Here is a 144,179-nt window from a genome sequence, read left to right as displayed (position 1 = left end):
AAATAGAATTTGCATAATAATTTGGAACGCGGTGTAAACTGACAGTCTGCAGAAGACCTGCATGACACCAATGATCTGATGATTTTACCTGCAAAAAAATGCATTTACTTTTTTTTTTTTTTTAAAGTGAACATCCTTTAAAGTGATTCTGGCAGACGAGTGGGGACCATTTGTCTCACTGTCAGGAAGGCTTGGAAGGGGTGTTCCAAGCAGTGCTGTCTGTTTTTTAAAGCTCTAGCTTGGAAGCTTAACGTACCAGCTTAATTTGTCTATGTGTATGCCTATACTGTGTTACACGGTTATTGTAGCAATCCAGCCCTCTTGAAGTGTACCCCTGTCTGCTGTAAGCCTGTAAACTATACATAGTTATCATGACAGCTGCTACAGATCCAGCCTGCATAATGGCCACTGTCATGCATGATCATCAGTAACTTTTCCACTATCAGACACATCCTGGTCCTCTGGGCTTGTCATTAACGTGTGCTATGTACACTGTACAGTTGTGTCCAAAATTATTCAACCCCCACTGAAATTGAGTGTTTTGGCCAGTTTGACATTGCTTTTGATCATTCAGTCATCTTGCTTACATTTACATTAAAGAGGCACTTGTAGGTCAGACAAATATAACATAACAGTTATAATGAAATAACCACAAATGTCTTTTCTGTGCTCACAGCATTATCAGTTTTATTCAACCCCCAAGTGACATTCAATCTTAGTACTTAGTACAGCATCCTTTTACAGTTATAACAGCTTTTAAACGTGAAGCATAGCTTGACACAAGTGTCTTGCAGCGATCTACGGGTATCTTCGCCCATTCTTCATGGGCAAAGGCCTCCAGTTCAGTCACATTCTTAGGCTTGCGCACTGCAACTGCTTTCTTTAAGTCCCACCAGAGGTTCTCAATCGGATTTAAGTCTGGTGACTGCGATGGCCACTCCAAAATGTTCCAGCCTTTCCTCTGCAACCATGCTCTAGTGGACTTGGAGGTATGCTTGGGATCATTGTCCTGTTGAAAGGTCCAACGTCTCCCAAGCCTCAGGTGTGTGACGGACTGCATCACGTTTCCATCCAATATCTCCTGGTACTGAAGAGAATTCATGGTACCTTGCACACGCTGAAGCTTCCCTGTACCTGCAGAAGCAAAACAGCCCCAAAGCATGATTGACCCTCCACCATGCTTCACAGTAGGCAAGGTGTTCTTTTCATCATAGGCCTTGTTCTTCCTCCTCCAAACATAGCGTTGATCCATGGGCCCAAACAGTTCTAATTTTGTTTCATCAGTCCACAGAACACTATCCCACAACTTTTGTGGTTTGTCCACATGGCTTTTGGCATACTGCAGTCGACTCTTCTTATTCTTTGGAGACAGCAAGGGGGTACGCCTGGGAGTTCTGGCACGGAGGCCTTCATTACGCAGTGTGCGTCTTATTGTCTGGGCTGAAACTTCTGTACCCACATCTGACAAATCTTTTCTCAGTTCCTCAGCAGTCACACGGGGACTTCTCTCCACTCTACGCTTCAGGTAGCGCACAGCAGTCGAAGTCAGCATCTTCTTTCTGCCACGACCAGGTAGCGTTTCAACAGTGCCCTTTGCCTTGAATTTGCGAATGATGCTTCCTAAGGTGTCTCTTGGTATGTTTAACATCTTTGCAATCTTCTTATAGCCATTGCCCTTCCTGTGAAGAGAAATCACCTCTTCTCTTGTCTTCCTGGACCATTCTCTTGCCTTCACCATGTTTGTAACCACACCAGTAAATGTCTAGAAGGAGCTGAGTATCACAGTCATTTTAAAGCTGCCTAATTGGTGCTTATTATGCTTGATTGCTGCTCGGTGACATCCACAGGTGTTTTCAATACCTGATGGAAAGCACCTGTATGAACCTCTGTTCTTCAGAGTGGTAGTCTTTAAGGGGTTGAATAATTGTGGCAATGAAGAAACCACATAAGAACCATTTACTACTGTATTACATAAACAATTGATGTCATTTTAGTTGCATTTGGGTAGTTACAACGTCCTTGTAGGATTTGATTCTGAATACAATTCCAAATGTACACTATAGTCCCTAAACCCCTTTACAGCATTGGGGGTTGAATAATTTTGGACACAACTGTATATACTTGTATGAGTGAAGCCAGGGGTTATCATTCAAAAACATATACCACCCCTAACAATGCCCACATACACTATATCCACTCAAACTCTCTTTTTACAAAGCTGTGTATGCGTAGTGGTATATCTTCCTAAATCAAACTGCAGTGCCATGCTAGCTCAATATTTCTCTCCATAGGCCAGCATTGAGAGGGAGGAAATTGAAAAGTGGAATGAATAGCTCAGCAATTGACATACGCCAGGTTCAATAACAACAAGTCTTGGTTCTTGGAGTTCTGCTTTATCTTCCAACAGACTACTCCCCACCTCCGTTCCGTTTTATTCACAAGGATGATGGTCTTGTGGGAAATGCACTGACCCATATTGACGAAGGCCATATACAATAATAAAAATCCTTGTTAACTGGTGTTTTGCTTTAACCTCTTCCTGACTGCGCTATAGCCAAATGAAGGCTACAGCGTGGTCATCCAGTTCTGGGAGGGCATCATATGACATCCTCCCAGAGCGTACCCCCTGCGGCGCATACCAAGTGCTCTCTGTGATCACTGTGTCCTTTGGACACAGCTGATCCCATGACATGATAAAGGGCCAATCACTGCTGCCTTTTACCACATGAGCAGCTGTGTTCAATCACAGCTGATCACGATGTAAATTTACTTGCACTCTATGACAGCATGAGGAAAGTACTGCTGATAGCCGGCAACTGTGAAAGGATTCATCTACACTGATAATCAGAGAACTGATTATCAGTGATGTGATTATCAGTGCAGCCCCAAAAGTCCATCACTGCACAACAGTGCTCCCCATCAGTGCCCAACAGTACTGCCAATCTGTGCCCTTCAATGCTGCCAATCTGTGCCCATCTGTGCCAATCTGCCAATCTGTGCCCATCAGTGCCATTCAGTACTGCCTATTAGTGCCCATCAGTGCTGCCTATCAATGCAGCCTCATCAGTTCCTCCTCATCATTGCCCATCCGTGCAGCCTATCAGTTCCCATCAGTGCTGCCTATCAGTTCCTATCAGTGCAGCCTCATCAATGCACATCAGTGAAGGAGAACAATTACCTGTTTGCAAAATTTTATAACAGAAACAAAGAAAAAAAATTCGGTCTTTTTTTGTTTATAGTGCAAAAAATAAAACACCACCAAATACCACCAAAAGAAAGCTTTAATTGTGTAAAGAAAAACATTTCATATGGGTACAGTGTTGCATGACCTCTCAATTGTCATTCAAAGTGTGAGAGCATTAAAAGCTGAAAATTGGCCTGGGCAGGAAGGGGGTAACAGTGCCCAGCAGACAAGTGGTTAAGTCAGATTTGGATCCCCCTCCCTTATCCATAGGACCTTTAGTGTACAGTTTGCACTAGCCCATGGTGAGTAATGCAAAATTGTCCTTTGCTGTTATGAAATCTATTCAGTTGTCATGGGCAATTGTAATATTCAGTCATTACTTTCTATGCCAATCATTTACCATCATTTAATGGGGTGCTGCACCAAGAAAAGGTTTTCAGAACAGTTGTAAATATTGAAGATGCAATAAATTATTTAAAATAATGATGTGCGATTGTATAGCAAGCACAAGATACAATAAGTCATAGCAGTCACATATATGAACTTACAATCTCAGGGAATACGTGCTTGCCTTGTCAATTTATAGAGAAGGAAGCAGTTGTGGGTCAGCCACTGAAATTTCATTAATGTAAAGTTGATTGTACATGTAGACTTAATCTTTATCATTTATTTATAGCAGGCTGAGAAGGCCAGTCTAGATTTTTTTTCCCCACCCTCCACAGGTGAAGTTATTCTACGGAAAGCAGGACAGTTTGGGTAATTTTGTCTTGATGAGCTGGTCATGGAAAGTGTTTTACCTTGTTGCAGAGAATGCAAGGTAAGAAAACCTTTAGCCTTTACAACCACTTTACACCTGTGGCATTCTGAATGCACTTATGCTTTATTTATTTCCATACTTGTACTGAAAACCATGTAAATCTGGGGCCCTTCATTGTGTAAATTTAGATCAATACTTGCAAGTTGATTTACTGTTTTGTCCCATACATGCTATTGGCAGATAAAGCTGTCAATCACATTTGGTCACCAATACAAGGTTTGGGGGACAGGGCTATAGAGACAATGTTTGGTCCAGGGTTTAGATCTCCCAGGGTACTCTGGAAATAGACTAAAGAAGCATGCAGGATGCCAAATGTGGAATGTGTGCCCTGAGTGAATTGCAGGCTCTAAAAAGTACAGGGCACCGCAAAGTGGAAATGCTGCCTGTCAGGCTGGAAAGTAAGCAATTTTAGTGGATCATCATTTGGCATCTGACATCTGTGTGATTTTCAAATCTGGGTGGAATTGGGGTTTTTATTTGTAAGTGCAGTTATCCTTTAAGGCCTTTAGTCTTGCACATTTGTACAAGCTCTTCTCCTGTACTGAAATGGCTTACACTGATTTTACTGCACACTGTAAGTTTCTCACATTCGGACTTAGAATGTTTATTTTTCCTGGTGCAAAATCTCTATTTGAACCCATTCAAGATGTTTCGTTGATCTTTCTGATTCAGAAGGGGTTTTTTTTGGATGCCATTATTTCTGTTCATATAGTGTCAGAATTGGTTGATCTTTCCTCTAAGGAGCAGTTCCTGGTACTCCATCATGACAAGGCAGTTTTATGGCCTCAGCCATCCTTTTTGCCTAAGGTGATTCCATCTCAACCAGGACAACAGGGGACAAGGCCCTTCACACCTTGGATGTAGTTGGGGCTATCAGATGGACCCTAAAGTCAACTGCTCTTTGTGTGAAGGATCAAGGAAGTGTCACACAGCTTACAATTCTATCACTTCACATTGGATAAAGCAATGTATTTTTAAAGGTTATGGCCTAAAAAGTGGGGTTTCATCTTTTCTGGTGAGAGTCCATTCTGCTGGGAGTTTTGTTGTCTCATGGGCTATTCATCATCAGGCTTTGGTAGCTCAAGTGTGTACAGCTTCTACTTGGTCTTCAGTTCATACTTTTACCAAGTTGATGTTTGTGTCACTGACAGGGGCGGACTGACAACTCATGGGGCCCCCGGGCAATAGGGGATCATGGGGCCCCTGTGTCCTTGACCAAACTCAAAAAAGCCTATGAAAAAGGTACCAGGGGCATCTCATGGGGTCCCCTACTGACCCTGGGCCCTCGGGCAGTGCCCGAGTTTCCAAATGGTCAGTCCGCCCTTGGTCACTGAAAATGCTTCCTTCGGTTGGTGAATTTTGCAGGCTGCTGAGTGATGATCTTACCTTTTTGGGTTTGATAGTTGGGTGACTGGTTGCCGCATTGCCCTCCCCTCATTTCCTATAGGACATTCCTATCATTATGAATATGAAGATGCTCCGTGTCCTGGAATGTGCAAAAAAGAAAAAGATTTTTTGTTCAGCTGTAAAATCCGTTTGTTGATATGCATCACAGGACACAGAGATCCTGGCCCTCTTTGTTGTAGTTCATGGCTTGCTTCAAAAACTGAAGCCTTGCCTAACGGAGAGAGGTTTTCTTTGGAATGGGACTTCCTGTTTTTTTTTTTTGCTAGTGCCCAGATATGTGAAGGTGGTGGCATAACTATATCTTTATGAATATGACTATGCTCTGTGTCCCATGATGTGTTCCAACAAAATAATTTTGCAGGCAAGCCAAAAATCCCATTTTTAAAGCTATGTTTGCCAATGTGACTGGTAGATTGTTGGTTATAGAATCTGCCATTTTTAACAATTTTCTCATATTATATTGCAGGATTGGTAAAGAGAATAAATTAGGAAAAGAAGTTCTCTGCATTACTACAGCACTGTAGAAGTGGTGCACATGTAATATGAGCCTTTTGTTTTCAGAGTAAAACTGTTTCTTTTTCTGGATTTCTATTTTTTGCATTTACATTTTTCTGTTTTTCTATTTTTCAACCCTGCATTTTTCAGCTTCAGAAATGTCTAGGAGAAAGGTCAGCACGCAGGAAGCTGTAAAATAGTTTCTCTTTTGCAATTTGTTTTCTTTTATAGACAATGCTCCACTGTATTCAGGTATGCTCACAGAACATAAACAATTTTTAAACTAAAAAGTTTATTGTGTATGAACAGAACTAACATTGTTAATGATACAAAAGTAAAACTGAAATTTTCGACTCTCCAGAATTTCACCTCCCAGACAATGAAAACTTCACCTACATAAGAACAGCTTATTCCCTACAAAATATAAACGTTCCACATCTTTTGGAAATTCCTACTACTGCGCATCAATTCTTTAATAAAACACAATACCCAAAGAAAGGGATTTCGACTTTCTACGCACTCATAACCAGCTCACAGTTCACCCTACAAACTACTTCTCTATCCAACTGGGAGAAACTTCTCCCACAACCAATACAACCGCACATTTGGGAAAGAACCTTCAACATTACTCACAAAGCATCCAGATGTAGCTCCCATTGGGAATCATATATGAAAATTCTACACCAATGGTACTTAACCCCTGTTAAACTCTCCTTATATTACTCTCAACACTCATCTGCTTGTTGGAGACAATGCGGAGAAACAGGTTCAACTCTACATATACTCTGGACATGTAAATCTCTCTTACTGGAACAGCGTTTTCCATTTGAGCTTAACAGTCACTGACACCTCAGTGGCTCCAAACCCGGCTCTAGCACTCCTCCACATAGGAATCGACAAATTCCCTAAAGATTTGCACACCATAATTATCCACACACTGGCAGCTGCTAAAACCAACATTACTAAACTATGGAAATCTTCCAAAATCCCTTCTCTCTCTGCTCTTATAAAAGACCTTAACTTTGAAAGTGATATGGAAAGAAGATCAGCCTTCAACAACTCTTCCCATCACAAATTCAAGTACCATTGGTCTCGATGGCTACAGAATCCTAATTGCTCCATAAAATAATATTTCTATAAATATCAAACAATTAGACTGATACACTAGACTGGTGTTGACGTCACTCCCCCCCCCCCACCCCCCGTTTCTTACCCACTTTATACAACATCTCTACCTTTTCTTTTGGTTCACACTATTCCGAGCATACCTCTCAGGTAAATACGACTCACGTTTATACCGTCCCCAGCCAATTGGTGGGGAATCTACTTTACGCAAAACTATTATTGTACTTAACTGTGAACCATGTTAATGTACCTTGTTTTGTTTTTGTATTAAAATCTTTCAATAAAAATACTTAAACTTAAAAGTAAAACCGAAAGTGCATTGGAAAATGTTTGGTAAAGCTTGTAGACAAAATAAAACTTAAAATTTAAAGCTGCAAGAGGACATTGAACTACAATTAAAACAAATGTGCAAAACTCTGCCCCACATGGAGGCTGGCTAAACAGACAGGATGGCTAAGCATTTTATCTTGAAGCAAGTCCTTCATACAAATAGTAAAGGCTTGTGCGCTGCTATACCCCAAATGCAATAAAGGAAGGAGGAGATTGCTTCACTCACTGATCTAGTGTACTCACACTCAAATTAAATAATTAAACAAAAATGTGATGTGCTAACTCCTCAAATTGTGAAAACATAAGCTCTAAAAAACATGCATTGTCAGTCCAAAAAAAAGGACTGCAAAATGTGAAATAGTATCAGTCCAATCCAACATATGTTGTGCTATCATCCAGGAATATTCAACGCCGTGCTTGAATTGTGGCCCCACTCCCTTCTCACCTTGAAGTTTGACCTATAAATTATAATAGGCCAAGCGCGCTTTTAGGACTATGTAGCCTCCAAATATCTGATCCATATAGTGTTCCTTCCATGTGCTATATCTTCATCGGACCTTTGGCTCCAAGACCATGCAAAAAAAAACAAAAATATACCATAGTGCAACACCGTTTTTTTGGAATTGTTAATTAAACGCACTTACAAATGGCGCTGTTTATATCCTGCTAAACTGAAGTGATGAAATGCTCATAACTTTCTGAATTCTTAGACTATAGAGATGATTGGCACCATTCTGGTCTCCAATCAGCTCCCGCTGCTTGTAAAAGCAATCCTGCAGCTAATTAGCCACTAGGATTGCTTTTACATGAAAGCCGATCGCCGTTGTAAAAAAATGATTCCAGGATGATGATACCAGGACCTGCAGCTGTAGGCATCATCCTGGTATAACCATTCAAAGTCCAGTAATGTACCAGTACGTCGCTGGTCCTTGTTGGGTATATATGCTGTTCTTTTTTTTTTGTATGCTGTCTGTGGGCTGAATGAAAAAAGAGAAGTATTCTCTGCCAGAAAAAGTGTGGGTATGCCCACCATTAGAATATACCGCCCTGCATCCACCCACTTCTAATGGTGGGCACACAGTAGGTCACACTTTGCCACATGCGCCAGTTCCAAGATTGAACAAATGTCTATATAGTGGCACGCTTGAATAAAACTTGTCCATGTATAAGTGGTACCCCATATGGAAAAACGATGAAACCAAGTCCCAAACTATCTTGCCACTGCTCCCCATGTAGTCTGGGCATCCGGTGGGCTCCACGTGACTATCTTTTCCCATGTAAAAAACAAAACTTATAAGTATAGCCTGTTGTCCTCTCACAGGTCTTCTACATCTTGACCCCATATCTGGCACGCTTGCTGGGGAGAAATTGATTGAATGCAAGGTGGCCAGAAAAATTAATGAGGGACTCAGCAATGCAGATTTTTTGCTGGGGAGTATAGACATCTGCAAATTTTTGCTTAAGGTGATTTGCGAGGGGCTGAATTTTGTGGAGTCTGTCAAATTGAGGGTCACCACGAGTGTATTGTCATTGAAATGCATAAAACACATTATGCTCTCATATCTATGCATGGACATGGCAGCAGAGAACACGGGCATATGATGAATCGGGTCTGTGGACCAATACAACCGCAATTCATTTTTTTTAGTAAAGCCCATGCTGAGGGTTAGGCCCCAAAAAAATTTAAATTCAGAAACCGTAATGAGTTTACATGCGACTGGTCTGGCAAGGTTTGAATTTGGGTTGGCGGCGTTAAATTGTTGTGCATATAAATTGCTTTGATCCACAATCAATGCATACAGATCGTCCATGAAAATCAGCTCCAAAAATCAGGGGGAGTAGTTATATTTGCTATTTCCACCTGAATTCCGGGTTGGGCAGTGAATGGGGGAAGTATAGGTGCTGAAGAATTAGTGGGCTGTCAATCTGGATTTGCAAGCACATCCGGAAGGATACTAGGGGCTCTACGGACCTGTGTGCAAATTCTTGGTGGCTGCGGGACAATACTTGTGCTCGCCACTGCACCAGCTTGTACTGGACTTAGGGGACTCCCAAAGTCACCAAGTGATACTGCAGTGCTGGTATTATTATTACACAGGATTTATATAGCGCCAACAATTTGCTCAGCGCTGTACAATATAACGGGAGACAATACAGCAACAATACAGTTCAATACAAGAGGGTTAGGAGGGCCTGATCCTGGGAGCTTACAATCCAATCTAAGAGATATGTAAAAGACCAGGATGTACTAGGCCACTAGTACTCGCCAGTTCACCAAAAGGTAGTGTGGCACTAGTACTGGCACTCTGCTGCATATGAGAGTCATCAAAATTTACTGACAAGTGCTAACAGAGATCAGGCCTGATTCTGCCAACACTGCGGTTTTGTGTGCAATGTATCAAGTGACAGTGACCTACTGACACTGCACTTGCTGGGGGAGAAGGGGGGGTCGTAAGCATAGGGGCTAAACGCAAGTGCCAGGCTGATCCCGCTAACGCTGTGTTTTTGGGGACACTATACTAATGTGAATGCTGGTGTAGTGCTGATCTGATCAAAGATATTGATCCGTTCAGATACTATACTAGCAATGAAGGTTTATTGTATATGAGCGTGTTCCTGGCAATCAAGGGGTTAAATGTGATGACTGGTGTACTGACGGGCAATCTGACGCTATCTAATAGGGGCGTGAAAGCCACGGGAGCATGAATCATGTATATCTATCTATCTATTCAGTCGTGTCCGATCCTTGGCGATTGCATGGACCATCACTCGTGACTTTTTCCATGAATTCTCTTAGCAATTATTATTTTTACAGGGTAAGTTGCCAGGTCTTTCCCTAACTCAAACCATGCATGAGATCCCGCATCGTAAGGGATGAAACTAGGACAATTTAGACAGGAGCCAATTAACCTACCAGCATGTCTTTGGAGTGTGGGAGGAAACCGGAGCACCCGGAGGAAACCCACACAAGCACAGGGAGAACATCACACTCCATGCAGGAGGCGCCATGGTCAGGAATCGAACCCATGACCCATTTACTACAAGGCAGATGTGCTAACCACTAAGCCACTGTGCCGCAGTATTTCTGCTATAGGGCGGTCAGGAAGCGGTCAGGAAGCGGTTACAGAAGCAGTTTGTGTTACATCGCTGCGTTTCTTTAACTGACAATTGCGCTGTTATGCAACACTGCACCCAAAATAAATTTGAGTCCTTTTTTTCCCACGAAATAAGCTTTCTTTCGGTGGTATTTGATCGCCTGTGCGGTTTTTATTTTTTGCACTATAAAAAAAAAGGCTGACAATTTTGAGGGAAAAAAAGAATATTTTGGACTTTTTGCTGTTAAACATGTCCAGTAAAAAAATGTAAAAATTAAATTTTGTCATAATGTTAAGCCAAAATGTATTCTGGCACATGTTTTTGCTAAAAAAAAAATCCCAATATGTGTAAATAATTGGTTTACGTGAAAGTTATAGCGTCTACAAATGGTGGGAAAGATACTGGGATTTTTTTTTTATACTAATAAGGGCGGCGATCAGCGACTTATGGCAGTGATCAGCGATCTATGGGGGGACTGCGGGACTGCAGGACTGCGACGGACATTCAGACACTGGGGGGGAACTGACTTGGGGTCACTGACATCCCCAGTGACACCAATACAGTGATCAGTGCAAAACAAAAATACACTAACACTGTACTAATGGCACTGGGGAGGAAGGGGTTAACATTTTTAGGCAATTAAAGGGTTAACTGTGTGAGGGGAGTGTGTACGTCACAGGAACACACTGATCCTGAGAGCTAAACTCCGCTCTCAGGAACAGTGTGTTGGGAACTGACAGGAAGCAGAGCTGCAGTGTAAACCCTGCAGCCGTCCTCTCTGTCAGGTATTGCCGGTAATCGCCAGGACCCGGCGGGTAATCACCGGCCAGGACCTGGTGATTGACATCCGCGGTTGCGATCGGCGGCGCGGGTAGGGCGGGTGCGCACCTCACGTGTGCCCCCTACCTGGTATGCAAAATCATGTATATATACGTGATTTTGCGCAGCGGTGCCACCCTGCTGCAGTATATGTACTGTGGCTGGTCGGCAACCAGTTAAAGACTAATATAATATAATAAGATTGTAAGCTCCGAGGAGCAGGGCCCTCCTATCCCTTTTGTATTGAACTGTATTGTTGCTGTATTGTCTCCCGTTATATTGTAAAGTGCTGAGCAAACTGTTGGCGCTATATAAATCCTGTATAATAATAATATAATAATAATAATAATATGCATAACAAACTCCCTGGTCATAGGTGGGTAGCTTGATACAAGCTACCTTTGCCTGCTGTCACTTAAAGCCTGGTACACACTAAGTTTTTTTTCCTTTAACCCAGTGGGCAGATCGCTGTACTAAAGCTGGGTACACACTATAAGAAAATCGGGCGAACTGATTTTCGGCAATGTTTCACACCAAGTTGAACTTAAGGATGGTACTAATTGTATGAAAATTTTTGATCAACAAAGGCTGTTTTGTGGTTGATGTAGAAATGTTTGTAGTGTGGATTATTGTTGTTTATTTCTGACCATGCGCAGTCTTTTGTATCCGATTTTTCTTGTACAAAAACAGTACACATTAAAAAAAAAAAATCGGTAGTTCTGTTTGCAAATGAGAAAAATTTTGGAGTTTGTCCCTTCAGAAATATTTGATATCAAAAAGTTGTGTACACACTATATGAACATTGATCGTTTCTTGTATGGAATTTTTCATCCAATTTTTTTATAGTGTGTACCCAGTTTTAAACAAATGAAGTTAGTACAGCGATCTCCCCACTTTGCTATTGTGTTCTGACAAGGGGGACCACCCCCTGCCAGAACACACCGGTCAGCGCTTGATGGTTTTCCAGCATGCTCGTTTGACAGAAGCAGGCTGTGAGATCGGCTTCTGTCAAACAGCTAGCTGCACATACAGGCTAAAATTCGTCCAGTTTCTACTGTGCCAGCTGACTTCAGCTGATATTTGGCCCCTGTGTACAGGGCTTAAGACATTTAGTAACAGCAGAATGCTTTTTTTCAATCACCTGTCAGGTTGAAAATATACCCCCCTGGTAGGATATTCAGGGTATTTTAAATGGGAGTCAGAGATGAAGCTATGTGAAGGATGGAGGGGGGATATAAATCTTTTATAATGAAGTAGTACTAAAGGCTGAGACTTTTTATATGGATATAATACATTTTAAATATAATGCACAATACTGGTAAACTTTTACTTTAAATTTAATTGTAATGCCTTTTATTACCTCCAGTCAATCAGCCTCCAGTTTCTATAGGTTCAGATGCTGATCTTCCATGCACAGAGCCGTTAAAGTGATTATAAACTTTGATTTTTTTATTTTTTTCATAAACAACCAACTTGTCATACTTGCCTGCTCTGTGTAATGATTTTGCACAGAGCAGCCCCGATTCTCCTCTTCTGGGGTCCCCAGCTGGTGCTTCTGGCTCCTTCAGCCTTCAGAGTGACCCTATAGCAAACCCCAAAGTATAGTATGGAGTTCCCCTATAGCAAGGTACAAAACAAAATTCTGCCTTTAGAATCACTTTAGCCACTTGCCTACAGGGCACTTATACCCCCTTCCTGCCCAGGCCAATTTCCAGCTTTCAGTGCTGTCACACTTTGAATGACAATTGTGCGGTCATGCAACACTGTACCCATATGAAATTTTTATAAATTTTTTGTGACAGTATATGTTTTTATCAATACTGTTATATTACTAAAACTATAGTTTAATATTCAGTCCTTTGCACTTATAAAATCCATTTAGCAAATAAATACATAAAGTCTATAAAAACTAGCTTAACCACTTGCCCTCCAGAAGATTTACCACCCTTCATGACCAGGCCATTTTTTGCTATGCAGCACTGCGCTACTTTACCTGACAATTGCACGGTCTTACAACATTGTATACAAATGAAATTTATATCAATTGTTTTCACACAAATAGAGCTTACTTTTTCTGGTATTTGATCACTGCTGTTTTTTTAAATTTATATTTATTTGTAAGTCTGCTGCCTATACTGATCCTGGCATATTTATGGACCATATTACTGCCTGCTGCCTGGACAATTGCCTTGACTGTTGCTGAACATGTCTCTATGGACAAATGCTCTACTAAAACCACAGGTAATATTTTATTTACCCTTTGTTCTGCCCCGTATAATTCCTGGCCAGTGAAAATAGCATTGTGCTATGGAGGCAGACAGGTACCAGTAGGTTAAGCTTGCTTGGCTTTTAGGAACAGCTGTAGGTGAAGCTACATTATGCTATATTCACTGACCACTCTTACAGAGGTGACCATTACAGTACATTGTTTTTGATTGGTTGATTTTTGTGTTACACAAGCTGCAATGTTGGTTACATAATCTGTTCAGATATTGATTAAGGTATCCTCATAATCGGCAGTAGCAGAATGTATTTTGGGGTGTAATTCTATGTATGTCCATGCTGTTTGTTAGAAATATCTTATAGATTGAAAGCTTTATGTTAAAAAAAAATAAAACAATGAATTTTCTTTCCACGTTTTCTAAAAACGTTTTGAAAAAAATGACAGGTTCAAAAGATTGATTATGCCTCATAGAAAATACATTGGGAAATTTGCTTTCCACAATGGGGTTCATTTTGTGGATGTTTCCATTGTCCTCGTGTTCCAGGGCTTTCAAAAATGTGATAGGTAGTCAGGAAATGTTTACTGTGTAAATTTATGCTCTGAAGGTGCTCCTTGGGACTCTATGTGGCTAGGCTGTGAAAAAGCCTCCATACTCAGGAGGAGTATGTCCAATTGAACGTGTCCAATTGAGCCCCCGATAGCAGAAAAAACCTGAGAGGAGTTCTAATCCTTCCCTATTCTATTCAAAATTAGAAAGTTTCTGGCCTGACATGCAGTTTAATGGAAAGGGGCTTGTCAAAATAACAATAGTGACCAGGACAGTTTTTTGACCTGCCAAATAGGTACAAACTGTCTCCCAAAAAGCTGTAACCAAAAAAATAAAATAAAATATGAACCATGCTATGGCTACATATAACATACATTTCAAACCATTAAATTAACCTGAAGTGGCTGTTCAAATGCGCTCCATTAAGACTCAAAATAAATGTTAGAAACAGTATAACATATACAGTGATTAACAGATCATCCAAGATGAATATACAATAATAAAAACGTAATCCATAATACTGTGCGTGTATTTTCTTTAACCGCTTGCCGACCCGCTGCAGTGTTTTTACTGCGGCAGGGCGGCACCTGTGCGCACTGCGCCGTCTTTTAACAGCACTCTGCAAAACAGGTAGGGGGCGCGTGCCCGCCCTACCCGTCCCGCAGATACGACAGCGGGAGTCCATCACCGGATCCTGGCGAGTCATTAGCCAATGGGTGCCGGCGATTACCGGTAATCACTGACAGCACGGCTGCAGTGTTTACATTGCAGGTCTGCTATCTGTCAGTTCAGAGCACGCTGAACCTGAGAGAAGACTTTATCTCTCGGGATCAGCGTGTTCCTGTGAAGTACACACCCCCCACCCACTAGTAAAACACTCCCCTCACACAGTTAACCCTTTCATTTAAAGTTAACCCCTTCCTCCCCAGTGCCATTAGTAGTGCCATTAGTAGTGTCAGTGTTTTTTTTTTTGCACTGATCACTGTATTGGAGTCACTGGGGATGTCAGTGACCCCAAGTCAGTTCCCCCCCAGTGTCAAAATGTCCGACGCAGTCCCACAGTCCCGCCATAAGTCGCTGATCACTGTCATAAATCGCTGATCACCACCATAAGTTGCTGATCGCCGCCATTATTAGTATAATAAAAAAAAAAATCCCAGTATCTTTCCCGCCATTTGTAGACGCTATAACTTACACGTAAACCAATTAATTTACACGTATTGAGTTTTTTTTTTAAGCAAAGATATGTCGCAGGATACATTTTGGCAGAAATTTATGACTAAATTTGATTTTTACACTTTTTTTACTGGACATGTTTTATAGCAAAAAGTCCAAAATATTGTTTTTTTCCTCAAAATTGTCAGCCTTTTTTTTTATAGCGCAAAAAATAAAAAATGCGCAGGCAATCAAATACCACTAAAAGAAAGCTCAATTCATGGGAAAAAAAGGATGTAAATTTCATTTATGTACGATATTGCATGAGCGCACAATTGTCCGTTAAACTAGCGCAGCGCTGTATAGCAAAAAAATGGGGTAAATTGCAGTATCTATACCATAGTTTGTAGACGCTATAACTTTCACACAAAGCAATCAATATACACTTATTGGGATTTTTTTTACCAAAAACATGTAGCAGAATACATTTTGGCCTAAATTTATAGCTAACTTTGAGTTTACTATATATTTTTTATAGCTGAAAGTAAAAAAATATTGTTTTTCTTAAACATTTTCAGTCTTTTTTTGTTTATAGCGTGAAAAATAAAAAGCGCACAGGTGATCAAATACCACCAAAAGAAAGCTCTATTTGTGTGAAAAAAAGGACGTAAATTTTGTTTGGGTACAGCATTGCATGACCGCGCAATTATCAGTTGAATTAGTGCAGTGCCGAGTGGCAAGAAGAGGCCTGGTCAGGAAGGGGGGTAAATCCTCAGGAGGGCAAGTAGTTAAAGTGCTCAAATCAGCATAAGAAGTGACTAGTCCTCTTTGAAAAGATGGCAGGTGCTTTTTAATCTACTCTTCAGTGACCCTCCTATCCAAACCACAGTCACCAGATTTGATGGATCCTTGCTTGCGCAAGGAGTCATATAACGCTTTATCTGGTGGTGGATTTTCTTTCCTTCTTACTTTGCTTTCATCCTTCCAGCCATACATTTATTTCATCTGAAAATATACACTTGTTTCCTTTTAAAAGCAAACCCTTTGCATAGATCCTTTATGGTAATACTTATACAAAATTAAACAAAGATCCTAAGAGAGATGATCAGGAAATATGGCTCCACACAGGGACCAGTCAATCTTCATCTGACAAACACAGGCAGCTCAACAAGTTTTCACGCCAGTCAATATTGATTGTTGAATATTTGTTTAATTTTGGAGGATCAACTGTGTGGTGCTGTGGATGGTTGTATACTCCCTGTGTGTTGCCTCCATGTGCACTGGTGAGGTTGCTGGGTGCCCTGTTTCTGGTCTGCCCTCTCACCCTCTGTGACCATTCTCTGTGGGTCTCCACCAGTGTTCTTATTGTTTTCCTTTCTTCCCCCTTCTGTTCTTTTTGGAGGTACATTTTTGCTACTGATTTGCACCCCTTGAACAACTGCAGATGCCTAGATAGCAAAATGTGTTGGGATACAGCACCTTCCTGTGTTTCATTTCTGTTTACCCTCAATGGTTATGGTCCTTGAACATCTGTATAAGTATTTGTATTCAAGGAAGGTGCATGGAGTTGCAGACTGTAGACACTATTAGCTTGCTATAATATGTTTTTATGATTGGGACTCAATCTCCAATTTTTAATACAGTCATAGCCAAAATGATTGGTATTTAGACATTCTCATTGTGATGGAGGTGTGGGTAGAACAGAACACACGGAGAGCAGAAGTACACATAAGTCCTCATGCACTTTGGATATTTTTACAGCTGCTGTTTTTGGCTTTTGACGTTTTTCTCTACAGCCAGTAAACTCCCCAGCATGTTATCTTATGTGTCCATGCACACATAGAGTGTAATCAGCATTTTTGGCAGGGGGTTTTTTTGGCTGGAAACCCCCCCCCCAGAACTAGTGGGTTTCTAGAGGAGTTTTTTTTAGCTGTAAAAATGCTCTAACACTGAAAAATGTGGCAAAACACGGTAAATCATGGCAAACCAGCGTTTTGGACTTTTGTTGAGCAAAAAAAAGTTTTTTTTGGTAAAAAAAAGCTAAAAAATGCAAATGCGAAAAAAGGTGGCTAAACGCTAATGCAAAAACGCTGAAAACTCATGTTAATATTTTTACACAGCTACGTTACCAGCATTATTAAAACGCCCAGTGTGCATGGAGGCTTAGGCTTTAATTGAAAGACAAGGATAGCAGAGTTCTGGGAGGCCAAGGGCTAAGTCCGCAACATGGGGCTTTCACACAGCAGGGATAGCAGAGTTCTGGCTGGCAAAGGGTTAAATTCGTAACACAGGGCTGAACATACTACAGGGATGGCAGGACTCCAGCAGACAAAGGGTTAAGTCCGTAACACAGGCTGGGCACACAGCAGGGATGTCAGAACTCCGGCAGACAAAGGGTTAAGTTTGTAACAGGCTGGGCACACAGCAGAGATATCAGAGTACTGGCAGGTAAAGGGTTAATCCATACAAGGAACTAGCAGGAATAGACAGGGATCCAGCACAGCAGGGGCTAAGTCCTTGGAACAGAGTGGCACTCTAGTACAGCAGAGCTTAGTCCACAGTCAAAGAGCAACAATCTGGGCCCAGTGAGTAGCAGACCACAAATTGGTACAGCAAAGTCCAAGAGCACAGGGAAGCAATTCAGGGACTCATTAACTAACAGTGGCCTCAGCAGAGGAAGTCTAGGCAGAGTGGCATGGAGAAAAAGGTCCAGAGGGCAGAGGTCCTTCACCAACTCATCACTGGTCCTCGGAGGGCTGTGTGTCTTAGCCGCAGCTTCAAGACCACCCAGGCAATAGTTGACCCAGCTGTACCCTGTGCCTGAAGGTCAGCTTGAATTTGTCTGGAAGATGATCAAGGTTCTTTATCCACCATTCGAACAATCCTTTGTTGCAATCTTTGATTTGGGCTGTAAACTTCTTGACAACGTTGTGCACAGGAACAATAAAGTGGTTGTAAAGGCTCAAGGTTTTTTTACCTTCATGTATTCTATGCATGAAGGTAAAAAAACTTCCGTGTGCAGCCCACCACAATCCTTACCTGAGCCCCCTCTGATCAAGCAATGTTCTCGACAGACTCCGCTGTCTGGGAACTCTTCCTCCTCATTGGTTGAGACAGCAGCAGGAGCCAGCGAGCCAATGAGGAAAGAGCGGGGGACGAGGCCAAGCTGCGGCTCTATGTATCTTATGAATGCATAGAGAAGAGGCTCAGAGACAAGCACATAGCAGTGCCCCAGGGCGAGTGGCTTTCCCTGGGGGGGCTCTACTTGAGAGGGAGGAGTCAGGAGCGCCAGAGGGGACCCTAAAAGAAGAGGATTAGGGCTGCTCTGTGCAAAATCACTGCACAGAGCATGTAAGTATAGACACGTTTGATATTTAAGAAAAATCCCCAGCTTTAGGGTCACTTTAAGATCTGTTAATTGATACAGATGAGTTTGCTTGCAAATTATAGGAGCATTACAAACTTTGAATGCAATCATTTCTTAAAATTTTGAGAAGGTGCCAATAATTTTGTCCAGGCCATTTTTGGTGTTTTGTGTGGAATGTGTCAGATTTGGCTTTTTGGTTCTCAAACCTTTTTGTGTCATACCAATATAAACAAAAGAAATAAACATGAGAATGCCTAAACACCTATAATTGCAACAATTTTCTGGGTGAAGTGGTGCATTATCTGACAGAAATGCAGGGATGCCAAAATTTTTGGCCATTACTGTATGAGATTCTAATAAAATTATGTATTTACTTGATATTTGGCATGTACTTCTTACTGAGGTTGGACTTGTTAGCAACTAAAAAACCCCATTTACTCTTTTTTTGTTTTTTTTTTTAATATTTATGGTTTGGGGATGTGGTGCTGAGGCATTCAATTATACCTGGTGCTTTCACTTAATACAATTGTGATTTCCACATTACACTATTGGTAGCTTTCATTTTTATCTTTCCTATATGTAATACATCGTATATTGGTAGCTTAGAATAACATGAAGGATTCCTATACCAGATATGTGGGTCTACGTACTCCCATAGCTCTTGTGAGCACTCAGCTAATGGGTTCACTATCAGAAAGCAACCACCTGATTCACAGTAGTGGTGTGACCCTTACTGCAAAGTGCGGTTTTGTATGGATTTGGCATTCCACATGCATATTGGCACTTTCTAGATTGGACCTTCTGTTTGCAGTATTTGGCTGTCACTGTTTGCACTGAATATTGAATTGTCTTATGCATGTTCAATATTTCACATGTACTTTACCAAGTGATATTTATTCATCCACTTATGAATTTTAATACACTGGATGAACTGTGTACTGGGATTTTTTATTAGGTTTTTTGCACAATGTTTTTACATGCATTTCTCCATCCTACATATTTTGTCTAGTCATGCTCCTTTTTACACTATTTGGAGTGTTTCCAGTCCATGCTAGTTTTTGGATAAGTCCTTTGGAAGGAGTTGTCACAGGAAATCCAGGAGTGAAAGAAATGCTTGCAAAGAAAGCACACTATGACCGTCTTTTAACCCTCTCGTTGCAGGTCTATTTTTTCTGTTTTCACACAAAATACCTAATTTAAAATGACAATTTTTGGCCTGAAAGTTACTTAAAACCTCTAAAATGTTAAAAATGATCAAAAAGCAAAATTGTTTTTATACAGACCTCAAACTCAAGGTGGATTGGGTTTGCCCAATTTGTGGCACTATTATTTATCCACGAGATTGGCACCCTTCTACAGTTATAACATAAGCTCCAAATTGAAACACTGTCAATAGACCCTTTATAAACAATAAATAGTAGGGTGTAGTGCTAAGATAACCACATAAAATGATTCAAAATGAATAAAAGAACCAATAAAACCATAAGAAGTAAATGGCAAAGCACAATAAATAACAATAAAATGACTTTGTGATATCATATGAAACGTGTCATTCTTGTCAAGACCATTTGCACATATACACCATAAATATAGCAAGCTACTATATGGGTGACCACTGTGATGAGGTGTTTACACATCAATAAATGAAGTGATTAAATGGTGATAAACTATGTCACTATATAGTAACTAATGGTGCCAGAAAAGTTAATCAAAATATAGTCCAGAGATAAGGTGCATGGGAGATCGTGATGATCTTTAAGATCCAGTGATCTGATCCAGTAAGGTGGTGATATACCTCGTTATAAAGACTGCGCACTCACCAGATACGCAAGCAATATGCGCATTTAGAGATATCAATCTCAGAAAACTGGAGGTCCCTTTAAGGTCTGGTATCCCTGATGAAGCACAAGGAAATGGCGCGCGCGGATTACGCATGCGCCATTTACTCTATATAAGGCTATGTAAGACGTCCCACGCTGTAGGCATACCCCCTATGATTACATGCTATTGCACGAAACGCATCAGGGAGGAGCTACAGCGTCGTGACATCACGCCGCCGGCACCATGTGGGTCCCGGGGGCCATCTTTGGAAACTGCAGCTAGTCAGTGAGATTTGTTCTCTTTCACTTTACCTTTGTTTGATTGGAATAAATACCCTCCTTATAAAAACGATATCACACTATTGGCCTCCTCTTTTTGGGGCTCCTCGGAAGCTTTAACCATCCACAGAGCGGTTGTACCATTACTGGCAGCGGATGTCGGATAGTGAGGGATACCAGACCTTAATGGGACCTCCAGTTTTCTGAGATTGATATCTCTAAATGCGTAGATTGCATGCGTATCTGGTGAGTGCGCAGTCTTTATAACTTGAGGTATATCACCACCTTACCGGATCAGGTCACTGGATCTTGAAGATCATCATGATCTCCCATGCACCTTATCTCTGGACTATATTTTGATTAACTTTTCTGGAACTTTGCACACCATTAGTCACTATATAGTGACATAGTTTATCCCCATTTAATCACTTAATTTATTGATGTGTAAACACCTCATCACTGTGGTCACCCATATAGTAGCTTGCTATATTTATTGTGTATACGTGCAAATGGTCTTGACAAGAATGACATGTTTCATATGATATCACAAAGTCATTTTATTGTTATTTATTGTGCTTTGCCATTTATTTCTTATGATTTTATCGGTTCTTTTATTCATTTTGAATCATTTTATGTGGTTATCTTAGCGCTATACCCTACTATTTATTGCATATCTTGGAGGTTTTTGGTACCTTTGGTGTTTAGCAGCTTACAGACTTTTAGTGCTCGCTTATCACCATTTTATTATAATAGCCCCTTTATCCTTTCCTGGGCTTCTGAGGTCTAAGTCAGGTCACCTCATATAACACAGAATATAGACTAAAGTCTCATTCCATCCTGTCAGCTTCCTATCTAGGAGATGTTAACTTCTCTGGGGCATATTCATCTAGATCTAACTTTTCACATTGGGCAGAACATAACCTGGTCTCTTGAAACTCATGACTGACACATTTTTGCTTCTTCACTCACATCTAGCAAACATACAATTTTCCTAACTCTGAATGCTTTAAAATACTTACACTGTCAACATTTCTATAGAACCAACTACACATTTACCCCTAAAAAAACCATTTACCAGTTTTGAGAAGTTACATCTGTGACGGGCACAGTGTCAGACCCCAGTCCTTCTCACCAACTTGTGACCGAAGGACTAGCCAATCTAAAACCGCGCTGCCACTTGCGTAACAATGCCACGCTCAGCTGCACCCTGCACAAAGATTTTCCAGCTCACTGGACACCAATCTAGGTGCCAATAGCCTGAGAGCAATTGTTATTGGGTCAGGTTAATTACGCAATTAACCCTTCACACTGCCACCACCACCTTTTTACAGAGAAGGAGAAAATTAACAAATCTTAGCAGCAACCACTATGATGTTTGAATAAGCGTCTGTATACACCCTGTCACCGCAGGCAGATGTATCCAGAGGTTTTAAAACATACAGTAGCACTCTTCAGAGACAGGGATTCTTAGTTTGCATTAAAGAGCTTTAGAAACAATTCCAGAATTTTCAGAAAATAGGATTTATTACTAAAAAGGTCAAAATGGTGCAATAAAAATATTTACAGAAAAGATGTAACCAATATATATACATATAAATAGAGCAATAACACAACAGAGAGATAAAGGAAGAAGTTTAAGAAGGTAGAATACTTGCAGAAGTCCTGGTTTAAGCAGAGTCCAAGTGTCCTGAACAAAAGGGTGCCTTTTCTCCCAAAGTTGGTTCCTGATGTTAAAAGCGAGAATCTCTTCATCTTCCCTCTCTCCATGCATGACAGCTTTTCTAGTGTCCCAGCAGGGGGTGTCTACTGAAGCCAAGGGCCAATCGCCTCATTTGGGGAGGGGGGTTTAGGCGAAGACCCAGGCTGTGACCCAAATCCCTTACAAGTTTATACCATGGTCAATAACCTTCCATAGGTGCATGCAGCAGCCTAGCCACTGGCAGGTTAATATGCAAAAACATATTCGGAACGTCCAGACATCAAATAGGACATATCTGGCTGTGATGGTTAAAGAGATATCGCTTTCTGCTCTCTGGTAGACGTTATCTAGGGATGTAAGGTTTTAGGTGACTCATATTAAAATGACCTTTCTGAATATATGCTTTGTTTTATTGTACCTTGTTCCTGCTGGGATTTATGAAATTGTATGAAAAAGTGGTTTCAAGTGGGATGTATGTTTTACTGCCCCTCTGGAATGCTTTCATGTCCAGTGACTGACTAGTTTATAGCTTTACGACCAGGCCAAGGCAAGGGTCTGACAGACATCATGGAACCAGCTAATTGGGTTTACAACTATGAAGTGTATCCAGCTGTGCCCGATGCCTTTGTGATCCCAGCATACACACACACACCACATGCCATTCAAAAAAAAAGGGAGGGGGAAGACTGATTTGGAGTGAGAATGACATTTGCAGAGTATGATCCAAATTATGGTCGTCATTGTCCATATCTGTGCGCACAATTATCACAATGTCTTTCTTCACCCAGGCATAAAGGTACGATTTCCACACTTTGCAGGTTCCTCGGGGGCCTTCAGCTCCCAGGTAAATCCTCCCTGTCAAGCCAATGGGAAGCTGAAGCAGAATTAGATTTATCTGCCTCTAACTGGTTGGATATGCTTTCTAATCTCCATAAATGCACACACTCCATCGCAGTTCAAAAAACAGCTATTAAACTGCACACCAGATGGACGCCAGTCAAACCCTATATGGTCTCTCTCTCAGTTCCTGCGTAGGAGGATGCCCAAACTGCTGTCGTCTTATTCACATATTCTGGAGCTGCACTAAATCATACACGTTGTGGCAACAAGTAGCTAAGAGAACTGCACAAATTGCAGGCTCCCAACTCACATTAATGTTACCAATGTGCCTGCTGTTTACCCCATTAAAATGTACACCCCCCCCCCCATTGTGAAAGGCTTTATTTAGTGTCATCGTTCAGATATTGTTCTTGATTGGAGATCCAACTCAGTAGTGTGCTAGTCTCATGTTGTTTCACTTATGGAATCAATTAAAATGATGTAAAGAATCTACCACACTATCTATGACACCATACTGTTACTTGAAAGGAAGTGGGAGTACTGGTCCTCATATTGACTATCCTTATGTTACTTGCAGTCAGCCTCAGGCTCTCCTATGGTTTATCTTTTGATATGTGTTAACAATCAGTCCATATTCAAGCATTAGCATGCACCAAGATATGGCATTATTTTTTCTTTACCCCTTTGCAATATAACCTTTAAAGGGTTTCTTGACTCTTTATTGTGTTTTGCTCCCTGTTAAATGTAATAAAATAAAATTCCATTATATACTCTACTTCAATGACTGTCTTTTGGCTATGCCAGGTTGTAACTATATTGATTGGCATCATTGTATTTCTTACTTTGTCTTTAACTCAATAAAAATCGTTTGTAGACGAAAAAAAAAAAAAATATTACCCAAAAACAGTGGGGCCTATAGAACAAAAAGTAATTGCATTTTTTTAAATTACAAAATGGCAACTGTTTATCAAATATATTTCTTCAGTAACAAATACACTCAATTTAATGCACACAAACACAATATAATCTCCATCTTTCTGGTGAAATATAAAAGATGAGACTGGGTCAAGTTAGATACCGAATATGTGAAACCTCAAAACTCCTGAGAAAGTGGTGGCTATGGAGAATTTTGGGCTACCATAGTTTTTCACCGTTTAACAGCCTTTACAGCCCATCAGTTTAGAATTCCATAAATGATGGTTCTGGATCTGTTCCTCTCATCCCAATTTGTGATGCAATACCTAAGTGTGTTCCACAATAGTTTTTTTCCTATGCATATGCACATTGGAGTTTATACTGTATGTGTGTTTATCAAATGCATATTTTCAAGAAAAAATACACTAACAAATTGTAGTTCACCCAAAACACAAAATACCCATATTTCTTGGTAATATATAAAAGATGAGGTTTCATTAAAGAAATAGATGCCCAACATGTAAACAAATGTGTGCAAAGAAAAATTATGGTGCCCAAAACTGTCCATGGATACTGCTTTAAAAGTCTTTAAATTTGGAGTCAACTGTTAATTATGACCCCACAATTATTGCTCTTACTCCAATGTTTACAGCGATACCTCACCTGTGATACAACTGCTGTTTACATTGCTTGTACATTTTTTTAAATAATTTTTATTTATTTTATTTCATAACTTTTTTTAAATTTAATTGCATGCATTATACATACTAGGGGGGTACAACTGGGAGAATCAATGATGGAGAAGGATCTGGGAGTTCTGGTAGATCACAAGCTTAATAATGTTATGCAATGCCAAGCTGCGGTTTCTAAAGCGAGCAAAATCCTCTCTTGTATTAAAAGAGGTATAGACTCCAGAGAGAGAGATATCATATTACCCCTGTACAAATCATTAGTAAACCTCATCTGGAATATGAAGTTCAGTTTTGGGCACCAATTCACAAAAAGAACATTGGGGAACTGGAGAAAGTACAGAGAAGGGCAATCATACTGATAACAGGCATGGAGGAGATCAGCTATGAGGAAAGATTAGAGGTACTGAATTTATTCTCTCTTGAGAAGAGGATATTAAGAGGAATATAATCAACATGTATAAATACATCAGTGGCAAAATGTGCATAAACATGTAAAAATAAAATATCCAAATCCCAAAAAAGTGTTTTCATATACAATTAATATATACGTAAATCAAACACAATCAATGCTATGAACAAATGTGAACCTATATTATGCAAAACGCATGACTCCAAATAAAGTGGAAAACTAGTGAAAAAAAGTCCAAGTTGTGGCACTACACCACTGTACTCATGCACGTGGATGGTGCACGTGAGTGATCACATAAGGGTATCCGTCAAAAGCCGGATTGGCCACTCACCTTCTTGCTTCGACATATATATTGATTGTATATGAAAACACTTTTTTGGGATTTGGATATTTTATGTTTACATGTTTATGCACGTTTTGCACTTTTCATGCGTTTTCTTGAGTTTAATTTTGGACGTTTCACTATTTAGTCTGATTTGGGCTAAGTTTATATATTTGTTTGCTTGATTTGTTTACACCATCACTTTGGATTCTAACTTTGGTTTTATACACAATTATACCATACGATCAGTATTGGTAAATCTGAAATTACCATCTTTTGAGTGGTTCAACATTCACTGTGTACACTTTGGATCCATGTAGGATCAATTCACTTATTATAGATCCCTGGAGGATCAGGTCACTGTTTATGGTTTTGTTGCACATTGTGTCACCTTTATACACTTTTTAATTTATATGTTCATTTATATAGTATTAATATCAATATTATCATCAGAGTAGCGCTGCATCACTTCTGTATTTTTAGATCTTGTATCATTTGGATATATGATTGGATGCTAGCAGCTTCCGTTATTTAGACTAGACAAAGGTTTTTTATGTTCAAGTGCAGGAGGTTTCCACCATTATTTCTTAGAATAAAATCAAACCAATCATCTTTTATTCATGCACTGGTATATCTGAGTTACCTGTTCCTGATATTTATATTCTATACACTTTCCACTTGATAGTCAAATTACTGAGTGGTGGAAATCTAATATCCATGGATAATTTAAACACAAAAACTTCATGAATGCAATGAGACAGATTACAAAATCATCAAGAATGATTTTTATTTAAAAAAAAAAAAAAAAAAAAAAGATGATTTTGACCTTCAACTGAATGTGTTTTTGTCAGTAGATGATAAGTCACTTGATTAACATTTTTTTTTCTTTTCACCAGAACCCCAGTGTACTACAGCATCTCAAAATAATGACTGAAGCTTAACATGTAATAAACCTGTATTTCTTGTCCTACAGTCTTTCTAAAAATGTAGTATAAAATGCTTCATGAGAAAAGTGATTCCAGTAGGACGTACCATCTATATTCTATGGCAACATTTTATTTATTAAGGTTGAAGGGTAAAAACTTGAGGTTTAATTAAATTAATTTTATTGCAATATAGGCTCTCAAGCATTCTTCTATACAAAAGTCATATTTCTTTAACAGCACAGTGGAGCGTGCTCTTTATCTTCCATCAAAATATGATTCTTATTATACAAACTGTACAAATGTGGAAATACAGAAAATAAACTGTCAATTCTTGTTATTTTCATTACTGTAGGAAATTGTTTTCTCTTAAAACTTTGAAGATTTAACACATATCAACAAACTCTGTACCTTCATAACACCACAACATATTACTTCAGACACATCCAAGTGTGTTTTCTGCTGTAGTGGCATTCAGAACAGAAACACAAAATACTTCTATGGTTCTATGGCCAATATTAAACATCATCTGCAGCAAGAGTGGGAATGTTAATTCTTGGCCGGGTGAAAAATGCCATTTTCTCCCTAAAAACAAAACAAAAAAAAGAAATATAAGAGATGATTATTTAGTCTTCAATCGCAAACACAAAAGAATCTTCTAGCAATATAGTACTATCATCTCGACTTTTTATAAAAAAAAAGTCAAACTGTAATATCTTTCATTTCTAAACAATTGCCAATATCAAAGTTGTCAGACTAAGGGCTCGTTTACACTTGACTGTTTTACCAACTCTTGCCAAACGCCACTATAGCGTTTGGCAAGCGCTGGTCCGGCATTTGCGGAGTGTTTTTTAACACTCGGCAAATGCTCCGAAAACGCTCCGCAAACGCTGCATGCGCGGTTCAGCGGCGGTTGCCGAGCGTTAAAAATGCCCTACAAACGCCTATAATGAAGTTTGAATAGTGTTACTGCTCCGCAAACGCCCCGCAACCGCACCACAAATGCCGGCTGGGCGTTTGCGGAGCGGCACCATAGACTAGAATAGGAGGCATCAACGCCTCCTGACTCGACCAGAGGTGTCCGTTTTGCCGCCCCGCGACGCTAACGCTCCCGTTAGAACAGCACCATGTGCTGCAATGTGCAGAATTGTCTGAGGCGTTTAGGAAGCGGTAAAAACGCTTCCCAAACGCCTTTCTGCCGGCTGCACACAACGCTAGTGTGATCGTAGCCTTAGTCCTTGAAGGTTATAAGTTTAAGGTCTGTTCACACCACCCCGACAGCTGCTGCTGTCTCAACTCAACTTTATTTGACATGTACAAAGTGACACTTCATTCATGTCACTGTACAATGGTGCTGTGCTGCTCTACATGCAATCCTGTTCTGTGCACTGCGATAAAATGCAGCATGTCTACATTTTATTAAAGCTCAGTGCAGCACTGCTCTGGGATTAAACCATACACATAGGGGAAGCTCTAAAAACCTTCACTACGCAAAAATGTCAAGGTAAGCAAAGCAACAGGTTTGTTTAAATGCTGACCCTCCCCATTGCCTATAACTGATTGCCTTTACTATCCTGCCAGTCCATTTACCTGGAAAACCTACAACTGTCTCCTATGTAACAGCTATGTTGGTTGGCAATTGGTTGCTCAGGACTAGCAATAAATTGAATCTGTTGCATTTTCCTGCAAAGCACAGATTTACTTTATTACTGCTACAGATAGGCCGACATGAATCCTGTGTGACAATACACTTGTGTAATGACAGGTTCTCTTTATGTAGACAGCATAGGCATGTAGACTCCTGATGCCTTCTCTTTGTCCATTAGATACAGTTTGGGGACTGTCACTGATCTGCAGCTGACCTGGCACACAACAGCAGCACCCACTACAATTTTGGATTTGGAAGCTTGCCTGCAGAGCAGATTGATATACTAAAGTTCACTGATTTAATTCCAAGCAGCATCCCAACTGTGGAGGCTCGAAAAAAGGGGGCTTCCAGGACAGGAAATTGAGCTTGGGACTGGGAGGGCAAAGTGGTAGCGGAGGGTCAGGAAGAGAACATCTGAGACAGAGCTCCCTATTTGATAGCAGAGGTGGTGTCCGAGAGACCACAATAGAGCTGGAAGACCCACAGGGCAGGAGCCAGGTTATAGCCTGCCATTGTTTTCTCAAGTATTACCCAGACTCTTTGATTTACTTTATGCTTCCAGCTAAGTAAGTTAGCGCTACTGCTCTGTAATAGTTCTAAAAGTTTGGGAGGCCTGTATAGGGATAGAGGTGATCCTTACTATATCCTACATCATAACAATATATTATAATGAAATAACAATAATAAGAGTGTTTAAATCAGTTAATACATATATATATTTGTGTCTTAGATTAAGGTCTATTGTATTAGACATTACTGCTAGCATATTTTGAGAAGCTGATATATATATAAAATCATATTCCATTAGCAGCTAAAATAGCTTCTGCTGCTAAAAAGGCTTTTTAAATGATGTTTGTAAGTTGTAAAAGACTGCTGAGTAATGATGAATGTTTGATAAAGTGTCTCAATAAGTGGTTAGACAGATTTTCTGAAGTGTAACTGATAATCATAAAGGTGGGCAGCCAGCCATAAAGAACCCTATAAAAATGTGGACTGCAATCAATCTAATCAGAGCAGGGCATGGGTGCTCTCATACAGCTGTATTATCCATAAATATATAATTTGGAGCTCTCGTCTGCAAGGTTATTTATTTAAGGTTTAAAGCCGTGAAAACCCTATACATTAATTGGTGCCTTTGACCCGGATCATCGCTGAAGCCAGGATCACTGCAGCCTATACACATCTCAAATACAGACAAGCAAGGCCTAACAAGTTAGCTTATTGCTCATATAAAAAACTTGTCTGTGCTTGGGGAATGGAGAGGAGGCAGGTGATCCAGTTGCTAAACGCATGATTAAAAGAACCAAGACAAGAGTGTATATGTAAATATTGTATTGTAATTGATCATCTGTTATTTGTCTTGTCTTCTTGTCTTGCTGCTATTCTCTAACTAACCTTGCCGTGTGTGAATGGGTTCCAGGTATAGTCTCTGAATTAGCAGGGATTATACGCCCTTATGGGCAGAAAAACGGTCATTGCTATTTCAGCTGGTGACTGCAACGGAGGGGCTATGAGCGTGTGAGAGATTGCTGGGTAAGACGTGGTTGAGGTGAGCAACCCCCTTGCTGAGCACTTGAGAGAGACAAATACATAGAACGCAGAGTACTAAAAAAAAATTGCCCTCATACGGTCAGCCCTTACCCCTTTACTGTCTCAGCCTTCTTTACTGTCAAAATTCCACTTTCCTTTCATTTTTACACTGACTTGACACCTTCTGACTTGAAGTACTTCAGGTAAAATTTCAAAGGAAACAGAAGGTGTCTAGGTACTCCTTAGGGAACGCAAAGTTACGCATGTTAGTGTCTCCTGGTTGTAGCAAACCACCTCAGTGGCCAACAGGCCACAAAATAATTAATCCTTCAGACTCTGAAGAATTAAGAAAGTGCCAAGCGCCACTGGAGCAAGGACGTTAATAAAGCATAGTCAGTGTATTGCGGCGGACCTAAGCTAAACCTGCTTAGGATCCTTTGCCGTTTCTGTCCTTTTCTATATACCTATCTGTGATCTATATTTTCTTAACTTTGTTTTCTTAAGTGTTAAAATAAGCTAACCACAAAGCCAAGTGTCTTTCATTAGGTGGACCCAGTTTATTGCTGGGTGAAAACCAGGAAACTGGCTGTGCTGATACGGAGACCTTAGCAGCTTGCCAGGAATGTACTAATCTAAGCGAAAATTACACTTTGCGATTTGCTAAAAAATTTGTAAATAAGTAGAAGTCTGTAACTTTGTTTTGTCAACAGGGAAGGTAAGTAGAAATTAAGTAAAGTCTAATGGTGAAAATTTTAAATGAATAATACATTGAAAAATGTCATACTCCCTTAGATATCTTTGCAATTTTAATGGTTGTGTGGGGAGCAATTGCTTGGATTCTATTGACAATCTTTGTATATAAGCAACAATTAACTATCTATCTATCTATATATATATATATATATAAAATCATATTCCATTAGCAGCTAAAATGGCTTCTGCTGCTAAAAAGGCTTTTTAACCGCAAGGTGGTTCTCTCGTTCTGGGAGGACGTCATATGATGTCCTCCCATTTTCACCGTGCATGCGCGGCTCAGGGAGCGCGCAGCGTGAAGATCGGCAGTGCGCTGTGTCCCTCGGACACAGTGGATCACCGATCACGGAAAGAGCCGAAGATGTCGGCTCGGTCATGTGATCAGCTATGTCCAATCACAGCTGATCACATGTAAACAGGGACATGCCAGTTATCGGCATTTCTCTCCTCTCGAACTGTCACGCTGACAGCTCGAGAGGAGAGCCGGTAATCGGCTTTCCGCGGAGGGGACATGTACACTGATCATCAGGGCACTGATCATCAGTGTGCCCTGATGATCAGGGCACTGATGATCAGTGTGCCCTGATGATCAGTATAGCCCCAGCATTGCCACCTGTCAGTGTCCATCAGTGCCAGCTGTCAGTGCTCATCCATGCCACCTGCCAGTGCCCATCAGTGCCACATCAATGCCACATTTCAGTGCCTACCAGTGCACAACAATGCCACATATCAGTGCCCATCTGAGCTGCCTTTCAGTGTCACCCATCAATGCCAATCAGTGCCACCTATCAGTCCTGCCAGTCAGTGCCACCTATCAGTGCTGCCTTTCAGTGCCACCTACCAGTGCCTCCTCATCAGTGCCCATCAGTGCCACCTGTCAGTGTCCATCAGTGCAGCCTATCAGTGCCCATCACCGCAGCCTCATTAGCGCACATCAGTGAAGGAGAAAAATCACTTATTTACAAAATTTTGTAACAAAAACTAAGAAAAAACTATTTTTTTCAAAATTTTCAGTGGCTTTTGGTTTGTTTAAAAAAAAAATAAAAACCCAGAGGTGATTAAATACCACCAAAATAAAGCTCTATCTGTCACAAAAAAATGATAAAATTTTCATATGGGTACAGTGTTGCATGACCGCCCCAATTGTCATTCAAAGCGCGACAGCGCTGAAAGCTGGAAATTGGCCTGGGCAGGAAGGGGGTATAAGTGTCCTGTAGGCTTGTGGTTAAATGTGTTTGTAAGTTGTAAAAGACTGCTGAGTAATGATGAATGTTTGATAAAGTGTCTCAATAAATTGTTAGACAGATATTCTGAAGTGTAACTGATAAGCATAAAGGTGGGCAGCCAGCCATAAAGAACCCTATAAAAATGTGGACTGCAATCCATCTAATCAGAGCATCTGATGGGCAGGGCATGGGTGCTCTCATACAGCTGTATTATCCATAAATATATAATTTGGAGCTCTCGTCTGCAAGGTTGTTCATTTCAGGTTTAAAGCCATGAAAACCCTATACAGGCCTAATCCGCCTTCTTCCTCAGGTTTTGATACAACAACCTAGGCTTGGCGTTTCTCCACACAAAATTTGTGAAGATCCGCCGAACGCTACAGAAGAAAGCCTTCTGGAGCACAATGGATACCATCTGCAAAAGAAACAAGACCCTTGGTAAAACATTAATTTTTATGTTGTTAATTCTATCTAGCAATGTGAAGGTGGCTTTATCCCATCCTTCCAAAATCCATTTTATCGTCTGGAGCAGGGGACCATAATTTTCTGCATACAGCCTCATAAAGTCAGAAGGCAGATATATGCCTAAATATTCATTGGACCTCATATTCCACGTAAAAAGGAATGATTGATTGAGAAAGTCTATCATGGCCTGAGGTAAGTACAACGGTAGTATTTCAGACTTTGAAAAATTTTATAAAATAAAAACGTATTAAATATTTTAAATAAACGATCAACAGACAACAGTTTCCCTTTAACTGGTTAAAGCAGTATTAAACCCAAAACGTAATATATTGCAGCTTAGTATTAGATGTGGTGAATAAATGAGTTTCTCTTTCTAGGCTCTTTTTTCCATTCTTTTTTCACCTGGTGATTTGGGCAGTAACACACCTTCTGTATTAGAGAGCCAACACCACTCTCGATGAACGAGCAACAGAAACACCTTTGAACAGCAGCCTTATAGGTTTGGAGGTAAGGTGTTAGACGGACTAGTAAATTAGATACAATAAACAAATAGAACAGAAACTCTAGCTAACACTTTATAGGCAGTCACAACAACAGTGTTGCACCTTTTGGGATAAAGGTTTAACATACATAAATAAAAGCTGATCATTGTAAGCACCCCCTGTCTGTGTTACATGGTTTGCCTCAGTTCTCTAACTGCTATATCTGGAGGACAGAGTGTTCTGTTGAAAAGCAACAGACTTACTGGCAGGATTACCAGGTGAAAATAAAGAAAAGAAAGCCTAAAAAAGAAAACAAATTAAGCCATCACACCTAAGAATTGGTAAGCTGCAATATAACAGATGTTAACTTTTGGCTTTAATATCAAGGTAAATAAAATTCTGTAATTGCACAAATGCTAAATTATTTGTAATTTGTTCTTCATAAAATTTATACAAAAAGCAGCAGGGGAGACATAATTGCAGGCAATTAAAGGAGAAGAGAAGTACAGACAAGGTTCTTTTTGCTGTACTTCTCCAGTGGATCAAAGGAGTGCAGTACGTTCTGCATCCTGTGACCAGTTTTTAGCTGACAGTGGACTGTCACACAAGTAGAGCTTTCTTTTGGTGGTATGTACTCGCTGCTGGGTGTTTTATTTTTTGCGCTATAAACAAAAAAAGAGCAAAAATTTTGAAAAAAAAAAAAGTTTTTCTTTGTTTCTATTATAAAATTTTGCAAACAGGTAATTTTTCTCCTTCGCTGATGTGCGTTGATGAGGCTACACTGATGGGCACTGATGAGGTGGTACTGATAGGTGGCACTGATGAGGTGGCACTGATATGCAACAATGATGGGCACTGATAAACGGCACTGATGAGCTGGCACTGATATGCAACAGTGATGGGCACTGATATGTGGCACTGCTGGATGGTACTGCTGGGCAACACTGATGGGTGGTACTGTTGGGCAGCACTGATCATCAGTGCCCTGATGATTGGTGCCGATCCGTCCTCTGACAATTGCCGGTTATCGGCAGTACGTTCCTCACGCTGTGACAGCGTGACGAAAGTGCAGCCGATGACCGGCAACTGCATTTACCGGTGATCTGCTGTGTCATTGGATACGGCTGAACACGTGGTAAAAGGCCGCTGTGATTGGCCTTTTACCACATCACGTGATCAACTGTGTCCGGGGGCGCGTGGAAGGATGCGTTCTGGGAGGACGTGATATGATGTCCTCCCAGAACTGGCCGGCCGCAGTGTAGCCGTCATTCGGCTATCTGCGGTCGGCAAGTGGTTAAAGAAGTAAGTAAGTCAGAGTCAGCTCTAACAACCATAGAACCGAAGTACTGCAAAGAATTGGCTGCAGGAAGTACAGCTCCATGGGCTGGTGAGTATCTGATTTTTAAAAGGTCAGCAGCTACATTATTTGTTTAATGGTATATTTATTTTTTGGCTGGCTAAAGTTCCTCTTTAAATTCATCTGGAGGGCTACAAAATGTATAAGCAGTGCCATTGTTCTCAATGAAGACCTTCCCAGAGCAATGAAGTCGTGTATTTCAGTATCTTCAGTGAATGAGGTCAGCTTGAAAGTGTTCTAATACATAGCATTGAGAATAAATATACAGAACATTATTTTTATGCAAATGTAATTGCATTTCTAAAGCTTATAATAGAGCTTCACCTGAAAGATTGGACTTCCAGTGGTTCCTTACAGCTTTGTCCTCGTAGGCGACGTACATCCTTAGCGGCTGCTTTCATCATCTTCTCTGCTTGCGTTTCATATTTCTGCTCTATTTTTTGCACCTAGGTAATTATAAAACAGATAACGGTTACTTAAGTAAATAGCGGTTACAAATTAGTCATACAAAGATCAATACAGGTTTCAATTTGCACATTTATTGCTAAAATAAACTATATATGCCAAATTCATATGTATGTTGCCCATTTATATATGTGTGATGTCTAATATTTCTTTTTTATAGTTCTTCTCTGCATTATTGTGCTGTATATTACAAATTCCTGGCTGCTGCATTTTGGAAACTCTGGTGTACATCACATAGTTCTGACTGCTGCATTTTTTAATGTCTAAGGCTAGGTTCACACTAGCCTGCACATTCTGAATGGCACCCCATGCAGCTCATCCCACAGCGATCAAAAAGACAACACAGACTGCCAATCAATGGGCTGCCGTGCCCACGCAAACGTGGGCCGCACTAGTATGAACCAGGGGTAACAGTTCCTGGTTGCCAATTAGTCGGCAACTATTTTGATACCTGTATATCTATATTCTGTGTGCAGAAAAGCATATGTAATAGAAGAGCTACATTAAAAAAATATTATTTGTCTTAGGCCCCTTTCACACAGAGCCATTCAGCAGGGGATCTGTGAGCTGAGAAGGTCTGATGCAGGGGAGGACTGACAAATCATGGGGCCCCCGGCAATAGGGGATCATGGGGCCCCTGTGTCCTTGCCTAAACTCAAAAAAAACTATGAAAAAGGTACTAGGGGCATCTCACGGGGCCCCCTACTGACCCCAGGCCCTCGGACAGTGCCCGAGTTTCCAAATGGTCAGTCTACCCCTGGTCTGATTTTAGTGTTTTGACATTCAAGCCCCTTTGTGTTTGCAGAGCAGACACAGGCGGATGCATAATGGCTTTATGAGCAGTCAGATGCCTATTTACATAAGGCCCCGCCTGATCTGTCACATTTAGGAATAAAAGAAAGAGGACTGTACTTCTTGGGTTTTTTTTCTGGACCTTAATAGACTTGGAGTTAGGCGGCTGTAAACAGACGCAAGTGGAAGGAAAATGATAAATGCTTCACAAAATTTTATACAAATAAGTATCTGAAAAGTGTTGCATGCATTTGCATACAGCCCACATTACTTTGATACCCCTAACTAAAATCTAGTGGAACCAATTGCCTTCAGAAGTCACCTAATTAGTAAATAGAGTCCACCTGTGTATTTAACCACAGTACAAATACAGTTGTTCTGTGAAGCCCTCAGAGGTTTGTTAGAGAACATTAGTAAACAAACAGCATCATGAAGGCTAAGGAACACACCAGACAGGTCAGGGATAAAGTTGTGGAGAAGTTTAAAGCACGGTTAGGTTATAAAAAAAAAAAAAAAAAAAATCACAAGCTTTGAACATCTCACGGAGCACTGTTCAATCCATCATTCGAAAATGGAAAGAGTATGGCACAACTGCAAACCTACCAAGACGTGGCCATCCACCTAAACTGACAGGCCGGCCAAGGAGAACATTATTCAGAGAAGCAGTCAAGAGATCCATGGAAACTCTGGAGGAGCTGCAGAAATCCACAGCTCAGGTGGGAGAATCTGTCCACAGGACAACTATTAGTCATGCACTCCACAAATCTGGCCTTTATGTAAGATTGGCAAGAAGAAAGCCATTGCTGAAAGAAAGCCATAAGAAGTCTTATTTGTAGTTTGCGAGAAGCCATGTGGGGGATACAGCAAACGTGGAAAAAGGTGCTCTGGTCAGATGAGACCAAAATGAAACTTTTTGGCCTAAAAGCAAAATGCTATGTATGGTGGAAAACGAACACTGCACATCACCCTAAACACACCATCCCCACCATGAAACATGGTGGTGGCAGCATCATGTTGTGGGGATGCTTTTCTTCAGCAGGGACAGGGAAGCTGGTCAGAGTTGATGGGAAGATGGATGGAACCAAATACAGGGCAATCTTAGAAGAAAACCTGTTAGGAGTCTGCAAAAGACTTGAGACTGGGGCGGAGATTCACCTTCCATCATGACAAACACCCTAAACATACAGCCAGAGCTACAATGGAATGGTTTAGATCAAAGCATATTCATGTGTTAGAATGGCCCAGTCAAAGTCCAGACCTAAACCCAAGTGAGGATCTGTGGCAAGACTTGAAAATTGTTGTTCACAGACATTCTCCATCCATTCTGTCACAGCTTGAGCTATTTTGCAAAAAAGAATTGGTAAAAAATTTCACTCTCTAGATGGTCAAAGATGCTAGAGACATCCCCAAAACGACTTGCAGCTGTAGTTGCAGTGAAAGGTGGTTCTACAAAGTATTGACTCAGGAGGGCTGAATACAAATGCACAGCACACTTTTTAGATATTTACCTGTAAAAAAATGTGAAACACATTTATAATTTTCCTTCCACTTCACAATTATGTGCCACTTTGTGTTGGTCTATCACATAAAACCTCAATAAAATACATTTACGTTTTTGGTTGTAACATGACCAAATGTGGAAAATTTCAATGGGTATGAATACTTTTTCAAGTCACTGTATACACACACACACAAACATAGTTTGTACAGTGCATCCAGAAAATATTCACAGTGCTTAACTTTTGCCACATTTTGTTATGTTACAACCTTATTCCAAAATGGATTAAGTTCATTTTTTTCCTTAACATTCTACAAACAATACCCCATAATGACAACGTGAAAGAAGCTCATTTTGATATCTTTGCAATTTATTAAAAATAAAAAACGAAAAAAAAAAACCCACGTGTACACAAGTATTCACAGCCTTTACGCAATACTTTGCTGAAGCACCTTTAGCACCAATTACAGCCTCAAGTCTGAGTATGATGTATGGTGCAATTTCAAATTGGGCAATTTCTCCCATTCTTCTTTGCAGTATCTCTCAAGCTCCATCAGGTTGGATGGAGAGTGTCGGTGCACAGTCATTTTCAGATCTCTACAGAGATGTTCAATTTGGTTCAAGACTGGGCCACTCCAGGACATTCACAGAGTTGGCCCATAGCCACTCCTTTGTTATGTGGGCTGTGTGCTTAGAGTCGTTGTCCTGTTCAAAGATGAACCATATCACCCCAGTCTAAGGTCCAGAGTGCTCTGGAACAAGTTTTCATCAAGGATGTCTCTGCGCATTGCTGCATTCATCTTTCCTTCAATCCTGACTAGTCTCCCAGTTCCTGTGCTGAAAAACATCACCACAGCATGATGCTACCACCACCATGCTTCACTGTAGGGATGGTATTGGCCAGGTAGTGAGCAATGCCTGGTTTCCTCCAGACATGACGCTTGGCATTCAGGCCAAAGAGTTTGTTTCATTAGACTAGAAAGTTTTGTTTCTCATGGTCTGAGAGTCACTCAGGTGTGTTTTGGCAAACTCCAGGCGGGCTGCCATTTGCCTTTTACTGAGCAGTGGCTTCCGTGTGGCCACTCCACCATACATGCCTGTATGAGTGCTGCAGAGATGGTTGTTCTTCTGGAAGGTTCTCCTCTCTCCACAGAAAAATGCTGGAGCTCTTTCAGAGTAACTATCCGGTGCTAGGTTACCTCCCTGGCTAAGGCCCTCCTCCCTCGATCGCTCATTTTGGCTGAGCGGCCCGCTCTAGAAAGATTCCTGGTGGTTCCAAACTTCTTCCATTTACAGATGATGGAGGCCACTGTGCTCATTGGGACCTTCAATGCTGCAAAAAATGTTTTCTAATCATGTCCAATCAATTGAATTTCCCACAGGTGGGCTCCAATCACGGATTATCAGTGGGAACAGGATGCACCAGAGCTCAATTTTGAGTGTCATGGCAAAGGCTGTGAATACTTATGTACGTGTTTTTTTTTTTCATTTTTTTTTTTTTAATAAATTGCAAAGATTTCAAAACGAACTTCTTTAACGTTGTCATTATGGGGTATTGTTTGTAGAATGTTGAGGAAAAAAATTAATTTAATCCATTTTAGAATAAGGCTGTAACATAACAAAAATGTGGTCAAAGTTAAGCACTGTGAATACTTTCTGGATGCACTGTAGCCTCTATAACATTCATACAGAGTAAATATTATACGGATTTTCGTTATTTTTACCAAAAATGTAGCAGAATACAATTTGGCCTAAATTTATGAAGAAATAATATATATTATATATACTTAAAAAGCAACAAAAAATAGTGGTGATTAAATACCATCAAAAGAAAGCGCTCTGTCTCAAAAAAAATGAAGAAAAAAAAATTCATATGTGTACAGTGTTGCATGACTGAGAAATTGTCATCCAAAATGCGACAGCACTGAAAGCTGAAAATTGGAAGGGGGTGAAAGTGTCCGGTATTAAAGTGGTAAAAGACGGAATTATCTGGATTAGTAATAACATAAAGGGTTGACCCTTCTAACAATACTGGCAGGATCACTGAGTGAAAATAAAGAAAAAAAATCTGTAAAAAGGAAACTAATGCAACCACATGTAAGGATTGGTAAACTCAGTGGTGTATTTAGATCTTCTGCTGCAACCCAAAAATTTTGCACCCCCCCATGAGAGAACGAGAGAGTCAATAAGTGTGTGTATGTATGTTCTCTTTCTTTCTCTTCTCTCCCTCTTCCCTCTCTCCCCCCTTCCCTCTCTCTCCCCTCCTCTTCCCTCCCTCCCTCGCTCTCTATTTCTCCCCTCTCCCTCTCTCATCTCTTCCTCTCTTCCTTCTCTCTCATCTCCCCCTCTCCCCCCCCCACTCTCTCTCTCTCTATCTCACCCCCGTCTCTTCCCTCTCTCTCTTCCCTCCCATCCCTCTCTCTCCCCGCTCTCTCTCTCTTCCCCCTCGCCCCTCTCTCCCTCCCCCGCTCTTCCTTCTCCCTCTCTGTCCCTTCCCTCTCTCTCTTTTCTCAGATCGTATGGGGCTGCGCACACACACACCTGCACCAAGGGCTGCTGATCTCCGGGAAGCAGGAAGGAGGGGGGGGGGAGGGGGGGAGGAGGTATGCAGCCCCATACAATCTGTCAATGTAGGGAGGGAGGCAGGGAGATTTATTTATTTATCGAGTTTATATAGCGCCAAAGGGTTTGCTCAGCGCTGTACAATAGAGGGGGGGACAATACATGAAACAGTACAGTAACATCAAACAGCGCACAAGGGGTAAGAGGGCCCTACTCTTTCGAGCTTACAATCTAGGAGGGAGGGGGTAGAGGTACAGGAGGAAATGGCTGTGGGGGATGGAGTGGTAGGAGGAGGGAAGGGCAGCGGCTGTTAGGTGAGGGTGGGGTAGGCTTCCCTGAAGAGGTGGGTTTTCAGGGAGCGCCTGAAGGTGAGGAGGGAAGGTGACAGTCTGATGGATTGGGGTAGTGAGTTCCAGAGGATGGGGGAGGACCTGGAGAAGTCTTGCAGTCGTGCGTGGGAGGAGGAGACCAGGGAGCAAGATAGAAGGAGGTCCTGTGAAGAGCGAAGGGTACGGGTAGGGTGGTACCTGGGAATCAGGTCGGTGAGGTAGTTAGGGGCAGTGTTGTGAATGGCCTTATAGGTCAGAGTGAGCAGTTTGAATTTAATGCGTTGGGCAATGGGGAGCCAGTGGAGGGAGAGGCAGAGGGGGGTGGCAGAGGTGGAGCGGCTGGTGAGGTGGATGAGTCTGGCCGCTGAGTTCAGGATGGTCTGAAGCGGGGAGAGTTTGCACTGGGGTAGGCCAGTGAGGAGGGAGTTGCAGTAGTCAAAGCGTGAGATAATCAGGGAGTGTATGAGTAGTTTAGTGGTGTCTGGGGTAAGGAAGGAGCGTATCTTGGCGATGTTCCGGAGGTGGAGCCTGCATGTGTTTGTAAGTGATTTGACGTGAGGTTGAAAGGAAAGGTTTGAGTCCAGAATGACGCCAAGGACCTTGGATTGCTGGGCGGGATTGATGGTGGTGTTGTTGGTAGTGATGGAAAGGATGGGGGGGGGGCGCAGGAAGGGGGAAAGACGAGAAGCTCGGTTTTGGAGAGGTTGAGCTTGAGGAAATGGAGCGACATCCAGTCAGAGATGTCATTTAGGAGGTGAGTGATGCGGGCGGAGAATGTGGGGGTGAGGTGAGGGGTGGATAGGTAGATTTGAGTATCATCAGCGTAGAGATGGTAGTTGAAGCCGTGGGAGTGTATGAGTTTGCCAAGAGAGGAGGTGTAGATGGAGAAGAGAAGGGGTCCAAGGACAGAGCCCTGGGGGAGCGGTGAGAGCGGTGTCTCTGAGATCCCACAGAACACAGCACAGCTCACCTCCTCCTGCTGTCCAGGCCACTGAAAGATTACCAAAGGTACCCCTCTGATGGCGGCTCTGCATGGATCTGTCTGCCGCTGCTCACAAGATCCCTTCTTCCGGGGGGCGTTCCCGCCCCCCTAAAAATTGCCGCCCTAAGCAAACGCCTTGTTTGCGTCGCGGTACATATGCCCCTGGGTAAACTGCAATAAATTGTGTAATTATAGTTCCTTTTCAGTGATGGATTCTATGCTATTTTATGATAGTCCTTGCTCATAGACTTTTGAACGGCTTTACACATTAACACTCCATGGATTGCAAAATGATAGTTACTAACAAAATTAATACAACAGCTTTACAGTGTCATGACCATGTGATGAAGCATCTGTCCATCCTCTAAGAAGTTGTACACCACTCTGGTGATCCATAGATTAAGTCTGTTATTTTTCAATAGAACAAGCTTTCCTGCAAATGTATCACTTTACAAGGATGAGACAAAACATTTACCACTGGTAAAATCTTTATCCTAAAAGGAAGAAAATTGTAACTGTAATAACTGATGTTTGGCTTCAATTTGTTGTGTATTTATATCTGCTAGTATATTTATTACTACCCTCCCCCCAGACTGATAATGCTGCTATCTGCTGTGCCCCCTGTGCTCATTAATTCATATGGAGACCCCCTAATACAGGAGGTGTGTTACTGGCCAGAACACCAGATGAAAACAGAGGGGAAAAAAAATAAACTAAAAGTAAATAAATGCAGCCACCACATCTAAGGATTAGTATGCTGCAATACAATACATTTTTGATTTTGGGTTTAATACTGCTTTAAAGTTCACAACAGTGCCAGCCGCTGTTATGGCAGACTATTAGAACCTCAACGCACAAGAAATTAGAAGAGTTTATGTTACTTACTTGCTTCTCCACTTGTCTGAACAGAAGCTTAAAGCTTTCATCATCCTTCATCCTCTGAGGCAGCTCATTTTCACCTTGACGTTTGGCTTGCTCTAACTGTTCTTTCAGCTCTCTTAGTACAGCAATTTCTTCAATAAGCTGATTATGCCACGTCCTTGAAGCCTGCAGATCTAATTCCAGGTCCAGAGATGTACGAATTACACGTTCTCTGCCAGAGGACTTCAAGGATGGCTGAAACAATAAAGTTAATTTTAAATATCCTCTCAACAGCTACAGAACCTTGATTTTTTAATTCTGAGCTGTATCAAGCTATGTCAAGAGGCAAAGTTTAATAGTTCCACAGGGCTTAGAAAAGGAAATTATCCATTTTCCTGGGGGAAAGATTCCCATTAATGATAAGATGGTCAGTAAAGAATAGGCGATGCAGGAAGGACATTATTCCAGCAGTGATATAGCCGTAATTACTCTGATAATTTGTTTGCCACTAAATGTAAAGGAACTCATGATACAAGCAAAAGCCTTCTATAGAAGGTAAATGCTTTTACTTTCACTTTCTGATTTGGAAAAATCATTCTAAAGTAATGCCAGCAAAACAAATGAATCACAATAAATAATGAGTAAGAGAAAAAAAATGGTAGAATATAGTACCTAATCTAATTCTTTGTTTGGTAAATGTAACTCTTAGACAAATTAAAGGCTTAAAGATATATGTGCATGTTGTCACCTCAAAGTATTTAGGCTAGAATGTTTTGTCTTTTTGACTAGAGTAAATGATTAAAACTCTGGTTAGGTTTTTTCTTTTTTTCTTGCCATTTGGCTTTTCAACACATAATAAATGGACATTGTCCTTTACTGGAAACATCAAGAATCCCCCCCCTAAGAAATGCCATGTGTGTAATGTTGGAGTCCGTGCATGTGGACAGGAAGTTGCTGCAAAAAGGCTATAGAATATCAGCACTAAAATTGCAACAAAGGATGTTGCCCATCTAGCCAGCAGGTGATGCTCTAGTTTGCCACATAACATTGCATACTTTCCTGTACTCAGTCAGCATAAAAGTGACTGGCTCTTATTAGATAGCTGGGCCCCAGTTGTCAGTCATCCAAAAGAGCTACTCTGTCATGCTCTCTTAACCCATAGGAATCTGGGTATCCTTTGTCATGTATTATACATGTACTTGTACTGACAAACACATTAAAAAAATCAAATGAAGATCTATCTGAAGATCCATGATATTTGGTACTACAAAGACGCCACCAAATTTGTTCTTCGGGTACTTAGCTTGCCCATGTGTAAGCACTCTGAGTATCCACTATAATTACCTATTTAGCTTACAGCTGATTGTGGGATCGTATTGATCTTCACCTCTGGTTTCTATCTGGCGCACTTTTCTGACTGACAAGTGGGAGCAGCATTAGTTTATAAAAATACTTTTTCTGGCATACATGGCTTGAATTTCAGCTAAGTCCTGAAACATCTGAGGAGGAAAAATTGTCAGATGCAATTATTGTTAGAGTATAAATACAGTTATATAGCTACTGTGGCTGTCTGAATACAACAGCTGGCAGTGCAGATTCCCACATCCATACTGTTTAGTATGGATGAAGGAATTGAGAATATGGTCAGCCTTAGACACTGTTGTCACAACGGTACATTTGACATTCAGCGTTGTAAAAACTACCCATAACACTGAAAACTTAGAAAAGATTGCTGTAAATATGGCGTATACTGAGTAGTGCAGTGTAAATGTTATTTTCTGGACTGTGTTTACTAAAAGGCTGTGGACTGTGTCTTCGCCACATGTTGCTTTATACAAGTGGTCTCCATATTGTGGCCCAGGGGCCAGATGCAGCCCTTTGCTTGCTTTTATCCAGCCCTTGGATTATTATTCCCCTCACTGTCAGCCACAGTGGGGCATCATTCCTGACAATGGCAACGGGGCACTGGCTACCACTGACACCAAATGATGAGGCACTATTCATCCCACTGACACCAACAATGTGGCACTATTCCTTTCACTGACACCAACAAGGTGGCACTATTTCTCTCACGGACACCAACAATGGGTCACAATTCCTCCCACTGATACCAATGTTGGGGCATTATTTTTCCCACTCCCACCAATACCAACGATGGGCACTTGTCCTCCACATGACACTAAAGATTTGATACTATTCCTCTTGCTGACACCAATGATGTGGCACTGATCCTTCCACTGACATCAAAGATGGGACATTATTCCTCCCCTTAATACCAAGGAAGGGACCCTACTCCCACCGACATCAAGACATTTTCTACTCCTGATGGCCACAGTTCAGCCCTCCTAAAGGAAGTAAACTGGCCTTTGTTTAGAAAGTTTGGAGACCCCTGCTTTCTACAAATTGCATTAGACTTTGTTCTTTTTTAGAGCATTAGTTATAAGAAATGCACTGTATAAATGCACATACCCTTTTAACTCTCATACTGCGTCTTTCCATTGCATTCCTCACAAAAGGTGGCTTCTTGGAAAGAGTCGAACTATCACTGTCACTTCGATTCAGCTAAAGGAAACACAGTACAGCAAGGAAGAATAAAGTCAAACAAATTTCAACACAAGAAATTGCAAGATATATCATCATGGACATGTTGTTACCCGCCAAAATTTACTTCTATACATCCTTATAGGGTCTTTACCCAAAATTGATATTTCAGCTGGGGACTCCCAGTGGCAAATTTCCCACCTTTTTGCAGGTTCTGTTTTCACTCATTCAAGCTTTTTAATATTGCTTTTTGTAGGGTATCAACACATATTGATTTCACATATTAAGGCAGTTTCTTGGGAAGCAGTCAAAGACCATCATAATCAAAGCAAAATTGTAGATGGTTGTTGGTACTGTAGGTCAAGGTGGGCTTGAGATCAGCAGCCAAAGAATCTATGCAAAGGCTGATGTAGATGGCTTCTTTACAAGCCCTCTGAGCCGAGTCTTTACTGGACTTCACTTGGCAGTTCTGCCAAGTGAAGTTCAAAAGGTCTCAAACAGGACAGTCATACCGACATGCTCTGCACTGCGCTTAGCAGAACAGAGAAGGACACAGGGACTGCTGCTCCTAGGTTTCAATAAAAACTAAGGGCAAGGGGTGGGATAGGCATTTTTGGCTCCAGTGAACTTTGTGTATGGCTCTCTACACCTTCTCTAATAGGAAAATTTCTGCAGTTAGTAATGCAGACCGCAAAAAAACAGCTTTATAGAGGGAAAGTGGTACAATCATTTAGAGGTTTGATAAGCAGGTTATGAAGTTGGATATATCCATAAATCCGTGCTACATGTAGGTATTACCTCTAGCTTATGATCTGCAGCAGAAAGCATGAAACAGTTTTGCATGTGTAGTAGAATACAAAAATAGTTCCTTGAATACTCCTGTTGTGAAATGTGCCTTCTGTGTTAAAAATAATTTGTGAATTAAACTGAAATCCCCTAGTGTTTTGAAACCTCACAACATAGCAACATAGTAACATGGAGAATGCATCTGCTGCAATGTTCTGGTTTTCTTGAGACATATACAGTTACAGATTTAATTTGCATTGCCACCTTATGGTGAAACCAAGTATGTCACAGCCATAAAATTCATTTCATTCATTACCTATAACGCTGCCACCTCCTCTTCACTCCCCCTCTCGGTTGGGGTCCTTCAAGGATCTGTACTTGGACCCTTCCTCTTCTCCATCTACACCTCCTCCCTTGGCCAATTGATACACTCTCACGGCTTCAACTACCATCTCTATGCCGACGACACACAAATCTATCTCTCTACCCTTCACCTCACCCCTTCAGTCTCCGCCCGTATCACAAGCCTACTGAGCGACATATCAGACTGGATGTCACTCCACTTCCGCAAACTAAATCTCTCCAAAACTGAGCTCCTAGTTTTTCCCCCAGCCCGCGCCCCCCCCCCCCCGACTTCTTCATCAAGACCAACAACACTACCATCAGTCCCACCCCTCAAGCCAGAGTTCTAGGTGTCATCCTAGACTCCAATCTGTCCTTCCAGCCCCAATCGCTGACAAACTCATGTAGACTTCACCTCCGCAACATCTCCAAAATACGACCGTTCCTAACCCCGGAAACCACTAAGCAACTCATCCACTCCCTTATTATATCACGACTTGACTATTGTAACTCCCTTCTCACCGGCTTACCTCAGCACAGGCTATCTCCACTTCAGTCCATCTTGAATGCTGCGGTCAGACCCATCCACCTTACTAACCGCTCTGTATCTGCCACCCCCCTCTGCCAATCCCTCCACTGGCTTCCGATTGCCCAACGGATACAATTCAAAACGCTAACACTGACGTACAAAGCTGTTCATAATACTGCCCCAAACTACATCACCGATCTTGTCTCCAAATACCACCCAAAACGCACTCTCCGCTCCTCACAAGACCTCCTACTCTCAAGCTCCCTGGTCTCCTCCTCCCATGCTTGTCTCCAGGACTTCTCCAGGGCTTACCCCATCCTCTGGAACTCCCTACCCCAATCCATCAGACTATCACCTACTCTGCTCACCTTTAGGCGCACTCTAAAAAACCTAACTATTCAGGGAAGCCTACCCCGCCCTCAGCTAATTACTGAACTCCGCCACTCTCCCTACCACTTCATCCCCCACAGCTATTTCCTCCTATTCCACTATCCCCTCCCTCCTAGATTGTAAGCTCCAAGGAGAAGGGCCCTCGAACCCCTCGTGTATTGAATCGTATTGTTACTGTACTGCCTCGTGTATTGTCTCCCACCTTAATGTAAAGTGCTGAGCAAACTGTCGGCGCTATATAAATCCTGTATAATAATTTCAGTGTTGACATACTTTTTATTTCACTAGTAAGACTAAACTCTGCCAGGTAATGAAAGCAACAGCAGATCTGGGGTCTGCTTTTGCTTACTGTAGTAATCTAGGCATAAGCCCTTTCATACTGCTACCAAGAGAGGCATCTAATAGGAGATTTCCATATTCCTAGCAAGCAAACACTGAAACAAGATGTTCGTAAACATGCTGGATTTTCACTAGATCTTATAGTGTATGTTACCCAACATTTTGTGTTATTACTATGTGTATGTTGTACCATGTACTTATGTTAAAGTGTCCTGTTCTCTTTATAAGTCTTCCTTTATGTAAAATACCTGGTGATCCTGCCAGTCCCCCTGCTTTCCTACTTCAAACAGACTACAATAGGCATAAACACACATCCTTCCTAGTGTGGTCAGTTTCCTAGCTGTTCTGGGAGCACAATCTGCCTGTCTTTCAATGGTCAGAATTGTGCTGACACGCCCCACCTGCCCACATCTTCACCTGTACGATCAGTGTACTGCTGTTTCTCTGCCTCCTGCTGACATGCCTTTCTCATGTATTTAAACTGAATGGGTTGTTGTACAAGGTGAGGGTTCACATATACTTTAAACATATAACTTCTTACTCGGCAAATGTATTCATTTTGAGGCCCAGGAGAAAAGGTTTTGGAGCGGATTATGGTATTGCCTCTGATAAATTGTGCTTGCATAGTATTTGATGCTTTTTTTTCTTTTGGCCGCACAACAGTGGCTGACTGAAGAATCCTTTCAGTATTTGTCTCCTTGTCCACCTACCACAGAAAACAAATGTAGTAAATTATGCAGCAACTGAGGCAGAACTACAGCACATACAGTATTTAGGACCTATACAACATAATTAGATTACAGAAAAGCCATTCCAGACTGATAATGTGTGAGCAAAGAATTTTCCTCCACATGTCCCTGATTTCAAGTGGAACTTCAACCAAACCTTTGTTTGTTAGTTTCTATACTATTTGTATAATTCACCTGGTTTCCATTTTTGAATAATAACAGCACTTCAGATTGACCCTCTTGGCACCAAGCCACTGTGTTTATTTTTTCTTTTATACTGTAGGCTTTGCAATTTAAATTTTTGCTGCTTTATAAATACAGAATAAAATGTACATAAAGTACTTTCAAGTAATTAAACATAAAATTTAGTAAACTTGTACAGGTATAATTTTTTTTTATTCATGAATAGGCTCCCAATATTTCACCATGCTCTTACAAATCCTAAAATTAGTTCATAAGTATAAGTCCCTTTGTGATATTTAGTTACATTTGCAGATGGGAAACCATTCTAAATACGAATTTCAGTATCACTCAATTCTGCAGCATCCATCAAAAGGTTTTTTTTTTTTAGAATAGAGGACATGTTTTAGCCTTTGAAAGAAAAAAACAATAAAGACTGTCATAAAATGTAAAAAAAATCCTCAAATGTGATTAAAGTGTATGTATAGCTAAAACTTTCTTGTTTGTTTTTGATTGAGTAGGGTAGGGTTAAAGCCCCCCATAAGGCTATTTTCTTTAGTCTGTCCTGCTGGTAAGAATTCTCTTTACTTTTGGTCTTGGAGGCACACCAGGAAGTGAGAGGAAATATCTCCAAGCTGTTCTGGTTGTCAGCAGAACATTTGTCTTCTCATTTCTTACTCTCATGACTTCTCTAAAAGTTAGTATTTCCACCTACTTTCTGACTTGGTGACAATGGTCACCAGGAAATATACAGGGTGAATCTCCCCTGAAGGGACACAGACTGCAATAACTTGGCAGAAAATTCAACTCTTCTCTGCTCTAGCCAAAATAAAATAAAACGTTTTGCCTTTACATACACATGAGAGCTTACAAATATTTGATCTTTTGTCCTTTGTCTACACCTAGCACTCCATTTACCTGCTACATTGTAAGAAATGTAACATGATAAAAATGTATTCTGAATCCATACCATTGTTTTCCCAGGACAAGTAGGAATGAGAACCTTTCTGTTGCTTCACACATAAAGGGACACTCCCTACATTACCATATACTGTGCACAAAAAATTATTTAACATTGATATACTGGCCAAGTCCAAAGCAATCGGCTTGATGTTCCACTGCACGTGTGTTTACCTTAATGCCAGCACATTCCATGCTCAGCTGTTCAGGGTTATTAGGGTCTTCTGTGTCACTCTGTTCATTCTCATCACATTCATTTTCTTCTTCATTATCCGTAGTAGGTTCTTCATCCTGAGCAACATCCTGTTCTTCAATCCTGCAACATGTCCAGTAATCAGTGGTGAAAGTCATATAGACAAATCTACCTGTTAGGTGCCAACAATTTTAAATACATATTAAAAAATGTTAATGGTGTTATTAAGGAGTAAACAAATTCAAGAAAGCATTTTTGTATTAAAAAAAGGAAAAATGTTAGACAAGGAACGTAGGAACATAGACAGCAGAACCACAGTTTTACCACCCTTGGCCACCCACCTGAATTCTAACATTATAAGCCTGACAGGACTGTACAAGTGCTGCAGCCACAGCATTTTTAACACGGGTTGCAGTGTTTGACAGGCGGCACTGGATCTAGAGTCATCCAATGCTCACTTTTCCAGAGAAGCATCCACAGCCATGGGGTGAGAGGCAGAAACAAAACCACTAAGAACAGAACCATGGAAAGGACATAAAGAACTTTGATCAAAATTCTGCAGATCCACCACTGAAGGACAACCTAACTCCAGGTGATCTAGTCCTACAAAGGCTTCTGGACTTACTCTATACCAAACAGGGAGTACCAGCAGCAGGACTCCAGTGTGTGCTGTCTTCTGACAATCCAGGGGAACACAATGTCCTTTAGGTATGGTCTCTGCCCAAGTGCAAACCTCTCTCCTACCAGTGAAGAGATTTCCATTTGAGAGTGAGACGATAATGCATCATGTCTAAGGGAGACTATGCAGTTGAGAGAAGCACTCTCAAGATCATGCAGCATAGGACCAGGTCACTGATCTCATCAACAGTCTTACAACACCTATGGGCCCATTCACACCTGATGTTAGCTATTTCCAGTACAGCCCAATGCACAGGCAAGGTAAAATGCCTTCTTTCCAATGGTGTCAGCTCACACCACAGCATTGCATGCAGATTAAGATTACTTGATTCTGTACCCAAGAACCACTGGTGGTGTATGGATTGAGGTCATCTTTGGCACTATTATTTTCCTTCCTGCTTTTGGGAAGACATATTGAACCATGTAGTGAAAGGCAACTAGGCTCAAATACTCACAAACTTGGGCAACTGGTGCTGAGGAAGGTTTCAGGCAGCCAGGGGCACCAAGTCAGTGTAGGTGGAAAGCCCAACCAGCCCTACTGAGTCTTCAGAGACAGGGTCACAACTGGGACTGCGCCATGGCTCTGGACCTGACCTGGAAAGCACTCCGGGCAACTAACATATTACACTAAGGTCTTGAAACTGCCACATTGTACAGCCCAGTGCCTGAAGATCACATTCCAGGCTAGCCTTGTATGTATAGTCCAGCAGAGTCCAGGTACAGCCTCCAAATCTATTACTGAGGAATCACTGAGCATAAAATATCATGCCATAAAGAGAAAGATACTATGTTCAGATGGATTCTCCATGGAGATGGGACTGACATTGCTCCTGCTCAAAGTGTCTCATCCAACTCATCATTCTGAAGAATTACATTGAGCAGAGTGTACAGGTAAAACAGGCTTTTTGGCAATATGCCTATAAGCATAGCCAACCAAATTTAACTCCCCATCCACCCACCTTGTTTTCAACCAAGGAAAGCTCTCCCATACTGCTGTCTTCAATAGTACTGCCAATCCAAACTCCCCTAGCAGCAGGAAAAGCCAGTACATCAGTATCAGTATCAAAAACATCCGTATCATAACACTATAGAAAAAAAATATCGCATAAACAACCACATGAAGTTTGATGCAAGTGAATTTTTTTTAGAGCATAACCCAACTGTTAATTCATGTGGAGAAAAATCTGTTTAAATGGTAAATGCAGCTAGGAAGCAGGATTTCTCACGCACCCTTCTAGACAGTGCTGTAGGAGTTGGTAGGATTGGAGAGAGCTTTTATAACATCTTTCTGACACCCAAAACATTATATAGAGGTCTCTGCAATTACTCAATTACTGTAATTAGATTTAGAGTAAAACCGCAGAAAAAAAAAAATCTAACAAGCTCCTATTTTTCATACTTTTAACTGTATGTTTAATATATTTGAAGTTCATATTAATGGGAATGCATTCGAGAAAACACTGATTGATTCACTTACCAGTGGGCATCCCTGTCATCATCTTGTCTGGCGTCTTCCTGCTGCTGCTCAACGCTTTCTACTTTAGCAGCAGAATGTTCTAAAAGTGAACACACCAAGTCCTACAGAGAATAAAATGATCACATATTTATATCATATTGACTGCGCTGCAGTTAATTTTGGTAGGGGCTTATATTTACAAATGCAGGCATTAGCTACATTTAATATGAAGTGTTACCATACTAGAGCCATATCTGACATAATGCACATCAATGTCAGAAATCATTCACAGCTCTCAAATGCACTTTGATGGAAAAGTATAGAGTGTGGTGCACATCTGACGATCTGACAAGGATATCAATGGAAGCATCTTAGCTTGCCAGCCATTTTCACCATGTATGAGCAGGACCTAAGAGGTTTTATTTATATTACATAAAGTATATGGGATGTAAATAAAACCCACCTTAGTTCTTGCTCAAATCAATACTGATTTGCCATTATGGATTAATGGCTGACATATAAAGTATATACTGTATGTCAGCCTTTAATCCATAAAAACAAATCCGTATTTTCCCTTCATCAACACATTTAATCTAAACTATTTAAAAAAGACATCTACATAGTTTTAAGTGATCTAAATCACCACTGTGCTTTTTACAGCCTTATTAAAGATTTGCGCTTGCCTCCCTCCTAATTTCTGTTCTATAATAGTTTCTTAAAATGTTGGCCTTTTGAATTCCAGCTACCCAACTTATTATTGTTTATAAATATAACATTTCTTACAGAATTTCCATCAGGGTTTGCTTCAGAACTCCTTGGTTCTTGCTTATTACTGTGCTTTTGCTTCTTTGGGTATTGATAACGTAATAGGTTGTAGCAATATACTTCTTTCTCACCAGCTCTACAAACATTAGCCAGGCTTATTTGTGCTCCACCCTGTAAGAAAGTATAAAACAAACAAGGTATTTAAAAACAGGATTTCATTCACGCGTGATTGATTTTATTCATTATGTAGAAGCATACTCATAGAAGTGTGTTTTTGGAGTTCAAGTGGTATTAAACCCAACAGCAAACATTTATTGTTTTTACAGCTTACCAATTCTTAGAGGTGGTGGCTGCATTAGTTATATCCCCCCCCCCAACCCCCTTCTCTTATTTTACTGACAGGAGTTCATACAATGATCAGTTTTTATTTATTCATGTAAAACCTTTATTCCAAAAGGGAAAAAAACGGTTTTTAGAACATATTATAAAGTGTTAGCTGTTTTTTTACTTCAATTTGTTTAGTGTATCTAAATCTGCTTTTCCATCTAACACTCAATGCTGCTGTCCAAAGGTGCTCCTATGCCCATTCATCCAGAGTGAAGGCACTCAAATCCAGGAGGTGTGTTACTGGCCAGATCACCAGGTGAAATCAGATGGAAAAAGGCCTAAAAAAAGAAAAACCGGATGCAGCCACCACATACGCTGCTTGTTGAAGAGGAACTTCACTCTCCCAGTCAACAGACTATTATGAATTCCTATTCTGCTAGCGTTAATAAATAGATAGGAAAGTCAATCATATTTACTTGTTTTAAACTTCTTTTTTCTTCTTCAGTTACTTCCTGGTTTCCATGCCTAGAGCTTATGCAAATGATGTCATCCATCCCAGGAGTCTTCAGGAGGGGTTTTCTCAGTTAAACACACCCTCCTCCCTGCATGCCTGAGCTAAGGGCAGATGGATTGCAGGAAGTAAATCATCTGTCTTACTCAAGATGGCCATGGCCAGAAATGCTAGAGGATGTTTTTCAAAGTGATCTCAGCAAAATAAGGCATGGAGACATGGTTGGATGGGAGAGTTTGCTTTGAACATTAAAAATGATTATAAAGTGGAGCTCCAGTCTCTGGTGAAAAATATAAGAGTCAGCAGCTACAAAAACTGTAGCTGCTGACTTTTAAAAAAACAGCCACTTATCTGTCCATCGATCCAGCGGTGTGCTCACCACAGCTGGGTTTTCTGGCCGTCCTCTGTCCCCAGCATCTTGGGTGTGGGCACCCGACTGTGAAGCTGCAAGCTGTCACAGCCGGATGCCCACTGCGCATATGCGAGTAGCACTGTGCATGGTGAATGGTCCAGCAGTCTTTTGGGACTTGTCACGTGTCCCAGAAGACTGCGGGGGGGGGGGGGGGGGAGGAGAACTTCTGCTTTCAATCGCCTAGGCGGTTGGAGGAAAAGTGGGAGCAGATACCTGTCAAAATCGGGCACCCGCTCCCCCCTGCTCCCCAAAGGTGCCAATACCTAATGGGGGGTGGGGAACAAGTTGTTAAAGCGGAACTTCACCTTTTTAATAGCATTTTTGGTTTGTGGTGCTCAGATGAAGTATTGTTCTGTTTTAACCTGCAATATATTACATTTTTGATTTTGGATTTACTACCGCTTTCGGTTTATGTGCTTTTACATGCATAAGCATGTGTTAATAGTTTGTTTGATCAGCTTACACAATGTATGTTTAACAAGCTTGCGTGCATTTACCAAAATTAATATCTGGCTATATGCAGCCTTTTCCTAGAAGCTAAGCAAACGCACAGGCTTTTGCTTTAACTTACATAGTCAGTAGATGACTTGCACACAAGTTTTCCTAACTTATGTGTTGTATTTCTATGCATGCAGAGTACTCAATAAAAAATAACTTCATGTTATTATGGAATTTCAAGTCCCAGGATATCCTCATACTTAAGATGTTTTGAGGCCAGAGGTCTTGGTATATCCTTACAACATTTGAGGCTTTGCAGAAAGCTACATCTGACAGTTTTATGGGCTCCTAGGTCCTTCCAGATCTGACACTTTGTTCGCTTTGCTATGGGCCTACTCCAGAAAATGGAAAACCTGTCTATGGATTTGTACTGTACCTCTTGGATGTCTGTCATATCTCATATGGGTGTCCTGCCCATGTTAAATCTTTTCAGCCAGAGATCTCCTTAGGGATTATTCTATATAAGTTACATCTGATGATTTCTGCTGCATTAACTTTGCCTCTATGATCATTTGCTTCTTCATATTGCCATGTTCCTGTTTTGTGCACTTGTCTCAGATATTTAATGTGCCTTGTGCTTCCTTATTTCAGCACTGCATATTGTTAGTCTGACCTTTTTGCCACCAGCTTTCTTTAGTGTCTCTTGGCTTGTTCCTGTCGAATTGTACAGTATGTTACTCTGTTCTCTGTACATTCTGAGGTACCTTATATCATACCTTGGAATCATGTTTATTATAGTCTTCCTTGCTGTCCATTATTCCAATAACTCTTATTCCCTTCCTGCATTTTGTCACTTTTGTTTCCCTGGGTACAAGAGATGGTTCATTGTGAGGGAGATTCTGGTGGCTTTTGGGCACCATCAGACATAGAAAACCTTTGAAAAAAATGGTCCCTATGCAGTGGTTGAAAATCACCCTAAGATTCTCTTTCTGCATCGCTGGTTGGATACTGTGCCTTCAAACTTATTTATTACAGGTACTTATATAGCACCATCAATTTTATGCAGCGCTTTACATACACTATGTAGCCAAAAGTATTGGGAGACACCTCCAAATCATTGGATTTAGGTTTTCCAATCACCTCCATGGCCACAGGTGTATAAAATCAAGTGCCTAGGCATGCAGATTGCTTCTATAAACATTTGTGAAAGAATGGGTCGTTCTCATGAGCTCAGTGAATTCAAGCATGGTACTGTGATAGTTTGCCAACTGTGCAATAAGTCCATCCATTTCTTGCTACTAAATATTCCACGGTCAACTGTTAGTGGTATTGTAACAAAGTGGGAGAAACTGGGAACAACAGCAACTTAGCCATGAAGTGGTAGGCCACATACGATTATGGTGTGGGCTTGTTTTTAAGGGGTTGGGCTTGGCCCTTAGTTCCAGTGAAGGGAATTCTTAAGGCGTCAGCATACCAACATATTTTGGACGATTTCATGGTCTCAACTTTGTGGGAACAGTTTGGGGATGGCCCCTTTCTGTTCCAACATAACTGCGCACCAGTGCACAAAGCAAAGTCCATAAAGACACGGATGAGTGAGTTTCAGCTGGAGGAACTTGACTGGCCTGCACAGTCCTGGGATCAACCTGACAGAACACCTTTGGGTTGAATTAGAGCAGGGACTTCGAGCCAGGCCTTCTCATCCAACATCAGTGCCTGACCTCACAAATGCATTTCTGGAAGAATGGTCAAACATTCCCATAGACACACTCCATAACATTGTAGACAGCCTTCCCAGAAGAGGTGAAGCTATTATAGCTGCAAAGGGTAGGTCAACTCAATATTGAACCCCACGGAATAAGACTGGGATGCCATTAAAGTTCCTGTGCGTGTAAATGCAGACATCCCAATACTTTTGGCAATATAGTGTATATATTGTACATACACATCAGTCCCTGCCCTCAAAGAGCTTACAATCTAAGGTGCCTAACCCACATTCATTCATACACCTACTGGGGCCAATTTAGACAGAAGCCAATTAACCTACCAGCACGTCTTTGGAGTGTGGGAGGACACCGGAGTACCCAGAGGAAACCCACAAAGGCATAGCCAGAACAAGCATACTCAAACTTGTTGCTTGCATTTTTTTTTTTTTTTATGGTTGACCTATGGTTGGAGTCAGGGGCGGACTGACCATTTGGAAACTCGAGCACTGCCCGGGGGTCAGTAGGGGGCCCCATGAGATGCCCCTGGTACCTTTTTTCTTAGACTTTTTTGAGTTTGGGCAAGGACACGGGCCCCATGATCCCCTATTGCCTGGAGGCCCCATGAGTTGTCAGTCCGCCCCTGGTTGGAGTACACAAATCCATCAATAGTGCTTTGCAGAGTCTTGCTGTTATTTATGATTAGTTAACAAAGAATACATTTTACTAGTTTCAAATCACAACTGTTACCTAACTATTGTGTTGCATGCACCATATTGCAGTTAGGTAATCACTATTTAAACTATCTCCATAGCACATTTTTCATGAAGAAGTGATAAAAGCAGTACTGTGTTTTCTGGCTGCTACATACAAAATATGCCAAAGCGTAAAGAGAAATCTGTATCTATAGCAACAATGGGACCACAATGTACTTTTCAAAGCCAAAGATAAAAGGATACCCAATTAACAGGACATGCATTATGCAGTGGCGATAAATATCAAAGTAGATGTTTGAACTTCCTGAAAGCCAACAAAATATACACAAAATTAAGTGTGCCTGTTCACTGTGATCACTCTCAATATGTCACATTTATTTAAAGCAAAAATAAAAAAGGAACCCCGAATGCAATGATAAATTAACAACCATGGTTTGTATAATAAAATGACTGGTTATTTCATAGAAAAATATAAAAATAGGGATTCAAAGCTATGGTAAAATGGTATACACAGTAATAAACTACAACAGCAAGATCCATGACATGGCATCCACAATAAATTCAGGTGGTGCAGAGTAGCTAAACATATGTCAAGCTATTTCACTTATTTTATTGTACAACTTTAAAAGTAAACTACTATTTTATCACAAATATACACAAATGAATCAATACCTTTTTATGTTTATCTGTCATCAATAGGTACAGATTATTCTTATTTTTGCACAAAGGGGACAGAAGCGTGTTGCTTATGAAAGACCAATCAGTTTCAGACCCCTCTAATTATTGATATTCTTTCTTTCTTGTGCCCAGATACTATACACTAAATAAAGACTTATGATAGATTTGAATAAATAAGGACCACACCGGAGTGTTTAGCTCTCAAATGGTCATGTCTACCATCCCTCACGTAACATGTAAATCTGGCTTCATCGTTAACAATTACATTTGATGCACACTGGACCTCAACAAAAGCCACACCCCTTTCCCCCTTATGTTTATAACAATAGAGCAGATAAAAAAAAACAAAAAAAAAAACCTGTATTGCCCATATCAGCTAAAAAGAAGCTTAACATTTTCAAACTGAACAATGGTATCAGGAAAATTGTTGTTTGCCATAAGCAACATAATTGCTGTCAAAAAATGTTTAGCATCGAATGATTTAAGATGCATCACATAATGTATGCCCTAGACTTCCCCTCTATTGCATACACATCCATGGGTGTAGCTGCTAGCACCTGCTGTACGTTTGACAGCATAGATCGCAAGTTATCTAGCAGAGCTGCTATCAGCAATTTTTTCAACAGTGATTTATAGCGCTAGCTAACAGGAGCTGCAAATTAAAATATATTTAAGTTTTTGGGGAATTCAACATTTCTTACTTCAAAATCCAAACAGTAAATGTACTTCCTGCTTCAGGCTGAGAACAATGAAGCTTAAAGGGGCTGGGATGCAATGATAGCTCTCGGGGTTTTTATTCTACTCTTTCCGCTCGAGTCAAGGTATTCACATGATGTCGGAAACATTTCCCATACAGAACGGGACATGCCAAAGTTGCCCATTTGTAACTCATCATCTTTATCCTTTCATTGGAACCCTTCTTAAGAACCACCTGCACCCTTCCAGACATCCGGGCATTTCAACCAAAGGAGGGAAACACAAACTCACCACTTATGTGGGCAATTTATTGTTTTTTGTAAGATGTCAATCCCATCCCTTCTGCACGTATGGAACCCTTTCTAATTTCAAAGGGAACTACACCAAATCTGAGGTGACGGGGGTGGGGCTTAGCCCTTCCCTTCAATGCCAGATAGCTACCCAATTTCCCTTTAAATGGATGGATTCACATGTGTGTTATTTGGGAACAAATATTCTGAACACCCAACTGTTGTTGCCACCTTATGAACATTAGGCCACTAATCCCTATCCTGGGCACACCAGCTTTTCAAAAGAGCCTGACGGACCCTCGCTTTGACGCATCATTACAGCGAATATCTTTCAGGTTTTACATTTCTGGATTATTAACCATCTGATGGTGAACAGAGAGATAAAACGTAATTTCTCATCCGACCTTGACTTCCATCCATGTTTGAACAAACTTGCTTAACAGGTGAACTGCTTGAACATTCTTTGTTGCACTTGTATGCTTCCCTGATTGGACTGAGAGCACCAAATGAACTCGCTTTTCTACAGTTGTGTGAAAGGGATCTCAAGGTCACTTTTTCTCAATCCCAGAAGGACAGAATCTTACTTTTTGTTCATAAAGCATCCTTGGCAAGTATACAGTTGCAAGAAAAAGTATGTGAACCCCTTGGGATTCCGTGGAGTTTTGCATGAATTGGGCATAAAATGTGCTCTGAACATCATCTAAGTCACAACAATAGAAGAACACAGTCTGCTGAACATAATACTACAAACTACAAACATTAGATGTTGCCATGGTTTAATTGCACATAACATGTAAACATTCACAGTGCAGGGAGGAAAAAGTAGGTGAAGCCCTAGCTTAATGACTTCTCCCAGAGCTAATTGGAGCCAGGAGTAAGCCAACCTTGACTCCAATCAGTGTGATGATATTGGATGTGTTGCTTACAGCTGTCCTGACCTTAAAAAACATACACCTGTTTTGGGCTTACTGGTTTCAAGAAGCACTGTCTGATGTGAACCATGCCTCGCAGAAAAGAGCTCTCAGAAGACCTACGATCAAGAATTGTTGACTTGCATGAAGCTGGAAAGGGATACAAAAGTAATTCCAAAAGCCTTGATGTTCATGTGTCCACGGTAAGACAGACTGTCTACAAATGGAGAAAGTTTAGCACTGTTGCTACTCTCCCTAAGCCTGTAAAAATGACTGCAAGAGCACAGCGCAGAATGCTGCATGAGGTAAAGAAGAATCCCAGAGTGTCAGCTAAAGACCAACAGAAATCTCTGGCGCATGCTAACATTTTTGTTGACACATCTACAATAAGGAAAACATTGAACAAGAATGGAGTACATGGGAGGACACCACGGAGTAAGCCATTGCTGTCCAAAAAGAATATTGCAGCACGTTTGAAGTTTGCAAAAGAGCACCTGGATGTTCCACAGCACTACTGGCAAAATATACTGTGGACAGATGAAACCAAGATTGAGTTGTTTGGGAAGAACACACAACACTATGTGCGGAGAAAAAAAAGGCACAGCACACCAACATCAAAACCTCATCCCCACTGTAAAACATGGCGGAGGGAGCATCATGGTTTGGGGCTGCTTTGCTGCCTCAGGGCCTGGACGGATTATTGTCATTGATGGGAATATGAATTCCAGAGTTTATCAAGACATTTTGCAGGAAAACGTACGACCATCTGTCCGCCAACTGAAGCTCCGCAGAGGATGGGTGATGCAACAGGACAATGACCCAAAGCATACAAGTAATTCAACAAAACAATGGCTGCAACAGCACAGAATACGCCTTCTGGAGTGGCTCAGTCAGAGTCCTGACCTCAACCCAATTGAAATGCTGTGGCATGACCTTAAAAGAGCGATTCACACCAGACATCCCAAGAATATTGCTACACTGAAACAGTTTTGTGAAGAGGAGTGGTCCAAGATTACTCCAGATCATTGTGCAGGTCTGATCTGCAACTACAGGAAACATTTGGTTGAGGTTATTGCTGCCAAAGGAGGGTCAACCAGTTATTAAGTCCAAAGGTTCACATACTTTTTCCTCCCTGCACTGTGAATGTTTACATGTTATGTGCAATTAAACCATGGCAACATTATAAGGTTTGTGTAGTATTATGTTCAGCAGACTGTGTTCTTCTATTGTTGTGACTTAGCTGACGTTCAGAGCACATTTTATGCCCAATTCATGCAAAACTCCACGTAATCCCAAGGGGTTCACATACTTTTTCTTGCAACTGTATATCAAGAAGGAGGCTGTAAACCATAGAAAAAAATCTTAGCAACCCTAGACAGCTCTTCTGCACCATCAACAGATTATTAAAACCTTGAAGTCTGTCCACATTACCAGCTTCAACACAGCTCTAGCACATTCTTAGGATTTTTTTTCTCCTTATAAACTGAAAATAAGGCATCACATTCTTACCTTGCTACATGTTTCTTCCATATCACTTCCTGATCCACCCAGTTTTACTGGTTCTTCTCTCTCCCGCTTCTGTATTTGACTCTACATCTTTGATTAAATTGGTGTAAAATATGAAATCTTTCATTTGCATAGTTGAACCTATTCCCACCCATTTATTTAAATCTTGCTTTAGTTCACTCCGCCCCATTATTCTCAATATAGTAAATGACTCCCTTAGCACTGGTTCTGTACCAACGATCCTTTAAATTGTCCAGAGCCATGTTGGGTTTTTTAGTTTTTTTTTGGTACTGGGGGTGATGGCAACAGTTTTAACAACTTTTGCCCCTTACCCTCCCTTGCCAAGTTCCTCAAATGAGTTGTGATAGCTGCGTTACATAACCACCTGGCTTTAAATAACCTATTTGAACCCGTCCAATCTGGTTTTCGGCAACTGCACAGCACAGAAACCACCGTGGTCAAAGTCACAAATGATCTTCTGTTAGCTTCTGATTCTGGCTCACTAACTTCTTATTCTACTGGATCTTAGTTCTGCCTTTGAAACTGTAGATCACAATCTTTTACTCTCTTGCTTCTACAATATGTACAAAATTCTGCAGCCAGAATCCTCACTATGTCTGGTACAGGTGACCATATTACCCCTATCCTGGAATCCTTGCACCTACCCATCAGGTTTTTCATAGACTTTAAGATCCTCTTGCTCACATTTTGTAAAGCGCTGCGCAAACTGTTGCGCTATATAAATCCTGTATAATAATAATATAAGGCTTTTCATGGCTTGGCACACAGTTATCTGTCTGAACTTTTAACAACGTAATAACTTACTTACCCTTGTAACCTCTGCTCAAATTCTGGTTTTCTGTGTGTCCCCCCCTACTCACCTACAATCGATGAGACAGCCTTCTCCTGCTATGCTCCAAAAATCTGGAATTCTCTTCCAAGGAACATCATCAGAGAGTCATCTTTTCTAAACTCATTCAAATCAAATCTAAAAATGTTTTAGACAAGCTTTCACATAATGGTACTTTTTTTCCTTAGTTTCATCCTGTGTATTTCTTGTTTGTTTTCTTTGTAAGGAACTTTAGGAAGCTACCTTTAAAGGCGCTATATAAAATAAAGTTTATTATTATTACTATAAACTCCTAAAATGTTCCTCAACATATCAAATGCCTGCCTGCAGTAGGGTCTGAGGGTACCCTTCTTCACACATTTTGGGAATGTCCGAAATTTAAAGAATTTTGAACAATGGTAGCTTTCTTATTACATTAGATGGCAGGTTTCTTATTACATGAGAAAGCTTTCTTATTACAGCAGCTGTTATGGTAGCTTTCTTATTACATGAAACCCCACTATTTATCAAAAATACAAAAATTCACTCTTAAAACATCTTTAAACTGCTGTGAAAGTGTGTATCCCAGTATTGTGGAAAAGTACCACCCCGCCAACCAGACCCGACTAGGATAACTGAAATCTACCAAAATGGAAACCTTCCTATGGTGCTGAAAGAGCAGGACAAGAAATAATGGAAAGTCTGTACCCACTTTTTCATTTACAAAGGACAAACCCCCTCCTTGCCTCCCAACAATAGCATCACCATCAACTTGATTCACAGAGCTCTTCCTTTATGCCATGTGGAGTGACCGGGTCTCCCCTTGTCCCTTTCTTCTTTCACCCACTTCCCGTTTATTTTTTGATTTTTTGTTGTTATTTCCTACTCTCCTCTTTCCCCCAATCATTTCTGCCTTCTTTCTACCTTCTACCACTTGAACCTAGATAGACCCTAGAGTTCTGCTATGTTAAAACAATTACAAATGTAAGAAAAAGTGTTACTTGCAGACAATCACGGCATAGATTCAATATAACATAAGTTACATACTATAACATTACATACTAAAATACAAAAGTACATTTAGGGACGTGCTTTGTTAGTCATGTGATCAACTTGCTTTGTATTGTGTGCTCTGTCATGGTCATGAACTGTTCCGTGGAATGGTCATGCGATTTCTGTTAAAATAAAGAATTTATTTAAAAAAAAAAAAAAAAAAAAAACATTAAAGATGACTACAGATGGATCAAAATTCAGCCGGTTCAGCAGTGACCGGCTGAATTTCAATACATTTATGGCTGTTCCTGCCTGTCAGAAGTTGATATAATGACCAACTTCTGTGGAACGAGACTGCTGGAAAACCTCTGTGGATCAGTGGCAGCAAAGAAGTCCCACTGTCAGAATACATTGTCACAGTGGGCAGGATTTCTCCATCCACCTTGCATGGGTTAATAAGGGAATCCTTGCTTTTTTTTGCTGATCAAAAAAAAAAAAAAAAAAAAAGTCTATGGCTTTTAGGCTTAGTAGCAGGGCTGTCTGTCTGCCCTCTCCATTCCTTCAGTGGGCCACTGGGCTGCACATCAGGTGTACAGTTCATAGGTCAGCCACAGGAGCACACAATAATTGTTACTGGAGGGATTCCCAGGTACGAAACTTTGCAACAGATTAACAAAAAACAATTTTCTTTATAAAACAGTGAAGCATGATGCCAAGCACGATAAAAATAGACTTAGGATCTACATACACTTTAGGCAAACCCAATAAAATATATATAGTTATTTTGTAGTTTAATAAAAAAAAGGCATATTTTTATAATTAATTAGAAAATACATTTGCCACATTTTATTCTAGAAACATAGTTTTGGTGGCATCATAAATGGGACAAATCACACATTAAAGAAGTACTTTAAATCTACAGTTACATTAGTTGCTTTTAAAAATGAACACTGCAAATTTATTTTTACGTTTATGCCTTTGACATGTTTTGACTATTGTAACTCCCTCCTCATTGGCCTACCCCATCGCAGGCTATCCCCTCTTCAGTCTATCATGAATGCTGCTGCCAGACTCATCCACCTTACTAACCGTTCTGTATCAGCCACCCCTCTCTGCCAATCCCTCCACTGGCTTCCCATTGCCCAACCGATACAATTCAAAACATTAACAATAACATATAAAGCCATTTATAACTCTGCCCCAAATTACATCACCGATCTTGTCTCCAAATATCACCCAAACCGTACTCTCCGCTCCTTGCACGACCTCCTGCTCTCTAGCTCCCTTGTCTCCTCCTCCCATGCTCGTCTCCAAGACTTCTCCAGAGCATCCCCCATCCTCCGGAATTCTCTACCCCAATTTATCAGACTATCGCCTACGCTGCTAACTTTTAGGTGATCTCTGAAAACCTCTCTCTTCAGGGAAGCCTATCCTGCCCTCAGCTAATAATGGAACCTTCTACTCTTCCTACCAGTCCATCCCCCACACTTACTACCTTTTGTACCACTAGCCCCTCCCTCCTAGATTGTAAGCTCCAAGGAGCAGAGCCCTCCTATCCCTCTTGTATTGTTGCTGTATTGTCTCCCATTATATTGTAAAGCGCTGAGCAAACTGTTGGCGCTATATAAATCCTGTATAATAATAATAATGTATGACAAGTAGTAACAAAGTTATTCTCATATTAAAAGGTCCATAGCTGAAGTGTCAAATGGCTCTGGAACTGGTTAAAAAGACAGGATAGTAGACAAGGCCTTTTGAGATGACAGAGCAGTAGCAAGAGGGATGTAAAAAAATAACTATTTGCTGCAGCATACATTTGAAGACTAAAAACAGTCCAAAACACGTCAACTGGCATTGCCACTTGTACGCTGAAATTGCAAATAGAGTTATTTTTTTTCACCTGATATGCTATCATTTTCTACTTACCACAAAAAGTGAAGAGAAGTACTCTCTTTAGGAAACTGGTGGGAAAATGTTTTAAGGAGAAGTACAGCCAAAGCTCTTTTGGCTGTGCTTCTCCTGTGGATCACAGGAGTGCAGTTTGTTCTGTGACGTCACTCAGCTGGTCCAGGCTGGGGCGAGATCCCAACTTAAAAGTCAGGATTCACCCCAGAGTCTGGAGTGGCACCTGGCTCAGTCTCTCAGCAAGCAATCAGAGCCTGAGCCAGCCACTCCCTTCCCCTCCGCAGCCCAGCACTCCAGTGAGCTCAGAGTGGCTGTGAGAACTCAGCCGTCATGTGATCGATGAGTTCTTACACTTGGAGCCGGCGGGGGATAGATGCAACATTGGACCAATGCTGCAGTCACCTCTTAAGTAAATATAAATGGGGGGGAGGAGGAGAATCCACACCTCTCGTTTAAGTAGAGTAATCTTGTTTCAAATAGAAGTTCACCTTTCGTGACATGTTACACCCATATTCAGGGTGTAACAAGTAACAGATTATGATCAGACTGGCCCCAGCTCCCCACTTTGACAGCAAGCGGGGAATCTTCTCCCCACTCATTACCTGTCAAATTAGAAAAAAAAAAAAAGTGGCCGTGCGGGGCTCCGCCTGCCTGGCCGCCTCACTCATTCACAGTCGTCTATGAATGAGAGACTACAAGTACCGACAGCCTTAGCGGCTGTCAGCTTGTAGTCCTCAATGAACTACCACAGTGCTGTGGAGCACTATGGTAGTACATCCTGTACGGACAAGCAGATATACTGACAGATCTGCAGAAGACCTGCATGACACCAGCAATCTGCTGATCACTTGTGCAATGCTTTACAGGCTCCTGCAGACAAAAATAATAAATACACTTTTTTTACCTGCAAAAAAAAAGTGCATTATTTTTTACTAAAAGGTGAACTTATCCTTTAAATCTAAGGCCTCCAGTGTTTAAAAACCCCTCCTAATTATTTTGCACTTTCACTTTAAGTTTTTGATACGACAGCAGTATATTATACAAAATACAATAATGCAAAAAAAAAATTGTTAACTCTTTTAATGTTGCAAAATATGTAACAAAATAGGATTGAGCATAAATAACTAAGCTGAAAGAGATGCAAAATTAGTTTACCATGCATTCTTCTCGATGTTTTCTTAGTGTGCACACATCAACTTGCAAAGTCTTTTGATGTAACACCGCAAGGGATACAGGTGCCAAAAACATTTCATTGAACACTACAATGTCTGATGAATCCACAGTTCTTGTACGGAACAAGCAGATTGTATTTTCAGAACAGGGAAGAATGGCAACACGGACATATCTATAAATAAATGCATTAAAATCAGTGAAACAAAATTTCTAAATATTTTTCATTTTTAGAATGATAAAAAAAATTACAGCAAAAGCAAAGAATACTAAAATGAAAATGTTATACAAACAAAGCTATATATTTAATCCTTTAGTGACATGTTCCTTTAAAGAGTTTTAGCACAGTAGTATAAAAAAGGGTAAGCTTCTTTTAGTTTGTGACGTGCACAACTACACGAGTCATTCACTTACGCCAACATATTTCTACTGACTGAGACCAATTCTGGTATTCCTGACAATTCAGCACAGGTCTGCCTTCTAAAGTTATGCTGAAATCCACTGATTTCACTGGATGTCCGGGCCAAACCCTGTTAACAGTTCTGATCCACTTTGTCCTCTTGAGTCAACAACAGAGGGGCTCCAATAGGAATGCAGTATATGACTGCCATAATGAACATGTGTTTTTCACCTTTTCTACAATACAAATGCTCATAGAGCAAACAAATCTACACACTCTCATGCAAGAATGAAACAAAATTTGTGGGGAAAAAAGATCAAGAACAACTAATCCCTTTTGATTCATTGGTTGAAATGTTGAAAGGAAAATTATAATTAACATATTGAAGGGTAACTGCATAAATGTTAAAGACAGATGTTTCTCTGCTAGTGCATCTGTGAAGGTTCTTTTTTGCTCAGGTCATGGTTTACATAGTAGTAGTTATTCACTTTGAACTGGACCGCTGAAACATCTTCAACATTACAACATGCGCTCACAAATTTAGGCTGGGGGTTACCACCACTCCATATTTTCCTGGTTAACCACCACTGCCTAAAAACCTCAAGATTGGTCTTGAAGAGGTTGCGACAGTAAAAAGTGTTGGGTTGGAGTTTCGTGACGCCATCCTGCACACAACCCAAGCTCGCAGCAGGCAGAGCGGTGGAACCAGGACCAGAGAAAAAAGCAAGTGTTATACCTTAGTGCTGGGAGACACCACATGGCAATGTGAGTTATACGGTTTTTAAGAGGTTTTCATATAAAAAGTGTTTTTATGGTTTGGCACTTTCTATTGCTTCTTCCTGTGACTTGCATGAGTGTACGAGCTGAGGTGGTGGCAGTGGTGGTTAACCAGGCAAATATGGAGTGGAGGAGTGGTGGTAACCCCTGACCTTCATTTGTGTGCGCATGTCGTAATGATGAAGATGTTTCTCTATTAGACAAAGTATTTTAACAACTGATGGTGACCGATCTTGAGAATCTTGAGCAGTGGTGGATTACCCACGCAGATATGGAGTGGAGGAGTGATAGTAACCCCCAACCTTCATTTGTGAGCACAAGTTGACTCAGGGCATAGCAGGTCTTACCTGGTGAGTGAGTAGTGTGGGTGCAGGCTATCTACATGGTGAAGGACACTGAAGGCATGGAGGGATGGCAAGAGCACTGTAGCCTGAATGTGTACTGTTGCACTGAATTGGACACTTGAAGGTTACAAAGCAAGGAACACTTTTATATGAATTTAACACATATATTAATTTGTAAGGAACAGAGCACTTTATAGGGATATTTATGCACTTTGCTGATGAATTTGAGGCTAGTTTTGCACATATATGAATTTGATACGATATAGGGTATTTATGTACATATGAATTGGAGACAAGACATGGTAAACACTTTACTAGTATAAAAGCACTCTACATTTGTATATTTGGATTATCAGTGGTCACAATAACGGTGATCTGTTACAGCAGCTGATGTGAATTAGTGATCGTGCGGATGAAAAAGTAGAAAAAACACCCTTGATGCCACCTTGAAGAAAGAGAAATACCTGGCTGAAATCTTCTGTACAAACTGACACTTTGAGGATTGTTGATCTTCTGTAGGGCCCAGTTGTTCATCCCAGTAACCTCATTGCCACTACACAGATCAGCAGGAAGCACCACTAAGTGATACAGATGACCAGGAGATCTAAAGTCCTGGAAGGGTGAGTTTCTTCAGAAGACTTCAGCCAGATATTACATTACACAGCATTCAGTGGTGCAGGCAGGCAGGGGGTGAGGGTTGGCTGAAGACGCTGCACACAGGTGGTTTTTTACCATCATGCATAGAATACATGAAGGTAAAAAAACTTTGAGCCTTTAAAACCACTTTGATAATAAAACCTGGAAGCTGGTTTTTATGGAGAGTTGCACCAGATTTTGCACACTCCAATTTGAGTGAATAACCCCCAGTATGTTGCAGTGTGCAAGTTTCCACCTATTACTTTGAGATGATTACTTCAGAGTATGAGAAGCACTGACAAGACCTGATACGTAAAGCAGGGACAGCTGACAATCTTACAGCGGAGCTATACAGGTGAACATAAGCAACACCAGAAACAGAGGCAAAATGCATTGTGTTAAATCATAACAAGCTAAGCTTTTAATACATGTGGAAAAAGTAAGATTTTTAAAACCTATGCCATACTTACAAAGTCTTGTCCTGTTGTAGCAATAAAGCGGGTGAATTATCTAAGTGAATAATAAATATAGCAAACACTTGCTTTTTCTGTTCATACCTGCAAATGGTAGCAGAAAATTAATTACTAAAAAAAAAAAAAAAAAGACTTGTTTTTACTGCAATATGTAAATCAGTTCAACATTTTAAGGTCAGCATAAAACTGCCCCCCAAACTATCCCACCCAAATTGCATAAGCAAGGAGAATAAGAAGATAACTTTGGTGCTGATCAACCTACAGATCAGCTGCCATTTGTTGATCCTAGGACATATTTTCTATTTTGGTACATACATTTTGTATTTCTTTATTATCTACATTAGCATGGCATGTTTACATTTTTCAGAAATGTAAACAGTTGCAGTATACAAAAAATCTTTACAGGAAACATAAGCATCATGTGCACAATATACAGTATATCAAACAATAAGATTTATGCTAATACAATCTGTGTTGCATTTTGAAAGACCAAAAACAAAGTTTCTCCAATACTGCATAACTGATGTCAACAACAAACTATTCTTACTTCATTCCGATATTGATTCTTGCAGTAGCCAAAGTCCTTGCATCCTCATTTTCAAAATCAACAAGTTCCAACACCTGCCTGAAGAATGCACAATAATATTTATCTATAAGATAGCATCTATTTAGATCTCAACAATAATTGCAGCATATCTAAACAGAAGTAATAGAATGCAATAGTAGTTCTACAGATGAGGGAAGGAAAAGAAAGAAAAAAAAAAAAATGAGGAGGAGGTGAGCCTGAGTAATTGTGACAGGGGTTCCACGTTTTGAGAAATCTAAAAAATATCTGTAAAAATCGATATTATTATAATATCAGAAAATACTATCTGTAAATGCTTTTCTGTTGACCATTATCAATTCAGAAATTAACTATGTGTTTTCCATGATCTGGCAGTATGTCTATTTTGTTGCCATAAAAATTAACTCTAGCAGTTGAAAGTCCATAAGAAATACAGATGAGAATACAAGTAAAATAAATATTAAAACTTACATTTAATAACCAGTAACTACCTCCATGAATAGTAAACACAACCCCATAGACTTTGATTTTTGTAATACAAGATCAATTTCTGGCCTGGCAGCAATAGTGTTGTCGGTTCGAATTCCAACCATGGCACTACCTGTCTGGGGTTTGCATGTTCTTCCTGTGCCTGTGTGAGTTTCCTCCAGTTTCTTTCCACACTTCAAAGACATGCTGGTAGGTAAATCAGCTCTAGTATGAGCATGTATGAATGTGAGTTAGGCTCTGTTCACACTACTGTGATGTGGTTATGTTGTGCAACTTTGGTTGTGTTTTGGATGTGGTTTGCACACTTTGGTGCCACCAAAGTAGCACAGGAACCTTTCCCAAAGCTGCATCACAGCTGCGCTGCACTGCTGTGAACAAGCACCATTGGAAGCAATGTTATTTCCATTGTCATGCGATTCAGTGTGAACCAAGGCCTTAGTGAACTTATATTGTAAACTCCTTGAGGGCATGAACTGATGTGAATGTACAACATATACATTATGTAAATTATTGGCACTATAAGTGATTTTCCTTCACTTCCTACCAGGAAAGAAAGTAATGGGACATCCCTCCAACAAGGTCACAGACAAAAAACACATTTTTAGTATGGTGAGGAGGGGTTAAGACGTTTGACAACAATTTAGTAAAGTTTGTGTGCCTTCCTGTCCCAGTATAAAAGCAAAGCAGAACCAGAAGAGGAAATTTTGATAATATTTGGAAATAATTGTTTATAAAACACTGGATCAATATGCATAATCAGTCTAACATTCAGAACAGAGGGAAACCACCTCTTGGCTGCCTGTCAGACTCTGTAATTCTCTTTGAGGTACAACAGTGACTTCCACATAAAACTGTGGTTGATATATGGGTTTGTGTGTGTTATATATATATATATATATATATATATATATATATATGCTGTCCTTGGCAGCAAACCAAGTGTATTAGGGTTCATAAAAAAAACAAACACATTAAAGCATGGAAATGAACATTCCACTTTTGATTTGTGTCTTATTCATAAATCAAAAGAAGAACTGTCCTGTGAATCTGGTTGTGCTACATTTAAAGTTTCAGACTGTAAAAGGTACCTTTGTGTTGTTGCTTCATATACACCACTGTCTCCAGCCACAGACTCATCTGATACCGCTGCTGATACAGCAGAAACTTCCAACCCAGGCAATGGAAAGCAACCTAAACCTGTAAACAAAAAACAATAACATACAGGATAATACATCATATGCTGTAAATTCTACGAATATTAAGAGTCATTGAGTAAATAAATGTATAAGAAAGCACACGATGATGCTTTAAATAATGTGAAGGTCAGCAAACTGTAAGGTCAATCCCAATATAGTGATCTTAATGCATTGAGCAAATCATTGTTAATATCCCTTCAACGAGAACACAGACTGGTGGAGAGTTTGATAGACAAAAACTACCAATGTTCCTGGTAAATTATAAAAGATAATGTTACACCGAGTAAATAGCTACCCAACATGTCATGCTTTAAAGTGCATATGCCCATGGAACAGCAACAAGCGGCGGTACATGAAATTAGCCATAGACAACTCTTTAAAAGCCTTTACAGGTTACAAGATCAGCATTATTGCTCTCACTCTGATGTCCACAGCACACCTCATATGTGTTCGGATCAATGTGTACATGTACATGTAGGACCTACTTGTACATTCGCATTTGCGCATGGGCATGGGGAGACAGGGGAGCTTTAATATTTCTATTAGTTTTATTTAAATTGACTTTTTTACACTGTCTCTATTTTTTTTTTTAATCAACTTTACTGCCATCAAATGCCATCAAAGATGCCTTCAGAAGCGTCTGATCAAACCAAGATCAGATGCTTGTGTGGTCAGTAATAGCTTGTAAAGTGGACGTGATGAGATTCTTAGCCCTAAAGCCTTGAGCACATGATGAGAATAGCAAACGCATGATCGTGTTTTTTTTTTTTTTTTGCATGCTAGCCTCATACCGAAAGTGAAGCGGTTACTAAAGTTATGAAAATTATTGTATGACAGAGTAAAAAGTGATGATATGTATTGTATTCTATTTTCAGACTAAAACTGTACTGATTAACCACTTGCATTCCGGGCACTTTTACCCCCTTCATGCCAAGGCCAATTTTCAGTGCTGTCACACTTTTAATCACAATTGCGCGGTCATGCAACATTGTACCCATATGAAATTTGTATAATTTGTTTCTCCGTTTCTTTTTTTCTTATTCTTCTCGTTTATTTGTAAACAGTATTTGAACACAGAGGTACAGTGCTACATGTCTGGTTCCTAAACTGTTGAAGACCTATTTCATTTTTTCGTTATTTGTGCTAATGACCATGTCCGTCTTCTCATCAAGTATATAACAAACCTTGTATTGGAATTTACATGTTAAACGCTATGACCAGTATTTACATTTGTACCCTATCTTTTTTCAATAAACACGGATTTTAATAATTGTAATGTTAGATATAGAATACCTGTTCATCTTTCAAGAATTTCAATGTCCTTGTAACTTTGTGTGCTGAATTGATATCTGGAACAATGTTATCAGCCATCCCAGCTGTCTTTTGTAAACTACACAACACTTTCACTCTATGTAATGGAGATTAAGAGAGAAGAAGGTGGCTGTAGCCTAAATCAGAGGAGCAGCCAAGAGAAACAGAGCTGCTGAGGGAGCACTGTCACCCTAGGACAGGAAGTATGTTTCTGTCAGGATTAACAGGCAAAAATAATGGAAGCTTTCTGGGAAAAAAATAATGGAAAAAGCAAAGGCAAAATAAAAGGAAGCCACCACATCTAAGGCCTAGTAAGCTGCAATATATGTGCTCTGCACATATGCAGAAAATAAACAGACTCACGGTAGATGAGACACTCTCAGGGTTTGAAATGAGGAACCATATAAAAAGTAGTGTGTTGTGCACATAATGTTTTGCCAGGCTGCAGCACACCTTTATCAAGGCCACATATCAACGCCATAAAAAAAATGGGTTGTGTCCCCCTGAAATGTTAGACATACAATAAATTGTACCTTTTATTTGGTACTTTTTGTCATGTCCGAAAGTGCCTCATCTATTTGAGATAGAAAAAAAAGGGAGAGCAGAAAAGGGGTGAGCTGTTCTGGGAAGGTAAAATAAACGGGGTTCAAACAGAGTTATGAAGAAATAAAGTATTCAAGGAAAGGATGCTGCATAACCTGTGAACTTGATAAAGGACAGGAATGCCTGAAACTGATGTTAAAAAAAAATCCATTTTGTGTGTGTGCGCGTGTGTGTATCTATCTATCTACAACCACACATATACACATTTGTTTTTCTTTACCTTGTCCAGTAGGGTTGCCTTCTATTTCATGTTCATAGCTTCCATCTATTGGCTTCTTCACTGGCTCAGCAGCAAGACCAAGTTCTAAAAATTGCCTGCTTAAATCAAAATCTTTAAAGTCCATATGGCTCAAGAAATCATCTCCAGTCAAAAGAGACCCAGTTACAAGTGGTGAAGAAGGAGGAGATGGGGAGGAAAAAGATGATCTAGGAGATAAAGATGTCACAGATTTAGGAGTACCAGACAAAGATCTCAAGGCCTGGACACGGTTTGTTGAATCTGTGTTTTGCGACTTTACTACTTCATTTTCATGAATAGTGGTGATAGAGTCAGATGGTCTATAACCAGATGTCCCTTCTTGTAGCATAAATTCAACTTTGTTCTGGTATTCAGTATCAAGCTGATCCAAAGGTTCATAGTACAGATCTGTAAAGCTTGCTGATGTTGAAGAGTCCTGGCTAGAGGTGACCAGAGATCCCCGACTCGAAGCAAGAGATCCAGGACTGCTCCCAGATGAAAGTGACTGAGTGCTAGTAGAGAGGCTAAAAACAAGAAAGGATTATACCAGTTTAAAAAGTTTTCAAAATGAACCTAAAACCATATCTTGTTTACTAGTTTCCTTGCCCTAAACATTTAGCAGTAACATACTATTCAGACGACCAAACTACAGCTAAAGGCTAAAAAAATATTACCGCTGTCAAAAGAAAGTAGGCTACATAAACCATCTTTCTTCAGTTTTGTATCCCTTAATATTCGCTGTAGTTTTTCTCACTGTTAACATGACTCCTATACAACTCCAGAAAATTGGACGAGGTTTACATAGCCTTTTGAAAAAGTTTTAGTACAGGAAGGTCTATACTACAAACGAGACAAGATTAACCGATTCAGTACAACTACCCACCAATGTGCGATGAATGAGAAAAACTATGAGCCAACTAGAATGCTAAGCAGAACTATCAATTTGGATTTAAAGCTGTGTCTATTTTTTTAAATTATACCATTCATTTAGAAAAAGTCTACAGGCTTAACTATATATTTACTAAAACACTGGTCCAAGCATGGTCAAACCCCCTCGCTGCGACACTCCTTTTTAAAGTAAACAATTACAATAAACAACAATTTATACACAAGCCATTCATAATAACCATGTCCTTGCTAATTCATAAATGAATGTTGTATATAAACAAAAGTCATATGATCATGATCACATGGCATTTGTTTAGACACAACATGTAGTCAGGATCACCACAGTTAAGAGAAGATGTAGTGACACTAAATGGTGTATCATATTAGCCATTCATGAACGTCATGTCCTTGCTTGACCTAGTGATCATGAATGAACATTCATAAACAAAAGCCACTGATAATCACTGGGTCATGTAAGGACACTGGGATCAATGGTGACTTACGATTAAAAATAAATTTAAAAAAAGTAGAAATAAATGCTTGATAGCAGTGCCATTGTTTTAGTAAAAAAGAGCAGTAAGTCAGACACATGAGCAGGAAATTCATTTTCTGGAATTCAATACGCATAATTAACTTACCCATTTGCACCACAGCACGTAGCAGCAAGTAAACTCTGGAAATGTTTTGAAATGTATAAAACTGACCTAAAGATATTTTTTTTTCCAAAAGTGGAGTTACATTTTTAAGTATGCATTCAGCAAGGGTGTTTTTGGTAATGTCAATTTTTAGTTTTTTTTATGCATATTGAGTTTTCTTATTTAAATATAGACTGCTACGTCAGACTACAGTGTGTGGTTAGGCATTTAGAACTGTTGATTTTTTTTAGTACATTTGTTAATATGATCAGTTTATTGTAAACAATCATAATAATGGCCATTATTGTTATAAAATGGGGTTCTACTTCCTCAACTTGTGGGAATTATGTCCTTTATAACCCCTTCTCTTCTGTCCTTCCCTTTCCCCCTTTTTCTTCTTTTACCTCCCCTGTACCCTCAAGGACATACTTCTTCAAATTTATCGGTTTCTTATCGGGTTTCCCTATTTATTCTTCGGCCTTGACCTCAGGCGATGTCGTTAACTTGCATTCCATTACTCATTTGAAAGAAGCTGTGTATTGTCAAGATATGCACGTTTCTTTTTGTACCCTTCTTATACTGCACTTGGAGGCAATTCCTCGTAATGTCTTTGCTGATCATTTGCTGCCTTTTATACTGTACTTTGCTGGGACTGCTTGTACCTATTTATTGCAAAATATTCAATAAACATATTTCTGGGAAAAAATGGGTCTCTATATAAAGCTTTAATTATATGTATACATGGAGGCAGCTACATTTTTTATTTTATATACAGACTTTGCTCCATGCTTATGTAGCTTTATAGTAATTGTAATTTACTGAACCTTTCTTCCTGCCTAGACTGACTGAATACAATACAAACCCCTAGGTGAAATATCCTGTAATTGACTTAGGGCTCATGTACACTGCAGCTGAAAAACTCACGTTTGAACGCTGGAAATTGACAGAAGGTAAACGCAGGTTAAAAGTCAGTTTTGACACGTTTGCATACCGCGTTTAGTCGCATTTATGTTAAGAAGCGTTTTTTAAAGATAAGCACAGGAGAACCTCCCAAATGCCCAGAATGCACTGGAAAGTGGTAAATTATTACCGTATTTTTCGCCATATAAGACGCACCTGCCCATAAGACGCACCTAGGTTTTAGAGGCAGAAAACAGGAAAAAAAAAATTCTGAACTAATGGACTGCAAACAAAGTACAGGAGATGACCAGAGACTGCGGACAGCACAGGGACGACCAGAGACTGCGGACAGCACAGGGACGACCAGAGACTGCGGACAGCACAGGGACGACCAGAGACTGCGGACAGCACAGGGACGACCAGAGACTGCGGACAGCACAGGGACGACCAGAGACTGCGGACAGCACAGGGACGACCAGAGACTGCGGACAGCACAGGGACGACCAGAGACTGCGGACAGCACAGATGACTGCTGACCTTTGGGGAGGTGGGGGGCGGGTACCTGAATTTGACAGGTACCCGATCTTACCTGTTCCTCGATCCAGCCGCGCGCTGTCTTCCCGGCTTCTGTAATGGCGTTCGGCATGACAGCCGGGTGCCCAGTACGCATGAGCGAGAAGCACTTGCGCTTTGTGAAAGGTCCGGCGGCTTCTGGGATCTGTCATGTGTCCCAGGTACCATTCACAAAGCGCACCGCTTCTCACGCATGCGCACTGGGCACCCGGCTATCATGCCCAGTGCCCACACTACAGAAGCCGGGAAGACAGCACGCCGCTGGATAGAGGAACAGGTAAGGTCCCGCTGCAGAGCTGAGCGGCCGGCCCAGTATTCTGACACGGCCGCGGTGGAAATACCGGACCGGCCGCTCCATATTCGCCTTATAAGACGCACTGACATTTCCCCCCCAGTTTTGGGGAAGAAAAAGTGCGTCTTATACGGCGAAAAATACGGTAACTATTTCAGGCTTTTTCAGAGAAATACAGAGAGTAGAAGCAGAGAAAGCAGTATGTGTTGAGATTAGCTTAGGTGTGAGTTGTCTATTAACATTTCTTTTGTTTCCAAGGGTGGGAAAGGTGTCTGGTGGAGTGAGTCATTAAGGCCACCTGGCAGGGGGTCTTCATGAGGAATTTGAGGTGTGAATGGTCATTAACATATCTTTTGTTTCCAAGGGTGGGAAAGGACTGAGGTGTGAATTGGTCATTACAATGTGTGACTAGCTTGCTAGGAACATCCTGTGTTCAGTGTTTTGTCCATTTGAGTACCTTGAAAACGAATTGCATGCATTTTTCATGATGAAAAAAGGCTCTGGACAGCATCTGGAAATGGAACTGGACAGCATCTGGAAATGGAAGAGTTAAACAAATTTTCCAACCGCTTATAAACGCGGTTAACCGCATTTACAAGCATTTGGCGTTTGAAACGCTGTTAAAATCTACTGCTGAACGCAAGTTTTCTGCATTCAAAAAAACGACTGTAAACTCAACTGCCTATAAACATAGTGTACATGGACACATAGGAAAACATTAGGGTGAGTTCAGGGGCTGCTAAAAAAAATGCTGAATAGCTCCTAAACGTGAGTTTATCAGCTGCAGTGTACATGAGCCCTTAAATTGAAAAGCAGTTAAAGACAAATGGCTGAATATTTATGAAATATGGAAAACCACCAGAGAGACTCTACAAATCTGTATATGAAATTCCCCTACGAAAATGGCTAACAGCAAGCGAAACTGTGCAAATATCATAGAAAACTACTCAAATAACTAAGAATGCATATTAAAAATACACAGAAAACACACTTTATCACTATCAGGAAATGCTGAAACTTTGCCTAATCAGAATGGCCTGACATTCAGGGGTGAAGCAAAGGGTACTGAAAGCTAGATGAACATACTTTCTACATTTCACCATCATTTGTGTTCAGAAACTATATCTAAAATCAAACCTTTTTTTGTTTTGGATAGAATAGGTAATACTGCTTTACAATCTGTAATATTATTTTGTAAATACCTTCTCAGTTGTATGTGTAGTGTTGCCATTAACCTGGTTGTCTCTTCAAGTTCTCTAACCAACTGATTCCTTTTACTGCACATCTTTAACCTGATAAGAAAATTAAATGTTAGAAATTTGGCATGTTTAGCAATAATATTTTATTTGTTTAAAAAAATGGTGAGAAAGCAGATCATAATAATAATGTTTACGTAATATTTGATTAAAAAAAAAAAAAGAAAGAAGCAGACCATAATAAACTGGTAACCATTTTCCTGCACTACACTGATGATATATGCATGCTCTGTCTGCACAGCCGTATCATTGATTCACAGGGACCTGCTGGAGCAGATGCCTTGTAGTTCTCAATTGACTATGAGTGTGCTGATCAGCTTTGTCCATTCACTCTTCCTCCAGCTTGTTAACTGAAAGACCATGGGGAGATACAAGCGGAAAACTGGAGGACATGCCTGCAGGAGCTTGACATTGCACCCCCGATCCACTGTGGGAAAAAAATTATAAATTCACTTTTTTCCTGCAAAATACGTGCTTTTACTATTTTTCCCTTACAGATTAATCTAGCCTCTAAGACAGGGGTAGGCAACCTTAACCACTTGCCCTCTGGAAAATTTACCCCCCTTCCTGACCAGGCCATTTTTTGTTATCTGGCACTGCATAATTGTTGTTTTTATTTACACGGTCCCCTCTTTTTTTTTTAAATCACTTTTGTTATCACAGTGGATATTTACATTCCCTGTGATAACAATAGGCAATGACAGGTACTCTTTTCTGAGAAATCTGGGGTCTATTAGACTCTAGATCTCTGCTCTCCCCTTAAAGCATCTGATCATACCAAGATTGATGTGATCAGATGCTTTCCCAATTAAAAATGATGCTGTTAATATTCAGCAAAACAGAAATGATGCAATGCTCGTAGCTTCTGGTTGCTTAGACCATAGAGATAACTGGAGCCATTCAGGTCTCCGATCAGAGCATTTTCAGATTCCCCTGTGGGACAAGAGAGCTAAAAAAACAAAACAAAAAAAAATACATGGCAGGGGGAGGTGGGAGTCCCTTCCCGCTGCTTGTAAAAATGATCAAGCAGGTAATTAGCTGCTAGGATTGCTGTTACATAAAAGCTGACTACAAACTGAAAAAAATATCAGGATGATGCCTGTAGCTGCAGGCATCATCCTGGTATAACCACTCAAAGTCCAGCGATGTACCAGTACATTGCTGGTCCTTGTTGGGCATATATGTAACAGCAGAGAACATGGGTATATGATGACTTGGGTCTGTGGATCAACATGACCACAATTCATTCTTTTTTGTAATGCCCAAGTTGAGGGTCAGGTTCAAAAAAGTTTTAAATTCAGAAACCGTGATAGATTTCCATGCGAATTATCTGGCAAGAGCAGAATCTGGGTTGGCGGTGATGTATTGTCGTGCGTATAAATTGCTTTGACCTACAAAAAGGCCTGGAATATTTCTTAGATACACAGATAATAACTGGATACTAACATTTATAGGTAAAGTTGATCCAGGGAATATCCAATTGCCTCTCGGGGGATCAGGAAGGAATTTACTTTTTTTCCTGCAGGAGAAAATTGGATCATGCGTCGCTGGGTTTTTTTTGCCTTCCTCTGGATAAACTGTGGGTGTAGGATTGTAACTTTTTTTTTTTGATGGTTGAACTTGATGGAAGTTTGTCTTTTTTCGGCCGGACTGGCTATGTAGTAGAGGGGATAATTGCTAGTGCTGGCAGCGAACGAGCTAATCCTGCTAACTATACAAAAGAGGCACTAGTATAGTTCTGTTCAGTTCAGTTCATATTGATCTGTACAAACACTATACTAGTAATGGGGGTGATCATCAACCTATAGCGTAGGTGCGATAGTGTGCGGGCAATCGAACGCTAGCTGACCCTGGCTGGTAGGGGAGCTTACTGACCCCGATGTTATCTGATGTTGCTAGTGGCAGTAATACAGTGATCAGTAAAAAAAAAATCTATATACTGACACTGTACTAGTGGCACTGGCTGGGTGACAGGGTGATCAAAGGGTTAATGGGGTGATCAAAGGGTTAAATGTGCTAATCTAATGCGTGCGTGTAAAGTGTAGTGCTTTTACTCACAGTGCGGTGTTCTCTCTTCTCTCCCTGGACTGACGAGGGGGCAGCGGGATGCACAGGTGCATTCACACCCCGAAACAGAAAGCGACATAAGGTTACGTCGCTTGCCCAGAGCCGCTGCTTGCCTGTACAATGCGGGCAGGAGGTCAGCAAGTACTGTATTTTTCGCTTCATAAGACGCACTCCCCCCCAAAAAAATGGGGGGAAATGTCTTCTGTGTGTCTTAAGAAGCGAAAATGCAGCGGGCGGCCCGGCATTTCCCATCGCCGCTGCCGTGTTAGAATACCGGGCCGGCCGCTCGGCTTTTTTTTACAGCAGAACCTGCTCCTGGGTCCTACCTGTTCTTCGGTCCAGCGGTGTCCTCACCACCGCTGGTTTCACTGGCCGTCTTCTCTCCCTGGTGCCGGCATCTTTAGTGTGGGCACCCGGCTATGACAGCTTGCAGCTTCACAGCCGGGTGCCCACTGCGCATGCGCGAGAAGCGCTGCGCTTTGTGAAAGGCCCCGTAGTCTTCTGGGACCTGTCAATGTGTCCCAGAAGACTACAGGAAGGGAGGGAGGACAACTTCCGCCGCGATCACCTAGGCTCTGGTCATCTCCTGCACTGTGTCCGCAGTCTCTGGTCATCTCCTGCACTGTGTCCGCAGTCTCTGGTCATCTCCTGCACTGTGTCCGCAGTCTCTGGTCATCTCCTGCACTGTGTCCGCAGTCTCTGGTCATCTCCTGTACGGTGTCCGCAGTCTCTGGTCATCTCCTGTACTGTGTCCGCAGTCTCTGGTCATCTCCTGTACTGTGTCCGCAGTCTCTGGTCATCTCCTGTACTGTGTCCGCAGTCTCTGGTCATCTCCTGTACTGTGTCCGCAGTCTCTGGTCATCTCCTGTACTGTGTCCGCAGTCTCTGGTCATCTCCTGTACTGTGTCCGCAGTCTCTGGTCTTCTCCTGTACTGTGTCCGCAGTCTCTGGTCTTCTCCTGTACTGTGTCCGCAGTCTCTGGTCTTCTCCTGTACTGTGTCCGCAGTCTCGGGTCTTCTCCTGTACTATGTCTGCAGTCTCTGGTCATCTCCTGTAGTACATCCGCAGTCTCTGGTTATTTCCTGAACCATGTCCGCAGTCCACTGGTTCAGAATATTTTTTTTCTTGTTTTCCTCCTCTAAAACCTGGGTGCGTCTTATGGAGCAAAAAATACGGTAGTTAAAAATTGTCAATACTGTATTTTTAAAATTAAAAAAATAAATACTTTTATCAGAGTGGTACAATGTTACCATAGTAACTTTGTACTACTCTGGGGGGTGATCCCACTTTGCTTTGCAGGAGCAATAAATATTATTGCTCCTGCAATGCAAACCTAGCTTGGAACGGTCATGAATGAGTTACGTTCATGACAGTTCAAAATAATAGTGATCTGTGATTGGCTAGAGATGCGACTTTCCTAGGTTAGCTTGCTTTCCCATAGACTTCTATTATATCCTGCAGGTGTGGTGCACTTTCTGACAGTGCACCAACACTTCTGAATTCAGGATATAATAAATGTGTATGCCTAAGAGCAGCAAACCTGCAGGTGCACTGCAATTGCTGTATGGGTAAACCACAGTCCATCAGTGTGAAAGCAGCCCTACGCTATTAAACCCAGTGTATTGCTTCACACTGACCTAAAGATCTCTTCTTTTCTGCTGCTGGCACCACTCTGGAAACCGCTAGCTGTGATAAGAGGTGGAGTGCAGTTGATATCACTCTGCATGGAACAGGAGCCAACACTACAGAGGAAGCATGAGCTTATGTGGCTCTTGCTCCCTACTACAGCTCCAACTTTACAAGTAGTCCCTCTGCATTGCACTTTGTTTGATGCTCTGGAATGGTGAGTCAGCAAGCCCAGACTGTAATCACCTGGCCGCGATCTACAGGTTGCTGTCCCCTGCTCTAAGGGTGGTAGGTTAAAAGACCTTTCAAGTTTATTTTTTCCATGTGTCCCACTGGGGAGATTTCCCTTTACATCCTGTCCCAATAGCTAAACAGGATGTAAGGAAATCCCTGCAAATGAAGGGAATCTTTTGGGGGCCCCCAGGTCACCAGACTAGTGTCCCCATTGGAAGACTTCCCCCTAATTACTGTTCTGAGGAAAACCCAAAATTTGGGATTTTCTTTTACTTTCAATAATGGTAAGGAAGGTGAATCTCCCTAAAAGAAGCAGGGGCAGCAATAAAAATGTGACAGGTGTTCTAGTCCCTCTGTCAAAAACTAAAAAAAAAAAGTTTTGCCTTCATTTATACATTTAAGGACTCATGCACACTGACGTTTAATTTGAACTCCCCTAGAAACCAGCAATGTTTTGGTCGAAAGAAAACCCCCATGCCTGACACTTGTAAATGTGTGTAACGCATTTACACACCCTTACATGCATCAAGCATTTGGGCGTTAATTTCATTGGCCAGAATAATTTATTCTGGTCTTTGAAATAAATTAAAGCTTAAGCACTAAATACGCCTAGCATTCAGGCATGCTTCCTTTTTTTTATTCTCATCAAGTGTTTTTGCAGCCAAAATGCTGCTGCTCCAGGACCCCTGGCAATGGGTTTTTTTCCTGCCACAAAACACTGCTAAAAGGCTATGTGTGCATGGACAGAGAAGTTTAAAGGCAGTATACAAAAAAAAACAAAAAAACAGCTGACACCCTTAGCAGTAGCTTCAAAAGCATCCAGTGTGCATGAGAACTAAAGAGGGGGTCTTTTAATAATTTTTTATAAAAGCCAATAAAGACAAGCAGGCATTTTGTTCTAGACAAGCAGAAGAGTACCAATTACGCTGAGCTGTGAAGGGTAATTTGTAGATCATATCCACAGCTAACAGGTGTTCCTTTGCTAGCACTAAGCTCAATAAGGTCATCTTTATCTACTGTTCTCACTCAACACATATACAAAAGACATATCATGGATAATATATAGCACAAAATGTAGCAGAATAGAAAAACACAAGGACTGAAGAAAGTAAGCAGAGAAGAAGAAAAATCAAAGGTAGTCAGAGCATCCCTAGTGTGTGCTATCAATCTTTTATTAAGTGCTTGCCGACCGCCTGTCCTCAATGTGTTGTGGACAGGTGGCAGCTGCAGGTAAACCTACTTATGGGTATGTCTCTCTGGGTGTACTAACACGGGGGGAATGCAGTGCTCCCCTACCCACAACATCTGAGTCCAAGGGACAAAGCGGAATGAAGATCTCAGTTAATGAGACCCGGTGATCACATGATCACTATGCTAGCAAAGTTATTGTAAATCAGTCTGATTAATAACAGCTCTGCTACTCTTCCTGGTGAGCTGTGATTGGCTCACAGCTCTCACATAATACATGGGGCCAATCACAGCACCCTGTACCATGTGACCAGCTCTAGCCAAGTACAGATCACTATTATTTTAAACTGTCATGCATCTAACTCATTCAGGCCAGTTCAAAATAAGCTCTGCATTGCTCATGCAATGCAAAGTATAAAAAAAAAAATCCTGATCACCCCGCCAGAGTAGAACAATTTTACTATGGCAACATTACACTATTTTTATAAAAGTATTTCAAAAAATATAAAAAGTAAAAAATTGAATAAATACTAAATTGAGAATTAAACAAAATTTTTTTTTTTTTTTAACCACTTGTCGATCGGCTGCCCACATCGTGTGGGTGAGCAGCGGCTCCGGGCAAAGCGACATAACCTTACAACGCTCTCTATTTCGAATTGTGAATGCATCTACGCCCATCCAATGTCCCCCCATCAGTCCAGGGAGAGAAGAGAGAACACCGCACTATGAGTAAAAGCACTACATTTTACACACACACACACACACACGTTAGATTAGCACATATAACCCTTTGATGGCCCCTATTAACCCTTTGAACACCTCGTCACCCAGCCAGTGCCATTAGTACAGTGTTAGTATATAGAATTTTTCTTTTATCCCTGTATTACTGCCACTAGCAACATCAGATAGCGTCAGGGTCTGTAAGCGCCCATCCCAGCCAGGGCCAGCTGGCGTTAGATTGCCCGCACACTATCGCACTCACACTAGAGGTCGCTGATCACCGCCATTGCTAGTTTAGTGTTTGTACAGATCAATATAAACTGAACAGAACTATACTAGTGCCTCCTTTGTATAGTGTCCCCAAAAACACAGTGTTAGGAGGATGAGCCCTGTTCACTGCCAGCACTAGCGTTTAGTCCCTCCACTGCTTTTCACAAAAGATTTGTACCAATTGACTGTGGGCCAAAACAATTTATACACGCAGCAATAAATCGACGCCCAACCAAATTCAGCTTTTGCCAGAAAATCTGCATGGAAACCTATCACGTTTTCTGAATTTAAAACTTTTTTGGGCCTAACCCACAACATTGGCATTACACAAATGAATGAATTGTGGTCATATTGGTCCACAGACCCGATTCATCATATGCCCATGTTCTCTGCTGTTACATATATGCCCAGCAACATACTGGTACATTGCTGGACTTTGAGTGGCTATACTGGGATGATGCCTGCAGCATCACCCTGTGATAATAAAAGTGGTCAAAGAAAAAAAAAATTAAATGAAAAAAAAAAATTAAATGAAAAAAAAATATTTAATAAAATAAAATAAGATGAGATGCTGTAAACTGAATGTCTCTGTCCAAAGCCAATACAAATAAAGCAATTACTAGGGATTCAAGGTTCATACAACCTTGTCTCTATATTTTTTCCATCCTCTTCACCTGATATGCTATTGCTTTTTTCAGCCCTGCATTCTGGCAAGCTTAACATTGGCTAGTTTCATCTTCCGATCCCATCTGTTTTCCATAATCTTCACACTAGGCTCACAACTCCGGGTATTCCAGTGTCCTCCCACACTCCAAATACATGCTGGTAGCTTAATTGGCTCCTGACTAAACTGGCCCTGGTATGTGTGTGTATGAATTTGAGTTATAGACCTTAGATTGCAAGCTCCCTGAGGGCAAGGTCTGATGTAAATCTATAATATGTTTGTAAAGAACTGCGCAAAATTGTCTGCACTACATAAAAACCTGTAATAAATAAACTGTGTGCTGCAATAATGCACATTTTTCCGCTCATTAAGGCAGCCCAATCATTTGAATTGGATGGTCAATGCACATAAATTGCCGTAACTTTCAGGTACATTTTTTTTTCTTTAAATGCAGTGTACCAAAATGAATGGTAATAAGGTACCATGCATTGTGGTGCACTGTAACACACCTGTGTTAGCAAGGAGCAAGGGGTGCCATTAAGCATTAAGCACATACAAGAATGACACACTTTATGTGCTGTGGGAATGTGCACAATCACATACATGTTCTTACTGCACAGATATAAACAGAGCCTATTTTCTTCTGCAGTAATCATTTTCTAGAATCATTTTTCTGCTTGTATCCCAAGCCACTTATACATCTCCAGGTGTAAACCAATATTACGCTTTCCAACTTCATTTTGGTTATGCTAATAAGGTGATGGCATCACTTTATCCCACACATAGATGGCACCTCTGGGAATTTTATGTTTTGTATTATCCTGGAACACATGAAAGGGATGGTTGTCTAAATGGTGTTTGGCCACTAGATGGCCAACTGCTCCCTTTTAAAATTTGACAGCATCAGCAACCTACATATTAACATTTTTGTGAATTTAAAATACGATTATGTTTAATCACCATTGTTAATTATAATTATAACCATATAAAATATTTCCATTAACCATTTCCAAAAAATACTGCTTATAAATGTCTACATTTTTAAAAATAATTTACTACATTTTTTTCAATCACGTGCATTAAAGGATAAGTTCACCTTTTGCTAAAAAATAATAAATTCACATTTTTTGCAGATGAAAAAAATGTGCGTTTATTATTTTTTGTTGCACCAGTGATCAGCAGATTGCTGGTGCCATGCAGGTCTCCTGCAGATCTGACAGTAGCAGATATACTGACAGGAAGAATCAGTGAACTACAATGGTACTCCACAGTGCCGTGGTAGTTCTTTGAGGACTACAAGCCAACAGCCACAAAGGCTGTCGAGACAGAGCCCCACGCTGCCAAAAATTTTGACAGCTAGCAGGAGGAGAAAATTCCCACTAGCTTTCAAATTGGGGGGCGCAGGGGTCGGCCTATTCATAACATGTTACACCTTGAATATCAGTTTAACATGTTATGAACAGTGGTGAACTTATACTTTAAACTGCATTTCAAGTAAGAGGTAACATGATTACCTCTTAACATTATTTAGTTCTTTGGGACTTTTCATATGCATTCAAAAACCTATTTTACTTCAGAATGCAGCAGCCTTGCTGCCTTGTTTGCTTCTCTTGGATCCAATTTTATTAGTTGTAGGCACCAAAAATTTAAACATTTGGGGTTTCCGTCATATTTTTCCCATATGTGCCATGTGATAGGTTTATTAGGTTTAGTTGCCATGTTATTTACACGAACACTCTTCTAGATACCTGGCATATAGTTTTACCCATAGAACATTTCCCTACATACACTATTCCAGTAAAATTACAGTAAATTATTTTATTTCACCAATCTTCCATACTTCGGAAACACAGTTTTTCACAGTTGGAATGTGTTTGCATGCCTAGCAATGATCACAAAGAAAGCAAGCATTGTGATATTTTGCATGCCAATTTTCTTGCTTTTATATGTATTAAATTGACTGTGTACCAGTCTGTCCTTAACCAGCTTTGGACCTTAAGCCAAAAATCGTTTGGTTCGGAAGAAGCTGACCAACTTTTGGTCCATGTCTACAGCTGTCTGTTCTACAGAAACCGGTCTCATTACCAGCTTCTGTCGAAGGGGAATGCCGGAAAACCAGTGTCCGACAGGCATCCAATCAGTGCTGGCAGCCAATGACTGTGAGCACTGATCAATATGCTCTGGCGGGGGGAGTCCACCTGTCAAAAATACAATAGCACGAGGGACATCGCTGCACTAACATTGCTTGTGTTAGTACGGGTATCTGTCAGTTTTTTTTCTTCAGCCTGCTGGGGTAAAGGAGAAAAAAAAAAAAAAACCCTTATAATATGTATGCGGCTTTAGGCATGCTACGTATGCTTACAAAAAGGAAAAACCTCATCAAAGTCCACAGGACATACATAGTGCACTCTGTTCCTTTCCTTTCAGGCCTTGCTGAACAACTCATCAGCAGCCACTACTGACAAATTCATGGTTTCTGGACACTGATCACAAAGATGATTCAGAAAAACAATATAATATTGTTACTTTGTATTTACCCTTTTTTAATCACATGAATGGTCTGCATATGTTTCACAAGTTTCAGTTAGTATAAGAACAGTATATGAATAGGATGCTTTACAAAGAATTTGCAGAGCTTTTAGCAAGCTTTGTTGAACCTTTTAAAGTATTCAGCTCCAGTTTGTAAGGGCCGGTTCACATCAGATGTACGTTCTGGTGTAATTCACATGCAGTTCAGTGCTGTGCAATTTCAGGCCATTCATTTTGAATGGCCTGAAATTGCACCATACCAAAAGTAGTGAATGCACTGCTTTTGGAATCGCACCAAAATAGGATCACATTCTTGTGTCCGCTCAGTATCTGCAAAGAGGTGGGCAGAGCTGTTATACTCTATGGGTGCTAAGCGGAGTAAACTGATTCTGTTATCTATTTACACCCAGCTACCTCCGATCTGCTTCACCTAAAATGTCACATTACAAAAAATTTGGAAACAAAAACAAAATTTAATATGTAAATAAGGCTGTGAGGCTTTTGTACCAGAATCATAACTTTAGTGTCATTATAAACAAGACAATAGAATCAAATTTAAACTTTTTCTACAGTAATTATATATATATATATATTATATATATTTAATATACATATAAATATATTTACATGATTTAAAAAATAATATATAATAAAAATATATATTTTTAATAAAGTGTTTTTTACATCTTAAAAATACATAAATAGGGGGCGCATGCGCGGCCGGCACCCGGATGGACGTGCATTGCTGACAGCTCCGTCCACCCGCCAGCATTAAGCGGCTCACACCGGCTCTGGGGACAACAAGCGGCTCCCAGCTCTTACCGACAGGCACCCGCACCCCGGTGACCATGCCCCGCAGGAGGAAAACCCCGGGGCAGCCGGGGAAACTCACTGATTTCTTCCCGGCCGTCGGGCCGGGAATCCAAGATGGTGCCCGCAACAGTCACAACAGCAGCATGCAGGGAGACAGAGGCAGCCATGAGGAGGACTACAGGGACCAGCACACGGATCCCAGGCTGAGACAGTCACTGTACCCAGGGGACCCTGGTGAGTTATCACCCCCACTGTCCCCTACATCCAGCAGCCCAGCCAAATCTCGGCCACGACTAGATCATGACCTTGACCCCTCATATCAGGCCTTAAATACTCCGTCTCCACCACCTCATGCGTCTTTTCCTGACATAGATGCGTTCCCTGCATCAGATCAACCGCTGACAGAAATATGCATGAAAAACATGCTCTCATCGCTACGGCAGACCCTGCACACAGATTTTTCCACATCGCTCAACCAAATTACTTGCGCTATAAACCAACAAGAACGCAGAATACAACACGTTGAAACAAATATGGGAGATATAATAAAGGCACATAATGATCTGATTGACGCTCATACGGATCACACTTCTGACATCGAACAAATCAATCTAAAATTAGCCGACTTAGAGGACAGATCACGCCGTAACAACATTAAATTTAGAGGGATACCTGAATCAGTAACCAATGAGACGCTGCTCCCTTATTTACAACAATACATCAAAACCCTCATCGCATCGATTCCTGACTTAGAGCTTGCGATCGATCGGGCCCACAGACTACCCAAACCTGCATTTCTACCAGCGGCCATTCCAAGAGACGTATTGGCACGTATACATTTTTACCATATCAAAGAGAGAATCATGAAGGTGGCTAGGAACCCGCCACCACTTCCACCAACGCATGCTAATCTTAGATTATATGCGGATCTCTCCAAAGCCACACTTCTCAACAGGAAAAAAATGATTTCCATTACCAAGGCCCTAAGAAATCATAACATAGCCTACCAATGGGGTTTCCCTACAAAGCTAACAGTTCGGCACCAAGGTAGACTTTTCACAATCAGATCCCTTGAAGCAGGCCTAGATCTACTCAAAGCATGGAATATCATACCCGTAGACGCACAGGGAACTGCTCTTCCTCCTGTTCAACACATGGAGGCGTCATAACTAACTAACAAGGGTAAACAAGATACACGAGGCAAAATTTTACGGGAACTTGTCCCCAGAGACTTTCATTCAATACCGATCTACTGGCAATCGGCCTAGAATTGTTGAAACTCGATTTTCAAGTTTACACTTGACCTGACCCCTTAGGCAGTCAAGAATTGTTCGCACCCCCCAGTTTTGAAGTAGCTATGGAAGCTATTCGATTTCCTTGCATTTTTTGCAAGTTCTTTTTTAGTGTTTTAAGTTTCCCTTCTCCCCCTCAAAGGTGGCACCATCACTTATCTACCCTCAATCTAACAGCTATTTACTCTGACTTTACATGGAAAACTACATACAGCTTACCAATCGCACCCAACCTACACTGCAGTGTTATAAATTTTAACTCTCGCAAATGGACACTCATGGAACTACACCTCTATCAAACAAATCATTTAACTACACACCTCAGGAATGGACTATTAAATGATTAACATCACATCCCTCAATGTACGAGGCCTTAACTCCCCCTTCAAGAGATCGATGCTCTCCAAAGAAATAAGGAAATCCCAAGCTGACATCATCTTCATACAAGAGACCCACTTAGTCACGGGAAAAATACCAAAATTACAGCTTCACCACTTCTCCCACATTTATGGCAACTGAAACCAAAAAGAAGAATGGAGTTCTCACCGCTATTAAAGACTCTATTTCACTTCGAACTATTTCGAGCATAGCCGACCCACATGGCCGATATCATATCTTAGTGTGTCAAATAAATGATATGACATACACCCTAGTGAATGTTTATGGCCCAAACAGCAAACAACTGTCCTTTTTCCGCAAGCTTTTCAAAACCATATCGCGCCATAAACAAGGCAGACTTATCATTGGTGGCGATTTCAATGTACTGGGTAATCCGCTCTTAGATTCATCTTCTACTAAAAAACTTACCAAACTTGACTTTAACCATTTCCTACACGATCACGATCTATATGATATCTGGAGATGTCAACATGGCACCGAGAGAGATTACACCTACTACTCCCCTCCTCACCTCTCATATTCGAGAATCGACAATTTCATCACTGACAAGTGGACATTACAACACGTGAGATCATCCAAAATCGGAACCATAACTTGGTCAGACCACGCTCCGATCAGTATATCCTTGGAAGACGACACACGCTCTGCAATCCCACCTATTTGGAGATTGGATTCTTCACTTCTGAAAAGCCCAGAAAACCAGAAGCATATCCTAGACGCCCACAAACTCTTTTTCGAAACAAACTATACCCCAGATATCTCAATCACTACACTTTGGCTGACATACAAAGCCTACATGAGAGGTATCCTCATACAATTGAAATCCCGCATAAATAGACAGAGATCCCAACAAATTGCCCAACTACTGACCTCAATCCGTTTACATGAAACAATAAACAAACAGACCCCGAACCCTTCCACATCCGCGACCCTAAATTTAGAAAGAAACAAACTACGTACTATTTTACTCCAAAATTATGATACTAATCTTCAAAAAACTAAAACCAAATTCTATGCTCTAGGAAATAAGGCAAACTCACTCCTTGCTAAAATTGTCAAACAAAAGAGAATCAAAGCTAAAATCTCCACAATCCAACACCCTACCACTCACACCACATTAACTAATCCGCAAGATATAGCCAATGCTTTTGCAATATATTACCAAAACCTATACAATATAAAAGATGACTCAAATACAATCCAGCCAACGACTCTCTCCATTGGCGACTTCCTACAGAACATAAATCTCCCATGCATCCCCCCTTCCCAACTTGAATCGCTTTCGGTACCGATATCACCACCAGAAATTAAGAAAGCCATAAACACTCTCCCCTTAAACAAATCACCAGGGAACGACGGCTATACTAATGAATTTTACAAGTCACTAGAAACCAATCTTACCTCTCACCTATCTGCACTCTATAACCATGCCGCAACTAATGGGGAATTCCCCTCTGACATGCTACAGTCCATAATAACTACTATCCCTAAACCGGGCAAAGACCCCCAGTTAATAAAAAATTACAGACCAATCTCTTTACTCAATACGGACATAAAAATTTACGCCAAAATAATTGCCCTACGATTACTTCCATATTTACCCACATTAATCCATCCAGATCAAGTGGGATTTATACCTGGTAGACAGGCTCCTGACGCTACAAGACGAATTATCTCCCTAATACACCATCTTGAGACCAAAAAACAACCCTCCATCCTCCTATCACTAGATGCGGAAAAAGCATTTGATCGAATCCACTGGCAATTTATGAACCTTACTTTACAAAAATTCGGAATAACAGACTGGATGCTTTCAGCAATTCTCTCTCTCTACTCCAAACCCACTGCCAGAGTACTGACCAACGGTACACTCTCACAGCCTTTCTGCATATCAAACGGCACCAGACAAGGATGCCCTCTGTCCCCCATAATTTTTGCCTTACTTATTGAACCATTAGCAACCAATCTTAGAAGCGACCCAGCCTTCACGGGAATTAAACTTCACCAATATGAACACAAACTTAGTCTCTTTGCAGATGATATTATCCTTATGATTACGAACCCTTATAATTCACTTCGCTCAATACGTACACATATACGCAGATGTTTCATACTACAAACTTAACGAACCTAAATCATCTATACTAAACCTACACACACCTATTGAAACCCAAGCCTTAATATCCACACATTTTCCCTTTACATGGGAAACACATAGCATACCCTATCTAGGGATCAAACTCACTGCAACTACTAACCAACTCTACACAACTAATTTCAAACCATATTTTGTCTCACGACGGTCTAATCCCAGCTCACGCTCCCTATTAGTGGGTGAACAATCCAACGCTTGGTGAATTCTGCTTCACAATGATAGGAAGATCCGACATCGAAGGATCAAAAACTCCATAAACCATTCCTCAAGAACTAAAATGCTTACGCACATCCACACTATCGACTCTAGGCAGAGTAGCAACGGTGAAAATGTGCATATTACCTAAAATACTATATATATTTCGGACGCTTCCTATACCACTCACACACATCTTTTTCGCTAAACTTCAATCTCTAATAAACAAATTTCTATGGAACTCTAGCAGACCCAGATGCTCTGCGAATCTATTACTACGCCCTCCCTCCAGAGGTGGAGCGGGTCTTCCTCACTTGAAATCATACTACCAAGCCGCTTTACTAGACCAGCTTTTCTTCTGGTGGCACCCTACCGAAGAGAAGATATGGACCAAAATGGAAACCTCCTTGGGCCTACCACACGCAATAACAGACATACTATTCATACCCAGAGCAGTTCAACCTAAAACCCTGCAAACACACCCCTGCATACAGGCTTCTCTAAATGCTTGGTTTGATTTCTCAACCCGCGCTCAAGGCAACACAAGCAGTGTGAAAAGCCCCACTCCCCTGATGTCCTTACACTTCATCACTCCTCACCTAAATATATCAACATGGAGAAGCCACGGTATACTTTACATAAAAGACATTTACACGAATCATAAATTAGACTCCTTCTCTGTTATCCAGCGGAAATTTCATCTTCCTGATAGGGAACAATATACCTATATGCGCATAACCCACTCCATTAACACAGCAAAAATACCAATCGAAATAGAGACTCCTGCAACTACACAGAATTTCTATCAAAGGAAACAGTATCCTAAGAAAGGAATTTCGACCTTCTATTCACTCATTACCGAGACACAATTTACTACACATACTTCTTCCTTAATCAATTGGGAGCAGAATCTTTGCCAAACAATAACCCCATACATTTGGGAAAAAACATTTGCCATCACCTTTAAAGCTTCCAAATGTAGTTCCCATTGGGAAACATATTTAAAAATACTACATCATTGGTATCTAACCCCAACTAAATTAGCCCTCTTTTACCCTCAACATGCGAACACCTGCTGGAGACATTGCGGAGAAAAAGGAACACTTTTCCACATCCTTTGGGCATGTAAATCGCTCAAGTCGTACTGGAACAAAGTATTCCAGATAATTTCCTTACTCTCTGGAACTTTAGTAACTCCAAATCCCGCCTTGGCGCTTCTCCACATTGGAATAGACACATTCCCGATAAACGTACGTACCATTATCATCCACATCTTAGCAGCTGCAAAAACTAACATCACCAGACTATGGAGATCCATCACCGTCCCATCAGTTTCCCGCCTCATATCTGACCTTAACCTCCAATGTGCAATGGAGAGAAGAATAGCAATTTATAATTCCTCCCTCCACAAATTTACAAGTCATTGGTCGCGATGGTTAAACAATCCCAGATGCGTAATAACATGATTACTATCTGTAATGGATATAATACTCCATACCAGTACTTCATTGGTGCTCTTCCTCTTCCCCCCCTCCCCCCTCTCCATGTTTTTTCTTACGCTCCATCCCCCCCTTAATTTCATGTTCCCCCCAATATTTACACCTCACTAGTTTTCTTAAACGGTTCACAACAGACCGAGCATACCTCTCATGTAAATAAATTAAGGATACACAGGCTCCCCGGCCACTAGGTGGGGAACCTTCTCTTGTCTCTTAACTTTCCTTTCCATGTCTCAATTTTCCCAAATGTGAATCGAACAAGATTGATCATTGCATTTTACTTTGTTTTTTTTCTTCTTTGTATGTTAAAATTTCAATAAAAATATTTGAATAAAAAAAATACATAAATAAAAACCGACAATAATATTTCAAGAAAAAAATGTGTGTGTTATTATATATTACTTTGTTATCTGCAGTAACGTCAAAGTACTGAACAACAACGCCTGCAGCAGAGTTTTTAAAGTGGATAGTATCCCCTACACACCACCTCCTGGAATGTCCACATCACAAATCCCAGGAGGCAGTGTATTAATCTGGGATGAACTATCGTGGTTTGTAGGACCTGGCAAAGCGCCCTGCAACAGGTTTATATGCATGCACAGAATCTGTGCCTCAGGACTTTGCCAGGTAATAAGCATTTGCCAGAGCTCTGCTGCATGTTTTAGCCAGTTTTCTATCCATTTTCAAATTGCATCTTCTAACAATTTAGGGGGAACTGTGTAACAGAAATAAATGGATTTAGGTAGCATTCCTAGAGGAGGTCAGCAAACCGAGAACTTGCTAAAACAATAATTCACAGGTATTATTTTTATCAATCACTTGTAAAAGCAAAAACGTCTAAGATTCAACAAGTACCACCCACTTGAATGGAGCTGAATTCGGGAGGTATGCAGTATGGTGCCTGTTTTCTACATCTTTATAGTTCAACAGTTTCTGAGCTAAAATAAGCTAAAAGAAAACAAGGGTTTGTGCATCTGTTGGATGTTATAATTTTGGTCCTAATAATATTTCCTGCACACCCAAACTGGGCTAGAAAAGAACAATGCATCGTAGAGGTCAGGCTTTCAAATGCATTTCAAGAATAATTTTTTTTTTTGACTGGAGGGAGGTTGAATTCACATAAGCCCTGTAAGCCATTTGTTTTTAAAAATTCATAGTAATATCAAAGCATTCAGACTGATGACATAGCATGCAGGGTTGTCTTCATCTTCTGCTAGCGAGTAGTCCCCAATGATGCGGATAGCAGCACTGCATGCATCATTGCACTGTAAATGTGCCATGGTTACACCCACTTTAGGGTCCATAACTTTCTGCACTTGTTTAAGTCTTTCAAATTGAATGTTGCTAGATGTAAATTAACATGGAAGGCTGAGTTTATTCAGTGGTGGAAAGAAAACAGTATGGGGGACAGTGCCAAAAGGAAGTGGGCATTGCAGAGCTGCTTATTATTGTAAACACTTGCTAAGGACAATATAAAAATGCCCAGACGTGGGCATTAAAATGTCTAAAAGATAAATATGCATATTTAATACTAAGAACGTGTAATTTCTCAATTTGTGTTAGTATAAAACTATGTAATATTAGGATCATCCTTAAGCTATCTGATGTAAATAAATTGATTCTATTAACTCCTTACCTTTCAGTCAATGCTTTGCTTTGGGTATCTCTTGCAGCTTGCAAATCTTCTTCTAATTGTTTCTTTTCAGTTTCTAGTCGTTCCACATCAGACTGACTCCATTTTCTTGGACTAATAAAGCGCATCTCTTTTAAGAGCTCCTCTTTCTCATTTATTAAGATCAGCCGATCACGTTCAGAGTCAAGAACACCAGGCCAAGCCTCACTGTCCAGTCTTGCCAGCTGTATTTTTACATTGGATATTCTAGGATGAGATAAAAGCAAATGTTTTACTGCACCTTTTTACCAAGATGTAGTTTGGCTTTAATATTTAGATTCTTTATGTCAACTGCATGATTTCACATTCAGATTTTTACATTCTAGCCTGTGGCTATGACTGCAGAAAGACAAACTTAAATGTATTTCCAACGCTGAATATCCAGCTCACATGAAGTATATCCTATGGATCTTTTAAGGAACATGCAGACAGACCTAAAAAAAAAGGGGTCATAGTCTCCTATTCTGATAACACAGGTTAATCATAAAACTTTAAGCAACAAAAAAAAAAAAATATTACAGTTGTAGACTTAAGTTATACATATAAAAAAACTCTGATAAATAAAACAGTCTATTTTCTCTTAGCAAGCAATTATGGGCTCTATTTACGTAAAACCGTTGTCTATACACACGCATTTACCATTAGACAGGATTACACGTTTACGCCCTATCTGCAAGTCATTTGTTCTTTCGAAAAGGGAAACCCGAAAATGTATACGTGATGGGAGGTATGGCTTTCAATATTATATCTGATACAGCTGTAAATTCCCATTACATGAATCGAACACTTCTATTAAAAGCTACAGGCTTTACAATAACCTTCCATAACTGAAATATGACTTGCATAATTTTTGATTTTATACCAATCTGATTGTTTTACCTTGGACTATCCTAATGTTCATATGGATATAAGAGATGGTCAATAACTGCTGCAGTTAAGTTGTAAGAGGTTGCAAAACTGTTAAACACGCTGAAGCTCAGCTAGAGGGGTCATTGCAGTATGCATGAACTCCATACGATCATACCTGGGTGACATATGAGGATACTTGAACCTGATCACTAAAGGTCCCAGAGTCCCTGCACCACGGGAGATGACCTCCAACTGAAGGTTAAATTTTTTTAAACGTAAAAAATTAGGTTATACTAGTAGAAGGATGTGCAGTTACAAAGATGCATTTGTTTTGTATCCAACAAACTTGTACATGAAAAGTTACAAAAATTACCTGTTAGCAACAAACCAAAAAAAAACATATATATAAAAAAAAAAAAAAAAAAAGACAAAAAACATAAAACAGCAATTACCGTCTCTTCGCCTCCTCATATTGAAGTTGTAATCTGACCTTCTCAGCCAACTGGTTATTACTTTTCAAAGCAAGCTGGGAAAGCAAAGATACACATTTATAATGTTTAAGTTGTCATACTGATCAAGAAAATAATTTTACATTTACTCTTTTTGATGTAAACACTACACAACAAGACAGGTGATTTTAAATCCTTTAGGTACATCGCTACTGTTACATTAGCCAAACCTTTCCTTCTCTGCTCTAAAATAGGAAAGTGTGCAAATAAGAATCCCAATGCTACCATATTTTAAAGGCTAAGTGTGCCTTTACAGAAAACATAATATTTTTGCAGAAATAAAATTGTAAAATAAAATTGTGCTTTTAGAATTTTTTTCCTGCAGAAGCCTGTGCAATGTCAGGCTGCTACAGAGATGTCCTCCAGCTTTCAGCCCATTTCATAGTCCATTGACATGTCCTCTGGCTTTCAGAGTGCTCATCAGCACCACACAGCCAACTGAATCTACAAGTCTGTGCCACGGTGGCAGACAGTTCTTGTATTTTAGTCATTCACAGCAATCTTTGAATGAATGATGTGACTGTGTGGGCAGAACCCTGCACAGCCATGCTGCTTTTAAAAAGTGACAGCAGGTGTGGGGAGAAGAACCCCCGCCCGCTGTCACATTGAGGGGAGGGATTGGGGTAGGAGCTGGAATATGTTACATGTTCCACCCTAAATATGGGTGGAACATGTAACATGTTCCAAAAGGTGAACCTATCCGTTAGGGCTCATGTACACTGCAGTAGATAAACTCACATTCAGGAGCTTTTCTGCGTTTTTTTCAGCAGCCCCTGAACTCTCCCTAATGCCTTCCTATGTGTCCATGTACACTATGTCGTTCACAGTCGTTTACAGGCAGTTAAGTTTACAGTCCTTTTTTTGAGCGCAATAAACTTGCGTTCAGGAGTAGATTTTATCAGCGTTTCAAACGCTTGTAAACATGGCTAACCGCGTTTATAAGAGTTTGTGTTTAGAAGCGTTTTAACGGTTCCATTTCCAGATGCTGTCCAGAGCCTTTTTTCATCATGAAGAATGCATGCAAATTGTTTTCAAGGTACTCAAATGGACAAAACACTGAACAAAGGATGTTCCTACCAAGCTTGTTACACATTGTAATGACCAATTCACACCTCAGACCTCTCCCACCCTTGGAAACAAAAGATATGTTAATGACCATTCACACCTCAAATTCCTCATGAAGACCCCCTGCCAGGTGGCCTTAATGACTACCTCCACTAGGCACCTTTCCCATCCTTGGAAATAAAAGAAATGTTAATGAGCAACTCCCACCTAAGCTAATCTCAACACATACTGCTCTCTCTGCTTCTACTCTGTATTTCTCTGAAACAGTCTGAAATAGTTAATAATTTACCACTTTCCAGTGCATACTGGGCATTTGGGAGGTTCTCCTGTGCTTATCTTTAAAAACCGCTTCTAAACGCAAACGCGCATAAACGCGGTATGCAAACGCAGCTAAACAGACTTTTTTAACCTACGTTTTCCAGCAGTCGGTTTACATCATTCACAAGTATCCAGTGTACATGGGGCCTAAATGCAGGTTGGGAAAATAAAGCAAGCACCTGTTTGATTTAGGCAACACCCGTCTATGGTAATTATCATAGTTACCACAGTATTACGGCACTGGAAAAACCCTCAATGGAGTATTTCAATAGTGTTTTCTGCATTCAAAAACAGAGACTGGTTTTAAATATTGACTGTTCTTGCCAAATTCTCTGTTTCCATGAAGTACCATACAGATCTATACAACTTGTTATCCTGTATAAATTATGATTGCCATTCATTCCTGTTTCAGAGTGATAATCTCCATTTAAAGGGGTCTGTCCCATGGAAACCCAAATCTATGGAAGTGCCTCCGATGTCACTGAATGGAAAGCATTTAATTTTTTTAAAAAAAAGGCTGCACTTCCATAATTTTCTCTCTTTTGTTTCAGTTTTGAAGTGCCTCTTGACACTCAAAAGAGGTGCTTCATGACTGGCCAGTCTGAAGGTGTACTCTGCCTGGTTTGAGGAGCGAGAGTCCTTGTTGGCATTTCTCATACAGCTACTTCAGGATTAACAGACAAGGTAACGGACTGGCCTGAGTGGGACAACGAAGGATCCTCCAGCAGCATTTTTGAGACCAATACAGGGAAGGAGAGATTGCATTCCATGACCAGTGCCCTTACATCTGATGCTTTTATTATCCTGTTTATGAATTTATTTGCCATATCTATCTGAATCAGGTGAGCAGTAAGCCCACTGGATGGTAAGTCAGCAACTTACTGCTTTGGAATCACAATTTTTTTTTTTTTTTTTTTTAGACAGACATACTGTATAGACCACTGTTATACTGTTATATAGGCTTATTTGCTATGGGATTGTGCTTTGGAACCTTCTTACCATAACTTCCCATACTGCCGATTACCTTTTGCGACAAATCAATTGCTCATGTGTCATATGCAAAGACTTAAGGTGATTGTCCTCATCTGACATCAGTGCTTGGCCTCACAAATGTGCTTCTGGAAGAATGGTCAAACATTCTCATAGACACACTCTTAAACCTTGTGGACAACCTTTCCAGAAGAGTTGAAACTGTTATAGGGTGGGCCAACTCAATATTTTGAACCCTACAGACTAGGATGCCATTAAAGTTCATGTGCATGTAAAGGCAGGAGTCCCAATACTTTTGTGTGTGTGTGTATATATATATATACACACACACACACATATATATATATATATATATATATACACACACACACACACACACACACACACACACACACACACACACACATATATAAGTATATGTGAGTCTACATTTGGATTTGCAACCCCTGCACTTGGAATTCTCGGCTGCCAACTGAGACAGATTTACCACAGCAGATTATACATTTGCACGCCTAACATATGCACAATTAAAGTGGTTTCAAAGGCTGAAGGTTCTCTTACCTTAATGAACTCTCTGCATTAAGGTAAAAAAACCTTCAATGCTCACAAAACCCCCCCTTATACATACATGAGCCTGATGTCGATCCAACAATGTGAACAAAAGCAGAGGCTCTCTCAGCTCACTCCCTCCTCATTGGCTCAGACACAGCAATGACAGCTCTGTGTGTCAGTGGACAAACACAGCTCTGCCTCTATGGACACACAGAGCTGGCTCAAAAGCGAACCTGTATGGGTCCCCCAAAAGCAAGCGAAGCACTTGGCATGGGGAAGGAACCGGAAATGCCGACGGAGGGACCAGAGAAGACGAGGATCGGGTCTGCTCTGCACAAAATTGAAGCAGGTAAGTATGATTTCTTTGTTAGTTTAAAAAAATAAATTTTAAGTTTTACAATCACTTTAAGAAGTAGTTAGGGCAAGGTTACACTGTTGCAGTACTACTTTAGAACATAAAAGGGAGCAATTATGAATGATGCTGAACTCTTACAGTGAATATGTCTCATAATGGCATATTTATAAAGAAGTGAATCTGGCACAAACATTCACTGCATGTTAATCTTTGAGGTACATGTATTTAAATGACAGTGACAGTTTCACTGTCAGCCTCTTTCTCTAGAACAAACAGAACTGTCTTCATTCACCTTTTTTCTGTTACAACTTTGCAAACTTGCTTGGCTCACACATATTATAGAACATAAAAATTATTACAGTATGCTAACATTTCCTAAAATATATACTTACATTTCCGGAAATATCAGTCTGGGAACTAACATTTCTGCGCAAAGATAGACATGAGCTATTCAAAGAAGTCTCACTGGTCCAGAGATCTGACTGAGATCCTTTGTCAATGACAAAGCCATTTTTCAACTTGGCAAGACTCTGTAAAAAAAAAAAAAAAAATTCCAACTATAAATCATACTTTTAAGTAGCATCAGGCCAGTATTTGTTACTGGTATAATATTAATACAACTGAATTAATGTTCAAAATAAATTAACCTAATATATCTACAAAAGCATTAAAAAAAACAAAGATTGCTGATAAAGTGAATTAATCATTTTAAGTGCAAAAAATGTGTTGAGATTTTACAGGATTATTTTTGTAGATGCTATGCAATTAGGAGCTGAGATAGCGTAAGAATCAGGGATTAGGATGCAGTTAAGTGTATAATATCTACAAATCCATTACATTGTGCTTGGGGAAGACACTGCATTCTGTACCCAGGCTGCATATAGGGCTCTAATTTACCGCCAGTTTAAGAACGAAGCTTCAATACATGCAGTCTGTCTGTGTCCAGCCACGGTCATCTGTCCCTAACAGCTAATTGCTAGCTGTGCAAACAACTGTGAGGAGTCACGAACAGATGAGCTGGATTGCTCAGTTTTCAGCTGACAACAAAAAGTTTTAAAAAAAATAATTTTAGGTTAAAAAGTGTAATTAAAGGCTAAACTTTTTTTTTCATTTTAGATTGGAGATGGATTAGAATGCTTGTCAGTTTTTATTGCCATCTGTGCCCGTTAGGGAGATTTACCTTCTCTATTTGTCCTGTTTACCATTATCATTGAAAAATCATTAAAATCAAATTTTGGGTTGTCCCCAAAAAAGTAATAGAGGGGATATCTTCCATTGGCGACACTAGTTCTGGTGATCTGGTGGTCCCCAAGGAATTCCCATAATTTGCAGGGATTTCCTCTCACTTCCTATTTGGCTATGAGACAGAAAGTAAAGGGAAATTTCCTCAATGGGATTATAACCCTCCCTTGCTCTATCCAAAATGGAGAAAAAAAAAAAAAAGGTTTTGCCTAAAGTTTTACTTTAAATCACTGGAGTATGTAGGCTCTGCCCTTCTATTCTAGTTTTGAGTACAATGTCTTTGGCTTGTTGAATGTTTGGCCTTCCTTTTCTTGCCATTGTTCTAGGAACAGGGCTTATGCACAAATGGTCTGATATCCCCCCTGGAAAGTCTAGTCATGAAAAGGATTTTACAGTAAATGACTGTTTCTCAAGGTGCCGCCTAACATTTGTGATGACAGCTAAGTGAAGAACTTTCCACCAAGTTTACTCATATACCATCTGTTCTGTTAATATTTCCTCAAAGATAATGCATCTATGTCAGTTATTAATGTACCGTATTTGCCTTTCTCTGCACTCTTTCCAGTTCCACAACATCCTTTTAGTGTACTGGTGTCCAAAACTGAACTCATATTCAAAATGGGAATTTAATAAAGCTTTGCATTGGGGCAATGTTGTGCATCTCTCTCAAGCCTACTGGGCAAATAATTTATAAATATACCCCTAAGTGGGTATACAAATATAATTAATAACCACAAACTGGACCAATGTGTTTGAAGGTAATCATCCACAAAAATAAACACACTCATGTTCGCCTGACTCGCATGTATGCAAGCATCATATTGTCAAGGTAGATAAAATAGCCAAGGCCAATTGCCTGTTAAAGAGTAAACGGTAAACATGATGTGAACAAAAACAAAGCCCATGCTAGAATGGCAACAGTTTTTTAATGAAATATATCACTTTGACACTAAAATTGTGTTTTCTACAGGATGCAACCAAGCAATTTTCATCCATATGTTACCTGTATTAGCTCCCGTTTCTCTCGTTCTCCTGAACTGATCGCTTTTTTGATGGCTTTCATTTCATTCAGAATAGCTTGAGCTTCATCAAGTTTATAACCACAATGGTTTCCTGACATTTTCAGGTCAATTCTATATTTGTAAAGAGAAAGGAAAAAAAATCAAGGTCTCTTTAAAGCAGTAATAACTACTTTATCTGTACTACATGCTAATTTATGTAAACATTCATAGATAATGACTAGAGATGTACATGATGGAATTTTTTTTTTAATTAGTTACGTACATCGTTTTGTTTTGTCATATTCGTTATGTTAGAATGATTCATTTTCAGAATCCATTTTGTATATTCTGATTCATTTCATATATTTGTTGTTCCGAATCAAATTTATTTTGGAAAATTGCCTATATTAGTTTTAACAGATTAATTCATTATTTTGGAAGATTACTTATGCAATCCGAACCATCTCTGCTAGTCCAACTCACAAAGAGAAATTGAATGAGCTGATCGGACAATATTGACTGGAGTAAGTAAGTCAAGTATATCCAAAAGAACAAATGGCACAAAATTAATTTTGGATGAATTCATTATGTTATGATTAGGAGAGTTTGATGGATCCCCCTCCATCCAACCCAAACACAATAAGTGGGAATTTCACTTTTATACTTTATTTTTTTCTTTTTTACTGTATTTATTGCAAATATGTTTCCATTTCATATATGTCGTGCATTTTTTAGAATGAAAAATGTTAATGCAAAATAAAAACAAAATGGATCCAAATTAATTCAGATCATTCCTTTTTGTCGTTATGTTATTTCATATGCTTCAAACATTAACAAAAAGGACCAAACTATCACATCATGTCATCCGAATGAAATGAATGAATGAATATAGACTAATTGTTTTGTTATAATTTATTTTGGATTTGTTGAAATTCGTTGCTATTGCAATTCGGATACATCCGAATAACAAAAATTTTGTACAAATTTAGATTTGTAGCGAAACATATGAATCTATCCCCAAAACCAGGAATGGCTGCTAGCACCAAACTATATAACCAAATAGTAAGAAAATAGCAAGGCAAAGGTGGTGCTGCGCTAATCCTACATACAGTAAAGTGAAGACAAACTATATATCACTAATCAAAGGAAAAGAATGAAATGAAAACAAATGAAGAAGGTTGTGTCCACAGATATCTGTGGTCATAAATAAAATATCATGTCCGGGTTTCGGAGGGGTGCCTTAAGGCAGTGTTTTTCAACCTTTTTTGTGCAAAAGGCACACTTTTTTCATGAAAAAAATCACGAGGCACACCACCATTAGAAAATGTTAAAAAAATTTATTGAAAAACTTTTTGACTTGAGGGCCGCAATGGGTTCATATATTGGACCCGGGGGCCGGACCAAGAGTAGATGAATGATGTGTATGTGTCATCCATAGTAAGTATAGTAATATTCCCCCATAGTAAGCATAGTAATTAATCCCCCATATACTAATTCATCCCCCATATAGTAATTCATCCCCCATATAGTAATTCATCCCCCATAGTAATTCATCCCCCATATAGTAATTCACCCCCCATATAGTAATTCACCCCCCATATAGTAATTCATCCCCCCTATAGTAATTCATCCCCCATATAGTAATTTATCCCCCATATAGTAATTCATCCCCCATATAGTAATTCATCCCCCATATAGTAATTCATCCCCCATAGTAATTCATCCCCCCTATAGTAATTAATCCCCCATATAGTAATTCATCCCCCATAGTAATTCATCCCCCATATAGTAATACATGCCCCATAGTAATTCATCCCCCATAGTAATTCATCCCCCATATTAATTCATCCCCCATATTAAGTCCCCCCCTGTGTCAATTCACTTACCTTTGCTCTGCGCGTTCCTCTCGCCGTTCCGGTGTAGCATGAAAATCTGTCTCCTATGAGGATCTGTCCCCCTCGACGTATCTGCGCATGTGCCAGTTTCAGGCATTAGCAGCCGATCGGCGATCTCCGGCACATACGCAGATACGTCGAGGGGGACAGATCATCCTGACAGTATCACGCTCCGCAGGCCGGATTAAAAGGTCCGCCAGGCCGTATACGGCCCGCGGGCCATAGTTTGCCCATTGCTGTTCTAATGATTGGTCTATTTGTGAGCCGAGGCCACATGTTACGGATGAAATTGCAATTTTTACCACGGCACACTAGACAATATCTCACGGCACACTAGTGTGCCGCGGCACAGTGGTTGAAAAACGCTGCCTTAAGGTTATTAATATGTTTATTTCTCCATATTAAAGTATATTTTAGCCTGGCTATATTGGAGGTTTTGCCATGCCTTAGTTAGCTGGTTATCATTCTGGTCTTCATTAAAATGGCCTCCAGGGTCCGCCCTCGTGATGATTGATAGTTGGACTCCCTATATATGGAGTTCCATGTCACTCACTTAGATTTGCTCACCATTCTTACAGGGGTACTGCAGCACCTTTTTCTTTTGTGTGTTCATCATTTTTTAGTTGGGTGTGTATATATTGATATTTTATTTATGACCAAAGATCTGTGGAAACATCCTTCATTTTTTTTCATTTCATTCTTTTTCGTTGATTAGTGAGATATAGTTTGTCTTCACTGTATATAGGATTAGCGCAGCACCACCTTTGTCGAGATGAATCAGATAAGGGTACTCAACTTTGCCCAGGACTCTTTTAGACAGTCATTGATCTTGATTGTGCTACATTTTCCCAATATGTCCCTTTCTATGCGAACAGCTTGAGGAGAACAAAACTACCATACAAATCATCTCTATTCTACTCCAACTACCTTTTCTTTTAGTAAGGAAGTGCTCCTTTATAGTTCCAGGAGCAGGCGCCTCACCTTTCTGGATACTGAATGGTTATTCTGTAGATGAAATGGTCTGACAGGGGGACTAAGCTACTGTGAAGACTATTACTATACTGCTGGCAGTTTGTTATATACTTGCTGTATATGCAGACACTCTTTAAGTGACTTTACCCCAAGATACAAACCTTTTGATATACAGTGTATAAATTTAGCAGAATTTCTAGCTTGGGGTAGACTTGTTTCTGTTTGTAGACTATAACTGAGCTTCTAACACTCCTTCAGCTAAGTAACTATGGAGCTGGTTTTTCACAACAACCACCTGATCCCTGAGTGAATTCTTCATGTCAAATAAATGAAGTTTCCTGCATTACCTTCAGTGTTCTTTATATCTGCCAAAATATTTTTTTTAATCAAAATACTGCCCTTAAAGTAGAATTATGGCTACCCAATAAAAAGACATGTGCTACAGCATCAGATCTTACAATTTTTCATTAGCCCACCAAGTCTCACAAGTACCCATTGATTCTGCCAGTGAAGTCCACCTAGCTGTTTTCCTTTGACGGTAAGCTATGATGCTGTACGGTTCCTGAATTCAAATCAGATTTGCCACCTTCATTTAGGCTGTGGCACCCTTCACTACAATGGGATGAACAAAATGTTGCAGGAGGAGTAGCATTGTCAATGCTGATCCACCAGCATGTAGTCTATCAATCACCATTAAGCCACACCTAGTCTTGCCCACTGCTTTCTGGATTGACAACACTGCCTCTGTTGCTGAAATCCTCTCACCATGAGCTGTAGTGGGGACATATGAAAAAAAAGGAAGCTTTGGTTTAGTTAGGGAATGTAAAGTAAGTTTTTTGGTTACCTTATGAGGCTTGTGTATCATATAGTAACTGGATTTGGTACGTGCTTAGACTGTCATTTAGAAACCTTTCGTTGTACTTTAATTCTTTATACATGCTTACACTTTTTAAACCTTTTACGGACAATTGGCACAATTTAGTACAAAAAATGAATAACCCCAAACTCTCTCCCTCACAGGGGCTTCTTTTTTTATGATAATGATCCACTCCTAAGGTTTCAACATCAATAAAACTGTAACAAAGTCATAAAGTGATTTGTTGACAGTGTTTTCCATATCACATCGTATCATAGACCGGTGTTTTTCAACATTGTTTCAGTCAAGGCACCCTTTAAAATTATGGTTAATCTCAAGGTACCCCATTCTAAAATGTAAATAACATTTCTACACACTTTGTACACCCAACGTTAGAGGTGATTTATTCTTCCAAAGCAAATACACTTGTTCTCTCCCTCATATACCAGTTTCTGTCCCTCACTCTGCTAATGTGACCCCAGTACTGATGGGGAGGAGCAAAAAGGATGATGTGCATATACCCGAAGTCCTCCTTATCAGCTGATATCATTGGTTTTTAGGATGTCAGCAACTAGAAGGTCATGAAGGTGAATAAAAACATGTGGCTTTGTGTAACCTAAAGGCAGGATTGATCAACTTGTATACAATTTTTGGGAAATTTTTAGGAATTTTGACAAGGCACCCCAGGGTGCCTGGGCACTCTGGTTGAAAAAGGCTGTCACAGACAGATTATATTGTCAATGAAAAACGTACTTTGGCCAGGAGATAGGCACCTGTCCCACTAATTAAACAAGTAGACTATGTGGGACTGGTTGCGATGGACAGATGTGTGACCTTGCTTACATTTTAGGTGATTTTGTGACAAACTATTAATTATAGTAATTCTTAATAAAATCTGAAAGTTTTTATAGATTGAATAGTTAATTGTGGTTTTACATTTCAGTGAAGCCTTTAGCAAGTCTACCTTTGTTATAATTTTAATAGAGATTCTATCTGCTGGGCTATTTAAATTAAGGTTTTCCCTAAAATGGTGATCTAGCCTTAAGATAGGAATTCAAAATGCTCCAATCAGATTAAACTTGAGAGTTCAATGTTTTGACAGAGGAGGAAAAGGACAAAGTGAGGACACACTTGGCATAAAAGCTGAAAGGGACGGGGTGTGTGGTTTTTCTGTGAAAGCGCTAAAAGTACCATATCCCCCTAGGTTCCCCCTCTTCTCCCCATGTACCCCCATCTCACAATATACAATATGCCCTTTCTCTAGGACTTATTTTAATTAATAGAGGTTAATGGGAATATAGTTACTTAAACCCAAATTAGATATACTGTGATGTTATGCCTTCATTTCCCCAATATGTCTACCACTTTTGGCTTGTTAGAACTCTTGTTATACTGTATATAAATACCCAACCCCTGTATATTTTACCTCCTTTCTCCCTTTACAGTATGTTTATTCTGCATCTTCATATATTGTATAAAAACTTACTGAAACAGAAAAAGCTAGAAGTACTCTATGAAAACAAAATTAGCAATATCCAACAGAGTAGTGGCTGTGGGGATATATAATCAAAGCTACCAAGTGCCACATCCTAATAGAGCTAATGATATATACAACCAAAGAGGAAAGGCCAGAAAAATGGACTTTATAGGCACTGCAGCAATGTACAGTGGGGATCGAAAGTTTGGGCACCCCAGCTAAAAATTTGTATTAATATGCATAAAGAAGCCAAGGAAAGATGGAAAAATCTCCAAAAGGCATCAAATTACAGATTAGACATTCTTATAATATGTCAACAAAAGTTAGATTTTATTTCCATCATTTACACTTTCAAAATAACAGAAAACAAAAAAATGGCGTCTGCAAAAGTTTGGGCACCCTGCAGAATTTATAGCATGCACTGCCCCCTTTGCCAAGCTGAGACCTGCCAGTGTCATGGATTGTTCTCAATCATCGTCTGGGAAGACCAGGTGATGTCAATCTCAACGGTTTTAAATGCCCAGACTCATCTGACCTTTCCCCAACAATCAGCACCATGGGTTCTTCTAAGCAGTTGTCTAGAAAACTGAAACTGAAAATAGTTGACAAAGCTGGAGAAGGCTATAAGAAGATAGCAAAGCGTTTTCAGATGTCAATATCCTCTGTTCGGAATGTAATTAAGAAATGGCAGTCATCAGGAACAGTGGAAGTTAAAGCAAGATCTGGAAGACCAAGGAAAATATCAGACAGAACAGCTCGCAGGATTGTGAGAAAAACTATTCAAAACCCACGTTTGACTGCACGATCCCTCCAGAAAGATCTGGCAGACACTGGAGTTGTGGTACACTATTCCACTATAAAGAGATACTTATACAAATAAGGTCTTCATGGAAGAGTCATCAGAAGAAAACCTCTTCTACGTCCTCACCACAAAAATCATCGTTTGAACTTTGCAAATGAACATATAGACAAGCCTGATGCATTTTGGAAACAAGTTCTGTGGACCGATGAGGTTAAAATTGAACTTTTTGGCCGGAATGAGCAAAGGTACGTTTGGAGAAGAAGGGGCACAGAATTGAATGAAAAGAACCTCTGTCCAACTGTTAAGCATGGGGTTGGATCAATCATGCTTTGGGGTTGTGTTGCAGCCAGTGGCACAGGGAACATCTCACGAGTAGAAGGAAAAATGGATTCAATAAAATTTCAGCAAATTTTGGATGGTAACTTGATGCCATCTGTGAAAAAGCTGAAGTTAAAGAGAGGATGGCTTCTACAAATGGATAATGATCCTAAACACACCTCGAAATCCATGGGGGATTACATCAAGAGGCATAAACTGAAGGTTTTGCCATGGCCTTCACAATCTCCTGACCTCAACATAATTGAAAATCTATGGATAGACCTTAAAAGAGCAGTGCGTGACAGACAGCCCAGAAATCTCAAAGAACTGGAAGACTTTTGTAAGGAAGAATGGGCAAAGATACCTCAAACAAGAATTGAAAGACTCTTGGCTGGCTACAAAAAGCGTTTCTAAGCTGTGATACTTGCCAAAGGGGGCAGTACAAGATATTAACTCTGCAGGGTGCCCAAACATTTGCAGACACCATTTTTTTGTTTCCTGTTATTTTGAAAGTGTAAATGATGGAAATAAAATCTAACTTTTGTTGACATATTATAAGAATGTCTAAGCTGTAATTTGATGCCTTTTGGAGATTTTTCCATCTTTCCTTGGCTTCTTTATGCACATTAATACAAATTTTTAGCTGGGGTGCCCAAACTTTCGATCCCCACTGTATATTAAAAATTGTTACTTTATTGGGTGTACACAATAGTGCAGCAGTACATACAAACATCTGCAAACAGTGTAAACAACCCAATGGGATAATACGCTCTGTGCAGTTACAAATCTCATAGATACATAAAATATTGATACATAAAAATATACTGTATTCCGGTAAAGAATCCAGTATCAATGACCATAGTGAATCCGGTATCAATGACCATAGTGACTCAACATGTTTTGCGAGGATATCGCTATGAAGAGCATCAAATGGCTGGAAGCAGGCCATATAACCCTCTACTGACAAAGTCCCTGGTTAGGTTATCTTTCAGTAATGGTATATGGATGTCTTGTCTTGTTTTATCATACCACACATTATAATCAGTTCTGACTGTTTAAGTTCATGGGTGTATGTAGATCACTGTTATAATTACTTCTGTACAGTTATTTTGTAATAACAGGTTTTAATTAACGTAAAATATCTGAAAACTTGCACTCACCAAAATGCTCAAAAGTTATATACAGTAGCTGCAGTACTACAAGTTCAAACAAACTTCCTAAAGATAACAAAAACCTGTACCATGCTGCTTAGCTTTCAGTGTGGTACTATTCTTTTGTGAGCATTTTTTTTTAATTGACATCTTTTAGAAAACAGTAAAGATATACCTTTTATCCTTGAAAACACATTTTTCCAATGATTTTAGAGTTTTAAGAAAGCGCTGTAAACAATACAAGCTGACTAAATGTTTGATATATTTATTTTTTGTGCGCTAATCTCACAGTACATCTCAATCATGTCAGTGTTGGAAGAACGTTTAGGGGGAAATGAATGCAACAGACAGTTTTGGTTTTTCAGAATTTTAAATGGTTGGTAAACCAAAAAATATTTTAATTAAAAGAGTTCTCCTTTAAAAAAAATAGACGCACAGTAGGTGCATGAGCGAAGCCGGCCAGGACCGGACATTTCTGTCTGAGGCTCCGCACTGCTCGGGAACAATCAGCTGCTTAAGAGCAACCCCTGACTCGCTACTGACACCAGCTACCTCCCACAACCTCTGTGATCACTCAGGTACCCAGCAGGATGGTCCACGGAGCCGCCAAATCACAGTCTAAGTCCAAAACCATCAAGGAAGCGCTGGCGCGGGCTTCTTCCTAGATGGTGGCGGCACCAGCTCCAGAGCTGCACACTCCATGGCCTGCCAAACCGCCGCAACCTATCATGCACATCAGATGGTGAGTCTGACACAGACCTGGGGACTGCACCGCTGGCATCCCAGTCAGACATTGCCTACTCTGACCTCCTCAGACAATTTGAAAGGATGCTTCATAAGGCTCTGACACAGACCTCTGACCACATTACTGTCTAGGGGAATTGGAACAACGCACCTCCGACCTCCGCACTTACACACAATCACTCAGATGAGCTTGAAGCCCTCCAGGATGAAAATCTCACTCTGCAGTCTCGCCTAGAGGATTTTGAGAATAGGGCCAGGAGCTCTAACCTCTGCATCCGTGGACTCTCGGAAACCATTACCGACATCCTATCCACCATCAGGGTCCTCTTCCAGAAGCTAGCACCCGCGATACCAATTGAATGGCTAGAGATGGAGATACTCCACCGGGCACTGCCCCACGCCAATCTGACAGTCCACCCCACGACATAAAAATCGGCAAAATGCACTTCTTCTGCACCAAAGAACAACTTCTCTCTGCGGCGCGCAATACAGGATCTCTAGTCTTCCAGGGCCACATCTATCAACTCTTTAAAGATCTCTGCCCACTCACAATAGTCAAACAACAAGCTATGAAACCCCATCTACAGATCCTGCGACAACACCAGATCACCTATAGATGGGGTTTCCCATTTTCTGTCCACTTCTCCTACCAAACTAGTGACTACACCTACAGATCTTCTGAGGGTCTCCACACAACCTTTCACAACCTACAGCTTCTACCCCCCAAATGCACCTCCAGATGGATCTCATCACTGCTCAGCCTCCTGCTCCCCACAGAAGATTCAGGCCTCTCCCAGGGCCAATGGCCAGTTGGGCTCTCACAAACAAGGGCGCTACTCCTCTCCACCCCCTGCTCATCTAGACTCCATGGACTGATCTCCGACGATTATCCAATTGATCCTCCGTTTTGTTTTTTTTTGTCTGGACCACACTCCTTTGTAAGGTGAGACCTTTTAGTTCCAACTACCCTACAGTGACTTGGTCAGACCCTCTGCTGTTCACTGGTCTCCAACACACCACCTATGCATGGCCCAGTTCCCTGGTCAACCCAACTGTTGGGACATCCAATGGGCCTAACCTACTGCAGCCCACCTGTGGTTCCCACCATTTCACCTACCTACTCCAGTTTTCCTCCTCCCTCTCACCTGGATCCATCTCTTCCTTCCCTCCCTACCCGTCCTGCTTAATCCACTCTTACACCTTGTTTGGATATCCTACTTCAGCCAGTGGACGCTTGATGGACTTCACATATGTGCCTTGTTCTCTCTCACCTCATCTCTTCTGATTGTAGACTTTAATATAGTTTTTTCTACCACGCTTTGCACCAAGTCGTACCTGACCAATTACTGCCTTGTTTGAATTTTTACTGAAGCACCAGCGCATATCTCTGGAAGTCAGGGGATCCAAATCTTCCTCTGTCCTTTTGACTTAGCTCCTTAGGAGCTCCATACCCAGTTATTACCCACCAATATAGCTACTGAGCCCCTGACCTCCACAGTGTGCCGGGTGTTACAAGCATAAGTTGCTTTTAGCACTTGTTTGCTACATTTAAGTTTGGCTGTTGTCTCCCTAGAGTCAGTCACTGCGCTCCCTCCGCTAGTCCACGATGTACCATATACAGTATGTGTACTCCATGATGTACCATATATGTGTACTCCATGGACTACACTCAATCCCCTGGACCTTTTGCTTCGCATTGATCCTAGGGGCCCAACTACTTGCCTATGCAGTTTAATCTTCTTTGTGCACTACACTACTCTTCACCCTCCTTATTCTTCTCCTCTTGAGGCTACCTTTTCTTTTCTCTCCCCACTACACCCCTTACCCCTCCTTGGGACAATCTAGATAACCCACTACTCGGGAGCTGTTTCACCATCAGGCAGTGCAAAGTCACACCATGGGACCATTGAACGTACTTACCCTCAATGTCCAGGGACTTAACACCCCCCATAAACAAACAAAATCCTTTAAATCTTTTGCCTCAAAAGGCCCATTATAATCTACAGGAAACCCACATTATCTCTAGCTCTATCCCCAAAATCTTTGGACCTAACTATCTACAAGTGTACAGGGCCTCAGCCACTGTCAAGCGAAGGGGAGTCCTCATTGCCTTCCATCGCACAGCTCCCTTTACACCTCTGGCCAAGATCAAAGACCTGGAGGGTCGTTACTTTATTCTGTCTTGCCTTCTTCTTGAAACTGAAGTCACTATTGTTTCTTATTATGCACCCAACGGTAGCCCACTCCCGTTCCTTTCCCAGTTACTGACCATTGTTGACTCTAACAAGCAAGGTACCCTGCTTATCTGTGGAGACACAAACCACCAACGTCTGGAAGCGACCTACGCAGCTTCCCATGCAGCATTTCAAAATGCACCCTCAACAAAATCCGAGAGGCGCTTGAGAAAGGTTGGAGCTTGACCTTTTTCTGATGGATCTAGCTGAACAATCTATACGACGATATCATCATAAATATATTACACCAAAGCCAACAAGCCAGATACATTCTTGGCCCTTTCACTTCGTAGGCTAGACCGTGCCCCCAAACCTATCCACCTGAGATTATCCCCAGATACCTATACTAGTAACTCTACACGGTTCCTTCAAACTTTCCGTAAGCACCTAGCTCACCTCTACTCCCACATGGAGTCCTTACACCAACCTCGAGCCGAGAACCTCCTTTCTCATGCCACCCTTCCTAAACTTTCTACCCTACAACAGGAGGGACTTGAAAAGCCAATAACCCTAATCGAGGTCTTAACTGCCATCAAATCCCTAAAACAAAACCCCCAGGCCTGGATGGGTTCTCTGCTACCTACTACAGGAAATTTGCCCATCTCCTCTCCCTCGTACTAACGAATGCCTTTAACGCTAGGCTGGTCAAGCCTTTAGGTCTGAAACTTTGACAGCTACTATATCCATGATTCCAAAACCGCACACGGATGACTCCTCCTAGTCGAACTACAAGCCTATTTCTCTCCTCAATTTAGACATTAAAATCTTGGTGAAGATTCTCTCCACTTACCTCAACCCTATTATAGGCTCTCTTATAGACAAAGACCAAGTGGGCTTCATCCCCACCCATATAATATTCGACTTGACCTTCTAGCCACCTAGTTCGCTCTCGCAACATCCCCACCTGTTACCTTTCTTTAGACATTAGAAAAGCCTTTGATACGGTATATTGGCCCTACCTTCAATTCATACTCCAGCGTTGGGGATTTGGAGCTCATTTCCTCTCATGGATCTCTTCCTTGTACTGTAACCCTGTAGCCAGCGTACGCTACATGGGCCACAAATCAGACCCCTTCCCAATCAGAAGAGGCATGCGTCAGGGATGCCCACTCTCACCATTGATTTTCGCTTTAGCCATCGAACTCCTTGCCCTTTTAATTCGAGACAATCCTGATATTTGGGTTCTAGAGGCTAGCGGACAACAGCACAAACTCTGCCTTTTCGCGGATGATGTCTTGCTTTTTACGACATCCCCACTTACCTTAGCTCCTAACCTACTCCATCTCCTAGACAGCTTTGGTTGAATATCTGGCCTTCAAGTTAACCCCCAAAAATCAATGGTGTTAAATATATCAATGCATCCGCTAGAGCTAGCCCAATTACAAGACGCTCTATCGTTCTCTTGGTCCCCCTACTCCATCTCTTATCTTGGCATTAAACTGACGGCTAGTCTATCTGACCTATACTCAGCCAACTACCCTCCCATGTTGACCCATATTACTAATCTCATAATCAAATGGTCTACTCTTCCACTAGAAAGGATAGGTAGAATCACAGTAATAAAAATGGCCGTCCTACCCAAAATCTTATATTTATTCTGAGTGCGTCCCATCCCAGTGCCGGCCTACTTCCTTTGCATACTACAACGACACACTTCTACCAAAGTCTGGGGCTCTATACGCGCCCGTATTCCTCGAAAACTACAAAACTAAACCACTTAGTGGCCTTGGCCTCCCTAATTTTACTAGATATTACTACGCTGCCCATATTGCACAATTATCTAAATACCATGCAACCTCTGAAACCCCATTATGGGAAACCTTTGAGTCCATAGACTATGATCCCCTATCCGTTGCCAATCTTCTCTGGCTCCGACCCTCAGACCGTCGAACAAGCTATAACCCAATCACATGCAATTCCCTTACGCTCTCGGACTGACTCAAAACCCGACATGCCCTTCAATCACCTCATAATCCCTTACTTTCCTTTCTTTGTAACCCTGCCTTCTATGCAGCCTGGTCCTCTCCATTCTTCTTTGCAGTCTGGTCCTCAGCAAACTTGATCGGAGCGTACAAGTTTTTGACCTTGAATGGGATTAAATCCTTTCCCTCCCTTCGAGAATTATATTCTCTCCCAGCATCTGAAATCTTTAGGTACCTACAACTCAAACATTTCTTCATTCCTTCAGCGCACTAGACTCCTCTATCCTATCCATGACCTTCTTTGAGGGGTCTTGTGAAAGTGACCCAAATAGACGATTTGCCTTATCTCTGCACTTTATTCACAACTCCTAACCTCTGGAACCTCCTCCACCCCCTATGTTGCTAAATGGGAAGAAGATCTTGGACCCTTGTTGGACATGGCTGATTGGGACCAAATTTGGCTAACCATCAAATCCTCCTCACATAACAGTTGCATTAGAGACCAACTACAAGGTCCTAGCCCGCTGGTACTTGGTCCCGGCCAGGATTACCAAATATGTTCCTAACTATTCTCCTGATTGTTTTCGAGGCTGTGCGATGGGGGGCACCTACTAGTCGTGCCCAGTAGCTCAAGTCTTTTGGACTGAGGTTTTTGACATCTTATCCTCACTTTTACCTGTGTCCCTTCCCCCAAATCCAGCTGTTGCATTACTGAACCTAAAACCACAACACTTATCCCAACGCGAATTTAAACTCCTTTTGCAGGTTAACACAGTGGCCAAACAAATCCTGGCGAAATCCTGGAAGTCTCCAACTCTCTGCACCCTTGCAGTCAAACGCAAAGCGATGCAGGCTATAATTCATGCCAAAATAGAAGCGACCATCAAAGATACAGTAGCCAAATTTACAGCAACCTGGACACCCTGGGTCGAACGTTATCAAATTTTGATGAATCACTGCTGCTTCCTTGACCAACATCTACCACGTTCCTCATGGACGACATACACCAGCTTCCTATCCGGATTGGTCTCAGGAGACCAGCCCCCTCTCTTGCCCTTCCTCTTCTTCCCACACACTCTCTCACATTTGCCACTCTCACCTGTCCTATCGTCTGGCCTACCTCATCTTCCCTGAATTAATTTTCTTTTCTTCTAAAACAAACATTTATCAGTGAGATTACATACTACTCTCAGGAGCAGAACAGTCTCAGTTTACCCCATGTTCCCCCCTCTTTCAGTGACGTGATGGCCCTCACTATACCTTCTTTCACATCACTCTACTCTCAACAAAGGTCTACAGACAGTCCATCCACTTATGAGTTCTACCTGCTTGAGTCGAAATTCACCTCTGTATGTCATGTATATGCACTTCTGACTATACAGATCTGATTTGCAATTCCTAACTAATATCATTGCATCTTCTATTCTCTGCCACCTTTACCCTAGTTGTATATCTAGATATGGTGGTTGTCATCATTTTTCCTCAAAATATTTGAAAAAACAAAAAATAGATTCACATATTTTTGCAGGTCAAAAATAAATGTGTGCATTTACAATTATTTTTTTTATTTTTAGGAGCCTGGAAAGCATTGCACCAGTGATCAGTAGATTGTGGGTCCCATGTAGGACTCCTGCAGATTGTCAGTGTAATCTGTTTGCCCATACATCATATGGGTAGGCAGTTTCATACTGACAGGAAGAATCGATGAACTACCACAGAGCTCAACAACGCTGTGGTAGTTCACTGAGAACTACAAGCCATCCGCAAAAGGATGTTGGTACTTGTAATTGATTTATTCATAGAACTCTGCCCACACAGCTGAGCTCTTTTAAAAAGGTGACCTCTAGTATGGGAACTTCTCCCCGTACTTCTGTCACAGGGAGTGAGATGATCGGTGAGTGCCCGCAACAGAGAGAACATGTTACATGTCCCACCCTAAAAACAGATGGAACATGTAACATATTCCCAAAGGTGAACTTGTCTTAATTTACACTGAAGGCTTCCTATGAACATTGATTAATGGAGTGCTGCTGTACCCATAATCCTTCCAATAAAGTCAATCTAGTGCTGCTGCTTGTTAAATTTCTTTGTTTCTGGATAGCCGTTTTCTGCAGGCTGTACCTCCACAATGATCTTGCCACTAGTGTGCACATGCTCCCATTCCCCTCCCATAAAAATTTGGTTACGCATAACGCTTTCTCCCAACTGGCAACATCTGAGGCAGGCAGGGACACCTAACAGGGCAGCCTTTGCTAGGTGACTGCTGATGAAAGTTCACTGTAACAGAACCTGTCAATCTGGATACAGTCCACCTCCAGCAGTGGTAGAATCAGAAAGGATTTGTTGTACCCTATACCAATTAGCCTCAAAAGTTAAAAAGCGAGTAATCCCAAGATAAAAAAAAAAAAAAAAAAAAAAAAAAAAAAAAAAAGAAGACGACTTACTATAGCTGACCATGCATGGTCCAGTTTTTTTCATCTTTATGTCTAGAAAGTATTTTGTAGGGTAATATGGGTTGTGTGCAATAGGAGGCAATAGTGTGTGGTAGAAAAAAGGTTTTGGACAGAGAGATGGGAATCATTTATGATCTGCAACAAAAATTGGTAGGCAACATATACATTCTATTAATATCAATTTTACCCAACCACAAGAATGTTACGTTGTTCCAGTTATCAAGGTTTTATTTATTTATTTACTTTAAACAGCAGAGCATAGATCTTTAGGTAGAATAGTTAGCAGGAGTTGGCAAGCTCAATGCTCAGATATTTCAGCGATTGGTGTTGCCACACAAAGGAGTATGAGTGGCGAAGAAGTCGACGGTTTCATTTTAAGGATAGTACTTCTGATTTATGTGTTTTAATTTTGAAATTTAAAAGGGTCTAAAAAATGTTTTAACTCTAGTAAGGTTGGACAGAAAAGTGATTGCTTCGGTAATGTATAACAAGATATCATTCGTGTAGGATAAAAGCTTTGCAAACCACACAAATATTCTGATTTAGTCTGATTTTGCAAAGCGGAGCTTCTACTACTAGATCAAACCCCATAGGTAGTAGTGAGCACCCTTTTATTTAAAGTGTGCAGTTGCCCATTGGTCCCTAATTTCTGAGGAAGCTGCATTGGGACACAATGGGGTTTATTTACTAAAGCTGGAGAGTCCAAAATCAGACTCCCTTCTGCATAGAAACCAATCAGCTTCTAACCTCAGCTTGTTCAATGAAGCTTTGGCAATGAAACCTGGAAGCTGATTGGTTTCTATGCAGAAGGGAGTCTGATTTTGGACTCTCCAGCTTTAGTAAATAAACCCCAATGTGTCAAGCAGGGTTGGTCCGTAATGTTGGTTCGCTACTGGGAGGAGTTTTTGGCAATGCCGTCAGATAGCAGTCAGTGGCTGCATGGATTACGACACCAGGTGGTGGGGTAAATGTACAGGTGCCATTACATGTGATATTACACTTGCCTAGTGCAGTCTGTGTTTGGGAGTGGGTGAGAAAGAACACAGTTAACTTTGACTCTGGTCATGGGGTCTATGTAGAGTGCCAATATCCAGCTCAAAATGTTAGGGTAGATTGGATATTCATGGAAGAAACCCTTAGACCTGAGTTTAGACCCTATCAAAAGCCTTCTCAGCATCAGTGAAAAGGAGACAACAGCTGAAGTGTGGCTGGGTATATACTTCGTGAATACTCTGCAGAGCTCTGAAAGAGTTGTCTCTAGCTTCTCTGCCTGGTATAAATGTACTCTGGTCTGGGTCTTAGGTAAGGAAGGCATTCCCTGAGTCAGTTTACTACGATTTTAGAAAGGATCTTGATGTTCATGTTGAGTAAGGAGCTTGGGTGATCACTTGGTGTGATCCATCCCTTTCTTTAGGAATAACGGTAATATGTGCTAATAGTGCTTCTCCCACCCCCTTCAAATAGAGAGTTGAAAAAGATTCAGGTGAGGGTTGAGAAAAGTTTTCGTAGTATTCAAAGCCATCTGGGCCAGGGCTCTTTCCATTCGAGAGCTTTGATCAGGTGTTTAATTTCTAAAGGGTAACAGGCTAGAGACTAGGGGGAGTTTGGGATATGTGAACATTTTCAGACAGTGTTGGCTGTCAGATCTCCTCTGCCCATCCCTCACTATAAGAGACCTCAGACTACATATGTCATGGTAAAAAACCTCTGGCGAGCAGTTAAGAGTTGTGCTGGAAGTACAACTATTGTGAGTGGTGTTCAATTTATGTATATGTCTAGCATTCTGTATTTTCTAATTGCTCCTCTTTGCTTATAGAATTTGTGGTATAGACATCTAAACTTTTGTTGTGTATGTTTATCAAAGAAGGAAGTCGATTTCATGCCAGGGGAATCCAGCTTACACTCATGACTCTCCAATCTTTGGCATCTTTGCGAATTTGTTTTAAAGCATACAGATTTTCTAAAGAAGTGGAGACATATCAGCATGCCTTTTTTACTTGAAGGGGAGAGTCATGGGGAAAAAAAGCTCCCATGTGTCACTGTCTTATGTCCCTCTCAGACCACGTTCTCAGTCACCTCCCTAGGGGTATTGATCTCAAAATACAACAGGTGTACCAGATGTAATTATCCAGGAGTATTGTTCATTTGCCATAACCAATTTTTGCAGACAGAATCAGGTAAAGAAATTTATATTATTACAGGAGTGTGGTCAAAAATTGTGATCTGCACTATGTCAGCCTTACCCAAGACGTATAGGTAGAACTGGTCAAGAGGTCTATTCCAGCTTAAGTCTTGTGAAATAATAGCTTTAGTCTTGAGTTAGTGCATGCATTAACCTCCAGCAATCAACAAGATGCCTACTCTGGATTGTTTTACAAAAATGTTTCATGGTTGCTAACAATGGTAAAGATTTACAGAAGTACCAAGAGCCGGCTCCAGGCCAACATTAACATTTGCCTTCAAATATAAGGAATACTTCTCTGAAATCTTCTAGGTTTAGTCAAAGTTTATGCCATGAAAAGATTTTTTTTGTGTTGCTGGGGCATACACCTTTGCAAAATTAAATCTGTGGCCATTTTTTTTTGTGAAAGTGGACCTTTCACAAAAAGGAATTGGTCCTAGGGATCAAAAAGAGTTGGTCCTCAGGCAAGATGAAAAAGCTTCTGTACATAGAATCTGCTACAGGTGCTCAAAGAGTTTAGGGGTGAAAGAGTTTAAACTGGGACTTTTGAGGCATTAACACTTGGGGATGTAAGCAGTGTATCTCTGGCTACAAGCTTTCCCTCATGTTTGGAAATCAGAGTCCCCTTACATTATATGAAAAAAATCTTTAATTGAGACGCATTGTGTTAACCATGTATAACACCGAACAACAATGCATGACCATGTGAATTGCACCTATGAAATCACAATGCATGATCTGCATTGTAACAGTAACAAAAGATTAGACTAGAAACAGTAACAAGCCAATTACATACAAACAAATATGATCAAGCATCTAACTAGTCGCTCTTGGTAGTGGGTCCCCCATTGAGTTTTGGGATATGCTCCTGACTAGGGTTTTTTCCATCATAGTAAGAAATCCATTTATATGGAGTAGGACCTATTGGGAGTATGTGGAATGCCAACACAAACTACCTTTCCTGGCCTCTCTGCCACTTCATGTATAAGATAGGTAGCAAGTACATGGGTTGCATGTTTATCTGAAGATGGTGTGCTATGGGGAATACCACAGACATCCAAAATGTGGTCACACTTTCTAATGTATATAAAAAAAAAAAAAAAAAAAAAAATACATTTTGTTTTGGCCAGCTAATATTCTGAATTAACTCATTTGCAGTCTCAAATGCTCTAGCCTTCAAGTTTAATGATAATATTAATATCAATGTTCTAGCAGTGTTAGTTTTAGTGTGACACCCGTGTATATTGGGGAAGTGTTATATTTTTATCCGATTTGAAAACAACAAATTCTGGAGAAGATGTATTTGAAGAAAATAGCCTTTTCTCTACTAATGATCTAGGCTGGAAGCGCTTGACAGCTATGCTGATGATGCCAAATGAATGCAAGGTCCGGTTTATAGAGTTATTACAAAAATTAAGCCTGTCATGCACCTTTCTTGTACAGTCAGTGCTTATTGAACAGACAACGTCTGACATTGAAAGTCATGCCTGCAGAGCTAAAAAAAAAAAAAAAAAATCAAAACCAAATCAAATGTATAATATTTAATGTTTCTATTTGCCAATACTGCAAAATCTAGTGCCCTGAATGCATGTTTTTTGTGAAGAAAAGGTCAGGGACTATGACATGTCGTTTTAAATGGGGGGGGGGGGTTGGCTGGCCAAGCTGTGGAATTGTGCCATTATGAATATATAAATTATGTCGTTTTATAGTTTTAACTCTCTTTTCAGACCCTCTGCAGGCTACAGGCTACCACTGTGGTAAGAAGCACAGCCTCCAGTGTGTATTTGAGAATAAAACCTCTAATGATATTCTAGTAGTAACACACAAAACATTTACATTTTATTTCCAATCTATATACTCAATACAACTAATGTAGAATGTGCTAGCTTCCTGTTCTGCTGACTTCCATCATTTAATCATGTGCAATCAAAAATACAATTTTTCAAAAATTATTTTCCTTACAAGTGATTGGGTATTCTTTGCAAAGTGAATTTTCACAACATTCACTAAACAAAGTGAAAATTCCATGGCAAATTTACAGCAAATCAACCCTATAAACTTTAAAGTGGGAAGCAAACTTTCATACAGCTATATAGCCAGGAATATGTGTATACCCTGTCCCCTCTATACAGTTTTCATATCATAACTTGGTGGGACGCTGCTGTATTACCTAACAGGAAGCTTCAGTTTTTTGCTCTGCAGGTGTACAAGCGGCCTGTCACTGCACCGCAGAATACAGATGCATAACATAATCTGTCCATGTGCCTGCCTAATGAGACCTTCCCAGTCTCCTCCTACCCTTATATACACTCACCGGCCACTTTATTAGGTACACCTGTTCAATTGCTTGGTAACACAAATTGCTAATCAGCCAATCACATGGCAACAAATCAATGCACTTAGGCATCTAGACGTGGTGAAGATGACCTGCTGAAGTTCAAAGCGAGCAACAGAATGGGGCAGAAAGGGGATTTAAGTGACTATGAACGTGGCATGGATGTTGGTGCCAGACAGGCTGGTCTGAGTATTTCAAAAACTGCTGATCTACTGAGATTTCCAGGTACAATCATCTCTAGGGTTTACAGAGAATGGTCCAAAAAAGGGAAAATATCCAGTAAGCGGCAGTTGTGTGGACACAAATGCCTGGTTGAGGTCAGAGGAGAATGGGCAGACTGGTTGCTGTGACATTCAGATGGTAGGATCAGAATTTGGCATAAACAACATGAAAGCATAGATCCATCCTGCCTTGTATCAACAGTTCAGGCTGGTGGTGTAATGGTATGGGGGATATTTTCTTGGCACTAGGAAGGTTTACCTAATAAAGTGGCTAATGAGTGTAAAATCTGGGAGGGCATTTTCAATCATGCCAGGCCTGGAGCAGAGCCATGACATCATCAATCCTTGCACAAAGGGGGAAAACTAATACACTTTGCTGGCCGGTCAGAATAGTAACCTAACAAATTAAAAAAAGGCTGCGTAACATATACTGGAGTTTCTATCACATCGCTACACAGTGAAATCTCTATGTCTCTCACCAAGGCCAGAACAAAACCAGCTAGTTATACATTAAAGAAACACTACAGAGAATAATTGCTTTTTGTGATACCAGTATATGTCATGGCATACCGTGCTGATACATCTAGAAAACTGAACACAGTGAATGGATCTCTTCCAGGTAAAAACACCATACTATTTACTCTGAATGATAAAATTGTATGCAAAACAAACAATTTTTGTGCTCACCCTAAAATAATTTATTATTGTAGTTCAGGGGTGCTCAACCTTCTGAGCAAGGGCCACACAGGTGATTTGGCAACAGTCGCAGGCCACAATGAAATGGTTCTGAGTTTTGAATTTTTTTATTTTGAATGGCATAATGAACATTTTCCTCCTGCAGCCGCTGAATGCTGGTGAGAGAGGAGGAGAAGCCGGTTTTCAGTGGTTGCAGGGGGAAAACTGAGAGGATCTGTTCCTGTACATGCCACCCCCACTGCCCCTCCTATCCAAGTGTAAATCAGTATGTAACATTGAGTCTGCACGGGTCATGGGGTGGGGTCACGATTGCGATCCCTTACGCTAAAACAGTGGATGGGGGTGGTAAAAACATGTCTCAACTATGGGGTTTTACTGGCCCAATCGCAAATGTAAACAAGCCTTTACTGTCCTGAGCCCCTGATAAGGCTGCTTTCACACTGTTTACCTTCACTGCAGCATTCAGGAGTTTTGGTGTGCTTTTAGAAAGTCAGAAAGCGCACAAAACCTGCAAGATATAGTAGAAGTGCGCTTCCCAAGTTTGAGGTCTAGGGCCACATCAGATTTCGCCAAGGGCCACATGTTGAGCACCCCTGCTGTAGTTCATTGGAGGTATTAATTCATCATGGCTTCCTAAAGCCAAACTGGTATTTCAGTAAGAGTATAGCTGTTTAATAGGTTAAGGATATGATAAGAGTAGAGAGCATTCTTTTTGTCTGCACTTGGAAAACAATGCTGAAATACTATATGACAAACCATTCAGAAGGTATTAGTAACTACTTCGGGAGTTCTTTTATGCACACATAGGAGGCTTGTTCTGGGCAATAAAGCCTTACTAAGCATGCCATGTCAATCACAGCAAGATCAAAAAGAAGCCTTCTTAATCCTCTCGCTCTATTTGATCTTCACAGAAAAGTCAGCTTCTACTGTAAATATGCATGTTGCAGATTATTTTTTTTTGTTTTCAAAACTCAACACCAAAAGAAACAACTCTGTTCATAAAATTGTGGAGCATATATGAGTGATTGCTCCAGTAAAGGAAAGAAATCAAACATATCAGTCCTAATTTCTTTGCATTATTCATAACAGTTAGATGTAATGTTTATGCAGTACTGCCCTGATTTTGTGCTAACACAAGGTGAATCCAAATTAGCTCTACTTAAAGTTAAAGCTCGATTTACACACCTGAGGCTGCTTACACACTAATCCGTTTTTCTATCGCTTTTGCTTTAAAAAGAGCATAAGAAAAACGTGTGACCATTTATTCTTATTAGACTCTTCACACTGATCAGTTGCGGGTGCAGTGCATTTTTAAAATCCAGATTGCTGCATTTTTGGAAAAAACAAAACAAAACAAAAAAAAACACACACGCACACACACAACACACCAAATACACACCTCCCCATTGAAATCAATGGAAAATGTGTCAAAAATGCATCAGAAATGCACTCATGTTGTGCTTTTGGTGTGCTTTTTGAGTCACATGTCCTGTAGAAAAACCGCAATGTGATAAAAACATGGCAAAAACACATGCATTTTTGTTACGGATCAGTGTGAAAGAAACCTGAAACATTTATATAGAATATAATTTTCTAGACATGTGGAGACAAACCCTCATTTGGGATACTATTCACTGCCACCAGCTCCAGGTTTCTTGGGTCAGCTTCCCCAAACTTCCAGCTGGGGAAGCATGCACTGAGTAGAATTTATCATGGGACAGAGCAGGCTCCAACAGCTGTCCATCACATGAACAGGTGGGTAGCTTGCTGTGGGGCTGTACTTTTGCACTGATGCACACAATATATATATATATATATATATATATATATATATATATACACACACACACACACATACATATATATATATATATATATATACATATACACATACACACACAGTATATACACACACACAAAGAGCAATGATGTAGGTGAAGTGCACAACTGTAGTTCCGGCCTGGAGCTCTCAGTCAAGGGTGGCGTCAGAGGACTCTGCAAGGGAAAAGAGCCACCCTAAAATGGGAAGGCAGGGACAGTGCTATGTAGACCACCTCATTCATCAAGAAACAGAAACTAGGATACACCATGAAGTTAATTCATCAGCATTTGAAATGGCTAAAGACACGTTTTAAGAATTTACTTCTACTTTAAGGTCTTGTTCACATCTGAGCAGCTCTGCAGCGTTGCATTTTTTGGGTGTTTTTTTGCGTATTTTTGGAGCGGCACTCTGCTCCAAAAATGTGCTAAAGAAGCTCATGCACCAAATTTTGGACATGAGCCAAGCACGTTTTGCATGCTGTGTTTTGACATGCAGGAAACACCCAGCTAAACGCGCAACTGCTACTGATGTTTGGGGTGCCATTAAAGTGGAACTTCACTCTCTCAATCAACATTGACTATTTCTACTCCTTAAGCTGCTAGTATTAATAAATGGATAGAAAGTATATCATACTTAAGTGTTTAAACTTAAGTGTTTACTTTTTTTTTTACATTTCATCAGTTACTTCCTGGTTTCCATGGCTAGGCAAATTATGATATACATCCCAGCAGCATTCAGGAGGGGAGAGAGGGTTCTTGGCTCAGTCAATGCATGAGCTAAGGGCAGATGGGTTCTAGGAAGTAAATGCTACATGAATCATCTGCCCTTACTCAAGATGGCCATTGCCAGAATTAAAGCATGGAGACATGAATGGATGGGTGAGTTTGTTTTGAATACAAACAATGAATTAAATAGCATTTTGCTTTGTGGTGCTCAGATACATTGCAGTTCAACTTTAAGAAATAATGGCACTGCAAGGGTGTTTTAGCACATTTTTAATGCATCTGCACAAATGCAGGCAGAAATGCTTATTTCTGCCCGTTTCCACTACGCCCAAGTGTAAATAGAGCCCAGCAGTGCATACAAATGTCTTCTACCTGGACACCATAGTAGACTACAACCTGGCTGGATACCCTGTTAGATGAAAGTTTGTTCCTATGATTCAATAATGGAATAATTACTGAGGCAGATCTCCTCTGTTTTCCACAGACATGTTCCCAATGGTGTGGTGGCTGAGATGGAAAGCAAAGCTGAGCATGGTGGGAAAAAGCCATTTTGGAGAAGAACAATTTATTTTAAACAATTTAGTAGTGGTGCTAAAATGGAGTAGTGGCAGAAGAACACTGGAATGTTTATAGAGTGCATTATAGTAATGGGCAGCAGAGACTGGAGAGGTGTTAGCAAATGGTAGGCAGAAGGCAGGTGGTATGGCAGCAAATGTTGGGATAAGGGGAGAAGGTTCAGTAATTGTGGGCACTGGAAATGAGGTGTAGTATGATTTAGATGCAGCACAGATAGTGTTGTCAGCCCCCCAAAAAAAGCTACTGGCAGATAAAAAGCCATGTTTCTGAGTATGCAATGTTTATAAAGAGACAACACATGAGCAAATGTGCATGTTTTGAGAGAGGTTAATATTTTTTTTTTTGCAGACATGCACTTTAGGGTCACAGGTTGTGAGCTGCGTTGTCATGTTAAAATATAGAAATATTGTTCAATAGAAGTGAAATCTTTATCAAGATACTTGAACCATAAATAACACCACCACATGATAAACTCACTATATTTACTACATCAGGAAACCGGATGCACTACCCTATGATAAAAGGACTGCTCTAAATACGGTGTGTAATTGCACAATTCACAATACAATATTTAAGGAAACATATTAAAACTAGCTGGGCAAAAGTTGAATGTTTCTCAGCTGGGGTACACACTTCAATCCAAGCCTAACAGAGTAGAGGCACTGCCACAGAGGTGCAAAATGTATAATTAGCTGTGTGAAATAATGGAGTGTAAATTATTTATCTACTACCAACTTGTGTTTTAGCACTTTGTATTTGCTGTTAAGTAATTGCATTAAAGGGGTAGTATAGTACTAGATTAAAAAAAACAAAACAATTGGGCCACCGATGGTTTATTTTTTTTTTAATTTAAATATTTATTAGTTTTTCATATTATTACAAAATTCTATGAAAAGAGTCAATACATATAAATAATCATTACATTTCTACTTTGCCCCTTCTAATTACTTCTTTTCTTTCCCTCCCCTCCCAACCCTCTGCAAGATCTCCAATCTCTCAAGGCCTAATAACTTCCTAGTTTAAAATTTTCTATATTTCTCTTTCAGTCCTGATTTTTCCCATTTTTGCAGCACTTAAGTAGTACCATACGCCTGATTCTTTATATTTATTTACTGTTGTCTCAACATTATGTAGGAGACACATGGTTGGGTCTAGCCCTATGTCATTTCCAGTTATTATTTCTATTAATTTAACTATTGTCTTCCAGAAAACCTGAATTTTCGGACATTGCCACCATATGTGAAACACTGTGCCCTTCTCCCCACATCCTCTCCAACACATTTTTGAATTCTCCCCACTCATCTTGTGCTCAGTGCTCGGTGTAATATGCCATCGTGTCAAACACTTATAGTTAATCTCAACGTCTCTCATACTAACACTCTCGTGTATCAATCTAAATATCTTATTCTGTTGATCCTCATCTAACACCACCTCCATATCTCTTTCCCATTTCTCTATAAAAATTAACTTTGTGTCTGTGTCTAATTCTGTAAGTATTCTATAAATTTTAGCAATACCATGTTTCCCATCTCTACGTGTCTCCAACAACCTTTCAAACATATTCCACTCCTTTTTTAATCTCAGGGGTTTTGGTAGCTTTCCAATAAAACATTTGAACTGGTGATATTTCCACTCATCTATTCCGATAAAAATGTCTCTCTTCTTCTCTTTTAGTTCTTTAAATGATCTCAGTTCCCCCTCTACCAGTACATCTCTCAGTTGGATGTCTTCCCTTTTAAACCATCTCCCTGATATCTCATCCTTTCCTGGGGGGAAATATTCATTATTTACAAGAGGCATTAATATAGAGTTGAATTCCCATTTCATATTTTTGTGTAAATTATCCCATACCCTTAAAACATTTAAAGTGTAAGTACTTGTGCTTTCCTTAATTCTTCTAAAGTGTGCAGGAACCCATATCATCTTACTCAAACTAATCCCACTCAGTTAATTTTCAATTTTTACCCAACTCTTCCCATTATGGTTAAGTGTCCAGTCATAGATTCTTGCTAAGATTACTGCTTTATAGTATCTCTTGACATCAGGTAGTCCCATTCCCCCTTTCTCTTTAGTCCTACTCAATGTTTCGTATGATATTCTTGGTTTTTTATTCCTCCAAATATATCTTAACATTTTTTTTATTATCTTAAAAAAAGCCTCTGGGAGTTTGATTGGAACCATTTGGAATTTATACAGTATTTTAGGTATGATTACCATTTTAACTAGGTTTATACGTCCTATCCATGATGGGTTTCCTCCTTCTAATATTTTTAATTCTTCCTTGATCTCATTTATCAAAGAAATATAGTTTAATCTATACAGTTGTTTATATGAGATAGCAAGTTTTATTCCTAGGTATTTTACATCTTTTTCTCTCCATATAAAGGGGAATTCTTTTTGAAGCTTTTCCTTTTCACTCTTTGATATATTGATATTCAGAATCTCTGTTTTTGTTGGATTCATTTTTAAATTTGATAGTTCACCATATTCCTTCAAGATTGTCATTATATTTGGTAGTGTTATTCGGGGGTTGCCTACATGAAACAATAGGTCATCCGCAAAGGCCGCTACTTTATGTTCTATGTTTTCTATCTGGATTCCCTTTACCGCTCCACTATTCCTTATCATTGACAACAGGGGTTCCAATGACAAAACATACAACAGGGGGGACAGTGGGCAGCCCTGTCTTGTTCCATTGGACATCCCAATGGATTCCGACCTCTCCCCATTTACCGTAATAATTGCGGTGGGCTCCCTATATAAATTTACCTATCCACTCCCGCATTCTCTCTCCAATCCCCAAAACTTCTAAGTTGTCCATCATGAAGCCCCAATCCACTCTATCGAACGCCTTTTCGGCATCAATCGACAATAGTACCACCGGGGCTTTCCCTTTTCTACTTTTCTGAATAAGCATCAAAGTTCTCAACCCGTTATCTCTACCCTCTCTTCCTGGGACAAAGCCCACCTGATCTCCATGAATCCATTCAGGCATTAGATCTTTCAGCCTATTTGCTAGAACCTTTGCATACAACTTAGTATCGGTGTTCAATAAAGATATTGGTCTATAGCTGGAACACTGAGAAGGATCTTTTCCCTCTTTGTGAATAAGTACAACATGGGCCTGAAGAGATTCTCTTCTCCCCTCCATCCCTCCTCCCAGATCGTTCATATACTTCTTCAGCTTAGGTAACAATATTTCACTATATTTTTTATAGTACTTTACTGTATACCCATCCGGTCCTGGACTTTTCCCACCCCCTGTACTTCTTAATGCTGCTTTTATTTCATCCTGGGAAATTTCCGCATCCAAGGAGTTCAATTGATCTTCACTTAACTTTGGTAATCCTGCATTTTTTAAATATATCATCCTTTTTTTATTAATATCCTCTCCATTTTCTTTTGGAGGGCCTTGGGGGGTAATATTATATAACTTTCTATAGTACTCCGTGAACACTTTGATAATCTCTTTAGTTGAGTGAACCAACTCCCCCTTAGGATTTTTTATCTTTTCTATATAGTTTCTATTTTTCTTTTTATTCAGAGCTCTCATTAAGTATTTTCCTTGTCTGTCTCCCCATCTATATCTTTCACTTAATACTTTATTATAGACTCTTCTCTTCTCCTCATCCAACAATCTCTCTAATTCATCTTTTTTATCCATTAACTTCTGTCTTGATTCTCTTGTTATTTTCTTCTTTTGTATCTGCTCCAACTCCAGAATTTCTTTTAAGAGCCCACTAACCCTCTCTCTTCTTTCTCTTTTCTTCCTTGCTCCCAACGCAATCAGGATTCCCCTTATATATACCTTATGGCTTTCCCATACTGTGGCTGTCGATACTTCCTCTGTCTCATTCTCCTTGAAATATACCTTGATCTCTTCCCCAATCCTCTGAGCTATATCCTCATCCAAGAGGAGGGCCTCATTTAACCTCCATCCTAGGCCTCCCATCCACCGTCTTCCCCATCCCATTTTCATTATGACAGGGGCATGATCCGAGAATGTACTCATCTCTATATCTATTTTAACCAATAGTTCTATGAGTTGATGATCTATTAAGATATAATCCAGTCTCGAGTATATCTCATGTGCTTTAGAGAAGAAGGTATAGTCTCTGTCTTTCATATGCATTATTCTCCAAGTGTCCACCAGTTGGTACTCGTGGATTGCTTTTTTCAAAGCTCTCAGAGACCTACCGCCTTCTCTCTGCACAGGGGAGGTTGTATCCTTTTGTGGGTCCATACAAAGATTTAAATCTCCTGCTACTATCAAACGCCCTTTTTTGAAGTCTATCAATTTTTTCAACAGACCCTTCAAATAGATCTCCGGCTTTTTGTTGGGGCAGTATATATTGGCCAACGTACACTCGATTCCCTGTAATTTACCTCTCAAAAACAGGAATCTCCCCTCCGGATCGGTCATTCTATCCTCCAGCTCAAATCTCATATTCTTTGCCAACCCTATTGCCACCCCTTTTGCTCTTTTAATTGGAGAGTCAGCGTAATACCATGTTGGATAATATTTTGATTTTAATTTCACATTTGACTCTATCTCAAAATGTGTTTCCTGTAAAAATACCACTGACGTTGCCCTATGATGTAACTCTTTAAACAGCTTAAATCTTTTCCCGGGACAGTTCAACCCATTCACATTATATGTTATAAACTGTATTTCTTCCATCCTTCTTAATTCTGTCTATCTCTCTTCTAATGCTCATCCTCCTATTAGGCCCTACTATCTTGCAGCTTATTAACCCATCCTCCCCACCCCACACTCCCTCCCACCAACCCCCCCTCTCCCAACCCCACTCCCCACCCCTCTCACCCTCTCTTCTTTTTCCCCTACCCATTTTTAGGCATATAAACTGCCTACAAATCATTTGTGGATCTATTTCCACCATTGATTTAAAACTTGGGGCGTAAGCTCTGCCTATGTACGGCTCACCTCTCCTCCGACCCCCCCCGATTCCCTCTCTCTATCGTCTAAACTCAGTGAGAGTCTTTACTCTTTACCTCCCTCCCTTAACTGGGGCCTCCAAGCGGGTCTCAACACCCGGAGGGGGAAGACCAGGGGCGAGAGAGGGAAGTGAGAGAAAAAAAAAAATCATTTTCTACTTAATTCTCCCTCCCTTCCCTCCCCAACCCCGGGGCCTCCCTCCCCCTCCCCCCGACATGCTGCCAGTCCTCTTTTCTTGTATAATTTGTATTTCCTTTGTCTTCTTTTTCTTCTTCCCACCCAGCTATCTCCATTCTTTGCAAGTCCAGTCTATCACAAAAATCTCTTAATTCCTCCGGAAATCTCAAATACGCTGTGACCCCATTTTTCCAGCCAATTAGAGATGCTGAGGTACCCCATCTATACTGCACATTCTGTTTTCTCATTTGCTCCAACAGGGGTTTCAGGGATCTCCTTCTCCTTAGGGTCTCTACTGTTAAGTCCGCATAGATTTGGATAGTCAAGTCTCCAAACTTAATTAATGATCTTCCCTTGGTCTTCTTCCAAATCTCATCTTTGACCCCAAAATTTTGGAACTGGACAATTATGTCCCTCGGTCTTTCCTTCTCAATAGCCTGTTTGAACTTTCCTATTCTAAACACTCCGTCTAACTTGATCCCGTCTGTTTCAGGTCTGTCTCTTATGGAGTTTAAGATTTTTTTAACTAGTTCATATAGTATTTCCCCTTTTGCAGTCTCTGGGATTCCTCGTAATCTAAGATTACACCTTCTTTCTTTATTTTCTTGAACTTCCATCCTATAGATCATTTTTTTCTTGTTATTTTCTAATTGGCTTATTTTTTCCCTTAGGTTATCTATATTCTGGGCCTGGGTTTTAACTTTCTCCTCCGTTTCTTCCATTCTTGATAGCAGATGTCCTAAATCATTTCGAATAGCTGTCATTTCATGTTTTATCGTTTTTTCCAAATTTTGAAACATTTCTATCATCTCCTTCTTATTTGGTACTTGTAGTTCACTGTCAGATTCTTTTTTTCCCAAGCCATCCACTATTTGTTGGCTGCTGCTGCTATTCATGCCCAATGATAATCTAGGACTATTTCCTGAACTAGTGTCCATTTCCCCCTTTGCAGTTACGGCTTGGGCCCTTTCTGGCGTAGTATTTCCATATGATGTAAATTTCTTTATTGTTCCTGTTTGGGACCCTTTGGGCCCTGCTCCCTTGGGACCTTTGTTCTTCATGTCCTCTATATATCTTGATAGACTTGCAATTTTTCCTATATCTTTTACTCTCCTAGGACACCTGGGCCTCCTCTCTTCTTCTCTTCTAACCCCTGGGAGTCCTCCCCGCCTATGTCACTCAGGGGTCCACAACACAATAAGCCCCCAGCAGCTTTCACTCACCCTTCCCTTCTCAGGACGGTGACTCCAGACTTGTGTGGAGGGCCTTCACTGCTGCTCAGTCCTGGGGGGGATTCCTCTGGGTTTCCGATACTGTATTTCTTTCTTTCCTTTTCTCCTCCTTTCTCTCTCCTTTCCCTCTCCTTAGGAATCGTCACAGGGAAGAAGAATGGATCTACAGATATTTATGGGTCTCCCTGACCCAGGATCGAACAGCCGGCCAGGGGGTACAGGCAGCTATGAGCCGGCAGCACCCTGTCACATCAGGGCACCAACCAGCATCCTCTTTCCCTCAAGGGTCCTCCGCAGCTGGCCCCTTACTCCTACAGCGTCACTTCTCCTCTCAGCCGCACGGATTTCCACTCAGGTAGCGCCGGGGGAGCCGTCGTGTCACTGCAGCCCTGTCAGGGAACCGGCCGGCGTCTCTGCTTCCCAGTAATCCTTTGCGGCGAGCAGCGTGCTCACACCGCCCTGCTTCGTTTCCCCGGCAACCCGACAGCTGCACTGGGATCTCCGCAGCGTGTTCACCTCCCGGAGGTCCGTGCCCGCTCTCCTCTCCCTTCACCGCGCCAGCCTCTCCCCCCTTGGAGACCCCCTCAATCAGGTAGGGCTTCACACCATGAGGGTCTCGGGATGGTCAGCTTGGAGGTTATCAGAGAGCACTCACATCGTGCTCTCCGTCGCCGCCATGTTTAGGCTCCGCCCCCGGATCCCCGGGCCACCTATGGTTTAAGTCATAATATGTTAGTATACATTACATACTAGCACATTATGACAGACTTGCCTTAAAACAAAGCCTTCAAACTGCAAGCTGTCACCACTTCCATCTTCACTCAGTCTTCTTTTCAGGTTCGCGCTCTCTGGCCCTTTGAATGGCCAGGCAGCGACTATGTAACACCAGTGCATGTGTGTGGGAGTCAAGTTCATGGCAGAGCGCTTTCAATGGACGGCATACTCCAGTGTTCCATCCATTTAGAGAGCAGTGCACATGCAATCAGTGATGTCACCGGCTGCTACAAATGTAAATATCTCCTTAACACTGGTATTCACTATACCTACAGGTAAGCATTACTTTTAGGTACAAGTCATAAAGCGGAGTTTACTACCTCTTTAAGTGAAAGTGAAACATAAAGCTGACAACTTACTGTCGAAGTGTTTGGTAGCCATTTTCCTTGTATTGTAGTTCCTGCTGCATATAGGCTACTTCTCTCTTCAGTTTGTTAACCTGCATTTGGGGATGTTAGAAACTGTCAACAACGGTTTACCTTATTCATTAGTCAAAAACAACATACTGGTATTTTATGGAGAGATCTGTGGAAGTTAAGCATATTTTCTATTGCACAAAAGAAACACGTGAAAACGGTTTTTGTTCCCATTTTACAGTTACGGAACATCAGGAAGACTATTTATTTAGTGTTTAAGATGATAATGGCATACGTGTAAAATAATGCCTACCTTTGCATTGCCACAGTAAAATGTTATTTAAGCTTACACTACTATAGACTGTCCAGCAAAAATTTAACTTAGAATTCTATCAACAGACTGGCATAGCATTGAGAGCAAAAATGAGAAGAGATCACCTTTTTCACTGCACATAAAAATAATTTTTACCTGGTTAAGTATAAAACAAAATCCATTATAAAACCGATTTTGCTATATAAAAGTACATAGTATAAAAAAAAACCCAAAAAAACCAAAAAAAACTTTTTTTTTTTTTTTTTAAAGCTAGGCTTTTAACAAAAATATTCAAAGGGCCAGATGTTACTAAATTTGAAAGCAGACAATTCAATTGAAATTTTACATAAAACATTATTATATAAAGCTTTTATATATAGGTTCTTAAATGTATTTCTAACCAGCTTTTTAACATATATTTGTTTGTTTAAAGGGATCTTTAAAGGTCAACCCCAGGCAAGTTTCTTCTTTTAGTTTTGGCTAGAGTGGAGAAGAGATTGCAGTAACCCTATTGGAGAGATTTCCCCTCATTTCCTGTTGTGACAGGAAATGAAAGGATAAATCTTTAATTGGGACACAAACTGCAACAAAATACATACGTAAAATAACAAAGGGATGAGACTACAATCAGGCTATTATTACAGCTTGTGCCTCAAGAATTTTGGAAACAGATCCTAAACAGATCGCCATATATTAAGAGCTGTATTGAGAGTGTAACTTTTATATTGGATTTTGTTCAGTTCAGGTAATCAAATCAATTTAAAATACGAAAAAAGAAATTAAAATACCTCCCTAAACTTGACTGACCAATTAAACTGAACAAAAACATACTTAAAAATTATCCTTAATGCAAATTAACCATACTTTTAACATACAGTACATGTCATTTTAAATTAAAAAGTAGTATGACCAAAGCTTTTTAGGCCATTCCTCTCTTTCAGGTCACTGGAGTGAACTTCTGTGATAGAGATTCAGCCTCTAGTGTTGTGAAAGATCCACTCCAGTCTCTGGATGTATCCTGAACATAATGTTGGGGATCCACCCAGATCCCTGACTGGCAGCTGGCTCAGCCTCTCAGCACACTGCCAAGAGCCCAAGTCAGCCGTTCCCATCCCTCCGTAGCTCGGTTTTCCAGTGAACGCTGGAGGGGTGAAGCAGACCGAGCTCTCAGTGAAGACTGAGAACTAAGTGATCAGTGGTCATGTTATCGCATAGACCTACAGTCAGGTCCATAAATATTGGGACATCGACACAATCCTAACAAACATTTTTGGCTCTATACACCACCACAATGGATTTGAAATTAAATGAACAAGATGTGCTTTAACGGTAGACTGTCAGCTTTAATTTGAGGGTACTTACATCCAAATCAGGTGAACGGTGTAGGAATTACAACAGTTTGCATATGTGCCTACCACTTGTTAAGGGACCAAAAGTAATGGGACAATTGGCTTCTCAGCTGTTCCATGGCTAGGTGTGTGTTATTCCCTCATTATCCCAATTACAATGAGCAGATAAAAGGTCCAGAGTTCATTTCAAGTTTGCCATTTGCATTTGGAATCTGTTGCTGTCAACTCTCAAGATGCGATCCAAAGAGCTGTCACTATCAGTGAAGCAAGCCATCGTTAGGCTGAAAAAACAAAACAAACCCCTCAGAGAGATAGCAAAAACATTAGGCGTGGCCAAAACAACTGTTTGGAACATTCTTAAAAAGAAGGAACGCACCGGTGAGCTCAGCAACACCAAAAGACCCGGAAGACCATGGAAAACAACTGTAGTGGATGACCGAAGAATTCTTTCCCTGGTGAAGAAAACACCCTTCACAACAATTGGCCAGATCAAGAACACTCTCCAGGAGGTAGGTGTATGTGTGTCAAAGTCAACAATCAAGAGAAGACTTCCAGAGTGAATACAGAGGGTTCACCACAAGATGTAAACCATTGGTAAGCCTCAAAAACAGGAAGGCCAGATTAGAGTTTGCCATACGACATCTAAAAAAGCCTTCACAGTTCTGGAACAACATACTATGGATAGATGAGACCAAGATCAACTTGTACCAGAGTGATGGGAAGAGAAGAGTATGCAGAAGGAAAGGAACTGCTCTTGATCTTAAGCATACCACCTCATCAGTGAAGCATGGTGGTGGTAGTGTCATGGCGTGGGCATGTATGGCTGCCAATGGAACTGGTTCTCTTGTATTTATTGATGATGTGACTGCTGACAAAAGCAGCAGGATGAATTCTGAAGTGTTTCGGGCAATATTATCTGCTCATATTCAGCCAAATGCTTCAGAACTCATTGGACGCCGCTTCACAGTGCAGATGGACAATGACCCAAAGCATACTGCAAAAGCAACCAAAGAGTTTTTTAAGGGAAAGAAGTGGAATTTTATGCAATGACCAAGTCAATCACCTGACCTGAATCCGACTGAGCATGCATTTCAGGTGCTGAAGACAAAACTGAAGGGAAAATGCCCCAAGAACAAGCAGGAACTGAAGACAGTTGCAGTAGAGGCCTGGCAGAGCATCACCAGGGATGAAACCCAGCGTCTGGTGATGTCTATGCGTTCCAGACTTCAGGATGTAATTGACTGCAAAGGATTTGCAACCAAGTATTAAAAAGTGAAAGTTTGATTTATGATTATTATTCTGTCCCATTACTTTTGGTCCCTTAACAAGTGGGAAGCCATAAGCAAACTGTTGTAATTCCTATACCGTTCACCCGATTTGGATGTAAATACCCTCAAATTAAAGCTGACAGTCTGCAGTTAAAGCACATCTTGTTTGTTTCATTTCAAATCTATTGTGGTGGTGTATAGAGCCAAAAATGTTAGAATTGTGTTGATGTCCCAATATTTCTGGACCTGACTGTATGTGATAAACATGATAGCTCAGCTCTTGGCTTTAGAGCTGGTGGGGGACAGCTGCAGCATTGGACCAATGCTACACAAACACAGTATGACAGTATGTACAACTTTTTTTTTTGCAATCCCGCACTTCACCTTTATCAGTTTGAATAAGTCACAAATTTAAAAAAAATTATATGGACATACCCTGGACTTTGCAGTAGCAATTTCAGCTTTCAGAATTTCAGGATCATATTTTGAATTAGAAGAGGAACTTGAGGCCACTAAAATAAAAAGTGAGAAATCCAAAAATAATTTCAGGTGCATAAAAATATTTAACTGTATGGGGTAGTTCCACTTAATTACAAATGAGAAATTATACGTTTTGCAATGAATGAAAGATGAATTTATCATTTATAAAACGTTTATTTCTAACATTTTCAAAGCGCGCATTTTTACTGTGATATATATAGCGTAGCATGGGGGTTTGTACAGATATTTGTGAAAATGTTTTGACTGCAATGCTCCTTCAAACTGTAACTAATTAATCTCAGTGCCTGGATGTTTTGTAATGAAGATGAAAATGCAGACTATTAAAAAAAGGATAAAATTGCATTTCAGTGTATTTTCAGACATGGTACTAAAATCTGAAAAAAAAAATATGGACAAAGAGTTGTAATACAATTATTTCAAGCAAAATATTTAACAGCCAGTACTTCTTTAAAAATGATAAACTCATAATGTCACTGTTAGAATGTATATAAAAGCACAAATAAAGCACTTTTTTATTACTGTAATGCAGTCAGACTGCACATACTTTTTTTTCTAACTGCTAAGTGCTAAAAGCAAGGATAAAAACCCATAGTTGGACCACAGGGCTCTCACACAAAGCAGTGACCCAACTCTCTAGCAATCTACTCTAAACACTGCTCCAAATGATAGTACTGCTCAGGGAACAAGAGTTCTGTGCTCGCTCTCAAGTCAAGTCTGTTTGTCCATTGGCTCGGCCTCTCCTCACTGGCTGTGACTGACAGCAGCAGGAGACAATGGCTCCTACCTCTCTGTCCAGTGAGAAGAGAGAAAGGCAAGAGCCACTTCTCTTGTGCACATCACTGGATTGAGATTGGGCTCAGGTAAGTATATAGGGGGACTGCATGCAGGTCTTTTTTACCTTAATACAGATAATGCATTAAGGTAAAAAAAAACCTTGTACCTTTAGAACCTCTTTAAGTGGGTGAGTGCTCGGGATTTAGTAGGAACACAGTGATCAAATGGATCAATGACTTTAATTTTTGTGCTCAATACTTACAACTTGGCTGAGATCCAAGCTTATGTTTCCAAACATCGTGAAGCTGCCTGTATTCCTGCTGGGCTAGTTCAAGCCTTTGCTGTTTGACTTGGTAAATCTCTTTTTGAGCATCTAGAGCTTCCTGAGCAAGCACTAGGTAGTCTTTTAACATGCACTCCTGTTGTCTTCTCCATTGCACTCGAGGATCCTCTATCTGTGTGGTTTCTGCAAGAAATGAGTAAACACCCTGGATATTAAATACTGTAGACTCTCCCAGATAGAGCCATCTAATGGATGTAGGAGTTTTGTGGTAGTGAAACCATCTATGAAAATAATAGAACAAAGGCAGTAATATAAATCAGAGATTCTAGCTCTCCTGCATTCTAGCCTGGAAAAAAAGCAGTTTGGGTTGGGGTTACACTTTGTACAGAATACAGTAATATTCTGGCTGGTAATAATATTGACTTATGATTCATAAGAAATAAAGGCTTGCAATGGTTAAATAAATTTAAATCATAGAGCGAAGCAAAATGTATGTTTCATAACTGACCATTTTAATAGGAAAATTATCATAAAATTAACACAATTTGATAAACTGAAGCAGCTTAGTAAATTTGACCCCATTAAACATCACATGACATATTCATATTAATGATGGAAAGCATTGTAATTTTACTCTCTTTCACTGCACAGAAGGACTTCTTTTACATACGATAAGATACAGATCTGAACGAAGCACTATTTCCCACAGATGCTATTCTACTAGCAATTCAGAAGTACCACCTCTTTTTTCATGCTGCACCAAGACATAGAAGGAGCAATACAAATTTTGTTGGAAGTCTAATCTGGTAAAAAAAAACAAACACAACAAAACCAAATATGTAATTGTAAGTAATACATCTGCTCTTAATTTTCCGGGCAGCAAAAATGCATTTTAAAAGTATATAAGTACTGTATATATTCATATATGGTAAAAAAAAAATTTCACAGTAAGTTTTGACATTTTTTAAATCTGCAGCTTTTATTAAAACAACAACTGGTGATCCTGCCATAAAGGTTCTTGTTTAGGATCTTTTTATATAGAGTGAGAATGCCCTGACACCAATCCCTCAATGTTGTTCTTGCATTGTCACTATTTGACAGTAGCTTTTAAAAGAATAGAAGTGGGCATTTAAACACTTGCCAGTGCTGGAAAGGGATCCTGTGGGCACAAGGCCATTGGAACAGAGGCAAGTATTGTGGACTTTAGTCCCACATTATGGTCGAAGACTATCATCTATAGTGCGCTTCAGACAAATCAATAAATTATCTTTCAAAAGGGAAAAAGCTCCTTCAGGAGGAAGCCACAATTGCACAGGTTGTTTTCAGTTCTAACAGAGGAAGGTTTTATATACTGATTGCATTGGGAATGTCTTTGTAGCAACAGCTCTAAAAGACTTTATGCCTAGAACAGTAGACTTATCCTCCAATTGCATAGTACAGTTGTGCTCAAAAGTTTGCATACCCCTGCAGAAATCATGACATTTTGGCATTTATATTGCAAAAGACTGATAATGCCAAAAAACTGTCTTTTATTTAAATACTGTGATCATATGAAGTAATTTATTATTACATGTTTTTTTGGCTCCTTTTTAAAATCATATTGATAACAGAAATAACCCAAATAGCCATGATCAAAAGTTTACATACCCTGGGATGTTTGGCCTTTGCACAGATGGACAAGGTGCCACACACAGGTTAAAATGGCAATTAAAGATTTATTTCCCATAGGCTTTGGATATCTTTTTATATCCATTTCCATAAAACTCCATTGCCATGTTATGCAGGTATTTTGATAGTTCTTTCTGCTCCCCATGGCTCAGTATCTAGCCTGCTTAGTGTATCCACGTGAGAGCTAACAAACTCACTGACTATTTATACACAGACACGGACTCGAATGAACACAAACCCACAATAATGTGGGGACCAGGGTTCATGTTGCAGGCATCTCTCTCTCCTGGGAACACTGAGAAGTCAGAACAAAAAGAGTGAATTGAGCTGCTCACATTAAGCCAATTAAAACGGGGGTTTCCTTGGGTGGTTGATGTGGGTGGGGTTTTTTTTTTCCCCCTTTCCTCTCCACCACTCTATTACAGATGTAGGCAACATGTTTTGTATTGTACATTGTAGAATTATATGATTGTTTTTATTATGTTTAGAATTATGTTTGTTCAACCATTTCGACTTCTCATGTATGAGCGTGGATCCTGAGGAAGTGTCATGTGAAATACATAAATCCCTTATTTTTTTACCAAACCGTTGATTATATGTTCCTGAAAACATTTTGGATATGGCTTATGACGTGGTCAAATATAGAATCCTTTTAACAAGGTGTTTTAACTATTGTAATAAAGCTTTGTGATTTTATTGATGTGAAATTTTTCCTATTCTGGCACACCTGAAAGTCCCGTGTTCATGGTCTCCTCTTCACCCTGGGATTTGTCCTATGAGATTGGTAGATTCCTCTTTTTTCTCTTCTAGAATACCAAGAAGTCACACCTGTCAACAATGGTGGCGTATGGGCTGAGGTCACCCCAGTGAGATTGTCTTCTGTGCCTCTTTGAAAAGACATACAGCTGGTGCTGATGAGGGTTGCAGGTGGATGGAGGTGACAAAGTCATTGTACGAGGATAGTGGAACAGAACTAGGGACCAGTGGTCTATGGAGCACTTAAGAAGAACATCACCAGTAAGTAGATTTTTCCTCTAGGCCTGAATGATGGGAGAAAACATTGAGCCCATGTGCACAAAACTCCACCTAGTAATGGATGTCAACACTCAGTTCTCTCAGTGCTATAGTCACTACTACAAACTGTCAGGTATTTCTAGTGCTTCAGGGCAGCTAGTCTTACTCAATATTTTAGTCCTCGGACACTGGGTCACAACACAGGCTGTGCAACAGATATAGACCTGCAGAGAGCTCTACAGCTAGTTAACACAGTACATAACGTTCTAGAAAGAGCCAAAATGCAGTTCAGAGTCCAAAGGTCATTTTCCAAGCTAGACCAATGTAACTATGTATAACTTATTCAAACCTGGATTTCTTATTTGAATTAAAGTATAATTCCATCCTAATCCAAACTAGTCTTAAACATTCTCTTTCCCAACTCCTAACACCTATGCTGAATAACCTAAGAAAAAAAACGATTCATATATATACTTACTTATTTTCAGCCTGCTTTGGTATGGTCACATTATCTCGCTCCGTTGTGTCAGCTAGCAGTGGCTGCAGGAGAAAGGATGGAGCACTGACAACAGGTGGGACACGAGAGCCTACGGGTGACATCACTACTTCCAGATATCCCAGCCATTGTCAAATGCTCTCACCTCTCCCCTCCAGCCACCACTAGCTGACACAGAATATCAAGTGATCAGACTGGAATGGGCTGAAAATAGGCAAGTATATACATTTTTTTTTTTTTTTTTTTTACACACAGGTTATTCAGCATAGGCGTTAGGAGTGGGGAGGGGACATTTTTTAGTATAGCTAGGTTTAGGCTGGATTTCTACTTTAAAAAGAGGTTTTACAAGCATTTAAAATTACAAAAATAAAATAACTGTAATAACATTTACTTTTCACAAGTCACTTTAAATCCTCATACAACATCCAATAATGGCCACTGGACTCTTTCTGTATAAGAAGAGGATGGACCCAATACCTCCCTTGTCATCATCCATGTACTATTCTTTCAAGCCGTAATAACAAGGATGATAGTAATCAAGCTTGTTGAAGATAGAGATATAACTATCCAAATTCCTATATAAAATTGCTATCTAAATCATTTCACACCACTAAGCACAAAAACCCACAAAATGTGTACATGAAACTACCTTATTATATGACCATTTTCCTTAAAAAAAAAAAAGTCAATCTTCACCCATTGTTGAAATAACAGCTTTAAAAACATTTCACTGCTGAAAAATCGTGATCTAAACACACATGCATTTTATGTACGTTATGTACATTTCCCATCTAACAGCAGTTTTTGGTCATGACTGGGATATGTTTGTCTGAAGAGATGGGATGGTGTACAGGTCACACCTGTGCTACTGCTTGACTTTAAACCCAAGTTACAGCACTCTACATCAATGATAGTAATAGGAGTAATGCCCTGTGCACACTATAAAAAGATCGGACGAACGATCGTCTGATTATCATCGATTGTACGCAGCAGGTTGAAAGCGATGTGCTTTTATGCATGAGAAAAATATTGTACGATAAAGGCATTGCGTATGAGCGTCGCAGCGTAGCTGTGGAAGTGATGTAATGTACGTGTGACCCTGTAGCCACACCTTTCAGTGCCATATTTGTTATCCCCCCCATCAATGGATCTTTCGTGATGAATTTTTGAAATAGTCATGGATACCGTATCCGAATGTTCTGAAAATACTGCAATTGCCATTATGGGTTTTGGAATTCTGGTTTTATTTTTACAACATGCAAACACACATTCATTGTGATGCAGTGGCATATTTAATGTTTGTTTTTTGGGGGTGGGTTGAAGACAACTGTTTACTGACAGTAATGGCTGTAATGCTTAAGAATATTCTTTGGTGTTTATTTTCTTCAGGTTCTTCCGGGTCATAAGCAGCTTCCGATTATGCTGCATTCACACCTGAGCACAGCCATTTTCAGGTGTTTTTATTTGAGAGTTTTGCAAGCATATGATGAGTGTTTTAGAAATGTATTACAACAGTTTTACATGTGCATTCAAGCTTCAGGTGTTTTTATTTTAGCCAATAAAAAGCACCAGGGGGAGTACATTAGGAGTGGAGAGCTGCTGTTTTGCCAGAAAACATGCAACAAAACACTCATAAAATGCTCATATTGTGTGTTTTTCAGGCATTCCCATCAAAGTCTATGGGGTCAATTTGCCTCCAATGTGTCTAAAAGAAGCTCATGTACTTATTTGAGCAACAGGCATTTTGCTACAGGTGACAAAAACACTCAGATGTGAATGGGGGACATTAAACTGAATGGGATTTGCTTTGTTGAGGGTATTAGAGCTACAAGATTCAAGCAGAAAATTGCTCTGATTACAAAGACATTACACATTATTATTATACAGGATTTATATAGCGCCAACAGTTTGCTCAGCACTTTACAATATAACACATACATTACAAGTGCATCTGTGGCCAAAACTTTATTTTGGCGTCGGTCTCAGTTTATTATTACTGTCTGTATTTCTGCTTGGAAGAGTCACTCCATTTGTCTTGGTAACCACTGTAACTGTGGCAGAAAGTTATGGAAAATCCACAATTTTACAAGCTTTTAAGAAAAGAGGGGATACTTTCCAATGGGGACACCAGTGCACATTGACCTTCTTTCACTCTGGAAAGATTTGATCTTGTTTTCTGTTGAGACAGGAGAGAAAAGCTTCCCAACATAACACAGATCGCTTAAAAAAACAAAAAACAAACAAAAAAAAAAACTGTGACAGATTTTATCCATTCCCTGCTCATTTAATAAATTGAAAGCACAAAACACCGTAGTTTTGCCTAACTGATATCTAATCTATATTCAATTTTGACATATTATACACAATATTTACCCCCCTCCTTTAGGCTAGGTTCACACCTATGCAGTTTGTGTTTGATCCGGTTCTGCAGTGCTTTTTGTGTTTTTGCACATACGTGTTTGATGCTTTTTTTTCCCATACTTGCTGCTGGGCAGATTAAAATGCAAAATGTATCAAAAAACACATAAAAAAATGCACTACATGCATTTCTGCAGCGTCTCCTTTGAGCCAAAAACGCAACATTTTGCATTTAAAAAAGGTCTCAAAAAACACACCAGGTGAAAAACGCACAGATGTGAATGTGTCCCATAGGAAATCCTGTTAAATGGACTGTAGTTTCTGCAAAATGCACCGCAAAATGCTTAGGTGTGAACCTAGACTTATTGTATGCTCATTCAGGTCAGACAGAGGGCATATACATACTTTGGGATGCTTTTTACAGAACACAAAAAATATGGTAGTGTGACATGCACAGCAAGGCAATACAATTCAGTGAATGAAAGAAATATGGCACATGCCCGCACAATATTTAATAAAGAAATCACTCTCAAAGGATATAAGCCTCTATCACGTTTAACTCATTTATAAAATCAGTGGCTGCCCCGTTGCCATTTTATTTGACCTATACAATGTACCTATTCAAATAAGCTGCCAGAATCCTGTAAATGATTGCAACAAATAACAATTACACACTTCTAAAGACAGACTACTCCTTAGAGGTGCCACACATTAACGTTTCCTACATGAGTAGAATTCTCAACTCCAACAGTGTTGAAACATATACCTCTGAAGGCAAATTTGTTTACTTATTTACATTAATTTACATTATCAATCACATTATGCAATACTCATTTAGGGAACGGGCACACTAATATACAGTTTTAGGCATAATAATACACAAAAACTTACGACTGTTATGGTCAATGTAGAATACACCAACTTGCGTGTCATAGGCTTCTTCCCATCCAAGTGGCAACTCATCACCAATACAGTCAGCAAAGGTTAATGGTTTTGTATATCTGGAAAATAAAATCAGTATTTTACTACCATAGATAGGCAGTAGTGTATGTACAAAAATAATTTAATACATCTGTCATTACTTAAAATAAAGTGAAATGTATATATTTTTTTTTTTTGGAGACAAAGTTTCTTTTGGTGATATTATCCTGCATAATTTATTTTATGTTCTATGCAATCTATATACAAAAAAAACAACAAAAAATATAATTCTATTCAATCAGTTTTCTTTTTTTAATGCTATTACTGTAAATATTTAACTTTATAGTTTGTTCTGTTTATAATTGCACTAAAAATTGAGATTCTGGGACAAAACATTGCAAAGTTATTTGTGAAGTGAAAAAATGCTGCGATACATGAAACAATGGCACAATCCATTATATAACCGAAAAACAAAGTGAAAAGATAAAAAAATATATTAAAAGATAAAATATTGGAAACAATTTTAATATTGAAACAATATATATTATATAATTATATATATAAATAAAAAAAACAAAAACCACACAAAAAATAAAGAATATTTTTAAGTATGAATCAAACAAAAGTCATTAAAAAAATCAAGTTCAATCAATAAAGTGTTCATTCAGTGAACCCTCCTTTGGATAACGAAAAATATGTGCATCTGTCATCAATTCCTGTGCAAAGACATACTCCACCATATATCTGCTCACCTCACGCAGTGTGACCTGACATTATACAATGTTACCGTCTAACTGCACTTTAAGTCCCATATGGACTCAGAAGATCAGTTTGCTGAATGAAGACTCCAAAGTAAGCTCCCTCCTGATAAGCATCTTTGTATCAGCCGTATTCCTCATTAAAAAGAATTCGACATTGTGCTTTATCCTTTTAAACTTTTATTCATCAATTAAAACATATGAAATACACTCACGTTCTGGAGGTGTATTTTGCACCAGGTATGATGAAGATCCAGTGATGTACTGCTTAAACACAAGATGGCAGTATCTTCTCAGCAGCAGAGTCCTGTACGAGCTCAAAACAGACACCATCCGTAATGTGATGCAAGGCAAAGCACGGGCCCACTTAATGAATGCTATTGCCTGCTGTAATGTAGTTCCAGGAGCCTTTTGTAGAGTACTACAACCGCTATCCCAATGAATGGCAACGTCGTGATGTCATCTACGTTTTGGCACTAGTAACCTGACTTTACCAAGGGAATATCCCCTTGATACAGTCAAGTGACTAGTGATGAAACGCATCGGGGAGAAGTGTGTGGATGACATCACGACGTTGCCATTCATCGGGATCTAATATATATTTTTTGATTTTTTTCACTTTGTTTTTTGTTTATATAAATGGATTGTGCCATTGTTTCATGTAGCACAGCATTTTTTCACTTCACATTATGATTGTATAATTTGTCCCACTGAGACATGGGATGTGTGCACTAGCGGCTACAATATTTAAATGTAATTTTTTTGTTTTCATTTCACCATAGTTAGCACTTGAGTTATTCAATTTATTTTAGATTGCAAAGTTATTTTATTTTAAATGTGTTTCTTGCTTTTTGCACACATTTTTTAAATGAGACACAACCCCCCCCCCCCCCCCCCAAAAAAAACCCAAAATTAATAACAATGAAAAATATTTAAATATTGATTGTAAAAAAATAAATAAATTAGTAATTAAAAAAGAAAAAAAAATATCTGAGGGGAGAAGAAGTTGACTAGAGCTCGTACTGGTGCTTAGGGGTTAAAAAGGGATTAAAAGGTTATTAATTTTAAAAAAATGCATTTTTTACTGGTCAGGTTGCTGTAACTGACATATGAATTAAACCAGTACATACAGCGAGGCATTAACGGAACACTCTATCTTACAGAGTAGTGGCTGCTTAGACAGGGGAGTGACAGCATGGAAGAAGGGTAGGGCATGAAATCCTGCAAGAAGCCACTCTTGCAATGTACTTGACTGCATTATCTTTAGATTTCACCTGCTTTGCACACCCCAGAAATCTTACTGAAGTGCTGGTGACATCAGGTCAGTGATGCAAAAGATGAGTACAAATCAAAATTCTTTAAGGGCCAGTTCACACTACATGCGTTTCAGTTGCTTTTTTTCTGCACCCAAGATGCACATAAAGTAGGTTAT

General features: G+C 40.2%; 1 protein-coding gene across 1 annotated transcript; it reads right to left on the bottom strand.

Annotated features, from left to right (window-relative positions):
- Nucleotides 1-26,576: 26,576 nt before the first annotated feature.
- On the bottom strand, nt 26,577-142,066 carry WWC1 (WW and C2 domain containing 1). The gene is made up of 22 exons (XM_089659607.1): nt 141,960-142,066; nt 135,512-135,715; nt 134,410-134,486; nt 131,048-131,127; nt 100,170-100,299; nt 98,317-98,454; nt 94,588-94,661; nt 93,251-93,493; nt 75,910-75,999; nt 71,402-71,943; nt 69,160-69,268; nt 67,565-67,642; nt 67,015-67,101; nt 64,373-64,562; nt 51,321-51,473; nt 50,559-50,659; nt 48,385-48,526; nt 46,884-47,048; nt 43,885-43,977; nt 41,440-41,670; nt 34,251-34,372; nt 26,577-27,050 (listed from the first exon to the last, which is right to left on the bottom strand). The coding sequence occupies exons 2-22, from the start codon at nt 135,660-135,662 to the stop codon at nt 26,984-26,986; spliced, it is 3,063 nt and encodes a 1,020-aa protein (XP_089515733.1). The 5' UTR covers nt 135,663-135,715; nt 141,960-142,066; the 3' UTR covers nt 26,577-26,983.
- Nucleotides 142,067-144,179: the final 2,113 nt, after the last annotated feature.

The sequence above is a fragment of the Staurois parvus genome, unplaced genomic scaffold, assembly GCF_062004578.1.
Source record: "Staurois parvus isolate SC_StPar_1 unplaced genomic scaffold, SC_StPar_1.0 ptg001171l, whole genome shotgun sequence".
NCBI classification, from domain to species: Eukaryota; Metazoa; Chordata; class Amphibia; order Anura; family Ranidae; genus Staurois; species Staurois parvus.
The sequence above is the reverse complement of the archived record's forward strand: the minus strand, read 5'-3'. Positions and strand labels throughout refer to the sequence as shown.

Excerpts from the sequence above, each read along its gene's own strand:
- WWC1 (XM_089659607.1), bottom strand. The coding sequence starts at position 135,662 with ATGTTAAAAGACTACCTAGTGCTTGCTCAGGAAGCTCTAGATGCTCAA. Across the intron at positions 67,102-67,564 it reads AGAATCAATATCGGAATGAA|GTATGAACAGAAAAAGCAAG; the intron begins GTAAGAATAGTT and ends TACCATTTGCAG. Across the intron at positions 27,051-34,250 it reads CTGGAAGTCCAATCTTTCAG|GGAGAAAATGGCATTTTTCA; the intron begins GTGAAGCTCTAT and ends TTTTGTTTTTAG.